Source organism: Gastrolobium bilobum, unplaced genomic scaffold (assembly GCF_033153095.1).
Source record: "Gastrolobium bilobum isolate Gb01-03AN ecotype WA unplaced genomic scaffold, APGP_CSIRO_Gbil_v1 utg5188, whole genome shotgun sequence".
NCBI classification, from domain to species: Eukaryota; Viridiplantae; Streptophyta; class Magnoliopsida; order Fabales; family Fabaceae; genus Gastrolobium; species Gastrolobium bilobum.
The window spans coordinates 44902-189080 of record NW_026899969.1 but is presented as its reverse complement, the minus strand read 5'-3'; the positions used below and the strand labels follow the sequence as shown (position 1 = coordinate 189080).

Here is a 144179-nt window from a genome sequence, read left to right as displayed (position 1 = left end):
CGTCTCAAAAAGACGTCGTTTTGGGTTCACTGTAAATAAATTATCTACCTTGACTGTAGAAAAAACGAACCCTTCATCAAAATATTAAAAACATGCACCAAAATAAATAAATAAATAAAATAAAATATTAAAAACATAGATAAACTTAAAACAAAATCAAATATAAATATCGTGATAAATAAAACATCAAATAGTAGGGTCATCCATATTTTTTCTAAAAACGAAAATGTCTCCATTCTTGCGAACCAAAACTAGCGTTGTTTTGTCCACCCTTCCAACATGCCTTATTTAAGAGGCAGGCACATACATCCTTTTAATAAATTTTCTTTCTTTTTTAATTTTTTTTTTTTTTATATAAAATGATGATACTGAGTCATGCAAATTATCCAAACCCTTTACATTTTACTACTATTAGTGGCTTATTTTAATTATTCAAAATAGTAAGCATTTATGTACCAAAATAAAAAAGTAAGTAGTTAATAAAATAATAATAACATTAAATGCTTTAAAAACAGTTTAAATTTATATAATTAAAATGATTGTCGGAAGGATAATATAGAAAACCCGTGTCATGTGCAAGCTGCAACCAAACAATATCTTCGTTGAAGTCTGCCATTAACAAACAGGGATTGAGGTAAATGAATACGCAGTGCAATGACCAGAATGTTCTTACTTAGCTGACATTTTTAATAGGTCATTTGCGATTCTTGAGGTTTAGTAGAATATAGATGAAGAAGCAGCTGAAGCCCAATTTGGTAATATCACTCTCTTTTTCATCTTCCTCTCTTTCCCGCCAACACAAACCGTCACTGTTCCATTTTCATACCAGAGCCCACCTCGTTGAAAAGCTCCAAACTTGTAAGGATTTAACCTCTGCAAATTCGACCCACTCCAACGTAGTCAAATCCGGTTTGTCAAATGACACTTTTACCATCAACCATCTTATTAGCTGCTATCTGAGGCTTTTTAGAATCGACCATGCACGAAAACTGTTCGATGGAATGCTTCACCGTAATGTAGTATCATGGACTTCGCTTATGGCTGGTTATGTCAGCCAGGGTCAACCCAATATGGCACTTTGGCTCTTCCATCAGATGCAGGGAACCTTAGTTCTGCCCAACGAATTTACATTTGCCACTCTCATCAATGCATGTTCTATCCTTGCCAACCATGAGATTGGAAGAAGAATTCATGGTCTTGTTGAGGTTTTGGGTTTTGGGTCCAATCTTGTTGTGCGTTCTTCCCTCATTGATATGTATGGGAAATGCAACCATGTTGATGAGGCTCGGCTGATTTTTTACTCCATGTGTGTAAGGAATGTGGTTTCTTGGACTTCCATGATCACCACGTATTCTCAGAATGCACAAGGTCACCATGCTCTACAACTCTTTAGGGAATTCATTCATTTGAGGTTAGACAAACCTAATCATTTCATGTTGTGCAGCGCAATCACTGCTTGTGCAAGTTTGGGAAGCCTAGGTTCGGGGAAAATCACTCATGGGATGGTCATCCGTCTTGGGCATGATGCAAATGATGTCATTGATAGTGCACTTGTGGACATGTATGCCAAATGTGGTTGTGTTAATTATTCTTACAAAGTCTTTAGGAGAGTCCAAAATCCTTCAGTGATTCCCTATACTTCAATGATTGTGGGTGCTGCAAAGTATGGACTTGGGACATTGTCTCTACAACTATTTCAAGAAATGATTGATAGAGGAATAAAACCCAATGATATCACCTTTGTTGGGGTCTTACATGCTTGCAGCCATTCAGGGCTTGTAGATAAAGGACTTGAGCTCCTTAACTCTATGAATGGGAAATATGGGGTGATGCCCGATGCAAAGCATTATACATGCATTGCAGATATGCTAGGTCGAGTTGGGCGTGTTGAAGAAGCATACCAGTTAGCAAAATCAGTTCAAGTTGAACTCCAGGGATATGCCTTGTTGTGGGGGACACTTCTTTCAGCTAGTAGACTTCATGGTAGAGTAGACATTGCCCTTGAAGCTAGCAATCGGCTAATAGAATCAAACCAACAAGTAGCGGGTGCATATGTTATATTGTCCAATACATATGCATTGGCAGGGGATTGGGAAAATGCTCATAATCTACGATCTGAAATGAAGCGCACTGGAGTTAGCAAGCAACCTGGCAGCAGTTGGATTGAGATAAAGGAATCAACTTATTTGTTCCATGCTGGAGATGTCTCTAAATGTACTCAAGGGAGGGAGATACTGAGTTTGCTAAGGGAATTGGAAGAGAGAATGAAGGAAAAAGGTTATGTAGGAGGGACTACAGGGTTGGTGTTTGTTGATGTGGAAGAGGAGGCCAAAGAGGAAATTCTGAGTTTGCACAGTGAGAAACTTGCCTTGGCGTTTGGATTAATAAACACACCTAAAGGAGTTACGATCAGAATAATGAAGAACTTGAGAATGTGCAGGGATTGTCATGAGACCTTCAAGCTGATTAGTAATATTGTAGAGAGAGACTTCATTGTGAGAGATGTGAATAGATTTCATCATTTCAAAGATGGATTATGCACTTGCGGAGATTTTTGGTAATGATCTATCCCATACTATCTCAATATTTCTTATAACAACGTCCAGTTTGAGTAATTTAGCCAAGATCAATTTATTTGAGTCAAATCAGAGACAATAGTTCATAGGAAAAGTAAGTTTATTTATTTGCCAAGAAACACTTACCAACGTATACAGAGATATTTCTGGTCAACTGATATTTCTTCTCGGTTGCCCACACAATTTTTTTGATCCCTATCCCTCTACAAAAGATGAGTTATTTACACCCAACTGGTCGTTCCTAAATTGACAATGACAATTTGTCTTTGCCAGCAAGTGAGCAAGCATCCACCTTTAATTATTAAAATGCGTGTAATTTTAACCCAATAAAATTTAAAGGTTAATAAACTCTCTTTTTTTGTACCCAAAAAATAAATAAAAATCTTGTTTTATATAACACTAGTTATCCTGCTAGTACATTGCATTATTTGTTTAAATTAAATATGTATGATTACAGATAAATATTTAATACATTTTGAATAATTTATTTTACATCAAGAAAACCTTACAATCAAGATAATATTTAGTTAATTTAAAAAAAAAAACTAAATTCCAACATACTTATAATATTATAAAATATAATACAGAAAAGCATATTTAAAACTTAACAATTATATGATTCAATTTTGTTTTATTTATTTGTAATAATGTTTATGAGTCCGTTTTTTCTGCAGTCAATGTAGATAAGTTGTTTACATTGAGCTCAAAACGACGTTGTTTTGGGACGAAAATCAAGGTATTTTTATAATTATAATTCATTTCAGAATTATAATAGTCTTTCTCATTATAATTTTTTAATCTTTTAATCCAAAATGATGTCATTTCGAGAATAAATGTAGATAACTTATCTATATTCACCATAGAAACATTACAGCCAATGTTTATATACACTTTTGAAATTTTATACATAATTCAAATGAAAATAAAAATATTTATATTACATGTTAATTGAGTTATTTATTTATTGAAAATTAAATAAATTCTCGCAGAAATCAAATATAAAAATCATGCTAACCTTGGTCAAGCATAGTAACTCATTTTAGCAGCTACTATTCCTCACAAGGTTCCGCCCAGCACAGAATATCTCAGTCAACTCAAACTGGCTTACAATTCTCCCATATTATACAGTTAACTGTGTAGCTAGATTCCAATAACTAACAGAATATCATTTTAAAGATGTTCAAAATGTCCAAAAGAACTAAACTGATTCATAACCAAACTGCTCCATATTTTAAAAATCGGTTATGTTTAAAAACCGATTTCATATGAAACTGTATTTTATTTTATAAACTAGTTATTTACCAAACCATAAAAATAACTGGTTATTCATGATTATCCATAACCAAACTACTCTACAATTAAAGAACAAATAAGTATTACCTTTTATCATGCCTATTATATTAGTCAATTGACTCAAACTTCCAAACAATGAACTAGCAAAAAAAAATTAAGCAGCTCAAGTTGAAAACATTTATTTAAAAAGAAATTACACATAAATCGAAATGTCGCATCCTAAGAAAGCACTTATGTAACATAACAACTTTTTTTCCCAAAAAAAAAAAAAAACCACATATAGGCCTCCGGGCAAACTCATAACTTGACAAGACTTTGAAATGACAAAGATAAAGTTAAAAAATTATAACAAAAAGGGCAACGAAATTAATCAATTGACTTAACGTCTCCGAGAGCCCCGTTAAAAGAACAACTCACAATTGATTTACTTATTTATTAATGGATAACCAATTATTTTTATGGTTCGGTAAATAACCAGTTTATAAAAATAAAATACAATTTCATATAAAACCGATTTTTAAAATGTGGAGCAGTTTGGTTATGGATTGATTTAGTTCTTTTGGACATTTTTAACATCCTTACCCATACCTTCCTCCACCAGTTCAAATGAAACTCTAGTAACATAAATCTTGAGAGAACGAAGAACAATTTTTTTTTTATAATTTTAAAATAATTCAACTGTTCTCCTACCAATCACTCTCAAAACAACGTGAAACAATTTCTATAAAAATTATTTTTTCCGGAGAGTTCCAAGTCAATGAAGATTCTTGCAAGAAATAGTTGGTCAACTACCTATAACCGGGAGAAACAAACGACTACTTATAAAAATAGCAACCATCAAAAATCGATTTTGAATTTGTTAAAAAATCGCTTTTAAACTTGATAACCGATTTATGGTTCATAACCGGTTTTGATTTAAAACCGATTTTGAATTAAAATCGGTTTTAAATCAGAACCAGTTATAAATCATAAACCGGTTTTGGAACCGGTTTCAAACTGGTTTAGAAAATTAAAAACCGGTTTTAAAAGAAGAAAATTGATTCGGTTTGAAAATCAAACCGTTTAAAACTGGTTTGGTTCGATTTTTGTTAAAACTGATTATGAACCGCTCCATGCACACCCCTAGGCGTATGCAATAAGTTGGATGACAAAGATAGATCAAAGAAACAGGTTTAACAATGTTGACTATGTGGCTGTACATCCAAAGCAAATTGATCCTCTCATGTGCTATCTAATAATATCATATAAAAATATTTAATCATTCATGGACAAATTAACGATGATGAGACCAGAAATATAAAAAAACGTTTGAATAAGGAATAACAAAATCATCACCATAAATAATTATGATCTTCTCATATGATATAATTGTATTAAATTACATATAAAAGGATCCACTCCACTCCCATATGTAAATACTTTCTTTAACTCCAAAAGCTGGCACAACCAATATATGAAAACTTTGTGCAAAGGATTTCTAACCATTAGAAACTTTGAAATGATAAAAGAAAAGGAGAGTTTTTCTTAAACAATCCATGTTTATGACCATATCAGTATCCAAAGCCCTCAAAACTGGTTGCCTAGCAAATCCAGATACTTTTTATTTTATTTTATTGGGGGCTCCAAATCAGTGGAGCAAAGAATGTAGCACTGAACAATTTACATGATATCCGTCCTCCCTCATTTAATAAGCAATCACTTCCCTCTTTCTAACCCATAAAATCTAAGGGTGAGAGAATTGTGCCCCTATCCACATAAGGAAAAACCTGAACAATCAAAAATACATTCCAAAATTTGCTAATAATCTCATATTTTGTACACATGTACGTAAGGGTAAGTAACAGATTGTGGGCAACCTGCCTTCTTTGCAAGTTTTCAAGTGCCAATATTGGGAGATATCCTTTAACCACTTCCTTTCCAAATGCCATCTCAGTAGAGAAGTAAGCAAAACCAAAAAAAGAGAGAGAACACATTATATACAGTATCGAGTTACTCTCTAGCACCGCCAAGACCAGCACGAGTTATTGCTTCTGTTGCAATCAAAACCAGATGTACAAGCTTATCTACATCTTGGAAACTGAAATCAACAACTTCCCTAATAGAAGTTATACAGTCCATATTCCCTGCCTCTTCCATTATCAACTTAGCAATCCTGAAAGTGCTCTGGCATTTTCTAGAAGCCTCCATTGCAAAATCTATGTCCCGATTCTGCAAAATCACATGCTAACTTTTACCCATAGTGACGTTTCATTAAAAAAGATGATGATCATAATAAGTACATAATATAATGAGACTCAATAAATCTAAAACGCTTATTATTTAAGGAGAAGCATGAAAGACAAAAGGAAGAAACAATACAGTAAGCTTGAGATTTTACCTCCAACAAAAACTAAAAAATGCTTTGCATTAAAAGCGCGAAGAGACAATTGCCAGTATGACAGTCAACATTATTCTATGATTGTTATGTAACAGAATCACTAGTAGTACTTTCAAAGAAATACAGGTATTAGCCAAGATCTTGCATTCGACAGAAAACTGGTTCTATGGAACAAAATCTTAACTTCCTATCTAGCATAGAAAGACCAGCTTCTTTCTAGTAGTCTAGTACATAACCAATTTCCCACTATTATCTTGAATCAGTAAACTGCTAGATCCCCAACAATAGTTCCATGGTACTTCAGGATCAAAGCACCTAGATAGACTTTCCAAATGAAACATAAGGAGTGCCAAGAAATTAAAACTTACAAAATCAAGAAGTCTGACAATATTTGGGCAAGTTCGAGCAGATATGACTTGATTATCAGCAACATGAGTATTATTACACATTGGCAATGTAGCCTTATCTATTGCCGCCACATTGTTTAAGTTATCAATATCGGATGCAAACGATGAAGGAGATTCGCCTAAAGAATAGAGTAAAAAAAAAAAAAAGTTAAACATCATCAACATACAGCAATGCTAAAAAATCCTGAAGACATAAATACTTATATCAATACTATGTTCAATTACCTTGAGAAACCATTTGTAGAATTGATTGCAACTCATGCCGATCCTTGTCTATGCTAGAATGTTTACAGTAAACCATTCTCATGTAAACCACCTCCATGCATTTATAAGCCAAAGCAGCAGCGGCCATTTCTTGGCTTCTTTCATATTTATGGGCACATGATCTGGAATTAATTTTAAGGCATTGTATGATTAAAAGCCAACTAAGGCAAATAGATCAAGAAAAGGACAACAGCCCATCAAATTTCTAGTGTAATGTGATTGCATCAAGAGTTCATTGAACGAACAATATGTCTTTAACAGCACAAAGCAGCAGTGAAACACAGATTTAATTGTGCTAGGAAAGCACTGACGACAAAGTTGAGGAGTTTTAATTTAATGTAGTGGTCGGAGGTGTGTTAATTGAAGGTAGCGATTCACCTTTGTATCCCATAAATGACATACAAGACCCCCACTAGATCCAAACTCATGTTTAGGGTACAGACAAGCAAACAAGTTAGGTTAAGTAATTGTAAAAACATTATTATATTTAGTTGCTACAGTCCATAATTGAAGTCTCAAAACGAAAGTTTGAAATCGCCAATTTACAACAAATTCTCAAACCTTTTTTTTTTCAAAATGTACTTTGACCAATAACAGCATAAATCTAATCTCATAAAAGTAAAAAATTTAAGCATAGCTTCTGAATTTTCCTTACTCAAAAAGTTTAGCTGTAGTAGCATATATTTCCATTTGACTCGTTTCTCCAAGCTTGCTACTCTCACTGGGACAGTGTTCTAGAAGTGATGCTCCATGCAGAAACTTCAAGGCAGCTTTAAAATAAGTCTCATTACTTTCAAACTCAAACTCAGAGCTCTACAGACAGCATTTAAACCATCAGTTAGAAAAAGAAAGATGCTACATCAAACAAATAGACGTGAAGTAAAAATCTTAAAATGATCAAATAACCTTATAATGATCTGCAGAATCTTTTAGCTTTGTGGCTTCTTCCAGAATGCTAAAGGCAGTTTGGTTAGAATTTGTAGTCATAGGACTTGACACACTGAGTTGTTCAGCAGGCATGAAATTTCCTGAACTGCGATTAACTCCAGCCTTGCAACTAACATCAGCAGAATTCCTCACTAACTTAGCAACATCACCATTGCCAGACGCATGGACTGGATACCCATTAGACATATCTCCCTGTTGAGACCCAGAAGCAATTCTAGAACCCACATATAATGTTTCCCTTTTTGCTTCACCCTCTGAAGATGAGAGAACTTTGGCTTTCCCATCTCTTGATCCAGTGCGTACTGGATTAGCTTTGTTTTCTTCCTCAAAGTTCTGAATCAGGTTCTGCTGGTAGATAACCTTTCTGTTAGTGCTACATGGAGCATCCACTTTCAGAACTGAATTCTCAAAATCTTTTTGTTTGAGCTCAGCTCGCTTGCCAGTTTCACTTGACCAATGCCTTAAAGAATTTTTCTTACTAAGGTTGTCAATCTTGGCTTTAGACATAGGAGAACTGTTTTTAGCATCATTTCTTGTCTCAGTAACAGAAGCATGATAACAAGGATCAACTGGTGACTCATATCTCACACCATTTTTGGAATAACCATTCTCTAAAGCTGATGCCTTCATCGTATCCCTGCTAACCTCAGAACCAGACCCTTTGTCCTTTTCCTTAACCCGTAATGATGTAACCCTACCAGATTTCTGCCAAGAAAGTGCATTTTCCTTATTATTCTTTTTCATTTTCTCCTCATGATGTGAACCATTGCCACCATGTTGTCGAGGATGTGGATCACGTGAAATTCTCCCCTCCTTCATTTTTACTGATAGCTTTCCCTCCCTATTTCTGAAACTCATTGAAGAAAGACCACCTTTTCTAGCATTATCTTTCTCTGATGTGTCCCCTACTGCCAAAATACACTTGTCCAAGTTGGAGGCCCTCAAAGGTGACGATGTAACACATTCTACTGGTGAACCTCTGACATGTTCAAGGTTAGGTCTAGCTTTCTGAGACCCTGAAACCTTAGAAGAGCTTGAAGTTGCTGCCAATGAAAGTTGTCCAGAGCCCAAATCCTTCCTCAATGTATCAAAACAATCCAAAGCTTGGCGAGATGCAATATTTTTTCTGAGCTTCCTTGTCTGCTGGGCCTTATCAACACTTTTCAACTCTGTCGTAACAGTCGTTTGGTCCCTGCTGTTTGACAAGAAAACTCGCTTCATCCCACCTTCTATACTCAATTTATCATCACCTACACTTACTGGTTTTGCCTCAGTATTTAAAACTCTGTACTTCTTTTCCTTCATAAACCCACGTACATTGCCCTCTTCACCACAGCACATATCATCTTGCAAGGACATTGTGTCATTATGTTTCTCATTATCCAGCCAGTCTTTTGATTTCCTCTTCTTAATCGAACAATCATTTTTATTGCTGTTCATTACACCCAATGACCCATCACCTGACGAGGACTGTGCCCGGTTTCCTTTCTTTACAGGAACTACCAATGTGTCCTGTAGATCCTCAGATAAACAATGCTCATCATATTTCCTCATATTCTTCCCACTAGCCTTTGTTGGCAAACCATTTCTTGAATTTGGACCCACCTTCTCAAAGTGCATACCAGGATTCGGTTGTTTATCAGTATAGGAAACATCTTCAGTCTTAGATTTCTTAGGGATTCCAGATCTATGTTCATTAGCATCCATCTTACCTTTCAATTTAACATGATTTCTGTCAACTGCACACATTTGACGATATCATTAACATTTTCAATTAAAAAAATATATAAATAGTTATTCACACCATCAAAAAAATCTGAAGCAACAATATATAAATCCTTAAATGAATGAGATACCTCCATTCATTTGTTTTTCTTTCTCTTTAGGTATGCCTTTCTCTTCTATTAAATTGTTCAACCCGCTCAAATGTTTAGAACTAGATTTCTTCAAGCAGTTTGAGTCTGCAGGCTGCTGATTCATGTCATTCAAGCTTCTATTTTTTCCAGATTCTTGAGCATGGTTCTTTGCTCTATTTGACAACTGATGTATGTCATTATTGATTCCTGACTTTGTCTTTTCCTTAATACCACGTTTCTTCTTTCCTAGATCAAACATTACACCAGAACTGGACTTTTTGTGATTCAGGTCAAATTGCAGAGCATCAGCAGCTCCATTTTCAGGTCCAGTGGCATGGCTTTGCACGTTACTTTGACCCTCAGAAATTGGCATTTGACATAAATTATAAATTGCTTTTGTTGTCTCCTCCTCAAGGATGTCGCACCGATTCATTCCAGGCCTAACAACAAATTCAGAAGAACAATGAGTAGAAAATAATACATACAACACAGACCAAATGTATGCACACATGGAGAAAGATGTATTATAATTTGCAAGCCACTGCTCAATTCTGCTTATAAATTATAATACACATCAAACTAAGTTTTTAACCAGCATAATATGCTCATGCATAAGCCCAAAATGAGGAATCAACTTACAGCCAATACATCATGCTGCACAACCATTTATCTGGAAGCTGATCTGGCTTTAAACCAGTAGGTAGAAGCCGCCATTTCTCGCAACTATCACAACATACCCAATCTTCAATAAGTTGAGGTGCTGCTGCTGCTGGTGGTGGAACCATCTCAAGAGTAGGTTGACTTTCAGCAATGGGAAATGCACTTGTATCATCTTTTACGCTTGGCACATCTAACAACTGATTATCCACTTTATGGCCACTCGGTTGTTCCTTTACTTTAACCCTGTGCACACCCTTTTCTTCAATGTTATCAAGGTTAGCATTTATTGTAGCCTTATTAATAGGAGGACAATCAGCTGGATCTATTCCATCAACTTTCCGTTCTGACTTTTTTCCTTTCAAAAAGTCTCTGACCTTATTACCCTTGAGTGACTTTATTTTAAGCATTTTACTTTTACAAGAAGTATCACCAAAGCCAGCACTCTTTTTATCAGTTACCATGGCATTATTACTAGCCCCAGTGATATCTTTTTTTGCAGCAGACATAACTTTTCCAGGACTCCATTTACCTTTTGAATTAGTTTTGCCCTCATATGTTGCCTTTCCTTTTTGAGTAGTCTCACGCTTTTGAGTATCCAGATCCACCTTACATTTTACTGCATCATGCTCAGCCTTTTTTGAAAACAAGAAAGCATTACACTTTCCATTATTCTTCAGATTAGTAGACTTATTATTCTGGGAAATTTCCGGTTTATGCTCCAAAACTTTTTTCATAAATCTATTTCCAGTATTTTTCCTCTCAATCTTTTCAAAACCCTGACCAGATATCGACTCCAATGAGTCCTCCTTCACTGCTTCAATGGAAACCATTCTGCATTCCAGCCCATCCTTATTGACCTCCTTGGATACTTCAAAGGCCTTACCAGAGTATTCAACAGTTTCACCAGCATCGCCAATTGAACTTGACAGAGGTGTGCATTTCAAGTCATAAGAAAGAAATTCCTTACGATCTGGAGTGCTATTTCCTAATCTTTTCTTCATATGCAACGTCATATCATTCTCAGAACAGTTATCATTTGTATGCTGTTTTTCACTTTGGCCCACCATTCCCACTTTCCTCTTCTTCAACAAATGTCTGTCCCCCACCAAAGAATCTGATTCATCAGTAGACACAGAAAAATGTTCTTGATGACCATTACAAGAAGACATAGGTCTGCTGTCTCCAATAACATTTTCCTTTCTTATCAAGTAGAGCAGACTGTCGTGTAGAGGTGATATTAGCACACCCCCAGGGATAGTGAAGGATGTCATAACCTATAGCATCAAATTATATAACAATTAAAGAAATATATATATTTTTTAGTTTTTCTAATGTGGATAAACTCGTACACAAAGAAATAGTAAAGGTCCTCTACCTGAACAATGCCAGTTGGAGATTTTTCAGGGGTCTCTTGAGATACAAGTGGCAGGCCTTCACTTTCCTCAGGGCTGTTCCCCATTGATGAAGATGGAGAGTTATCAAGCCCAAGACCACTATAAATTGCTGCTTTGTCTTTTGCTAACATATTGATTCGCAACTTCAGAGTTCTTTGGTCAGTTGAATTTTCTGACTTATTTGCACAATCATCTTTCGAAGTGCACTTCTCCATTACTGCATTGGAAGAAATTCCTGCGTCCTTCTTCACTGAGACATCTACAGAAGGTCCTCTTAAATTATGAAATGGATGGGCATTATGGGAAGCAGTTCCAAGCCTCATTAGAGGCATATTTGAAGGTGCTTTTGAGTTATGAAATGCAGTCTGCATAACAACATAACCCACAGTGCTCAAGTAAATTGTACTTCTTCTAAGCTGACATATAACATAAATTAAACTCCCATTAGAGGGTAAAAAACAAAAACATAAATTTTGATATACCTCCATGTGGAGATTGCTTGGAGATTTTGTTGAACTGTAGTGTCTTTGTGGAGTCTTAGTATGAGATCGAAAAGGAGGAGAGCGTTCACAGGTAGGTAAAAAGGAGCCATAGTCACCAAATTTTGGACCTGAAAAAGTTATTGATATCATCCGATAATATCACTTTTGTGGGTGCGGAGAAAACTCTTTCGTTTCTTAGTACAAGGTATGACTTTTATTGTGTCACTTACCCAAATGCTTGGCAGAAACAGCACCCTCAAAGTCCTTTCGAAAATGGCCCAGAACATGCTGAATCCTCTCATCCTTCAATAAACAGGAAGCAAGTTGTTAGTCCAATTATTTTGAAGATGAAATTTAATCAAGAGGACATTAGAGTGAAAATGGCATCAGTCAACAATAATGACTAAGAATGAAGCATAATCATAGCAGGCACCATGAAGCCCAGCAACAAGAATTCACCAATTATCGTGATTTTTATTATTTATTTCCTAGGTAATAATCTTCTCCTCGGGCCAAAATATAAATGCACATTAGCATAACATCAACAATCTAAGAAACAGCAAGAAGATAAACTTGCATCACGACTATTTTGCAAAAGTACAATGATGTAGCACACAGTTATTGATGATGGGAGGGGTTGGGTGTGGCAGACAGTATACACAGTGGCTTGGTAAGGGGTAACTAGTCAACTATGTTTTCCACATGTAGCGACGACATGGCAAGAAAAGCATCTACAGCATCCCTAGACCAACAAAATTAATTCATAGTATGTATTGGCAGTGTTGAAGAATTGATTCACTATGCTTGTCAGTTCACAAGAAACTCAAGGCATTATATAATGTTTCTGATTCTCTTCATTAGTACTGGATTTCTTTTCCAGTGACGAAACAAAATTTTGTTTAATCATGACAAATTCAATAACTATTCCATTACCTATATTTCCTCAGGAACCAAACACATTGATAAATTGAAATATCATGTTCATTGATACCATTATTATAGTACTCAATGATATTATATGTTTGTCCCATTTGCGTGCATAATAGAAAAGTACACTGGCTGAGAAATAGAAGAGAAATTAAACCAAATTAAAATGGGAAAAGTTGAACTTGGTTAAGATTTCAAGTAAGCCCTTACAATGTAAGAGAGTGAGTCAAGGTCAATGTTGTCGTCAACATGCTTATAACAGTAAGCCTCTCCTTCCTCGAACTCAGGAAAGCCTTGCATCTCGACCACCCACAAAATTTGGCCCTAACCCAAACTCCACAACACAAATAGTAACCCCTTCACACTGGAATTTTCCCTGAAGTCCAGCATCACTTCAATTACTTCAATTCAACCACAAAAAAATGACAAAAAAAAAAAAAAAACTTTTTTTTATTAAAAAATAAAAAGACACACAAAACCCTCCAAAGCCCAGAAGGGAAACACGAAGAAACCAACTCTGATCATGCCATGAGACAATCCTTCATATGAATTATTACTTGCATTAAAAAATTAACTTTGGCTTCCACCCCACAATCAAGTGAAGATTGATCAGACTGTGAAAATCGGAGAACCGATCAGTGCCGACTCTACTGAGTTTTGACGCCGAGTTCAAACGGATTACAAACAATCTTTCACGATGTGCAGGGCACAGAAAAACCTGGGTTTTGGTCTATGAATTTTCGTTAATCCTTGTTTTTTTTTGGGAAAAACATATATCATTCTAAATTAAATTCAAATATTTTTCCGTTTTTATTTCCTATTAATTAAGAATGATTAAGATTAATTAGGATTGATTGTTTTTTATTTCCTATTAATTAGGATTAATTGTAATTGATTAGAATTAATTATGATTAGGTTTAGTGAGTCATTCTTATGATTGTGATTAGGTTTGGTAAGTCATAGCTGAGTCATGCTTAGCTATTTTTTTTGTATAAATACTCCTCATTCCTCATGTAATAATTATATGTCATTTTATATCTAACCGTTGATTTTTGTCCATCAACGGTTATAATCTATTGGGCCAAATTTAATGGGCTAAATTTAAGAAGGGAATAATATCTGTCATTTTAAAGGATATAAATTTTTATCCTTTTAGATTTTAACTGTTGATTTTCGTCCATCAACGATTATAATTTATTAGATTAAAATTATTAATTAATTAATAATAAATTTGGCCCATTAAGTTTGGCTCAATAGATTATAACCGTTGATGGACGAAAATCAACGGTTAGGATATAAAAGAATATAAACTTATATCTTTTAAAAAAATAAATGTTTTTCTCAATAATTAAAAATAAAAAACAATTTTTATTTGGATATAAATAAATAAATCGGCCTAAACCCTAAATTATATCTAATAGTAATAGGCATACGGTTCGGCTCGCCTTACCTTTCTCTCGTATGGATGGAAAAGTGGTTATATTATTTTATCATAATCGGTTGTTTAAAAATTATATATATTTTTTATCTCATCATCAATGAATGATTGTGATCATATAACATGACAAATTTTTCACATAACAAAATCCAACTTATCAAATGTCTACTTCTTGATTATTTTTTAAATAAAAATATTTATTGATTTTTAACGAAGATTTTTAAGTATTCTAAACAAATTATGTGGTATTTAATTGAGACAATTGAAACTTCTTTATTAAGATATCCAATCTAATAGTATTGAATCAATATCTTAAACAAGAAATAAAAATCTTTTGTCATTCAAAAAATTGATGATTTAAATGGATTTTTTTTATTAATATGGATTTTGTGTGATTTTTTAACGAGAGGTATAAATATTATACTTTTCTACAATCTCATCCCAACCAACTTATCTGAAAATTTCCAAACAAAAAATAAATAAATAAATAAATAAAAATAGATAACAAAATAAATCACACACATAAACACATGCTTATCAAACGATAACAAGATACGTAGATGCATACAACACTTATAAGTCAAATAATATGTTATTATTTTAATGGAAAACTAGGAAAGATAAAATTTTGTCAATAAGATAAAAAAGAGAGCAAGAAGTACAAAGAATGTGGACCCACTCTCAGTTGCGAAAAAATCTCAAGAGTCAATGGTGAGCGATGGATGGTTTAAAAGGGATGAAAAGTTGATAAGGGAGCAAAAGTGTAGCAAAATTTGGCGTAGGAGGAAAAAGTAGTGGTGCAGAGGAATTTAGGGTTAAGAAAATGGGTTTAATGTTTCTGCTTTTGCTGCAAAAAAACTTCTATGTCACATTGACATAAAAGTGACTGAGTCCCTGTAATATCCCAGGAAAATAATAGTAATTTATAATACAATAAATTAATGATGGTAATAAATTATAAATTAGTGGTAATAATAATAATGTGTGATAAATTGTGATTAATTGATTGATCATTGATGCTTTAATGTTTGATTATTTGATTGGTAATGTTTGATTGGACTAGGATAAGTCAACAAACATAATTTGATTAGATACGATGAGTCAGCATTGAATCAATAATGAGTCAGTGATGAGTTAGCGATATTTTAAGATATAATAAAAAAAATAATGTATGAAGCCAATATCTGAGTCAAATACATTAATAAAGAAAAAGGAAATAAATGCACGAAACCCATATCCGAGCCCAAACCTTCAGCTATAAATAGAGGCATAGCTTAACCAAACCAATTCACTCTTCAACATTTCTCCTCTGTTACTCTATTTCTTCTTACTTCAAAAATTTATTTTATTTTATTTTTATATTCTTCTCGTTACCAACTGGTTCTCTGCCCCAAAATATTCTCTTTCTTGTAGAAGCTAGCGAAAACGGAGACCAGATAATCCTAATCCCTAGAGAGTCATAGGTTATACTGATATGAATTTTGATATATGTAATCCTAATCCTTAGGAAATTTTAGGATGTTTTCATATGTTATATGTAACCTTTAGGATATTTACATTAATTCTTTTTCTTTTAACTTTAGAAATTAATAGGATAAATTATTATTTTGGTATGAATAATTGAATTAAATTTATTTATAAATTAACCCTTTAACGATAATAAATAGGAATAATTTAATTATTTAAATTATGATATCTTGAATAACTATAATGATTTATATCAATATTGATATGATTAGAGCTTTATTGTAATAAATGTTTGAATTATGATTTGATATTTGAATTATGATTTGAAGAATTATGATATGATTGAATTTTCATATTTATATGATTGAATAATTATGATAATTGATGTGATGTGATTGTATGAATGACGATGATTAAATTTGGAGTTTACTATGATAAATGTTGAAAATTTGAATTGTTATATCCTTGAATAGATATGGAAAGTTATGATGACCTTGAGTAATGAATATATTGAAAGAATAAATTTTCAAATGTGATAATTGTGATATGATGATTGAGTGTGATTGTAAATAATTAATAGTGGGAGGATAGCTCTGGGATGGTACCTCCCAAAGTGATGAACACAACTTTTTGGGCTTTATGCCTTTGATATTTATTTGATGTGACAATGATGTTTCCGTTCTTCCCAAAGTGGTATCTGGCAACAGTGGTTATTTCCCGGGGTACTAGTAGCAACTTTGGGAAGAGGTGTGCACACTAGGATTTGATATTTTGATGATGGCCAAATTTGATGATACGTGACTGACAACAGTGGTTATTTCCCGGGTTACGGGGTAGACTGGCAACCGTGGTTATTTCCCGGGTCTACCATGGTTCTCTTCCCACTAAGTACGATGAACTTAAACATGATTAATAATGAAATGTTATTTGATTTGATTATGATGAATGTCATTGAATTGTGAATATTACCATTTATGTAATATTATGATTAATGTTGTGTTGAATGACAATTACCTTTACTAAATGGATTAAATAAATATTAATATAATTAATAACAAGTTGGTATTTGATTTGAATTTTTGAGTTATATTATTTTATTGGATTGTTATGAGTTACATTTTTATTTGTTTATTTATTTTTTTATTTTTTTATATCGGATTTGGATTACCAGCTTTGCTGACTTTTGTGTTTGTTTGACTGCAATGATCCTTCACGGGGGAGCAGATTTTCAGTGAAGCATGTTGCAAATGATGCGGCTAGCTGTGGGCAGTGAAGATCACGACTCGGATATTTTTAGCTAGTTTCTAAGTTTAGAAATTTTATGAGATTTAAATAAATGCATAAGACATATTTCATTTATTTAAACTTTAGTCTTTGATTTTGTTTTAATGTAATAAATTTAGCCTTGCACCTGTCCATAGTACAAGTGCGGCAGTAACACTTCCCAAATTTGATTATTTTGAACTTCCGCTGTTATTTATAAAAATTATTGAATTTATTTATGCTATTCTAAATTGTTAGAATTTGGGTGTTACAGTCCCACTTCAATATAAATATTTAAAATGTAAATCTAGAGTCTAAGGATAAATTAAATATCATCTATACATTTATTAAAACTTAAGCATAGCTTGAAATGTCTAAGACGTTATCCTCACTGTCAACTGCTAGCCTCAACCTTAAAAACCTGCTTGACTAAAGGACTTTGCTCCCTGGAGGATCATCATAGTACACAAAGTCAGCAAAAAACTGGTAATCCAAATCCAAAACTCAATAAGAATAACCATAGCTCAATCAATTAGCATAATTAGCTCAAGCATTAATCACGATATTTTATTAATGATAATCATAAATCAATCAATTAGTATAATTAGCTCAAGATCAATAACGATTTTTTATTAATAATAATCATAACTCAATACTTATTGTAAACAACTCAAGCAATAATCCAAATATGTCATTTAATCTTATTTAGTTTCATTTAATTTCATTTTGTTCACTCAGTAGGAATAGAACTATGGTAGACCCATAAAATCCTATTATTAGCCACGTGTCCACGTATAATTGAATTTTACCATCATCAAAACATCAAATCCTAGTGTGTGCACCTCTCCACAAAGTTGCTACTAGTACCTCAGAAAACTCTGTTGCCATGTACCACTTTGAAAAGAATGGATAACATCATTGTCACATCATATACTAACGAATGTATAAAGCCCAAAGATTGTGTTATCACTTTCAAGAGATATCATCCCAAAAGTTATCTTCTCACTATTATCTTATCACAATCACACATAATTAAGAAAATTCAATTTTTTCATAATTCACATATTTGAAAATTTTTCCTCCAAGAGTATCATAGTTTTCACATAAGTTGCTTAAGGGTATCACAATTTTTGATATTAGTTATCTAAGTGTGTTATAATTTTTATATCAAATACCCAACATTTATCAAAAGTAAAATCCATATCACACACAATCCATTATCCAATCATCTTATCAAAAATAAAATTCATGTCATCATTGTCAGGCATTATCAATGATCCATCATCTCCACCTATTATCATTAAACAATTAGGGTTATACTTATACCCAAAAATAATTATATAATTAATCATGCTATTTTATAGGGTTAAAATTTAATCCCAATAAAATTTCCAACAATATTCATACATAATTAACCTATAATACCCTAAGAATCCATATTTCGTATAACAGATTTCAAATAAAACCATCCTAAGATTCCTTAAGGATTAGGATTACATCAAACAAAATTCATATAAAACTAATTTATTACTACATGAAGATTATAGTTACATAAAACAAATTTTAAATAAAATTAGGGGGTGTATTGGATTAGAATTTTTTTAAAAAATTGATTTTAAATATTATTTAGAATTTGGGGGACTTTAAATATTTTTTTACAATTAAGATTTCATAAGATTGAATTTTAAATGATTTTAATAAAATTTATAAGATTTGAAAGGAGAATATAAATTTATAAGATTTTAAAAAACTGTACGAATTTTTAACACATATTCAAAATTATAAGAATCAATAAAAAAATAAAAACCTAATATAATTTTATCAATCAGTAAAACCTAATATATTTTTTAACAAACATTCAAAATTACTAAGCAACAACTCTCCACATATATAAAGTTATATTAGTCCTCTACGCATTAGCATATTCTCGTTTTTGCTCTTGTATTTGACCAAGGGTTGAAAGTCATCTTCTTCATTAACTAGTAATACTGAAGATGAAGATGCATCTATTGATTCAATTGGAAATTCATTTGAACGACATTATCTGTGAAGAAAGTTGTGTATGTTACACATGCTAACACAAGCTTTGGTTGTGTTTTAAATGAAAATGAAGATGCTGGTTTAAAAATTGTGAACCGTGATTTAAAAATGTCAAATATCATCTCAATTACATTTCTCAGTGATGCATTACGAAGATTGAACAATTCATTTGCATTTTAGGGGTCATTTCCATTACCTGAAAAATCTTACAAATGATATCGCATACCTCGAAATGAAACTAAAGTTTGGCGTCGATTGGAAAATCCATATTCCACTAGGAAATATTTACCTAATTATATATACAATACATATAAAATTAGTATGAAAACTAAATTATTTAAAAAATAAATACTTACCTTGGGTCAAACCAATTAATATCAACACAATTTAAAAATAGGTTTATTCAAATGAGCACATATATTGTTGTCTCCAATTGAGATAAGATACATATACATATATTGTTATTCTGTACTTATTTTATCTTTTTTTGGTCTTTTTAAATTTTTATATTCTACCTATTTGGATGGAAAATTATTTGCATAAAAGTCTTTTTGTGCAATCTTTTAAATTATATATTAAAATAAAATATAATTTCATCTCTTGTTTATAAGATTGTTTGATGTGAATGATATGTGACAATATTAAAAAAATAAAATAAAGAACTTTGTCTTTTACGTCTTTAACACCTCTTGATAAACCTCTAGTTTATCTTATTTTTATAGGTTAAATTGATATAAATTATCAAGTTGAACAAGTTAAAAACTAAGGTTTTAACATAAAATCATGAACATTATCTGATTATGAATTAAATAAATTATATTTGCTATTTTGAAGGAATTTGATGATAAATGGAGTCAAATGTGAAGATATGATAGATGGAGATCAAAACGATAAGATATGAGGACCTATCCAAAGAAAATTAAGACCATCAAGTTGTTGAAGAGGAGGCTTAAGCCCTCAATATGGAGCTTAAGCCTCCAAAATATTCCAAATAAGCAAATAGCCACTACCTCAGAAAGCTTAAGCCCCCAACTCAGGGCTTAAGTGCGGCTAAGAAAGAAAACGCTGATTCGAAAAGCGCGCTTAAACGCCCATCAGCTGCAATTTAAAAGCTATAACTCGAAGAGCGTGCTTAAGCGCGATCCATCGAGCTTAAGCGCGCACGTTAATTCTACATTCGTAAATTAGGAAGCTTAAGCGCGAATGAGCAGGCTTAAGCGCCTCAGAAATCCAACTTGAGCCCATCTTAATTAACCATCTAGGGCACACAGATTCTTGGCCATTAAAAGGCAATTAGGATCAGAATTATAACTTTTTACACATTCTAAGAGAGTCCTTGGTACTCGGAGGTAGATGGAGCGTGGAGGATTCATCAATTCATGTTCGTGAGCGGCGAAGACAGATCAACATCAAGTCTGCACTGGGGATATTGAAGATTCACCAATCATCGATAGAGTTTAGGGAAGCTTTATTATTTTCTTTCGTTCTTGATATTGTTATGTCCGACTAAGTCTTTTAGTAGTTAGGGTTAGATGGAATTTAATATATTTATTATGCTTTGAACAATTCGTTATGTTAATTTTCTTTTTTATCATGAATGAAATTATCTGTTTTAATGCTTTATATGAGCTTGAATCTTGTATATTGATCTTAGATAAATGCATGACAATAGAAATGTTGGTGTGTGATCATATCTGATAATTTTATTGTAAACATTATGATTCTAGGGATAAACATAGGATTTGCGTAATCTTTATGATTCTTGAACTTAATGCTTACTTTCTTGGAAAATAACCGGAGAACTACAGTTCTTGCGAGATTGTAAAGGTTTAGGGTAACAAGGGATTGAGCCCTAATTACATAAGAAAAAATCGATTAGATTGATTTTAAGGACGATTAACGTAAGGAAGGAATTCAAACGTAATAAAGAAGTTGAAGGAAATCGAAACCCTAGCTACATTCTTTTACATTAGTAATCAAATCTTTATTTTCTTGTTTTTAAATTCTTGCGATTAATTAGTTTTAATATTTAAATTTCAAATTCAAATCATGTTTCAAATACAATTTTGATTGTCCAGCTTAAGTTGCAATAGTGAATTAGTGCTTGAGTATAATCCTCGTGGGAACGATCTCTTATTCAATCATTATATTACCTGTACGATCGGTGCACTTGCCGTGAGTAACCCAACACCTTTCTGGTGTTTATTTTACAAATTTGAAAACTAAGATAAATGGCACATCAATACCAAAATAAGTTATAAATTATTTAAATGAAAGTTTCTGGACTTCTTCTTGATCTTTTGTATGGTTCCAATTTGGTGTATAAAATTACTCTTATAATGATAATTATATCTCGCAGTTGAGGGGGAAAAGTAATTAATTAATTTTTTCTTTCATAAAAGTTTCAAATCCTTACTTAGTATGTCCTTTGTTTTAGATCATTGATTTTTTAAGTTTGATTTATAAGAAATTGTTTGGATTTAAGTTTTATAGGTAACAGAAATTAAACAAAAGAAGAAGAAAGCAATTAACACACTTTAAAAATCTTTTCTAAGCGTGCAATGATATCAATACCAAGGATTTACAATTCTTCATTTTTTTTTTCTTTTTTTAAAAATGATTATGTAATTTTTTTTATTTTTTTTTGAGTTACCCAACCATAATTACCTCTTTGAGGCGAGTTGGCTCCCTCCGGTATCCCCACAAGCTTCGACTCTTTGAGCCGGCTATGGGACTAATCCGGAGTGCGGGGGTCAGTGATGGCTAAAGGTTCAGCCCCTCCCCAAGAATGCATTCAGCGGGAATCGAACACGTGTCCAACCCCACTGAAACCCTAATATTTTATTTTTCGGTGGTGGAAAGTGGAAGTGTAGCGCGTGGATGAATTGCGTCATCGGAATTTGTGAGACCAAAGTGTTGCATATTTCGTCAATCTTTGCAACTCATTATTGTCAGCCGCATGTTTGTAAATTGTAATTGACGATTAGGAAAGGTGCGTGACTCCCATTTGCTTTCTTTCTTGTTGTAAAGTTAAAATTGTCTGGTACATAGAAAAAGTCAAATTTCATTTGCAATTTCATTTTCAAGAGAGACTGGTTTATATCATTGGAAAACCTGACATTCCTAAATCATTTAAATTTGTTTTTTTATCGATCCCACAATTAAATTATCATTATACACCATCGTAATTATTTTATTTTTCAAGAACAGATTCAATAATATTATGAATATGATCATATAATTCTAGTTTTTATTTTTTTTAGAAATACAAATTCTGTTACATTTAATGAAAAGCTAAATAATTTTAGATTAGTATAATATTTTACAAATATGATATATATAATAGCAACTTCCAATTTCACCGTGAATTTTGAGTAAAAAGCCTATCTAATAAAAAGTTGTTTAACTTACATTGATATAAATTAATCCATCCTCTTTTATATATACGGATGATAATTTTTAATACAATCTACTAATACAATACGAAAAAATTTTGTTCGTATTGATTCGTTTTCAAATTTGTGTTTTGTGCATATTAACAAAAATTGATATGAAAAAATTAATGTCGTATTGTGTGTCAAGCTATAAATCTAAAATTGACATGCATTAATTTTTTTATATTTTGTTTATATTTATCATGTTTTGTCAATGTGACACCAGTGAAAGCAATATTTAGAGTGTGTTTGGATCCTCTTATTTTTAAGATAAAAGTTACATATAAGTTAAAGTTAAAAAAAATAGCTTAAAAAAAGAAGCTAAAAGCTGTTTGGAAATTACATAAAAATTTTAGCTTAAAAACACATATTTCAAGAAAATTATCTCTCTCTATCTTTATCACTCTTCATTTAAAAAAACAGATAATTTAAAAAAAACAGATAAGAGCTTAAAAAAAAGTTCCTTCTAGAAGCTTTTAATTTTTAGCTTTTTTCTTCATTATAAAAAAAAGAACTTTTCGTTATAAGAGTTTTTCTCAAAATATGTTTGGCTAACTTATACTTATAAATAGCTTCTAACTTAAAAAATAAATGATTCAAACAGACACTTAATATATAGATTATTTGTGTTTTATTATATCTTGTCAACTCACAAAATAAATGAGTTATATTTGTGTTGAATATTTTACTCATTTTCAAGTCATGTTGTAATTGTGTTAAATTCATGTCTTGTCACGTGAACTCAGAATGCCACCCCTATTTATAAACTAGATTTAAAAAATAAAATAAAAGGGTTTAAGTTTTGTAAGTAACGGAATATTAAAGGGGAAAAAAGAAATTTAAAGGGGACAAAAAAATACTTAATTGCTTTTGAAGTTTGCAATGACAACAATATCAACCATGTACAATTCCCCTGTCCTTTCTAAAACATGATGATGTAACGTGTCTCTTTTGGTAATGACACGTGGAAAAGTAGCTCATGAATTTTTTTTTTGGAGATAAGGGAAAAGAAAGTAGCTCATGAATTTGAATTGTTTATGCTATTACAAGACCTTGAAAACGACACTGTTTTATTACAATTATAGAAAGCGTCAATGTAACAGCTCATTGCTGCCACTATAGCCGGTAAAACGGAGCGTGACGAGTTGAGTTTTTTAATCTATCTCAAAAGTAGGCTGGATTTATTTTTTGACGGGTTGATGGCGGGCCGATGCAGGTCAGTGTAAAATAAATTCGGACTGGTGACCAACCCGCCAAACTGGGCGGGGCGGACAAAGTTTTTGAGCCCACTTTCAAAAACGGGACGGGACAGGCAGACTCATTTTTTGACAGATTGATAACTGACCGCCCACTTTGTCATCTCTAACTGTCACTGCAATATTTGTGATTGAATATGTGAAAATGCGTGTGAATCATATTTGCGTTTTTTCTTCCTTGTCCACTCTTGTATATTTTATGTTAAGATACAAAATAATGAGATCTATCACTAAAAAAAATAAAAAATAAAAGCATAATTATGAATGTCTATGACATAATATAATAGTATCCTACGATATAAGACTACTTTTTCCTCTCTCTTTTTCTTTTTTTGTTTTGTTTACGTAGTAAAGCCAACTTTGCTTTGTACGGAAAGGGAAAAAAATACAAATAATTTTTGCTATTACTTTTTTATAAGAGTCAGTTTACATGTACCAAACTTAATATCAGGGTTTAAAAATCCGGCCCGGCCATCGATCCGGCTGAGGTCAGGGGTCATGAGATCATGGGTTCAATCGGGGGGTCACTACGCTGACCCAATTTTATATATTAAAAAAATATAAATAGATATATCCTATATAAAAATATTAAAAAACAAATCACCAATCATCAATGATTTAAAATATATTTAACATAATTTATCAATTACCTCCACAAGTCAATATTACACAACCTAATTAAAGTATCAAGATACCAAAGTACAAAACTCATATTCTAATAGGGTCACTACATTGACCCGATTCTGCATCTTTTGAGAAGGTCTCTGACAAAGAAAAATTTAAAGGAAGTAAGAATGAATTTTTGTTTTTCATCGACAACTGTAAGAATTTCATTTGAAGGGTTAAAATTCTTACCTTTTCTAGAAGATTCACGACAGTGAGATGAAGATAAAAAAACATTTAGGTCACTAGGAGAGAAGAGAACAATTAGATTTAGGTTTGCAAACATTTTTATTTATTTTTTTAATTAAACAATATTGTTTCATGGAATTTTTTTAATAAAAAAAACATACAATGACCCCTTTTGACTCTTCTGACCCGGGAGTCACTGAAACCCGGTCGGGTTTTGAGGGTCGGAGGGGTCGATATGCATATAGAGTCCAACTTGTGACCCCAACCCTCAGAGGGGAGGGGTCAGGGTTGACCCGGGTCAACCGGGGGTGGGGCGGGGTTTTAAAACATTGCTTAATACTCTTACACTATTTAATAATTGGGTTCGCTTTTTCTACAGTTACTGCAGATAAGTTATCTGCAGTAAGCCCAATACGACATCGTTTTGGGGCAGAAATCATGGTATTTTTGTAATTTTAATTTATATTAGGGTTATAATAGTCTTTATATTTATAATCTTTTAATATTTCAATACCCAAACGACGTCGTTTTGGGAATAAATGCAGATAACTTATCTGCATTAACTGCAGAAATATTTTTCCATTAATAATTTTATATAAAATGTTTTTGTCGGTTAAGTCATTAAGTTATAATCATTTATGGGTTTTATTAGTATTATGTTGCATAACTTAAGAAAACTTTTCTACACATACAATTAAAAGATGGGGTCCACATGTTTTTTTTTTTCTCTTTCATCATTCCACTTTCTCTCTCTTCTTTATTGTGAGGGTAGGAAAATTTTCTTATATCATGTTACATTATTCTCATAAAACCCATCATTTATTACCTTAATTGTTTATGTTTACTCTTGTAAAAATTGAACAAAAATGAAAATACAATTAAATGGTTTTTACTTTTTATTTCATATATTTTAAAATATATATCTTTAAACTTAATGCATATTTTTTTTCGGCAAATACTTAATGTATATTAATAAAAGACTGAATATTCATGGAATAATGTTATATTTATAAATACGATCGATGTGATAGAAACTTTTAATCTAACTCTGAATCTTGAGAGAAAATTGCCAATAAAAATTATTAAATGATTATAAAGTAATTTTGATTTACACCGATGTAACCTCATTTTTCACCTTTTATAAATTTTATTTTGATAGAATAAAATAAAAATTTAAGTTATGTAAATAACATAATATTTAAAATAGCAAGAGATTAACGCATTTTAGAAAAGAACAAAAAGAAAAGAAGAAAACCACTTAAAATCGTTTTCAAGTGCAATGACACGAAACCAAATAGTTACAATTCTTTTTGATTTTTTATAACATGAATACATAAAATTGTCTCTTTTTGGTGATGAAAAATGAATTCTCATTGCAGTAACATAGTAGTTAATTGTTGTCATCCATAATATGTGATTGACTATTTGGAAACGTGTGGATTCATGTCTGCATTTTTTTGGTGTGTAATAAAGTTACTTTTGCTTTGTGGAAAAAAAAATTATAATTACTTTTTGAAATGTAATTTTGATATAATTTTATATAAAATATGAGTTTATTGATCCGACCTATAATTATATTTATTTTTATATTTATCTTTTATGTTTGCATCAAACCTTCTAACAAATAAATAAGTGTTGAAAATATTAGAATTATATGTAATTAATGTTGTAATTATTTGTTGTTATTAGTTTTCTTTATCTTATTAGGATTTGGTTTTATTTTTTAAAATTATTAGCGTCTCTGTATATTGTAATACAAAAAAGTATTTCTGCAAATAATTTTCTGCCACACACACTGCATTCTCAGGAATGCACTGTGTAATTTTTTGTTTTTAAAAAAAAGAGTAAATACCCTTTTTGGTCCCAACAAAAAACAAGGTCCCCACTTTAGTCCCTTACAAAAATAAATTAATCAGTTAGTCCCTAACAAATTCAAAGTGAACCCATTTAGTTGAAATCGTGGTCCCTCATAAATTCATAAAAGACCCATATTAGTCCCTCAAAAGGACTAAAATGAGTGCACTTTGAATTTGTTAGGGACTAACTGACTAATTTATTTTTGTAAGGGACTAAAGTGGGGACCATGTTTTTTGTTAGGGACCAAAAAATGTGTTTACTCTAAAAAAAAATTAGCAGGTCCCATTTTTTATATAAAAAAATAATGTCTATGTAGCATAGACATCTTATATGCCGCCACGTCAGAAAATTAAAACTCATTGTAATATGGTGTACATGTTCAATATACAATTTTCTCAACACTAAGTTAGTGCCAGAGCTCAAATTTTGGGAAACCTAGCTTCCATCAAATCCTAGTTCCGTTACGCCCACAACAACCATCATCTTCATTGTTGTGCATCCTACCGGCATTATCTTCTTTGGTGTTTTTGTAGGTTTTTGACCTTGACTTGGGACCATTGTGATGGGATACTCAAGTTCTGGTGTCTCTGGAGTTTATTTTCCTACCCGTATATAGTCAAATGTGCTTATGGTCTTACTTCTGTTGTTGTACCATCTATTACGACGAGAAAACTAACCAGATTTCTTACTTATAAGACTTGGTTTTTCTCTGTTGAGATCAAGTTTACCGGTCAAGAACATTTGGATCATCTCACCACAAAATCTGATGATATTCCTAAAGATCAATTATCTGAAGGAAGACTGGTGCGCAACTACACAACATCATTTGGCAATCCATTGATAAATAAATCATTGAAATCCTTTGGCAATGAGAGCAACAACCTATGAGTTTATCTAGTTAAAGCAATTCATTAAAGAACACAATCTTTGCAAATAATGTCCTATGAAACTAATTTATGACAATCAGCACGCACATATCATGTAACCCAGTCTTTTATGTAAGGACCAAATATATCGGAAATTGATTGCACTTTATCCGACGAAAGATTCTGTCTGGAGAGATTGAGACAATATTTGTCATTGATTAACTTGTAGATATTTTCACCAAGGCTTTTAGAGGTCATCGAGTAGACTGTATATATGCACTAGTTTGGGAGAGATTATTAGAAATATTACAATTATGTGTAATTAATGTTGTAATTATATGTAGTTATTAATTTCCTTTATCTTAGTAGGATTTGAGTTTATTTTTTAAGTCTATCAATCTCTCTATATACTATCATATATGTCTAATACACAATTTTTTTTAACTCTAATAATAATACAAGAAAGTGATTATTATTTTCTATATTATTTTTAATTTTTTTTTTTTTTGATAACATATTATTTTTAATTTAATGTACTGTAATAAAGTACTAATTTTTTTTAAATTTTTGTAATATTTTATGATTACATCTACACAATAATAAAATGTAAAAGCTGTTCGCAAATTTGAGTAAACTCATGAATCCTGGAAATCTTATCCAATCTCAAGTTTTTAGCACAAAATTATTTGTATTGATACGTGAACTCATGCAATAAACAATTGATGAATATCTCGCACCCAAGCTATAATAGTGGCAAGAAGAAGGGACCTTTTTTCCTTTATCAAGTTAATTAGGCACCGTCGATTCCTTTATCACACAAACCTCACACTTACGATTTTTCCTCTCTCGATTTGCAGTTTTCCATTCTTTCGGATATTGCCATCTTGATTCGTATGATATTCGTGTGAAAAAAATATTTTTAACTCATCAGTCTCAAAATTATTATAATTTTTTAAGTTGTAATTCATTTTAAATTATTTGTCACCTTAAAAAAGTTTAATATATTAATTATTTCAATTTTATCCTTATATCATAGTATTTCTACCAAGTGGAATAAAAAATATTTAATACAATAAAAGGATAATTTGATCACATATAATTATATTTTTAAAATTAAATATATTTATTAATTTCCTAAATTAACACACACAAACTTGAACTACTATTATTTTTAAATGAAAAAAATACAAAGTAACAGTGCTATTCGTAATATTTATTACTTGTTCAAATTTGTAAAATTTTAAAATTTCAATTATTTTTCTTATAATTCCATACAAATACGATGCATGGATGTTGAAAAATTTAGTTAAAACAAAATATAGTTTAGTAATATACATTCAAGAATCTCTCATTTATTTTGCTTTAAGATACATTATAGGAATGTATTCTTTTATGTGAAAAAGTAGTTATATGGTCATGTTGTTGATCAAAACCACTTATTGATGATGAGATAAGAGAAAGAAAATTGTATAATTTTTATATGGGTGATTGTGATCAAATAATATGACCATATGACCAATTTTTCACATAAGATGATGGAAATCCTAAAATACAATAATTAAGTCGGTGACCTAAGAAAGCATTATTGCATTTCTACAAGATATTCAACTATTCTAAACTAAATAAATTTTTACAAGCAAAATCAAAATAAAAACATGACAACCACAAATTTGTCTTTAAAAAATTGTACAGTGCAATAGCTTTGATCAGCATAAAGTTTGAATTAAAATACACACATAAAATATTTTAACACACGATGGACAAGGTAATCCTGTAAACTATTAAACTGAGTAAATATGGTTGGTTCTATAGAGAAAGATTAAATTATTTTGTATGAAAAATGTTTAACTTCGATAACATCTCATTCAGTATTTATTAATTAAATATTAAATTTATTTCAGAAACACATTTTACTATAATGAACTAAGCAATTTATAGTCGGAGTTATGATTCAATATAAGTATTTAAGTGATTAATGATGTGTAAGTTAAAAAATAATTAAAAAGAAATTATTAATAAACAGATATCCAAAGCTTCAACATTATTAATACTAGTTTGACCCACCGAGAGGACAGAATCGCACGTGCACACAACACACCCTCGTTATTATTATGCTTTACAGTTTAACCAGTTACACCCCGCCGCTTTATTGTTAACAATAATAATTATTATTATTAATATTATTATTATTATTACCAAAACAAAATTCTATTTTCCCCTTTAACAATCTGACACTGATTATTCAGTAACAGCTTCCAAATTCATTGACCCTTTTCCTTTTTTTATTTTTAGATTTAATTTTTGTTTATTTGGCTTCAGTGATAAATTTTCAGCATCTATTTCAAGGTTTCGTCTTTTTTTATGATTGGATTCTTTCGTAGTTCTCACCCATCTCGATTTTCCCAACTTGTTTCCTCTTATGTATCAATAGGGTTGCTATTCCTTTTTTATTTTTTTTATTCCCTCTACGTGCCTTCTTTTTTCGCCAGAATTTCTTAATTTGGTGGATGTTCGAGGTTCGATTTGGTACGTTTTTTTTCGATTTAGGGTTAGGGTTTTGTGTCTTCTAGTCAATGGGTTTGTTGCATGCAAATTGGGGTGTTTATTTTCGTACCCGCTTCAAAACTTTATTCGGTTCTGTTGCAGTGAGCAATGGGCACTAGCTGTTTTCGATTTTTTCGTGAAACAAAGCATCAAAATTTTAACTTTTTTTTTTTTTTCTCTCTTTAGGATTTTGATTCGGGACGATTTTTTCTTTTCCTTTTTTTTTGGCTTCGTAGTGCATTGAATTGGTGGTGCATTTGGTCGAATTTGCTCTCTACGAATTGAACAAGCTGAGATGATGCGATGAAGTTTATTGCTTGGAGGGTATTCTCAGTGTAGCACTCTCAATTTCGAGGCGGAATGTTCAGTCCGAGTATGGATTCTGCGAGGGATGCGAGTGGTGTTGCAGGGACGGTGTTAATTCCCATGCGGTTTGTGTGGCCATATGGGGGCAGAAGTGTGTATCTCAGTGGTTCCTTCACACGGTGCGTCTTTTGTAAATTACTACACCTTAATTCTTCAGTGCCCATTTTGGTGAAATAAGCACTAGTTCTGTATGATTTAGTGTTGGTTTTCGCGGGATTGATGTCACTCTGCTCGTGTTTTTTTCTTTTCTAAAAAGAAATTTAAATTTTGTCCCCAAGGTGGTCTGAGTTTCTACGAATGTCGCCGGTCGAAGGTTGCCCAACTGTGTTTCAAGTTATTCATAGCTTGGCCCCTGGTTATCATCAGGTTAGTTTATAGTGCTGTGATGGTACTTGATGATGATGATTGAGTGAAAGTCTCACATTCTTTCTAAATTATATGTATATATGTGTGTGGTCGTCTGGTTTTGTGGATTCATAATTTTTATTCTCTATTATTTAGAAAGATGTTTTGGTGACAAAATGTTCCTCTGGCATACAGAGGGTAACGGCACTGAGCTCTATATTAATGATAATAGCAAGTATAAAATTCATGACTTTCTTTGAACTCTGGACGGTCGGGTTAATATGGAAGCATAAGGGAAATGGTGAGTGAGGTTATTATAGAGGTTTAGAATACAAGATCTATTCATAATTTTAGCTTTTTTAATATTTTGTTTTCAGATGTTTCGTTTTCCCAATGAGTGTTCTTTTAGAAGTAATATACTGCTTATATTTGAGATTCAAGTGTTTAATTATGACACATGCTAATGGAATTAAAAAAGATACAATTTGAGAAAATGTTTGACCTTTATTCTGGATGGCTAGATACTTACCATATAGTTATTTGAATGCAGTACAAGTTTTTTGTTGATGGAGAATGGCGGCATGACGAGCATCAACCTTTTATATCTGGAGAATATGGAATGGTTAACACTGTTTTACTGGCTACCGAGCCTAATTTGGTACCTGTTTTAACTCCAGATATAGTTTCTGGATCTAACATGGATGTGGATAATGAGGCTTTTCAGCGTGTGGTAATAGTTAGTCATACCTTGACACTTGTGATTTTTGTTATAAGCATGGATACTCTTTGTATGTTGGCTTATGGATTTGTTGTACGTTGGACTTAAATTTAAAGAACAGTGCTCCTGTCTGGAGATTGTACTATTTTAGAACTCATAGATCCATGTTGTTATATGTTAATGAGGCTTTTCAGCGTGTGGTAATAGTTAGTCATACCTTGACACTTGTGATTTTTGTTATGAGCATGGATACTCTTTGTATGTTGGCTTATGGATTTGTTGTACGTTGGACTTAAATTTAAAGAACAGTGCTCCTGTCTGGAGATTGTACTATTTTAGAACTCATAGATCCATGTTGTTATATGTTAATGCCTTTCAGTACACTAATTCTCATTTACGTAGGTCTATTGAGTCTTCTATTTGGAGCCACATTAGAAATATTTAACCCATATTATTCTCTTACAATGTATTGTAGCACATTTTTTTTTTAATTTTAGAATCTGATTTTTGCTCATGTCTAAAATTGTATTATTGTTTATTTGTATATGAAATTTCATTGCTCAGGTCCGGTTGACAGATGGTGCATTGAGTGAAGTGTTGCCGAGAATATCAGATGTTGATGTACAGACCTCCCGTCAGCGTATTTCTGCATTCCTGTCTATGCGCACAGCTTATGAATTACTTCCCGAGTCAGGCAAGGTTTGGAACTTTTACCATTGACCCTTTATTTTGGACTTTACAATTTGCTGTTGTCAAACCTACTACCATGCAATTTACTAATTTAGTGACATCTGACCACAGGTTGTTGCCTTGGATGTTGATCTGCCAGTGAAACAGGCATTTCACATACTGCATGAGCAGGTATCTTTGCTTGGGCTAGATTTCAAGCAGAAAACTTTTTCAAATGTACTGAATAATTATTCTATAAATATGTTTGATTACTGTATGTAACTTCCTTGCCTTTACCCTGATAAATAGATGAGAAATGACTTATATGTTTTTTGAGTTCTATTGTGGAATTTGAGCAGTTGTTTCAGAAGCTTCTTGCTTTGACAATGTTTTAAGTCTTGTGCTTCTTGCATTGTATGCTATAGCTTTCTCATTTGTAGTGTTACTTTGTGTTTATTTGTTGCTGATTAGTAGCTTGTGTATGCAACTTTTCTGAATTGGGTAATTTACAGGGAATTCCCATGGCTCCTCTTTGGGACTTCTGCAAGGGGCAGTTCGTTGGAGTTCTAAGTGCTTTGGATTTTATTTTAATTTTAAGAGAGGTATGTTAAGTATAAGACTATCAGCTCTTTGTGTTGGCTAGTTTTCTGAAAGAAAAGCTCTTGTCATCATGGCTTACGTAGACTCCAAGTGACTTAGAAAGGCTAAAATACCTCATATACAATATGGATGATAAATTATAGAACCTGGTAACAAAAGGTAAAGGAAAAAGTATATCAAAAGGTAAAAGGAAAAAGTATATCTAAAATGAAGTAACTATTGCTTGGTTATAGACTTATAAAAAGGTGGGCCCATGGCTACATATTCTTTCGAAGTAGTCTAGTTGCATGTCTGGACTAGTTTCTAGTGCAATCATCTTCTTGCATGTATCTCAGAGCTTTGACACATAGTGAGCTCCATCAATAAATGGTCGGACCTAATTACTAAAATTATAGACCGAAGAATCTTAATAATGTTTGAGCAATTGATAGTGAATAAAATGATCAATTGACTCTTCATGTTGTTTGCTGAAACAATACCAACTTATTATTACGAACATTTTATTTGTGGTTATTTGCTGTTGAATATGGATATGATTACTCTTTTTGTAAAAAGCCACTGCAGAATTTGAACTCTTTGGTCTGTCTTCCTGGATATTTCCAACCTTTGGATTGCATGAAGTTCCTTGAAGAGTCTCTAAAGATATTGATTTTAAGCAGTTTCCAGCATAATATGAGCTGGGTTCCATAAATTAGTTGTTGAGAATCAAATTCAAGATTTTCCAAATGATGACATACTGCACATTCTACTTGTAAAGTTCATCCATCTTCAACATTTCATAATGTTTAATACTTGTTATTGTCCTTTTCTCAGCTAGGGAATCATGGGTCCAATCTGACTGAAGAGGAGCTTGAAACACACACCATTTCAGCTTGGAAAGAAGGAAAATGGACAGCATTTCCAAGACGTTTTGTCTATGTAAGTGTTTTATATGGCTTTTTGTGATGTTGCTGTGTGATAATGCTCATGTTTTTACTAGCATATTTTGGCTTGTAAAGTGTATATATGAGGGTGCTCATTTTTTGTGCTGTACAGCGAGTAGCCTCGGTTAATTATAGATTTGGAAATGTTTTTTTATCTTTTGATAACTTCTAGCCCTGGGTAACTCCGGCCTGATGTAGTATAGAGTCTGCAGCATGAAAAAAGGAAGAAATGAAGAAAAATTGACATAAGAGGTCTGTTCACGAAGATAAACTTGAAGCTTATGCTGCAGGATTGCATGACAACATTTGTTTATCACTGATATAGATCTTGCTTATGATGCTGGATTAAAACAAAGGGAACGGAGAGGGAAAATAGAGTTTAATTATTCAGAAATATCAATTTATCTAATTTTTAATTGGGTTTATTGTTTCTCATGTTATATGTTATAGAAGATAAATTTGTAGGAAATAAATTTATCTCCTAAAAGTGTATGGGTATCATGTTTTCTCTCTCTCTCTCTTCTCCTCACATGGGCCCCACACACTTTTATATGTGTGTAGGAAATAAATTTTATCTCCTACAACATGAGAAATATTAAACCCTTTTTAATCTCATACATACTTTTATGACCTTCAAATATCACTTCATTTTATTTTCTTTTAAGTTTACTTGTGTAACCTACTATTTGTATTTGTTTTTCGGAACAAACCTTTGAACGAGACATGGACTGTTTTGATGCTTTTGGGACAAAAATAAAGATAGAAACTAAATGCCGATTTTGTTTGTAATAGGATCAAGCAAAACATAAAGAACTAAATTGGAAAAGTTTCAGCGGCTTTTTGTGTGTGTGTGTGTGTTTGTGCATCCACAGAATGAACTTCTGTAATATCTATTTTAATTACTGTGAACTTGATCTAAATTAATTATTTTTTTTGGGTAATCTTTCACTAAGATGATCGGGAACACAGGCATATGCAAATGCAAATACTCTTCAACATCAACATCAACAACACCTTTATCCCAAACTAATTGGGGTTAGTGGTAGATGAACCCAAATGAAAATGCAAATACTCTTGTTTCTTTAAATTTAAGAATCAGAGTAGATGGTATCATGAACATGAAAGAGTATATTAGCAATGTATTAGAGCTTAAATGGTCAAATATTTAATGCAAATTCCTTGTTCAGACTGAGAAGAAACTGTGTCATGTGTCTACTTAATTTTGACTTTTTCCTCATCAAACAAACATGAAGGAATACTATTTTGCTTTCATTACTCTTTTATCTTTTGTTTATTTATTGAGTTATTGAAGTTAAATTCACTGTACCATGCGTTTATTGGCAGTCAAGGCTGGGAATGTATAAGGAGATTGTTTCCAAAATTGGAAGGCAGAGGATCTTGTATGTTAATTTTCTAGACATTAAGGTTCCTTTTGCAATCTTCCTGCAAACATATCTTTGCTTTGTCTTGTATCAATGTTTAGTCAATCATGAAATAATCAAGTCAGTGACTATTATCATTATATCCTTTAATCAAAAGTACCTCTCTTTTGCACCAACTATGCGGTTAGCCAACTTATTTTAATGGTGGAACTTGGAATTGATGAAGCTCCTCCTTGGGCTGTGTAAAACTTTGCCCAATAACTACCCTGCTTTATATCTTACTATGCTTGATGTGCATCTGTATTGGGAAGTGTCTGTAATTGTTATATGATGACCTCTCTGTATTGGTCATTTTCATTTATCATGCAGGCAGGGCCGTATGATAACTTGAAAGATATTGCAGTGAAGATCCTGCAAAATGAAGTTTCAACAGTTCCTATCATCCATTCATCTTCTGAAGATGGTTCATTTCCACAGCTACTACATCTTGCTTCCCTTTCAGGAATACTTAAATGTAAGTTTTTTTACAACTTTCTTGTTGCTGTTGCTAAGTATGCTGCATTCTTACCAAATTGATTTTTCAGGCATTTGCAGGTATTTTCGGCATTGTTCTAGTTCATTGCCTATACTTCAACTTCCAATTTGTGCAATTCCTGTGGGCACATGGGTGCCCAAAATTGGGGAGTCAAATCACCGGCCTCTAGCAATGTTGAGACCAAGTGCTTCGCTTACTTCAGCCCTAAACTTATTAATTCAAGGTGTGATTTCTTTGTCTGACCTTGAACATATTGAACCAAAAAGAAAAGCAACAGATAGAAAGAATAAATAATTTGGTATCCTATTATATTTTTGAGGCATTAGACTGATGGTAGAGGACATTATCTCCCCCTTTGAGAAGAAGGGTTTTTTCTTGGTGTGATTAAACAACAAAAAAGATGAATCTTTAATCCATTTTCTGAATTAATCTGTGAAATATTAAATAAATGTTTGCTTATATTGACGTAATTATAATTGCATAACATTTTGTCCTTTGCTTTGTAGCTCGAGTAAGTTCAATACCAATAGTTGATGATAGTGACTCATTGCTGGATATATATTGTCGGAGGTTAGTTGTTTTTATCCTTATTAATATACTTGTTGATGCCTTGTTTGAGATATTTGGAATCAATCTGTAGTTGATGCATTAAATTGTCCTATCAGTTCATTCTTTACAATGTCTTGGCCATTTTCTCATTTTTCCTTCTCTCCTTGCTTTATAGTGATATAACAGCTTTGGCAAAGGACAGAGCTTATACACATATTAATCTTGATGAAATGACTGTTCATCAGGTAAGTTTAGATTTTTTTCCCCAATTCCAATAAACTTCTGCTGACAATTTTTGTTGTACAAAAACACTTTGGATTTTTTTTTTTTTTTTATTCCAATGCACTCTGTCAATGAAGAGTTAACTTTGCCGTTGTCATGTATTTTTCTACTGAAAGCTGTGGTTAAGAGATGAACTTATCCTATGAATGTTGGTAAAAATACACCTTTGTTGGTACCTTAAGTGAGTCCTAATTGCCATCAACAGTTAGGCCGAGGAACTAGAAGTATAGGCAATAAGCCTGCTTATAGCATTTTGATGGTTAGTACCAGCTGATATATAGATGAGAAATGAGTTTTAGTTAATGGGGACAAATTCTTAAAGGAGAAAAAGGACAAAGGAACTTTCTGTTTGATTGTTGAGAAAGATAAGATGCGAGAGATGAGAAGTAATGGCTTGTAGTTTACTTGTTTAATATGTAATGCATGGTATGCTGGATAAATCCAGCTTGAAAATATTTTTGTTTTTGAGGGAACTGTAAAGTCTATAGCAGGAACTCTAAATTAATTTTGAAATTGTTTGGTTAAATCTATTGGACTATGAAGCTTAAGGATCAGTACAGAATATGATGTCCACGATCTCTGGAGAATTTTTTGGTAATGGGAACATGGATATAAGCTTATGGTAAATTCGCTACTCACATCTCAATCGCAGCAACCATGTGAGTGCCATTGATTTGGAAGCTTGGGAGCCTACAGGATTGATTTGCTGATATAGGTAGGATATGTTTGGCAGAAGGTCTTTTTGGTACATAGTGGTGCTGATCCTAACCCTCATCTCTAGCCCATGCCTAGTGGCATATATTTTTATCAGAAGTTAAAACTGGATGTTGGACAGGATGAGCAATATTGTCTTTAATGACTAGTCTGGCATTATGGATGGAATTACTAGTTGAGCTGCTTACCTACAGCGGCATGGAACAGAATTACAGCATTATTTCTTTTCATGGTGAAAACAGACTATTTCAATGTATACTAATTTGTAGTGAAACCAATCAATTTTTTGCTAGTGCCAGTGGATGAGGATTTTGTTATTCATTTGTATATGGATGCTTCCTGAATGCTACTGGTTTCTTCCCATTGTTTAGATTCCTTTTTAATTGTCACATTTCTGATGTTGGGGTGGAAAAGTTTTATTGCTGTTTTCATTGGTTGCTATTGATAGTTTAGGTCGTTTACCCTTCATTGTTCATTTTTTTTAAATTTCCAATTTGAATGCGCAAGGGTCAGGATTTGTGTTTTCAAGTAATTCTTTTTTTGTATTTGTTTAGTTTTGACGGACGTTGATTGTGAAATTAGTTGAAGAATAAGGAAGAAAGCTTGCATTTTAACTGTAATATCAAGATAGTGCCAATATCTGTGTGTAGTTTAAGGTTGTGTTGTACCTCGGGTAATTCTATATGAATAAGGAGGTTTTTTAGTTATATTATTCTCGAGATCTAAGTATCTCTTTTGCATGCTTTGTTTGTCCAGGCATTGCAGTTGGGTCAGGATTCTTGTAATACTTATGAACTCAGAAGTCAACGATGTCAGATGTGTTTGCGATCTGATTCTCTGCATAAAGTGATGGAACGTTTGGCAAATCCAGGTAGGATATGATGAAAATTGCTTTATGTTTATATATTATATATAAACTTTTGCAATGTCACTTTTCTCCTCCAAAACCTTAAAAACCTGAACGAAATTTGACTGAAAAACTGTTGTTTAACCAGTGGTAGTGCTTTTTGTTAGTTTGGTTTAGCATTAGTTTTTAGGTTATCCAATTTACTTCTTTTTGAGGACTCTGCTGTCTAACCTGGATTCAGGTGTCAGACGGCTTGTTATCGTGGAAGCTGGGAGCAAGCGCGTGGAAGGAATCATTTCACTGAGTGACGTATTCAAGTTCTTCCTTGGTTAGTTTGCATTGCCTTGGTGACTCAACAAGTTGGACAGTTATGATGATCACACTTGTGCGTAGAAACAGGCAACCATCATCTGCCCAGGCTATTATAAAGAGCTTTTACACGGTCATTTCATCTTTATTTCAATTGGATTGGCCTCTTGCTTCATTGCCTTGTTTTAAGATTTTAGGCTAGAGAAAAAGAGGCCTGTAAATTGAGTCTTTGATTGTCCCAAATTTATTCATCACCCCCCCATTCATATTATCTTCAAATATGTTGTGCTCCTGATATAGATACAACCAAAGTGGGGTGCACGTGTTCTGTAATCGTTCCATATTGTGAAGATACAAAGTTTTCGGGGAATTTTTTTTTTATGGGAGGACAAATATTTGAAATACTATTGTTTTGTAGACTAGCTTTAGTTCGCTTTAGAAAAAGTTCCCCCTTGGTATTGTCGAGTAATTGGCGTTGGGTACATATTTTCTTGTGTTTTTTTTTTTAACCGACATTAATTTTTCACCAGAATTGGGACATATGCTAAATGTGTAATTTAAGGACTCTATTTTAAAAATAATTTGAGAGAATGTGAAGAAAGAGTGAATGGAAACAGATGAAAATGAAAGAAAACGATGTAGACTTGTAGTTATCCAAGGACTTGTATATTTTTGGTAAGGAATGAATGATTTCGTAATGTAATTTATTCGACGAAAAGAACCTGTACATAAATAATTTCCGAAGCCGCAAGTTAAAGCCCACAATGCACATGATGAGGTCCTGAGGGGAGAGGGCCGTGAGGCCCAAAGAGAGTGGGCTGATATCAGGTGAAGCCTGAGGCTAAGAGGGGGCGACAATCCTTTAAGTAGATTTGGGTTGGGCGGTAGCCCGGTATAGTTCTTGCTTGGCTTAGTAACATTTCCAAATCATCTTTACAAAGCTGCGTATATTGGTATAATAAGAGGGCCTACAATTGCACCTACTAAGTACCAAATCACATTTTATAGCAACATTTAAATCGTTATCTATCAGAATTTGAGATGTACAAGACATCAAGACGGCATGAAAAAAAATAAAAAATCTTGAAGATATATACTAATCATCGTGTTCACAGTTGGCAATAGCATACATAAAGCATACATAAAGCTTATGGCATTTTAATACCCTGGCATCATACAGAGTATTGGTGCTGAATGGAGCATGCTACATGCTAGTCTCTCGCTATGATTAGAATTAGATCCTTAAAAATTATGTACATCTGTAAAGAGAATAAGATGTAGTATAATCTTCCCTTTTCTTCTGGCTACACCTGTAGTACAACCAGTTTATAATTAGTTTATTTTTTTTTTCCTACAAATGTTAATATGAAATGTATGGGTCGCAATGGAGGTGGGCATGTCTTACGAGCCTCCTTAGAACTCACAACACCGTGAGATGAACCAGACTAATACCTTAGTATTGCAGATTTACAAATAACAGAGGAAGGAGTCCAAGCTAGGTAGGTATGAGTGCCAATATTTGATTTCTTATGATACCCATGCATTTCTGTATCTCACCATATATTGGAAGATTCCTTGAACAAAAAGGTTGCAAACTGGTTACAGCACAATCTAGTACCTGAGCAACATCAGCTGGGGGAAATTGTCGTTCTGTACACTTCTGCATTTTGTTTTATCAAAAAGATATATCAGGGTGCAGGTAAAGAATCTTGAATAGGACAACTAATTGATCCTAATACTGAATTTCTCAATATTTAATTAGCATGTAACTACTAAATCTACACTCGGAATATCTTTTGTCGCATGCAATCACTTAGATAAAACTAACTTTGTGAATGGTCATCTATTTGATTGCTTTTATGAATAAGAAGCTGACAAGAGATTCATGTCGTTTATAGAATAAAAGACAATTTTTGAATTGAAAGAGGTAGCAAGAACAATGTTTAAATAGACAAGACAAAACAGAAGTTCGAAATTTAAAACATTCAGTAGAAGATATGAAGAAAATTTCAATGTTGTAGAAAAATAATGAAACAAATGATATTTTCTGCATTATTTCTTTTTCTGAGATTCAGATAACAAATGAAATTAAATTCAAGTTAGCATGCAACAGTGCAGCACGAGCAAAGGTATCACCTATACTAGGGGTCCAGACCTGCTATAACCAAGCTGCATCCCTATCCTAATTTCCTAAATTGTTGCATTATTACATAATTGATCATCCGTTTACTAAATGAACCACTCATTTATCAAGCTAATACCAGTGGCTATTTTTGCAGGATAATAAAAAGCTATAGTTTATACAGCATGGATTTGAAAAATGCCGCTTTGAGAGAAAAGTAAAATATGACATTGTCACAATGCCACTTTTTGGTTTAAAAAATGATTCTTTGATCCTTAATGTTCGTTCTATTGCATTCTATGATTAATCTCAGATAGATTGTACGTGCGAAATTGTAGTAATGTTATTTTGTCCCTTTTGTTTCTACCTAGGTTTTTTGTGTTATATGATTGACAATTTGAAGCATTCACTTACTCGTCAGCATAGGTAAAATATACTGCCATGGATGTAAAGAGAAATGTTCTTATTTTCTAAACCAAAATAGTAGCAGGACAAATCGGTTTACAAGACAAGTGTCTACATCTTAGATATCTCAAATAAAGGCAGGAGATAAGTTAAACTATTCCATATTGGTACTCTAAAAGAAACAGTTGTTTACAATAACTACTGCCATATTTTGTAGCACTTGGAGTAAAATTTAATTTTGAAGATCTTATCTACTTTCTAATTTAAAATATGGAATAACAACTTCAAAAACAAAATAAGGGAGTTTCAACAGTTGATGCAAATCGGTCTCTATCTTATGGAGAAGTCAGTCTTACCTAGGATATTGAATTCCATAAATTGGTCATTTCCCATAACAATATAACAATAATAATAAAAATAAAAGACCTCAGTACCATCTGAAAGAACATGATATGATATTTAAAATATATTTAAAAAATAATAATAAGACTAAGGAAAAAGAACCGGAGAAGATTGTCCATAATAACAATCAAAACAGGTTTGTGGTTGGTCTTGATAAACTACAGAAAGTACAAACGACTAAGCAACAGAAAGTAGTGAGGGGAGATCGTCAACGAAAATCCTTGCAGTAAACAGCAAATTTAGTATTCATATGATTTACCTGAATCATAAGCAGTGTAGCTAGACAATGAGATATGAGTTCTGAGGGAATTTTCATTTCATTTTGGTCAGATGAACTGTTAAGTTCAGCATCTTGCACATGACAATTTGCCAAGGAATTTAATGCGCTGGCAGGAGTCAATTGATCCTGAGAAGCCAGAGTAATAGAATCTGCAGACAGCAAATTTGTGGCTGAAGCAGTAGGGTTATCCACTGAAAGCCGGTTATTGATAAAATTTATTGCATCCTCAATTCTTTCAACCTTACTTTCTGTCTTTCTAAAAATTGACATTGCCTGCAATGGTTTTTATGAGTGTTAGTAGTCAAAGTAGATCACTAGATTATTGTCAGCCAGAAAAATGGAATTGATATCATGAGGAAAGGTCACGTTATTAATTTATTTTAGTTGTACGTATGGCTCATCAAGGAAGAGATGAAGAAAATCCTATCATAAAAGTGAATATTTTATCAGCTGTCTACCAGAAGGAAAATTTTGGTAAATATTATGCTCAAAATTATCAAATTGCTCTTATCCAAACAAGAAATTCACTCTATACTCTAGTTGTATATTTATCAACTCCTCCATACTTTCTTTTTCAGTCATCCAAGTGAAAGCTCCCCAAAAAGGAGAGGCATGTGACCTTTATTATATGGAGGCCCAAATGTGACTGTCCGACACAGTGTCATATGTCATATATAAAAATGAGAACATTGATGGAACCCAAATTTTTAACACTGTATTTACTGAATTAATGGAGGCATGGCCTCTTTTACAAACACTAATACAAGAACAAGACACCAAAAGATCTCAACTCACCCTCAGAACCAACTACCCTAGGCTCTAAGAGATCCCCAATTCACTTAATTCATGCCTGCCCCATTCCACACATTCCCTCTCCTTTTATTCCCTCCTCTAAGGGTGTGTTTGGTACAAGAGAAATTTTTTGATATCCGGGAATCACGATTAATAGGAATACAATAGAAATTGAGTTTACTTGGAATCTTACGAAAAATGTGTTTGGTTCGCCAAAATATTACCGGGAATATTGGATAAAAATTACTGATTCCATGTTTGGTTTAGAACGAAATATGACTTGGAATATGAGGTTATTTTACAAAAATAACCCCAAACTATTTTTACTTTTGTAATTGATAGATTGGGTCTAGGTTTTTATGTGTGTTGGGATATTTTTGTCTCAAAAATTATTGTTGTGCTTTCCCTTTACTTGGTATTCTGAATTACCATATATTATTTTTGGTAATCTGAATAGTGATTTTTCTTTATAAATCAAATTACCGGTAATCCTTGGATATCCGGGAACTGGTTTTTGTTCCTTCTACTAAACATGGTAATTGGGTTTACCAAAGAAGGTTTACCAGTAATCCTTTTGAAATACTTGTACCAAACACACCCTAAGAGTATTTTAGAAGATTTTCCTAACAAACTAACTAACCCACCCACCACTTTCAGGCCCATCAAACATGAAGTTTCAAATATTTGGTTTGAAAACTATCAGGTGTCTGTGTGTTCTTTAAGTTTGGAATGCATACATGTTGCATTTACTAATAAGCCGCATAGAGAGCTTTATTTATATACCTGCGTAGCTTGAACAACCATAGTTCGGGCTTTTCTTCTAGAACTTTCGACAATTTCAGCTATATGACTTTGAGATATAGATTCTTGATTGTGGCAAGCTGAACAATTGGAAGAGCTAGCCTGACCACCAGGATCATCAAAATTATCCTTGGGCTTTAATGACAAAATTGAGGAGCTTCCTTGATATGTGTTGCGTTGTCTCAAGCAAAACAAGGCAGAAGAAACCTGCAGAAGTGCAATCAACTCATGCAATTGTAATTAATTGGAATAGGAAGGTGAAAAGAATAAAGATAGGCAACATGGGATTAAGTCTGCTGAGTGGTCCATGAAAATTCATACCTGGTCATTGACTTCAGTTAATTGCTTTAGTACTAAAGCATAATTCCTCACAAAAGGTTCTGAGTCCTTCACTGAGTTGTCTCCATGTTTGTGGCTTTCCAATACCCCATCGTTCATGTGCTTCAGTTCAGACAACACAAGTTCCTAAAAATTCAAAATGCTCAAAACTCACTTTAGAAAAGGTATATTTGAAAGGGAGATATTTTCTTTTTAATATAACACGAACAATGGAAAAAAGAGAGAGATGGTTTCGGCAGTACCTTCTTGTCTAGAGCACGAGACAACTCTGAAATGGCTAATATATCAGCTTCTTTTGAATGGACATGTTCAAGAAGGGGAGGTTGAGAACTTGATGGTAGTTGGGCATTACCAATCTCACTGCACACAACTTTCGCTTGTGATTTGCAGCTTGAGGGAAACCCCTAAGAAAGAAAGCAAAAAATAAAATAAAATAACAAGACAAGAAAACTACTCACGGACCCATCAGGAGGATGATTGTGTTTCTAACTTTGTGGTTGATTAGACATATAGTTTCTCTAAATACATTGTACAAGTTGCCTCTAATTAGGTAATCCTAGAAGAACTAAGAAAAACATAACTAACAGTGTCTGAGTCGTATCACCTCCAGCTATTTAAAGAATTAATTGTGCTAGTGAGCAATCCAACATAGATAAAATACAACCATATATTGCCATTTACAGGACTGATACAGGACCCTTCTCTTCAGAATCAGTTTTGCGCTCAAACATGTTTCTTAGCTGTAGAATCCATTCAAAGACTTCAGATATACCAACCCTTCCTTCAGCTAAGATACACAAAAATTTAATTTCTGTATGCTTGCCCTGTGGTATTTGTTATATACCCAAATTATGATAAAGCAGTATTCTATTGTGTTTACTACTATTGTTTTCTGGTTTCACAGATTGATGAACTACCAAGTTAAAAGAAACCTTTTAAGTCCATTCGAGTTGCAGGAATCAGTATATATGAGCAACAATATAAGAAGCCACAAAAAATTAATCCTAAAAAGGTTACAAAAGATCTTTTATTTTAAAAAACCATTGAGAGAGAGAGAGAGAGAGAGAGAGAATAAGAAGAAGAAAATAGTCTTTTGGTAATTGTTTATTGATAATTATTAAGCTCAAGGGTGATACCTAGTACATTAAGAGCAAGGCCTCAGCCTCCTTCAATTTTTTATTTTTTTTAAATCTTGTATTTTATATGAATTTTTTTTAGTAATTTTTCCGAATTTGGCCTCCTTCATATATTGGGGTTTCTAACGGTCTAGCCCTACTACTGATTAAGCAAACCTTTCTTCAAGTTAGAAAATACTGATAACTGAACTAATGCGCGTTTTACAACTTGAAGGATTCGAAACAATCAAATCATCACCATAGAACAGAATTTAAATTTCATCTCAAAATAAATCTGTACCTGTTTTGATAAAGTACTGTTTCCATGCGTAGTGGGGGATATATAAAGACCTTTAATGGTATCTGAGTTCTCACTAAGGGACAATATTGTGTGCTCAGCAACCTTTCTTTGTTTCAGTTTCCCATTAAGCTTGAGCTCATTGAGATTCTCACTTATTCTAGCAGGAGTGATATTGTGTCTTACCAGAGATGTAGGCAGATTTTCAGATGGATACATAGGCATGCAGTCAATATCCTGCAATATGAAAATATTTGTGTCACAATATGCTATTATTAGAGAAAACTACCCATCGATCATATTCTCTGAGGACATTAATGGGGAAACAGGATGGAAAGTAAGATGAGAGGAGCAAAGCAATACAGATATTTATAACCAAAACACCAAATAAACTGTATTCAGAATCTCTAATAGTGGCTAACAATGTCTACAAAGGTTATTAAAATCAGGATTCTACTAAAATCTTTTTGGAGATAGCAGGACCAGATCGTAGGGTTACATCAAGGATTGTAAGATCCTATGATCTATTACAAATAAGATGATATATACTACTAACTTTCAATGTATATTGAAAAAACTAAACAACAATAAATCTTAAAGTATAAGAGAAGGATAAATTAACTTAATTTGACATTACAAAATATATACTTTTTTTTTTTGTAGAACTGTACGATGTAGGAAGGACAGATATGACATAGGAAAAGATTGTCATATTACTCAAGGATACGGAAAATCCTTAGGAAAAAAAGATACAACAAAGATAGAATAAAAGTAACGCATACAAAGTTAATATAAGATTAACATAAAAACACAAATCTTAAATTAAAACAAGACATCAATGTTCCAAAAGTTAGCATTAGTCATAGTAGACACACTAAAATACCACCATTTGTCTAATTATTGTGGTATCCCACTTGTACTGGTATAAAAAGTCCAGAAGTAAAAAAAAATAATTATAGGATGCGGCAAGGAGTATCCACCATGCCCAAGTAATATTCTATATGGATATGTGTATGTGTCTGATACCATTATGGCGGCTAATGGCTACTTTGAAGTGTCCTTGCTTGTTTGGGTACAAAAATGTAAAACCATTGAGAAAAATTCATAATAATGCACCAATTCTTTGTCTCCTTTGTATTTATTGACTAGATCCCTTCCTTAAAAGCAATATGATATAGTCTCCAATTTATTTTGTCTTTTATTCCTCTTTGGTGCCTTCAAAAGTGCTGCAAACTTCTTTTTAGCATCAGTAGTCACTTTAGTACATGCACTCACAGGAAGCCCTGGACAAAGCACTAAGTTTCTGCTCTCACTCACCTAAATTTAAATGAGAAAAACCTATCAAGGAAAAACGAAGATGTACAATTGGGTATGTTATTTGGGTTGAAGTTTAAGTGTTTACCTTTCAAGGCAAAAGCATGAAAAGTGTTAATTACCAAGAGACAAGAGGTATTCATTGTAATCCTTGTTATATTAAACTACACAACATTGGTGCTATTATATAGCAAACCAATTGAAGAATACAAAGAGACACACTCAATGTGGGACTTCTACACTATTAACACTAACACTCTTAACACTCCCCCTCAAGCTGTAGCATATAGATCATATACTACAAGCTTGATACATAAATAATACTCCCATTAGGAACCAAAAACAACAATGCTACATCAACGAAATGAAATGACTAAGTACAACAAATCAACTGGAATGACCATCAGTCTGAAGAGCTGATAAAGAGACAGTGCTGGAATGGACATCAGAGCATGGATGGTGCCGGAATTATCATCGGCAAAGGCAACTGAGCTGACCAGGACATCAGCATCAAGATCCCTCTCAGACATTTCATTTAACAGTTGGTGAGCAGCCGTGGTTTACCCTTGACTATGCTACAAGCTTATTACAAGAAAGACCAAGTAACATAACATCAAAATAAATCTCCTAAATGAGAAACCAAAAATCAACAATGTGCTAAAAATGGCGTCGAAATGAACATCAACATGGAAGATGCCGGAATGATCATCGACAAAGACAATTGTGCTGGAATGACCATCAGCAACATGGACGGTGCTCCCCCTCAAGAGGAACTTCTAAACAGTGCCGGAATTATCATCAGCAAAGACAATTGTGCTGGAATGACCATCAGAAACATGGACAGTGCTCCCCCTCAAGAGGAACTTCTAAACAGTGCCGGAATTATCATCGGCAAAGACAATTGTGCTGGAATGACCATCAGCAACATGGACAGTGCTCCCCCTCAAGAGGAACTTCGGTGTCAGAATTAACATCAGCGGAGACAACATCAGCAACTTGGACAGTGCTCCCCCTCAAGATGGATGATGAATAGTATAAATACTCCATCTTGGGAAGAAAGAAGATTAAAGAAAAACAAAGCTTCGCAGAATCGGAAAAGTCGCTAGAGACGGCGGTGGGTCGTCGGAAAAGTCGTCGGAGACGGTTGTGGATCGCCAAAAAAGTCTCCGGAAAGTCATCGGAAAAGTCGCCAGAGACGGCTGTCAACAGTGGACGACGCGGTCAACGGTGGTCGGTCAACGACAACGGTGGTCAACCCAACAACTTCCCAATGATCATTCTTTTCTGATGTGACAGATCAGTCTAAGCTGCAGTCACAGAGCATACTAAGAAAAACCCGAAAAAGAAATAGCAACGTGAATCCCTCAAGGAGAGTGATATCTCTCTATAACCATATTGAAATTATGGAAAATAGGACTAAGTTAAATGGATTAAGATTCCTCTTGTTAGGCTCTAGATACCATGTTAATTACCAAGAGACAAGAGGTATTCATTGTAATCCTTGTTATATTAAACTACAGAACATTGGTGCTATTATATAGCAAACCAATTGAAGAATACAAAGAGACACACTCAATGTGGGACTTCTACACTATTAACACTAACACTCTTAACAAAAAGTCATCTATTTTGCTCCGCCATCATCCCACACACACACACAAACAAGAGAAATAGATTCTACCAAGCCTAATGATCTTGTAATGAATCTACAATGATTCTAAGCGAAAAGGATTTAGGATCCGTTTGTTTGTGCTTTTTTTTTTTTAAGAAAAAAGTATTTTTTTTAATTAAAAAATGTTTTAAGAAATTTTATAATAATTAGATAACTTAAAAAAAAAATCCAGCAGAAAAGAAAGTTTTAGCGCTTTTCTTAGAAGCTAGAAAGAGTAGCTTCTAAAAAATAGCTCTAAAATAATATCATAAAAGAACTTTTTTCAAAGTTTATCCGAACACACCCTTAGTATATATGTATTGGATCTTTTAGCTACCATGGGAGCACAAGATCATATGATCCAAAATAATGAATTTAATAAGCTTGAGCTCTACGGTCATATTCTTCATACTTGTAACATAATTTGCTTCACTCTGTGCAATCAATTTCACATCTTGGCAAATTACAAAATATATGTTGTAAACACTTCATTTGATGTAATAAAATACCTATACATGGTATATAATTGGGATTTTAATAATAATAATTAATCATAATAAAGACAGCCTGACACACAAGACTTCTGCCATTGTTGAAAGAGAAGAAAGCATACCATGACAAATTCAACCCCAAGTTCAGGCTGGTCAAACTGAACCCGACACCTACAATGGTCAACAGTTAGTATACTTCCATCATGAATCTCTCTTGTCTTCGGATGAATAGCAATAACACGCTGCCCAACAATTAAAGGTTGTGCCAAATCAGTAGGAAGGCCTTCCTTGCGACCAGCAAGAAACTCAGCGTAATATGACCTAACAGATTCCCGGTATTGATTAAGTTTATGTTTTTCTTCTATCAAAAATTTCTCTGAAAATCTTCGTGGTCTACCAAGAGAACTGCATAAGAGTAGTATATAGATGAACTACTTTATCAAGAATCAACTCAACCCAAAAGTTCAAACCACCAAGTCAAGGCATATGAATGCTTTGATATATCGAATAGACTTAATCAAGAATGTGTTAATAGTATAGGATGAAGTAAACACATACGCATTTCAAATCAAATACCTTCTAATGACTCCCCACTCAATCTGAGTCAACCTGGGAGCATGACCCAATCCGACATGGTCCAAGTACTCTGCAAACTCTCTCTTTAAAAACCATGGGTAATCAATAGCACTATAAAACCACTCAAAAGTGCACCACCGCCGTGTTTGACATGAAGACAAGCAATTAATAAGTTTTCCCTGTAATAACAAAAAAAAAAACATCTTTCTTAATATATGATTAAAAAATCAATTAATGCCACTGAGCACAAATTACAGATACTTAACCTTGTGACTAACAGAACTATTCGGGAGTGAAGCAATGGATTTATTACGTTGACCACTAAAAATATTTCCAGACACCGTCGGATCTCGTTGTACCATTGGTTTTGGTTTTTCCATCTTTCTTTTGGGCCTTCCTCTGTTTACTAGACTGACTTGGTTAGTAGACAAAACCTTCATGGGGGAAAAAGATGAATCATCCCTTTCCGTTTTGTCATAAGTACTTGAAGACATCTTTCCTGGAGACCTAACCACTTTTAGTTGTCTTGAACGTGCTGTACAAACAGATGACCGCTTACCTTTAACCATGGACTTCTTCACCTCATCAGTAGCCTATAATGAAGAAGATAATATTTGGATGGATACTGTAAGTAGGCACATGAACATATAAAAGACAATGTCAAGTGCAATTAGAACAAGAGATGCTTTTTGGCAAAGCAAGGCAGCTTCATAGATTTATACGAAGTGAAAGACGGAAATGAAAAATTCTAAAAGCCAAAATAGAAAAGTAAGCAACTACGAAACATTTATGTAGAATACAGAATGTAAAATATGACAGATTTTAGAAACGTAATAAAACCATTAATGAGTTTTCATCTAATAGCTTAAACTTTTAGGTGAAGGCTTATGAAGGGTTTTATATCTAACATGCTCCCTTATGCAACTCTCCAAAAAGCTGAAACTGTTAGGTGTTAGAATTAAGTATATTGTCTCTAGGTTCAATGTATTATGTGTAAGGGTATTTACGCTTTTGCCTCGTGTGATATTCTTCACTGCTTTGTACTACTAGTATAATTCTCGTGTACAAATACAGAAACATTCACCCACATGGGGTACGGCCTTATAAAATTCTCTCTACTTTACATGGTATCAAAGCCTCTTAGTTTTCTCCATTTTATTCTCCTTCGTTCAACCAAAAAAACCTAGGTGTTGTCCAGATATTTCTTTCCCATTTAGTGTTGTTGGTCAATTCATACCATCTCCTCGAAGTTCTCATTGGGATGCAATTTTACACATTTCGCGGAATTTAAAAGGAGCTCCAGGTTGTGGTATTCTTTATAGAGACAATGGACATAGCAGAGTAGAAGGTTATTTTGATGCACATTGGGCTAGATACCCTATCGATCCAATATCAAGCTATGGCCCAAACTTCTTATGAGTTAATATAGGTGAATCACTTGCTTGACGAGATTGGATCAAGATTCCCCAACTATGAAACTGAAAAAGAAGAAGTGGAAGAAGTGTTTTGTCTGAATAATACTTTCTTGATTCATTGAGAGACCCAATGGGTCCTTTTTATATTGAGTACATCCAACTACCTCAACTACTTTAATAAATATACAATCACCAACTACATCAATAAATATACAACTACCAACTACATCAATAAATACTATCTAGAATATTCTACATATTCTACACTCCCTCTCAAGTTGGGAGATATATATTGATCATTCCCAACTTGCTGATCAAATTCTCAAAGGTCGGCTTAAGTAATCCTTTGGCGAGGATATCTGTCGTCTGTTCCTTGGTAGGTATATATGTCAAGCATACACTACCATCTTCTAATTTCTCTTTGATACAGTGACGATCAACTTCCACATGTTTTGTTTTGTCATGATGAACAGGATTTTGAGCAATGCTGACAGCAGCCTTATTATCACAATATAATCTGATAGGTAGGGAATAAGTGATCTTCAACTCCTCCAGAAGCCTTCGTAACCAAATTCCTTCACAAATACCATGGGCTAGAGCCCGAAATTCCGCTTCTGCACTACTTCTTGCAACAACAGTTTGTTTCTTACTTCTCCAGGTCACAAGGTTTCCCCAGACATAAGTACAATATCCTGAAGTAGATCTTCGGTCCATTGCAGAGCCAGCCCAGTCTGCATCTGTATAGATTTCAATCATCCTTTTGTGCCCTTTTTTAAAGAAAATTCCTCGACCAGGGGTATTTTTGAGGTATTTGAGAATTCTATAAACAGCACTAAGGTGTTTTTCCTTAGGAGAATGCATGAATTGGCTAACCATGCTCACAGCAAAAGCAATATCAGGACGAGTGTGAGACAAATAGATTAATTTCCCCACTAGTCTCTGGTACTGCTCCCTATCAACATCTTCTCGTCCTCAACTCCCATCTTGATATTAGCTTCAATTGGAGTCTCTGCCGGCTTGCACCCAAGCATACCTGTTTCTTGCAACAGGTCTAGAATGTATTTTTTCTGAGTTAAAGAAATTCCTTCCTTACTCCAAGCAATTTCCATGCCAAGGAAATATTTGAGAGATCCAAGATCTTTTAGTTTAAACTGGTCAGCTAAACATTTTTTTAAAGAGGTTATCTCCTCGCTATCATTACCAGTGACAATTATGTCATCAACATAAACGATCAGAATAGCAATTCTTCCTTTGTCGGAGTATTTAAAAAATAAAGTGTAATCAGTCTGAGCTTGGGTGAACCCTCTTCCCTTAACAGCTTGAGTAAATTTCTCAAACCATTCTCTGAGAGATTGTTTAAGTCCATAGAGAGACTTCTGCAACTTGCACACAGAACCATCCCCTTTTTCAAAACCATGAGGTGGATCCATGTAAACTTCCTCATGTAGATCACCATTCAAGAAGGCATTCTTAACATCTAACTGTTGCAATGGCCAATCAAGGTTGGCGGCAAGAGATAGCAGAACGCGGATAGTGTTAAGTTTGGCAACAGGAGCAAATGTCTCCTGATAATCTATCCCATGAGTCTGAGTAAATCCCTTAACAACTAATTTGGCCTTATACCTATTGATGCTATTGTCTGCATTGAATTTTATTGTGAACACCCACTTGCAACCAACAGTTTTCTTTCCTTTAGGTAATGTCACAAACTCCCATGTTCCATTTTTTGTAAGTGCATCCATTTCTTCTAATACTGCATTCCTCCATTTTGGGTCATCAAGTGCTTCTTGGATATTTTTGGGTATCCTAGTACTATCTAATATAGTGTTGAAAGCACAAAAACCTGGAGACAACTTTTCATATGAGATATAATGAGAAATAGGATGAGCAGTGCAAGATCTAGTACCTTTCCGAAGAGCAATAGGCATATCAATGTTGGCTGTACTAGTACATTCAAGTGGGTTGCTGGAACAAGGACTCGAGTCAGGATCCTGGCAGTTTAGAGTATCTTCATGTGTTTTGCGCCTGCTGTAAAATTTTCCCCATTTACCATGAGGATCACAAGGAAGATCATTAGATTTAGGTATAGTTGCTCCCCCTGTTTCCAAAGGCCAAGGTAAGACAGCAGCATCATTTGGTTTCCCAGGCTTATCTTCATCCATACCAAGACCAATAGACTCCCCCTGAAGAGAAGTCGGGGAAAAAAAGGATTGTGTCTCATAAAAGGTAACATCCATGGAAACAAAAACCTTACGGAGAGAAGGTGAGTAACACTTATACCCTTTTTGATTAGGGGAATATCCTATGAAGACACATCTGATGGATTTAGGGTCAAGTTTGGACCTTTGATGTGGAGGAATATGCACAAAAATCAGACAGCCAAATATTTTGGGAGGAAGAGAAGAAAGAGCATTGATAGAAGGAAAAGATTTAGTAAGGCAGGATAAAGGAGAATGAAAATGTAGTACCCGAGAAGGCATCCGATCAATAAGATAAGAGGCTGTCAAGATGGCTTCCCCCCACAGATATTTAGGGACATGCATTTGAATAAGAGAGCTCGAGCAACTTCAATTAGATGTCTATTTTTCCTTTCAGCCACCCCATTTTGTTGAGGGGTGTTAGGACAAGAACTTTGATGAATAATTCCATGCTGGTTTAGGTAATCTCCAAGAACAGAATTAAAATATTCAGTACCATTGTCTGTTCGCAGAATTTTGATAGAGGTCTGGAATTGAGTTTGAATCATAGCATCAAAGTTTTTAAAGGTGGATGCAGCATCAGACTTATCTTTCAAGAGGTATACCCAACATACCCTATAATGATCATCAATGAAAGTAATAAACCAACGAAAGTAATAAACCAACGAGCACCCGAGACATTTTTTTCACGAGCAGGTCCCCAAATATCACTATGAATCAATGTAAAGGGAGAAGATTCATGATATTTTTTAGGAGAATAAGTGGCACGAGATGCTTTGCAAGTTGACAAATATCACAAAGAAGGGAACTTGGCTTTTTATTGATGAACAAGTTCGGGAATAACTTCTGAAGATAGACAAAATTTGGGTGTCCTAACCTACGATGCCATAACAAAACATCATTACAGTCATCTGATAAACATAGAGAGTGGTTCGAAAAAATCCTCCTTTCACAAGGATCCTCTTTAAAATAGTAGAGCCCTTCTTCCTCTCTAGCACTGCCAATCATCGTCCCCGAGTCCTGTTCCTGAAAGGTACAAGCATTTGCAGAGAACTTAGCAACACAATGCAACTCAGCAGTAAGTTTGCTAATTGAGATGAGGTTACAGGTAAGAGAGGGAACATGAAGGACTGAATTCAAAATAATATGCTCAGAAAGTTTAATGGATCCCTTCCCTGCAATAGTGGAGAAATTCTCATCAGCTGTTCTTATTCGTGACGGGTGATAGTAAAGGGTATAGGAGAAAAATAAGGTTGCATTACCTGTCATGTGATCAGAGGCCCCTGAATCAAGAATCCAACGATTACTACGTTCAGCATGGAATGCCATACCTTTTTGAGCAACATGACTAGTTGCCTCGGCAGGTTGAGATATCAGTTTCTGAAATTGCTCATATTGGGCCTTCGAGAGGAAAACACCATCAAGGTTTGAAGGGACATGAGACACCTCCCCTTTATCTTCGGAAGATACTTGATTAGCACGATTCTTGTTCTGTCCTTTTGATTTCCAGTTTGGTGGTTTTCCATGAATTTTCCAACATTTTTCACGGGTGTGACCACCCTTATTGCAATGAGAACACCAACGGTCAGATCGTTTTGAGTCCCCAGAAGGACGAACAGTATTCTTTGCTATAAGGGCAGACCCATCAGAGGACTTAGAGTCCTTATCATCCAACATTACTTTTCGGCGAAGCTCCTCCCTTCGTACTTCAGAAAAAGCAGTAGCAAGGGAAGGTAATGGGTTTTGCCCCAAAATTCTTCCACGAACATCATCCAGATCAGAATTAAGGCCAGCAAGAAAATCATAGAGACGCATTTTCTCTATATAATTTTTGAACCTTGCATTAGCTTCTAAACCTTGAAGGTCTGCTTTATCATAAAGATCCAACTCTTGCCACAGTGTTTTTAGAGCAAGGAAGTATTCAGAAACAGTCATCCCTCCTTGGCGTAATTCTTTCACTTTGGTGTTGAGATCAAAAGCCTGAGATGCATTGCCCAGGTCAAAGTAATATTCTTTAACAGCTTCCCAAATTTCTTGAGTTGTATCAAGAAATAAATAAGTTTGACTGATATCTGGTTCCATAGAATTAGTCAGCCATGTCATGACTAAAGCATTTTCAGTCACCCAAGCATCATAACCAGGTTCACGTTCTGCTAGTTTGACCTTTTTTCCGTCAAGATACCTCATCTTCCCTTTAGCCTGGATAAACAACTTAACAGATTGACACCATTGCACATAGTTCCTACCGTTTAAACGGTGATTGGTGATCTGTATTGCTGGGTTGTCTCCAGAAGACGAAGAGTTGGGAAGGGGTGAGGTTCCAGACGAAATTTCAGAATTTTCAGCATCCATGGCTTTCTAACAGGTACCCAGAAAAAAAGTTCCTCCAAATAAGATTTTGACCCTCAAAACAGAAAGAGGGTTGCTCGCCAAAGTCAATGAATGAGAGCAATCTTGGCCACAGTGAAACAGTAATTGCTACAGTAATGAACAGTACTGCTACGGGTCTTCTATGGGCTGGCTCGGAATTTTGTTCTGAACCTAATGGTGACCTTGGTTTCGTGGAGGTGTCTAGGTAAGGATTCTGGCTTGGGCAGTGGCTAAAACGAAAAAAAGGAATAGGAAAATGACTTAAAAATAAATCAGAACGGGGAAGAGACTGGAATATAACCAGCTCTTGATACCATGAAAAAGAAGAAGTGGAAGAAGTGTTTTGTTTGAATAATACTTTCTTGATTCATTGAAAGACCCAATGGGTCCTTTTTATATTGAGTACATCCAACTACCTCAACTACTTTAATAAATATACAACCACCAACTACATCAATAAATATACAACTACCAACTACATCAATAAATACTATCTAGAATATTCTACATATTCTACAGAAACTTTGGTGTGATAATCAAGCTAAGATCCACATTGCCTCAAATCCAGTGTTTTAGTGAAAGGAAAAAACACATTGAAGTGGATTGCCACTTTATTTAGGAAAAGATTCAGCAAGGATTTGTATCAACTGGACGTGTTAGAAGAATAGAACAAATAGCTGACATTTTCACAAAGGCACTTAATGGGATTAGGATGGAGTACCTTCGTAACAAGTTAGGTGTGATTTAACATCTATACTCCAACTTGAGGGGAAGTGATGAGAATTAAATATAATGTCTATGTTCAATGTATAATGTGCAGAGGGTATTTAAGTCCTCTGTATTATATCGTACTGCTTTGTACTACTAGCTTAATTCTTTAAGTATAAATATAGAACCTGCATCCACATTGGGTACAACCTTACGAAATTCTATCCACTTTACATTAGGTAAAGGCTCACTAACAATTTCATTACATCTCTAACAATAGATAAGTATAGAAGTTTTACTGCATGGAGCAAATATAAGGTGGGAAAAGAAATTTTGTGCATGTCTTAAACCACGATGGAAAAAAAGTAAATACTTAAATGAGCTTTATGAAATCCAAGTTGCAAGATTGTGTGGAGGAAAGCTAGATGCTCCTGTACGAACTAAAGTTTATTACCAAGAGCATGACCCAAAAGGAGGAAGAGGTTGGTTGAAACTTACTTAGGGAAAAGTAGTAAAACAAGACTTAATGGAATGAGAAATAGATTGTCGTATGATTTGTCTTAGGACATAAGTGGAGAAAAGCTACTATCATTGTAGAGTGGATAGACCTGTTATTTCCTATGTTCTAGATGACCTTTTTTTCCATATTTATTTATTTTCTCTCAATCTTTTCTTGCTTTTTTTTGGGTTCATCGATCGTTGACCCAAACTTGTTTGAATTAAAGTTGATGTTGATGTTTATGTTGAAATCCAAGTTGCAACATGATGGAACCAGAAAAATAACACCGAAATTGATTAAAACAAAAATGGAGACAAGCTCCTTACAAAGATTAAATGCAGAAAAATACACCAAAAGACCTCAACTCACCCTTAGAACCAACTACCCTTAGCTCCAAGAGATCCCCAAATTCTCCACTCACCAAATGCTCAATACATGCTTGCCTTCCCCCTTTCCCTTTCTTGCTATATAACCACCTTCTATCATCACAACCTTCCTGAATCTTCTTTCCATGTTTCCCCCATTATTCCCTCACCATTCATAGCTTGCCATGTGGCTTCCCCAATAATTAATTTTCCTCCTTCATCCTCCTTCACAATCAGCTTATTATTCTCAACTTCCTCTCGGGCTCTCTTCTTTGACCCCCAATGTAGCGTTGATAACAAGACACAAAGGCCCATCACAACATTGTGTCTTAAATGTCTTTGAAATAGTAAAGGAAGAGGCAAAGATCATAAAAGCCATAATGAAATCACACATCTGAAATGAGTCTTTTTTTATGCCTACCGCTCTTAAATGAAAAAAAATGAAAATTATTTATGCATTAGTCGCGAACATTATCATTCTTGCACAAAATCTTACAGATAAAGTGAGGAAACAATTTGTCATCAACTGGCTAATATGTTGTACCACAAACACAATTTGTTATCATTCTGGTGCTAATAACTAATAAATACACACCTTGGTTTTCTGGAAACCACTTAAATGAACAGTATGTGTTTCATCATTCTGGGACAAACAAGATACTTTTTACTTGCATAGTACATATCAAATATCAAACAGGAAACATAAATTTTGCTACTGAATTCTGGAAAATAACCAGTTCTTACTTTTAAGGTAGAAGATTTCTGTTTCCTTTTCCCGATTCCTGCATTAAGCAGGTCCGCTCCTTCTGCTTCAGGAACAGCAACTCCATTATCAGAAAAAACCTTGGCTAATTTACTTGAAGTGGTGCTTTCAATCCTGGGAGATACATTATGCGTTTCCATTTTAGACTCATTAACAACTTCATGGTTTCCTTCCTTGAACTGAGCAGATGACTCTGAGATATAGAGTTGTATATGAAAAGATTTAGACAATCATAAAGTATGATGAAAAAGGATTTTCATAGAATAAATAGATATTTTCTTTCTTTCTTTCTTTTTTGTTGTGTGTGTGTGTGTTTTGGGGGGGGGGGGGGGGGGGGGGGGTGTGTGGAAGCCAAGTTGTAACATATATTAAGTCTTTTTATTAATATCTAAAAGTATACTGCAGGAATAAACAAATTAGAGGGAAGAAAATGGTATGGTAAAACAGTGCACAACTAAACAAAATAATCAACTGGGTGAAGCATGTAAAAAACTTGTTTGAACTTTAGGGTTTAAACAAGGGAAAGGAAAAGAGATAATGACGACTATCAATGAATTATGAGATAGAGAAGATGTTAGTTGGTACAAAACCTGCTTAAGCCTTAAAAAAAATAGTTCATGCTGATGCATAAAATAGTGCATCCCAGCAGAGGAAGCAACCATGATCAGAGCACCAAGGAGAGGGCATAAAAGGAGTCCGATCACATAATGAATGTACTGGAAAAAGACATCCTTAAAAGTACAAGCATTCCTCCCTAAGCATTCATATCACTATGCACTTCCAGAATAATTTCAGAAGTTACAGCTAATGTATCTCTTAAATAAAGTTTGCTTTTAGGCTTAACATGCACAAAATCCTTCTGCCCCGCAAACAGAAAATTACATGAGGGATTATATTCCCACCGTGATATTATTGCGTTAATGAATGGTCAGAAATGTCAGTGCTAATGTTAATTAAAGAGGGGAAAAAAGGAAGGTGATTGGCGCATATAACCACATAACCAATCATGTTAGATGGTAGTACTTGCAAGTTAATTATTAATTCAGATTGACCATGGGAGAAGGGAGAATGAATAGTTTAAATAACATTATTCTAAGATTAATACGTCAAAATACTTAGATATCTTACCAGTGTCAGGGTTTGTTACAGGCATCATCAAAGACAGATCAGCTAAAGTTTTCAGAGCATCAAAAGCAGAACCTTCATCTACAAAGAGAGAAGTAGGGGGAAGGGGTGGGGGAATGACTGCATCAATAAAAATTGTACTTCCAATTGGAATAACTGAACAAACTTGAAGCCTATAGGAAAATGGTGAAGGGAAAAGAGTAAAAGACACACAACAACCTACTAATGCGAAATCCAAACAAAATTTATAACTACTCACATCCAAATAAATTTTAGGTCTAACTATTAAATATAACGGTTTGAAGTTTAAAATAGAGTAATATGCTAGAGATTTCATAAAGTAAACATCTAAATCAATTAGCATAGCTTGCACCTTATTCAATAATGAAAAGCAAAAGGAAATAGATGGAGAGGTTTCTTCTCCAATTGATTTTCCTTTCCTGCTCGAGCATCACCAAGTACAACAACTGTGACGCACCAAAATCATTAAACTCTTAGCTAACAACCAAAAGGCATAAAAGACTCAAATTCATTTCATGCTTATGCTTGTAATATTTCAGGGACAAAACAAAATTTAGTTTCCATTCCTAAAAAAAAATATAAAACAAGTTGAAAGATGAGAACATATAACAGAAAATTAAAAGAAAAAAGTTATAACTATAACCCAAGAGGCATATAATAATTAGAACATCATGCATAAATGGAACATATATCCTTCTACTTATTAAGGAAGAAAGGTAATATATTCTGGAGTGTAACTGTAGTAAGAAATACAGTATGCTCTGCTTAATGAGAAAAACAACTGATACCAACCAAGTTTCCTCATTTTCATTCATTTTATGGCAGAAATATCCTTGTTTAATAGGAAAATTAAGCTGAACACAAATTTTAGAAATTGCTAAATACCTTTCTCAAACAATAGCTTTTTACTTTTCTTTCTGGAACCTTTGTAAAAGGACTTCAAATTTTTTGCGTATGCAAAATCTGTGTCAAAGTTGGATTTGATAAAACTCAGACTTTTACCATCATCTGTCCCACTGGAGGCTTCCTTTTTGTCATTCAAATGCTGGTTTAAATTTTCCTCAGGTTCTAAATTCTTCCTGTAGTGTTTTATTCTCTTTTCCTGATTCCTTACTTTTCCAGTACTTTTTCTACTGCTCCAATGATTTGTTTTTCCAGAACAATTGACATTGCCGCCTTCTGTCCTTCCTAAACTCAACTCAGAACTACCCTCATCCAAGTCAGAATTGCAAAACTTGGCTCCAGATATTTCTGATATAGCATGCTGAAAATCGTAACTACCTAAAATAAGTTTTCATTTTAAATAAATAACAGAAAAAGACAACTGAAGTTGTTATAGAAGTAACTTATAACCTTCTTCCCACTTTTCTGACCAGGCGATGGCATATTTTTCTTGTTTGGTGATCCAGAAATTTTTGAAGAGCCACCTCTTTGTGAAGCCTCTGTCAATGCTAATGCAATCTTATGAGCAACATCATTAGTATCAACTATTTGTTTGGAGCTCCGCCTAGCAGATGAAAAAATCTTCTCCGCATTATCTTTACCAATAGAATATGAAACAGGGACACGGGGGGTCCTTTTTCGAACAGCATGAGGCCTAATTCCTGAAGCAATATCACAAACAACAAAAGAGAAGATTGTTAATGGAACCTACTTAAGCAAGAGAAAACACCTTCTAAAATCTATAAGTATAAAAAAATTAGAACATCTTCAAAGATAAGCATCCTGACATGTTTCCAGCAAGAAGAAATATTATCCAAACTTCCTCAATCTTATTGCAACAATTACTGGTTGAAAAACCAAAAACAAATACAGAGGAAAAGAGAGAATTGAGGCAAAGTAATGTTCACATGTGTTTGACATATTAACCCACCAGAATGCCTATTCTTCAACAATGACAGGCAACCATCACCTGATGCAACAGAATGTGACTGAGAATGATCTGAAAAGTGTCCATCTAATGCTTTATTGTCATTTAAATGCTTTCCCCGCAAACGTTTTTTAGACTTTTTAGATAATTCTGCATCTTCACTGCTTTCTTTTCCACTGTCACTTCCTCCCTGCCAATAAAAAATACTCATATCTTAATTGCTTATGAACATTTGTCAGAAACTGGTTGTGTTACCTATTGCAATTTATACAAATTTTTTAACATAATCAATGCTAACTTAAAACAAATACAGTTTAACACCCTTAATGCTGGAAGGAAATTTATCTCACCATTGAGCCTTTTCTTTCGGGCAAACCTAGAGGAGTGGTAAAAGTGCTCTTCGTGAGTAGAAAAGGTCACGGGTTCAAATTCGAGGAACAGTCTCTTTGCAAATATGCAAAGGTATGAATGAGTACAAGAATTGCCCTCATCCCTACCCTCACTAGTCGGGGTTTAACAGATAGAGAATTTTATTGAGCCATTTCTTTCATTAATTTATTTTTTGCGGGGTAGCGTAGGAGGGCAGAGGTTCCAGATTAATAAGCTAACTATTACCTCCCAAACACAGCCTTAAATAGACAAAAGATAATTACTGCCAATGATTACCTGTCATAATTGACAATAAAAAATAACAAATTGCAGTTTACATCTAAAACCACTCCTCATTAAACCCCAACTAACGAAGGTGGAGTGAGGGCAATCCTTGTATGTAGCCTTATCCTTGCATAATTACAAAGAAGCTGTTTCCCGGATTCGAACCCGTGACCTTCAGTCACAAAAGAACAAATTACAGTTTACATCTCTTTTAGTAAAATAAAATCTTTTTAAAATCAGAAGTATTAAAAAAAATCCTTAGTCTATTGGTCAGAAAATTCTACTATTCACTGTCCTTCATAGTGGGGCAACCTTTATTATCCTTGTCATTTCAAATAAACTAAAGAAGCCACAGCTTTCGTCCTACCCATTTACATATAGGTGGATGTATTTGTATTGATAGAAAAGAGACTCGTTAGGTTTCCAGTATAACTGAGTCAAATGAAACTGCAGAGTACTAAAATTTCAATCTTAATGTACCTAAGACAACTGAGAGTGCCAGTTAAACTGAATGGAAAAACTTTTGGATTCTCATTGGAAAAGTAACAAATCATTTAAATCAACAATCTTGAGAAAAACCACTTTTGAAATAATACAGTTTTTTCTCGTCACACAACTTACAAAAAAGATTTGAAATTAGGACAGGGAATCGTTAATATCACAGCTGGAAAGCAGCTACATGAATGTTACAAAAACAGGAACACCAATGTAAACGTAACTTGCCAAAAGTTTTAATTCATTCTTACCAGTACACTATAATGATCTGTCATCATTGCTATCAGTCCAATAACAGAAGCAGTGCCCTCTGGAAGAGATAGGTATGCCTAAAAATAAACCCAAAGAATAGCATGTTTTACAAACAATATACCACACTAACTAAAATCCACACTACACACTATTAAGATGTATCCCTTAACCAAATGACAAACTGTTGAAACTTAATCAAAATTGTAACAAATGCAATTTTTTTTGGGGAGGGGGACATAAACTTCAATATTGCTAGGGAATATACATATCCAATAGCAATGATTAATCACAACATTGATTCATCCTGGTCCACAAGCTAGGAGAAAAGATCAACAAGAATTGAATCTTGTACAAACAGCTCAAATATTTAAAACAGACATTGACTAAAGGATTGAGCAATTTTTTTAGGAGGACATTTCCCCTTCTCTCTTTTCTATCTCCTTTTCTGTTCTTCATATAGATAGTTAGAGAGAAAATAAAATAAATCATTCCCTTCTTGAAAACAGAAATTATGAAGGGTGGAAAACCTTGTTTTCCAGTTGTATAGGGAAAGATACAAAATAACTCCATAAAGGGTATTGAAAAATACAAGAAATATTAAAATTTATAAATCACGCCTAAGTATATCTCTATATGTAAATTCTTAGTACATGAGTTTTACAATATTTTTCTAAAGTGAATAGTGAATACATGGTGTATGCATTTCAGAAATATCAGTAAAATAATTAGAATGTTGAAGCTTGTGATGCACTTACCCTGTTCATAGTGTACAGGGCTTCTACCATTTCCACAGATCTATTACGTACTGCAAGAGCAACCTGTAAACATAGGTAAAATTGTCACTGAAGGACAACATATTCAGGAATAACATTGCACTGGGAAATTGAAGTGCATCAAAGAAGGTAGATTCAATAAACAAGACATGACCTTGATCCTGCAACTTTCTGTGGAATTTTAAGCAGTATTTACCAGATATATAATAGCTCATTTATTAGACAAAAACCTGATGGTGAGACTTGATTATTAACTTTTATTCAATAAAATGCACCTTGTGTCTGGAAACTATAACTAACCTTCTTCCAATCTTTCCCATATTTACGATAAGCTTCATAGAAATGCTGAAGCTCCTCCTTACTCCATTGTGGCCCTAACATATCAGCCAATTTTCTCTTCTGCATATCATTAAAATTTGAAAAACAATTATAAACTAAGAAATAAAATTAGTAATGCCTGACCAATTTTATCAAACTACTTAAAAAAAAAAATTCAACACCTAATTTGATATAGAAAAAGTTAAAAAGGTATTCTGATGACTTCTTTTCAGCTTGATTGACAGGAGAATGCTCAAAGAGGCAAAGAGAATAAAGAGCAAAGGGAGATTTTCCCCCCTTATTTTAACAATGTGTCTGTATAGGAAAATCATTTCTTTCTGGAAGAGTTAAGAAACGAATTCACCTTCTGAATACCAGGACTTGCCTTCTGCCTATTCTTGCTAGCATTCTCTGAATTTTTATCTTTACTAGATGCAGCCTCACGAATATTAGAAAACTTCTTATTAACACTTTTAGATTTTCTAGAAGGGGCCATGATTGATTTCCTAGGTAGTCTGAAAAATTACCAGAAAGGCAGAGGAGTTAGATAAACAAAATTTTCAAAACAAAAGATATAATTAAGTAAATACACTTGAACAATTCAGTCAAAAAATACTTCGGTTGCATCCTACTACCACACAAAAGAGAGAGAGAGAGAGACAGACAGACAGAAATCATAGAAAAGGAGGTTCCATACTTGAGAATCTAAAGCATGTTAAAGATGACCAATAACTGAAATGGCACCTTCTTTCCCTCTAAAAACTATGTGGATGAGGAATCTCAGGTTCAAAAGCCAGAAGATGCATCATGCAAATCAAAAGTAATGGCCTGAAGTCTGCTAATGGTATAGCATAGTGGGTATTCGCATAAAATATGTCTGTTTTGATTGCATATATAATGCAGGTTCTATAGCTACAACTATAAAGTATGATAATAATTTAGATACCACGTTAAAACACCACTGTTCTAGCTATTGATGCCAACTTAAGTTTAAGTAAAAAACATTTGTCTGTATATTCTAGGTCAGATGGTAGCAGAATATACTAAGACAAACTACAAGTTGAACAAAATGAACAGAAATTAGAGTCTTAATACTCAATTAGACAATAAACACTTAACACTAAATAAAGCAATGATATGTCGTTCACAATAGCATTTACTTAGGTCGGTACATTGAGAGAAAAATAAAAAGGGAAATACTCTAAAACTGGAAAGAATATAAAGATCGAATAAATATAATATTTGAAAGAGTATACAAGATAAAATAACAAGATATTGTCATCCTTTTATCAGAATATTCCAGAAACCAGACAGGCTAATTAAGAAGTATAAGGAGGTCCAAGTCCAACTGCTCTTGCCCTTTGTGGGAAGTGCATGCACCCATGATGATCAACAATGGACAACAGACCTTATCACAGATTGAATCAAACTTGTTTTATTCAGAGATTTTCAAAAGTCCAAATCCCCGCCTCCTCCAGAAGAAGAGAAGATGCACAACTTAAGTCTATAACAGCATCAGTGTGCAACCTTAACCAGAACAGTTGATAGCCTGCTTAAACATCTAGAAGTGTTTGCAGCCCCGAGCTCTCTAATCTCAATCATTCCTCGTTTTAAAATCACTTGCATGAACTTGTTTCACTATCTTCGGCCAATGATAATACAGAAACACACAAACATGCAGACATAACAACAAAATCAAAATGTGCCCCCTAAGCAAGTCAAATCTACTGCAAACACGGGCTGAAGAGAAAAGTTCCAGCAAAGTAAAGCATTGACATTTAACAGCAATTTCGAAAATTTTACAGTCTGTAATCTAACAGACCCAAACCCGTTTTCCTTTCGTCAAGCATGAGAACTCAACGACTTGAAGTATCTTTACTCATCCCTCGATTTTCCCGCCAACTAATAGAAAATCCAATCGAAGCTTGAATTTCAATTCAGCACGAAGATGAACGAAAATGAGAAATCCCACTAAAAAAATAAAATTGTAGCTGCGTTGCAGTTTGGCAGCTGAGAAACAAACAATTAGAAAAAGAAAAACAAGTGCATGTTGGAGAGAGAAATCAAGAAGCGGTACCCAAAAATTCTCCACAAGTTGAGATGAGGCGATCCAGTTAATTTATCCCTACGACACAACCCAACCCAACCACGCCCAGTTCAAACCAAACAGGGAATTGGAATATTTTGCGAAAAAAGCGGTTTGATCAGATGAAACATAAGAATAGAAAGTAACAAAGCAAAATTGAAATTGGGAATCTAAAAAGAAGAAAAGCCCTCGGCATTGGTGAAGAGGAAATCAGTGAAGAGAATTGAGAGAGAGTACCGATCAAAGAGAATCTGGATTGTGAATTGAAGCTATGTCATTGATTTGACCGAGAGATCTGGAGGTAAATGACAAGAGAAGAAGATGAAGATGATGATGATAATGAACAACACACTAACACAACTCAACTAGCACGAGTTGTTGTTGTTGTTGTTTGTTGTTGTTGTTGGCGTAAACAATACAAAAACAAAATGAATTCGGGGGGCATAACCGCGAAACTTTAAAATAACAGTACCGTTATTTATTTTTATTCTTTCTATTCAATTGAAATAACGCCTCCGATAAAACGCCTCTAACACACTACAATAACATGTCACGGCCTTTACCTTTCTTTAACCATTAATTTAGTTTTATTTTTTCAAAAATAAATAAATCATTTATATATATATATATGTAAATAATCTACTACTAGTAGTATATGGTCTTCCCAACCCAGTTATTCTGGTAACAATTATTTTCTTTTACAAAGATCAATTACTCCGCTAAAAAAAAGTGTGAAATAAATTATTTACTAGTAAAATAGGGGAATGATCTGATGAAATTCTTTAACATGGTTCGTACTCCTTTTACATTCCTTGCCCTATTTTCTTAGTCAAATGCTTGCCCCTTCAATGAGTATAGAATTGCGAAACCAAATATGCTCCTCTCGAATTTTCATTCGCTGTATTTCAGTATAACATTTGAATCAACATCCTAATGTGTTTAAAACTTAGGATCAATGCCTCCCACAAATTGAATGCGGTCATTTTATCTTATTAATGAATGAATATATTGCCGTAATGTAACTTTTGTAAACTCGCGTAGTGAGTAATGATGAACGTGTTTCCCCTGTAGAGTATCAAAAATCGAAAAGAAAACATCGCAAACTGAATGATGAAACCACTTTGATAGAGGAGAATTTTTTTTTTTATCCAGAAATCTCGATTTTCAAAAATATGATGAAAACATTCAGTTTACGATAATATTTAAAAATTAAAAATCTAGAAAAATTCAGTTTGCCAAAAATCTTGAAAAATACCAGCTACCAAACACTCCCTTTTTAAGTAGTTCAGTACTTCACTTGGCGAGGAGTATTAGATCAATGTCTTTTGCCTAGTAACACCAATGCAGATATCAACATGGACAATATTTCAAAATGTGAATAATATTTACAAACAAGTCAATGACGCAGAAGACGAACATTGCCCAATTCCATCACAGGTCTTTGAGATGGACATTGTAGTTTACCTTTTTCCTTAATCAATATCTTAACCTTCGAATGGAGCTTCATCATTTTCCCTTTCCTCATTCATGAGCATCTACTTCTTTGAACTCTGATATTGACATGAGCATCCACTTCCTTAGGCATAAAACTCCATAAAGAGTGAATTCCATTTCCTAACTTTCTTCATTAGGTGCTTGATATACCTCATTCAAATTTTGATTCCAAAATGGGCTTCCAAGATAAAATTTAGCGCATAAACTTGAAGAACCCCTTCATCTTGAATAAACACAATAACATAGAAACACAATAATAATGCAAGAATATTATGCAAAGGTCGGGCGAGGACAATCCTTATCCGTAGCTAGCCGGAAAAACTTCATATCTGTTTTACGAAGAGGCGTGTTATCTCAGCAGTCAGCAGAGCACACAAAGATGCTTCTTTCAAGTATCAGCTCATTCACTCTAATCAAACAATGAACCAAGTCATGCCAAAACCTGGAACAACTATATACTTAAAACTCTTCCCAGAAAGGATGAATATGAGATTATGAAATAAGCAGTAATCTTTTAATTAAATAATTCACATGAATCAACTTTTGGCAGGCGAGAAGAATAGCATTCTCCCCTAAAAGCAGATAGAACTTCGCCAAGAATAACAATCGGCATACAGGAATAAATATCAGAAAGCGATTGAGGTCACCAGATAAACCTTATTTACCTGGTTTAAAATGCTGTATTTGTTTCACCTAAAAAAATCACATGAAATAACTTGTTTTATGAAGCTGTATTGTTCATCTCAAAAGTTTGATACAAAACTTCAACAGACAACCCAAACAATTCCATACCTCTCCCGACATGGTAATATGTAACTTCCAATTGAGCTGAATTGGCAATTTGAGGAAAATCATCTAAAAAAACAGTAATGTATGCCAATCTCCTTCAAACATTACTATAGTATCCAGAGATCTGACGAATGAGCATGGGTTATGCACATCAACATCATGGCAGCTCCAAAGACTTTATTACCAAATACAAACAGCATTACCGTTATCAGAATTTGACATACAGAAGCAGTTCCAAAAATGTACCAGAATATAGCAGCATTCAGAAAAGCAAATAATATAACCAAATCACATTTGATGATGTCATTTAATTATTTCTAATTTCTAAAGCAGCAGATAGTATTGCATGTTATTTGATATGAAAGACCATAATTGATGACAACAACAACCAAGATACCATTCAGAATAGCAAATCAAACAAGGAATTTAAATTAGTTGCAAGTTTGCAACCTTGTGTTCGAATTGGACAAGAACCACGATTGGATCATTTTAAAAAAAAGGTAGACAACATAAAATTTAGATTCATTAGTTATATGCATGATTAACTCTCTAGTTCATCAAAAGATTCATTTTTCCTTCGTATATCTTCGGCAGCTGAAGGATATTATTTTTGAAAGAGCATACTCTGGAGCACAAGGCTCGGTGACTTTGCGAGGATAAGAATGATGGTTGATTATACGCAACCTTACCTTTTCAATTTTTGTAAAAAACTATTTCTTAAACTCGAAACCGTGACCTTCCAGTTGGAAACAAGTAACATTATCACCGCTTCAAAGATATTATTCCTGAAATATATAAAAAAATTCTGCAGGGAAAACTCCCAAAAAATAACAAATGTTGAAAACAAGCTAGCATGATTATATATCAGACTTTCGGTAAACATGGCAGGACAAGTATTTCAATGGAATAACAGAACAAGATAAGGTAGTTAAGTTACCCAAATTTGATTAAGAAGTTACACACTGGGTGAAGGCTACATGCAAGTGCTCTCCCTGTTATTAGCAAGATTCATTTTTTCTTGATACAGCTTTAATACATAAGGAGAGTCCTTAAAACATATCACATACTTTTCCAGGAACAATTTCTCAGTCAGAACAAACGGCGTATTCATGCTTGCACCCTTTTTTTGCATGCCTTTTGAGATAAGGAACTTCACAACTGAACCCCTTGGAATAATCCTTTTCCGGAGACTCAGTTGAAAAATATTTGGAGCTTTGACAAGGTCCAAAGAATTCAACCTAACTGATTGACCCAAAAACTCAGCACAACATTAATTTTATCATTGGATGACAACATACAGTAAGGCTGCTTCTTAAATGCTTCAAGAATTTCTGCTTGGGACCACCCCCACCTCTTAAAGGTATCAATTTTCTTAGCCCACCTGGCTTTGCTTACAGTTTTCTTGGCAAGCAATGCTACACTAAAATAAGAAGTTGAAAAATCAAAACCCAGATCCTTTAATGGGTTTGAGATTTAACATGTTCATCTTCAGCGACGATCACAATAATCAATGAGTGCACAACCACAGTCTGGCCAGGCATTTTAATCAAAAAGCACCCCACTCTCCACCACCGGCTTCACCCTTCGACCGGGCGAGGTCAACTCCTTCACCGTCCCCACTGCCTGGTCCGGTCGCCTATGGGGCAGGACTCTCTGCTCACACGACTCCGCTGGAAAGTTCTCCTGTCTCACCGACGATTGCGGCTCCTCCACCGTAGAATGCGCCGGCGCTGAAGCCGCCCCCGTAGGCCACGATCGCGGAGTTCATCCTGAGCAGCAACGCCGACGGATTCGATTTCTTCGATGTGAGCGTCATACAGGGTTATAACCTGCCAATGATGGTGGAGCCGAGAACTACACGGTGACAGGTTGCACAATAGACTTGAATGCAGCGTGAGAGCGCAGAGAGGATGACTGTAATAGACAATCCAACTGCAATTCCAATTACTTCCCAAACCTTAAGACCAAAAATTGGAATTTTCTTTGATAATTCAGCATTCAGATTAGAACCCATTTCTTAGAAAGCCTTGATACCTACCTACAATATGTAATACAAAACAAAAGATAAGCAATTAAATGATACAACTATACATATTCATCAAACACTTGTGTATTAAACAGATTGGAAGGACAAGGAACGAGGAAACACAAACATGAGATAAAAATTAAGTCAATGAAAACAAAATACACAAACAAGCTATAAACCATTCATAGTCTTACTCTTACCTATATACACATACAGTGACAACCCTCAAATCCCAGATCTCAGAAATAGCCCCATCATAAGCTAAGAGGCTCAAACAGTGGAACAAACCGAAAAGGCCAGATCTTTGAGACCCCCGAATCTAGAGAGATGTCAGCAAAAGCAACTATGTCTAAATAGGTGAAAATACAATCATACGCGGGTTTAGTGGGGAGTGGAAAATGTGAGTGCTGTGGTCGTGGTCGTGGTCGAAACAGAAGGACATGGATTAGAAATGTCAGTGATGATAAAGAGGAAGGGACAAAGAATGTCAAGTGAAGTACCTATATACACATACTCACTGATATGTTCAAGTTAACTGTTCAACCTGTCGCCGTGCAGTTCCCGGCTCCGGTTCCGGTTCCGCCCTGAGGCTCCACCATCGTTGGCAGATTATAACCCTGGACAACGCTCACATCGAAGAAATCGAACCCGTCGGCGGTGCTGCTCAGGATGAACTCCGCGATCGTGGCCGGCGGGGCGGCTTCAGCGCCGGCGCATTCTACGGTGGAGGAGCCGCAATCGCCGGTGAGACAGGAGAACTTTCCGGCGGAGCCGTGTGAGCAGAGAGTTCGGCCCCATAGGCGACCGGACCAGGCAGTGGGGACGGTGAAGGAGTTGACCTCGCCCGGTCGGAGAGTGGGGTGCTTTTTGATAAAATTCCTGGCGAGACTGTGGTTGTGCACTCATTGATTATTGTGATCGGAGGTGGTAGTGCAGAATTTGAGAATTGATGGGTAGAGCTGGATTTTCATAAAAGGATAGCATTTTGGGGTTGGCAACGTTCTTGTCAATGTCTCAAAACTATCATCCCTCTTCAGGTGGAGACGGGTGGATCTCAACATGGATGAACCAAGAAAAGGACCACACTGGCAAACGTGATATTTACATAAGTAATATTATTCTAAAAAAAATTCATTTTTGACTATGGTAAAATGAAATGATTAAATTGTAAAAATTAAAACACGGTAAATAATATAAGTAATAAATAATTAAAAGGATTGTTTCAAAATAATAATAATAATAATAATTAAAGGGAAAAAAAAAAAGGGGAGAAAAAATCTGACCGACATTTGGGTAGGTGCGTGAGTGGAATTGGAAAAAGTGGGGTTTGATTTGGAAGTAGCGTCCAAAAAAAGAAGAGTAATTGCGCCAAATCTTGAAAAAGTGTTCAATGCTTGTCCAAGCGATTCGCCACGATATTAACCACCGGCTGCATCCGGTCATAATCAACCACATATCGCCGTCACACCACGCCTGTACGGATCTTCAGATACATCTCTGCCGTCGGTTTATTGACTGAGATCTGATCTCAGCCCTTTGTTCTTTCTCTCATTCATTTGTCACCGACTGATACCGCCATCCCTGTCAACGTTTTTTAAATCTTTCAGCCACGGAGTCAGTTTCACGCGCGTTTGAGCAGAGAGTATCCACTCGCCATTAAACCTTCCCCGCAAGGTTACACGAGATTAGGGGGGGGAAAAGAGAGTAAAATGTACAAAGTTGAATCACTTTTGTTAAAGCCGGTTTTATTATAAAAAAGGTAAATATCTTTTTTGATCACGATGTCCGTTTTAGTCCTTAGCAAATGAAAAGGTCCATCGTACTTCCTAAGAAATTCAAGATGAACAGTTGAAATCGTGGTCCCTCACGAATTCAAAAAAGACTCATATTAGTCTCTAAAATGACTAAAATGGGTTCATTTTAAATTTCTTAGGATGTGCATGACAACCATTCTGTTCCCTAGCACTATTTATGAAAAGAAATAATTATTTTCTATTTATGTGCCTTGGAACAATTGATGAGAAAAAAAATTGTTTTATAACATATTCTAATTTTATTCCGAGAACGAGAACTGTGTTTGATAACATAACAAATAATATAATAAAATATAATTCCTCTTAAGCATAAATTTTTTTCATATTACACATTTTTTTTTCATATGGTGTGGTGGTGGCGGCGGCAGTGATGGCATACATGGTGGTGATAATAGTGGCGATGGTAGTGGTGGTGGTAATGACATGGTGGTGGTGAAGATAGCAGTGGCTGGAACGACAGTGATTGTAGTTGACGGTGGTGGTGGCGGTGGTAATGGTGGTGGTGGAGACGGTAGTGGCTGCGACGATGGAGGCGGTGGCAATGGCATGGTGGTAGTGGTGACGACACTGACTGTAGCGATGGTGGTGTTGACGGCGGCGGTGGTGGTAATGATATGGTGGTGCTGGAGACAGCAGTGGCTGCGACCACGGTGGTGGTAGTTGGTGGCGGTGGTAATGGTGGTGACGACAGTGGCTGCGACGATGGTGGTGGCAGTGGTGGCGGCGGCGATAATGACATGATGGTGGTGGTGATAGTGGTGGCGGTGGCAGTAGTGGTGGGGGTAATGGTAATGACATGGTGGTGGTGGAGACATCATTGATTGCGACGATGGTGGTGGTAGTTGAGAGCGGTGGTGGTGACAGCGGTGGCTGCGATGATGGTGGTGGTGGTGACGGCAGTAGCTGTAGCAGTAGTGGCAGTGGCGGCGATGGTGGTGGTGGTGATATGGCGATAGGTGGAGGTGGTGGTGATGGTGTGGTGGAATCGTGGTGGTGGTGACAACGACACTGGTGGTATGACGACAACAGCGACAATGGTAGCGGTGGACATGTCGGGATGATGGTGGTGGTGATGATGGTAGTGTTGGAGAGTAATTGAGAGAGAAGTGTTTCTCATTTTGTGTAGAGAACAAAAAAGCAGATTTTTTTTTATTCTTTTTTCTATTCCCCAGCACAAAAATTAAATTGGTTCATCCCAGAAACAAAAAAATAAATCGGTTTTATTAAACGAGTTTCCTATCCATTTTTGTTCCCGATAACATAAATTAAAAAAGAACTGATTCCGGGAAGGTTGTCATGCACACCCTTAGGGACCACGATGGGTCTTTTTATTTACTAGGGACTAAAGCGGGCATCGTGAAATTTGCTGAGGACCAAAAAGAGTATTTACTCTAAAAAAATTGCAATGTTAATATGTACTTGTTATATTACTTATATTATTTTATTTATGATAAATGAAATATCATGATACAGCAAAAATTTCCTACACACAATTAAGAAGAAAGGATAAGTAGAAAACTGAAGTAGAATATACTATGCATACTTGTCGGTTTTTTGACTCTTTTGCCCCTTATTAATTAATTAATAATTATCTTGCCCCTTATTCGAAATTATCTACCGATCTGCCCTTCTTTAATTGATTAACTTGAATATTTAATCGATTAAATAGTCAAAACAGGCAAAAATGGTTGACTCGAGATTTAATCGATTAAATCTCCCTATTTAATCGATTAAATCTCCCAACAGGCAACAAAGGTCAAATCTCCTCCATAAACAAAAGCAGAGTCAATTCATATGAAGCAAATCAACTAAGCATAGATAACCAAACAAACAAAGAAACCAACAAATTTACCTCTTGATGAGCAGATCTTCTACATCGTTTAGTTTGCCTCGCAAGCCTAATTTTTTTCAATTATTGATTATTGATATTACCTAATTTCTTGTTTCAAATATTTAAATTAAAACTTGTAACATCCCAAGAGCTGGCAAGGGCAGGGAGTGATCGCCGGTGCGAAAGGGCAAGGACAATGAGCGGCTCATGCCAAATCTTGCAGCTTGGGGGTTCATGAATGAATCGAATCAACACCCGAAAGAGAGAGATTCCAGAGACTGTGCTGGTATGGGACGGTACAGTTAGGAATGGTTTATAAGAATTAATTGGTACTACATATACTAACAAGATGCATCTTCTTTTCGGTAGCCCAGAACGGAAGAACTCCACAGTTAAGCGTGCTTGACTTAGAGCAATTTTGGGATGGGTGACCTCCTAGAAAGTTTTCCCAGGAAGTGTGCGAGTGAGGACAAAACACGCTGAAAAGTCTCGTGTTAGTGTGTGGGGACAGTCGTTGATCCTTGCAAGTTGTCAGGCGTTACAAGGATCAACGACTATCCCCACACACTAACACGAGACTTTTCAGCGTGCTTTGTCCAGTGAGGATATTGTCCGCTTTGCCCCGCGCACAAGCACCGTCGAGCTCACGATTTTACGTTTTGGGTTACCCCCAAAAAGCCTCCCTCAAGGAAAGGTATCCACACTCTTATTTAAGGCATGCTTCGTTCCCTCTCCAACCGATGTGGGACATTACAAAACTAAACGAAGATTGAAGAAAACACCATAAGCAGTAAATTGGGTTTGTGAGTTTAGAGTCAAAAGTGTGTTTTTTTGTTGGTTTCAAATTGAAACTTGACCCTGCATGCATGGCTTCACTTATGAAAAAACTGAGACAAGGTGGTGTTCCTTCAGTTCATGATGATTGTGGTGATTACAGCTTTGAGTATTCCTTTGCCGAAGAGTAAATTCAAAAGGTGAATTTGTTGGTTTCTTTCTTTGTTTGGTTATCTATGCTTGTTGATTTGCTTCATATGCATGGAATCTGCTTTTGTTTATGGAGGAAATTTGACCTTTGTTGCCTGTTGGGAGAAGTAATCGATTAAATAGGGAGATTTAATCGATCAAATCTCGAGTCAACCATTTTTTCCTGTTTTGACCATTTAATCGATTAAATATTCAAGTTAATCGATTAAAGATTGACAAATTGATAGATAGTTTTGAATAAGGGGTAAAATGGTTATTAATTAATTAATGAAGGGTAAAAGAGTCAAAAAACCTTCGTTCTTGCCATCGTTATTTTCGTCTTTTACATGTCATATTTTATATTCTTAATCTGATGATGGTGCAGAAGTGCGGTGTTTTCTTATTCTTCTTCTTTTGTATTTTTAACGGTGGCTATGGATATTTGAATTGAATGCCCTACTGAACGATGGGGACTATGCATCCAAAGTACATGAATGGAATAAGGTGTTGCCGACGGCGTTTGGTACAGAGATTTTGTTTAGAATGATGGAGAAGTGGGATGGGGAAATTTTTTGTCCATGTTTAGTATAAAGTATTATAATTAATTCCCTGCAAAAAAATTCTTCCGTCAATTCACATTTACACTAACTACTGGAAAAAAAATTTCCCCCAGCCTATGGTATTTTTTCCCTTGTACTCCGGTTTTGATTTTAACGAATTCAGAACATAATGCCCTTCTGATAAACAGGGTTTTTTTATGGATGTTTATCGAAATCACAACCACCGACTATGGATTATCTCAAAAAATGTTAACAGACCAAGATCTTAAGTATGGAAATGCAGGGGCAGGTGCAGTCTGTAGCGTTGTTCCCAATGTTGGCTCTAAACGACAATCATTGGGGTTCGCAATTGGTGAGTTTCGATAGCAAACGAGATGGGTTACAACCAGAGGATGTGGACGACAGAGGGACAGGGCGGCATACCGCTTTTGTCGGTGTGGATGAGTTCTTGACCGGATAGAGGAAGAGAGGAGATTTATCTGATTTTCTAAAACAACTATTCCAACCTGGACATAGGGAGACAACACACAAAAGGAACGTTTGACAATAGAGATACAAAATTAAAAAATTATGGGTGATTTGGTAATTTTTATTGAAATTTTCTTCAATATTCTACCATCAACCAAACATACCATCAATAAAATTAATCTCATCTGCCCGGTAAAATTTTGGCATACCAAACACTTTTGTTATTTACCCGTAAAAAAAAATTTCCTACCATATTTTTAGAAATCTTTTTTTCTGAATACAAATTTATATATATATATATATCCTATGCCAAACATCCCTAAGGGCTGTTTGGTATGAGTAATTTTTTTAGAATGATAAGAAAGTGAAAATGGAATTTATATATACCCATGTTTGATAGAAGTTTTCACAATATTTGTCTGGCCATCTAATTTGCCCTAGATTCCATGTTATGTTTAAGTTGTGAGTTATTTTCGCTTCTCAAAATACCACCAAAGGGGTGGTATTTTTTATTTATTGGATGTAGGGATTTGGATACAATTTTGTTTGGACAAATGTGCCCTTCTTCTCCATAACGTTGTCTTCGTTTCTTCATCTTTCCGCTTGTTTTACCTGATTTAATTCACAATATAGGAATCACGGGACTGCGTAAGAGATAAATAGAAAGAATATGTAAAAAAAAGTAGAAGATACGCACCGATCTGGATCCCGATGACGACGAAGAAGAAGAGAAGGAAACGCAAAACCGAAAGCATTGAGGCACCACCACCAACAATGCACAACACCTTCATTTCTCTCTAACTATCACCGCTAAACTATGTTAAGTTTACTTAAACTGTTTGTAACCCTTTTTCTCTCCTGGGAGTATTAAACTGTTGTTAATGACTTTACCATGTATGGTTCTGTCTCTTTTGAGAGATCGTTTTCTCTGTGAAAGCAAGAAAATGTTCATTATCATTTTTTCAAGAATAAAATGAAGGTGGGGTTATTTTTGTAAAATAACCTCAAATTTCCACTAATATTTTACAGTCAACCAAACAAGGACTCAGTAAACTTAACCACAATATCTCAGTAATATTTTCGCATACCAAACAACTTTTTTATAACATTCCCAGATAATTCACTTTCCTATCATATTCCTGATAATCATGATTCCTAGTCATCAAAAAATTTCTCCTCTACCAAACGCCCCCTAAGTGACTCTATATTTTTAGTTTAGGTGGCCTTCTTCCTATTTCAATGCCTTGTTCCTTGATTACTAAGGCTTTGTTTGAGAGTTGGTTTTTGGAAGGAAAGGAAGGGAAGATGAGGGTTTTATTAATCTCTTCCCTTGTTTGTGAGTTTAAAAAAATGGGGGAAGGGAATTGTGGATTTTTGCAAAATCCTCTAAATCCTTAAAATTAAAGTTCTCCAAGTTTGGGGGTTCAAGGGAAAAAATATTGTAAATTACTTATCTATTCTTAGCAATAAAATGTAAAATCTACATAAATATGAATCATTTTTAAATGTGACATTAATAGAAAAGTCTCAAATACTGACAAAATTTATCGACGAAAAATATTTCGTCAAAAATAGTGACGAAATTTTTGACAAAAATCATATTACGTGAAAAATACAGACAAAACAAGATTTGGCCATAATCACTGACATATATTTTTTCGAAAAAAAATTCAGTTAAAATTCTTGATAAAATCTAAATTCCGTTGAAAATTCAATAGAAATATTTCCGTCAAACTTTTCAAGGAAAAATATTTCCGTCAAAGATTGTCGAAAATATTTCTGTCAAATTTTTTTACGAAAAATATTTCCATCAAAATTTTCTACATATCACATTTCTAGTTAAAATTTCTCCCTTACTATTTTTTAACTCCCAAACAAGAGAAGATAATACCCATCAATTACCTTCCTTTCTTTTCCCTCCATTCCCCTTACTCCCCTTCCTTTACTTCTCCTCTAAACTCTCAAACAAAGCTTAAAAGACATAATTGGAGAAGCATGCCCGGAACAACATTTTTTGACAAATAATAAACATGAAATTTATTTATCGTGAAATACTGAAATGGGTTTTTTAATCAATCATAAAATATATTTTTAATATAAGAGATGTCGCCCTCACCACTTAAATCATAACTTATAAAAGCTAATACTAAATTCAAGCTTAGTTGCGTGTTTATTCGCAACAATTTTTTTTTTTTAAGAAAAAAAAAGAGCTGTCATAATTATTGTCATTATTGGTGTTCAGGTTTTACTAAAACGAATTTATGAAAACAAGGTAAAAAGTACGAAAAAATAGGTTATGATAATTAACACTCTGTATTATGACAAATGCGTTATTTGGGTTCTAGACAAAGAATGCATTGAAACAGTTATGTATGTCTATTGAATATATTCTAACTCGCTAGCTTTATGAATCCAACATTATGATAACAATAAAAACGTAACACCAAGTAGCTGAGCAAAATAATTGAAGGGTGGTATAGATAAAAGGCTGACAGAAAATTGTTTATCACACGAGACGAAGAAGTTAGCGGAAAAGAAAAAACGAATAGAATTATCGAATATAACAAAAGATAATATTTAATTGTCTTTATCCAGCCTAAAATTCTGCATCTTTGAAGTACGTAGATTGCAGATGTTCTGTGTGCTAACCAACCAATCACCTTTCGACATAAAGTGAATTTTTATTACACATTCAATCATAAACGAAATCTAAATCCGACAATGGAAAGAGATTAATAATCTTTGGTGAAATGAAAACTGTCCATTTTTTTTTATATCGATCAAAATTACTTGTTGGCTTTAATATTTTTAATGAACACAGATAAATTATTTATATTCGTTTTCAAAATAATGTTATTTTAGGTTAAAAAATTATAATAAAAAAATTATTATAACATTGAAATAAATTATAATTATAAAAATACTTTAATTTTTGTCTCAAAACAATATCATTTTGAACTCAATATAGATAAATTTTTTACATTGACTATAGAAAAAATGAATTCTTACTTTTTTTTTTTTTTTTTTTTTTTAGGTAAATTATTCAAATATTTCCCCAAACTTTAACACTCTTTTCACAGTTAAAGCTGTTCATGCTGATGTTGCTTTCATTATTATACTTGTAAGATTGGAGATTAAGAAGCTGGTTAAGTTGGGACTTCATAGTTGATATAACGGAACCAAAATTCAGTGTAAGGGAAAGGATCCCAAAATCACAGAGTAACATAGTAGTAAATTCATGTGAACTTTTTACCACTTTTAAGGAAGATCTTTCTTTTACGCCACGTGGAGACAACAACATCTATTTCATGATTCTTTTTGCATCTGCAGTCATCAGCCACACAGACCCATGACCCATGAGGATTAATTAAGGGCTAAATTAATCAACGTCTTCATTACTTTTTGTATTAATTCTAATACAAAAGGACAAATCTGTCATATCCCGTAGTATAGTGACTCTCACCTAGTACCTGTGCACACTACATACACTACCCACAAGCAGAAGCTAAAGTTCTCTATGGGCCAAAAATCTCACACCAACTTATTTTGTTTAAAATTCTGAATCTCCTTAACTCAAGCACATATCAGTTTTTTTTTTTTAAATAATTCCCCAATCTTTATATTTTTTATATAAATTTTTAATTCCAAACAGAACATATTGTAATTATGATAATAAAAACATAATTAATGGCGGGATAATTATTTTTGGTAATTTTGTGAGATGTTTGGCGCGTACATAAATAAACCAACAAACTCTCCCACCAATAAAAAAAAAAAGCTTCTCTCGAAGTGAGGCACTGAAAGGAAAGAAATAGATCATAAATTAAAAACGCTTTGAAAACGGAAAAAGAGAGAGAGAGAGAGAGAGAGAGGGAGAGAGAGAAACTAGAGAGAGAAAGAGACCAAACTAGTGTAGAAGAAACAGAGACGCTGTGTGTGTTTCTCTCTCTCTCTCTCTCTGTGTGTGTGTGAGAGAGAGTGTGTGTGAACTCAGAAAATCCGAACCTAGTTTCACACCCTTTTGATCGGAACCTCTCATTCTGTGTTCGGCTTTCCGAAGCTTTTTTCAGATTGCACCGTTTTTCCACGTTTGGTCCGTACAATGGAGCGGTACGGCCGAGCCAGCGAAGGGTCGCAGTCTGATCCGTCGCCGGAATGGACCGTCACCGGCGGAGAGACGGGCCTTGAAGGTAACTGTATCTGCATTCTAAATTCCTTTTATGTGTTGTGTTGTGTTTAAGCGATTCTTGATTTGCGGTTTGGGCAGAATGTGGAGTGTAATGAAAGTGGGTTTGATCTTTGATTTTGCGAATGCAGAGTCTGTGTGGGGACCGGGATTGGGTGTTGGCGAATCGTACCCTCAACGACCCGATGAGGCTGATTGTATCCACTTTCTGAGAACAGGTTATTGCGGTTATGGCCCGCGGTGTCGGTTCAATCATCCCCATGACCGTGGCGCGGTAAATTTGTTGTTTTTAATTCGTATTTGGGTGTTTGCTTGAAGGGTTTTGTTTGGCTCTTGTTGTGATCATGCGCTTCTGTGTCCAACTGCGTTTTGATCTTTGCTGTGTTTGCAGTTTATTTGAGCTAAGCTTGAAAAATTAGAACGTTTCATTTTACTGTTTTGAATTTGTTTGGTAGGGTTGCGTTCATGTCATTGAATTTTACTGTTTTTTCGGTTAATTTTACTTTACTATCTGAGATTAAGGTGTCTGCATTGGATATTCTGATGGAACGTTTCATAATTTGGGGATATGTCTGTGTGCTTATTAGGTTATTGGAGCTGCGAGGACTGGAGTGGAGTATCCAGAACGAGTAGGACAGCCTGTGTGCCAGGTGCTTAATCTGGTTCTACTAAACTTTGTGCTTCACATGTATCAAATGATTGCATTTGACAACTGACACTGTAATTCCTTTTTTGTTGTGCAAAAATAATGTTTTCAGCAGTTTTTTATATGTCAAGGCTGGAGTGAAGTTGACTTATATTTTGTTTTTATGCCTTCAAAGTCAGTGACCTTCCTTTTGTATTGATCATATTTGCTCATGCTTAAACTGCAGTATTATATGAGGACAAGATCCTGCAAATTTGGTGCATCGTGCAAGTACCACCATCCTAGGCAGGCAGCAGGAACTGCTACCCCCGTGTCACTAAATTATTATGGATATCCATTGAGAATGGTCTGTATCACTTTATACTTATTGCATATATGCTTTGTGAATGTTGGGGACTGGGGTCATATTTTTATAATCATGAAAAAAAGTTTGCTCTGAACTTGAATTTTTATAAATAATAACAGGGTGAGAAAGAGTGTTCCTATTATGTGAAGACGGGACAATGCAAGTTTGGTGCAACTTGTAAATTCCATCATCCACAGCCTGCGGGCATCCAAATTCCAGCAGCACAAGTTCCCCCAGTTTCACCTCTGCCTGTACCAGTACCTTCACCAATGTATCCAACTGTACAGCCTCCATCTGGTCCTTCATCACAACAATATGGTTTACTGGTGGCAAGGCCGCCTCTGCTACCTGGCTCATTAGTCCATGGCCCCTATGGGCCTGTGGTAGTGTCCCCTGCCATGCTCCCCTTTTCAGGCTGGGGTCCTTATCAGGTAGGCCCAGCACTTCCTTTTGACTGCTCACTCAAGTTATATGTGCATTCGTTGAAGCTGTTGAGCTCTTGGTGCAGGGTCCTGCATCAAGCCCTGTACTTCCTTCTAGTACTCCGTCTAATGTTGGTTCAACGCAACCTTATGGGATAACCCATCTACCTTCGTTGGCGACTGCCTATGCTGGTCCTTATCAACCTTCTGATTCCTCCTATGCTGGTCCTTATCAACCTTCTGATTCCTCAATTGGTCCTTTGGGCAGTAGTCAGAAGGAGCACTCATTTCCAGAAAGGCCTGATCAACCAGAATGTCATTATTACATGAAAACAGGGGAGTGTAAATTTGGTCCATCATGTAGATATCATCATCCACCTGATATGAATGCATCAAGAGTGAATGTGAACCTTAGTCCTGTGGGTCTTCCTTTGCGCCCGGTAATCATTACCTTTCAACTCCTTTGTACTTTGGTGCTTCATATTGGATTATGAACAACATATCTACGATCAATATTTAAACAGTGATTAAAATAGCTAACTGTGAGGTATCACAAATTACATCTTAACTTTGTCGGATTCATTTTTTATGATTGCTTTTATATAGGATGAACCTTGCTTTACAGAACTTAAAGTTTGGTTTTCAATTCATCATTAAAAACAAATAGCAGCATTTGTTGTTTTAGCCTTTGGTTTTTATTTTAAACTAACTCTTTTCTCGGATGGTAATCTTTTATCTTTCTATTTTTACGTATTATGCATTCATGTTGGGTTGTATTACATTCATTTTAAGGGTGCATCCAGTTCCTTTCTTTTGGTGTAGTCTTGTTTAAACTCTAGCATATCACTGTGACCATGCCCAAGGGCAAGTTCTGGATGTAAGCTCTTTCAAAAAATTTGCTGTGGATATGTTCTTTGCCAGGGCATGGAATATTGTGTAGTATGAGCACTTGAACTGTTGAAACATTTTGCAACTCTTTAATTTTTTTTATAATTTATAGGAACCTAGGAATGAATTTGAAGATTTTGTATAACTATTGGGACTTACGGTGTAAGTTAATTCTATTAATATTTCTAACAATCAGTTGAACAATTTCAATAAAGCACATGTTTTAAACAGTATATTGGGTATATTTTTGTTTTCTTATTTCTTTTTCATTGAACATTGTATTACGCCCTTTTCTTCACTTAGTTTTTATATATCATTTGAGTGCTATTTAGGTACTTTTTCCTCAACATGTTCTTAAATGCTTCATAATTTATTTAACCTTATGCATCTTTCATGGCATCACTGTTTTCCTTGTTTGATTATGCAATAACTTGTGTTATTTCCAATTTAATTTCCATATATTGTAAATTTATCATCAATAAAGCTAAGGTTCTGACTATTCGAGCATTCTATATTCTTTTCCTTGTTTTTATGCTGGCAATATATTTCTATTATGGAATGCCTTTCCGATATGAAGTTATGATACAGGAATTGTAAGTATACTGTTTGGGTTTTGTATGGAGTTAATTGCCATCAGTTTATTTGCCTGAAATGTTTGACAGTGCTAAGTTTGTATGTGAAGTGCATAGGTGCTCATATATTCTGTTAGCTGCTGTTCCTCTCAATGCTATATTCCTATACTAGCTTGAGTTGTTCAAACTTTTTTTTCATGAGTAAATTTCATGTTTCATTCTTGTGATTTTGTGTTAGGGGTGCTTCCTATTTTCAATGTTATAGACAGATGTGGATGTTTCATGGCACACTTCCTCGTTTTATTTCATGTTGCTATTCCCAGTCATGATAGACTAGTCTTTAATGATCTTTTTGGCTATTATTTTTGTCTTCTTAATGCTATAATATTCTGTCTTTGGACTGTGGTTGAAGAATAGGCAAGTATCTTAATTTATTTTGATTTCAGTTGTTTAAAGAACTGTCACTGCAATGATAAATTTACCTATACTGTTGAAATGTTTCTCTCTCTCCCTCTCTCTATATATTGTCTGACTGCATTCATAAATTCTTAATTATTAAGCATCCAATGTTTGTGTTTGATAATCAGGGAGCAGCACTTTGTACTCATTATACACAGCGTGGAATTTGTAAGTTTGGTTCTGCTTGCAAATTTGATCATCCTATGGGATCACTAAGATATAGTCCATCTGCTTCTTCCCTTGCTGATATGCCGGTTGCACCCTATCCTGTTGGTTCCACAATTGGTACACTTGCCCCATCATCTTCATCGTCAGAGTTGCGGCCTGAACTTGCCTCAGGATCAAACAAGGAGTCTGTTTCATCTAGAATGTCTTCATCAATGAGCACATCGACTGAATCAGTTGGCTTGACCTCGTCAACTATTGGACCCATTTCTCAATCAAGCACCCAACCATCTGCTCAGAGTTCAAGTCCTTTAGCAACCACCAATGCCACCACGAGTAGCACTGTCTCTCACACCTCAAGCTAAGCAATGTGAATGCATTCCTCATTATTACTCCTTTTTATCTCAATTTTTCAACCGGACATCATTATTCAAAAAGGTCCTCAAATAGGTCTCATTTTTCAGTTATCCCAGTTCCACATTCAGGTCTATTACACAATGCACCATATATCTTTGTGTTCATATAATCTTTTTGTGGCCATCCCTTTGAGCTTGAATAAACCATGGCCAGCCTTGAGAATTTTAGCAACCCATACACGTACCTTGCTTTTGAATAACTTCAAAAGAATCTTCAAGTCCTTTATGCACACGTCCATCCTCATCTCCAATTTTCGTAGTTTGTTGTGCTTATTTATGCTTCATCTTTTTTGGTATGGGAAAAAATCTGTCCAGAGTTTCATTGACCACGTGTTCTCTTCACCTGAACCCTTTTTCTTTTTGCATTTGGGAATGATATTCTAATTCTGCTTTGAAGGTCCTGTTAAAGCCACTGTTCCCAACTTATCTAAGGTTTACCACGAAGAGAAGTAATCAGGAGAATACAATGAAGGCTTCACATTTTCGATACACAGTGATGTTATGACAAGTGAAATGCTTGACATGGTACTAAATTTATTACAGAATACATATATGAAGAAACACATTTAAATTAACACATTTGAATGTGTAATAATATTTTACTTGGTCATGCTTTCGTGGGAGATCAGGTGATTTTCTGTAGGAATTTTTTATTTAAACTTTTTTGTTTCTTTTTATCACCCCGCTTCTACATAGTTTGTTGTAAGATGATTGTATTTTAAAGAGAATACAATTTACTCAAGTGAAAGGGTGTAATATAATAACCCAAATAATTAAATTAAATAATTTGGAATTATTTAATGGTTAAAAGTGATTGATTAGATGAAAAATTTAATTTTTCGAAGTTAAGTTATTTTTCGGGGCAAAGTATAAATAGTGAAAGTTTTGAGATAAAAATGTAATTAAACAAAAGTTACCTAAAATTTAGAAATGATTTAGTGAGAAATTATTTCTTGATTTTGGTGAGTCTTAGAACATATGTTAAATGTTCTAATTCATTGATTAGAAGAGAGTTAAACAAGAAGGGTAAATGAGTAATTGACTAAATAGATATTTTGACCAAAGACAAAGATGATTAAAGTCATGAAAGTCACTTAAACCCTTGGTTTTTTTTTTTTTTTTTTCCAAATTTTTCATCTCCATCGTGCTTCTTCTTCTCCCTTGGCTGAACCATCATTTTTGCTTCAATCTTGAAACCCATTTTTGAGTTAGTCATGAAAATGATCTGGTTTCTTTATGAAAGTTGCTTAGCTATTTACAAGGAGAAAAAGTTCATTCGTATTTTTAACTTCATTAATTACCATTCTAGCTAAATTTAACTTCATTAATTACAAATGGAATGTTACATGCCTCATGGAATGCAACATACAATGGAATTCAGAGACGAAGATCAAGTGCATGTCTTCTTAGGACAAGAAGTCTGTGTGAGTAATCATTGCACTTGTAGGAATGGATAACACTCCTCTGAAGTGAACTTGTTTATAAAGTGCACAAGTAGGGTTGTATTTTAGTGAAATAAGACCATAATATACTTTAAAATAAACCAATGATATATACACCTTTAATTATAAATTATACAGGCAAATTAACTTTGGAAGTTTGTTTTTTTTCTAGTAAGAGTAGCGACTTCCAAGTGAAGTTCTTATATGTCCCGGTATCAACAAATAAATCTTCACAAATTGATCAAATGGTGATAGTTCAGTTGGCGAATAGAAGCTAAGTAGGTAAGGGTGAGAGTATGTGTTCGATCCTTTCTAGTATCACATTTGGAAGAGATTTAAAGTCTTAATTCTGTACTCACCCCCATTCGGATAGTTGCGAACCGATTGAAATATTAAAAAAAAAAAAAAATGGTCAAATCTGAAACCGGTCTTCAGAATTTGATCCTGTCTTCATTTCAAGCAAATCCCAGTTTTCAGTGGTCCAATCTGAAATTTCTAGTTTCTACTTCTTGTTTTGCACTTGGATCTATATATCGACTTAGTTAACAATAGATGTTGTTGGTACAAGCGACAGTGAGCCTCTGAACTCGGAAAAATCTCTTGTCCAACTATTTCTTGTTGCTTCTTTCCAAGCTTTTGTGAGATGAATCGGACTTTGGCTATTCTTAATTCATTTAACAAGGTATCTATGATACTTTGTATCTCCATAATTGGGTCATTGGATTTTTCATCAACGTTGCAGGACAAGATAAGAAAAAGAGCCAAATCAGTTTTGAAACAGGAACATCGCCAAATAGATCATATATGAAATAACTGCTTAAAATAGCTTGAGAGCGTCCTCTGCAATTCAACATAGGACCGTTATAATAATGTACAATCCAATCTTGGATCCTAAACGAGGACAAATAATTCATAATACATATACTAAAAACAAGGAGTATTGTATTGATGGTGGGACCTGCTTAGGCTATACTAAATTACTATTCAAACTTCAAAGTCGTTACTTAGTATAATTATGTACTAATGAAATCCTCACCACCATCGATTCTCTATCAAAAAATAAAAAATAAAAAAATAAAGAATTGGACATCCAGCTTTTACGTGGATCACAAAAAAGTGTGCAAAAGAAAAGGGAAAGGGAAAAGAAAGGAAAAACAATAATCTTATCAATCAATAGTCAGCAAAAGGGAATGTACTGCCTGCAAGCAATAGATCATTAGAATCGCGGGTTATCGGCATATGTCAATATATCTTTCTGTGAACCTATTCTGTTTGATGGATGCTTCTTGTGCCATCTATCACTACCTTTATTGTAGCCAAAAGTTTAGGCAACTAGCCGAAAAGAAGGACAAAATCATGCTATCAATATGCATCAAACCATATATAAATATTAATTATAACAAAAGCATCACAGGAATGACTTTCCATTGATTTGAAAGTGAGAGCTTTTTTCAACATCTTCAAACCTAAAGAGCTCAAACCCCATGCGTGCGATTTAGTAATTACATTAGAAGATGAAAAAGGCTTGCTTGCTAGACCCAAGTTACAAGAAAAACAAAAAAACAAAAAAAAACATACATGTGCATGCAATGCAAGTACACATACTACTAAGGCTCTCCTTGATAAATGCACCTCTTTCAGAGCTCAGAAGAGTGGGTATCCCAAGTCTACGTCCCCAAAGGGTGGAAGTGATGGACAAAAGGTACTTGATGAAGCAGCTTGATTCATTAGCCCATAGCTTGGACTGTCAGTGATAGGATACAGTGTATCCATGCACCCATCTTCAACCCTCAATGGGTTATTAAATATAGCTGAAAGTTCACTAGAATCCCAATCCCATGAATGCTGATCATCCCATAATCCTTGACTCAGTTCACTTGGATAAGAAAAATCTGAAAAGTTAGAAGCCCTTGGTGGCATCTTCATGGCTTCTTGTGAGAATGAAGCCATGTCAAGATTTGATTGACTCTCCATGAAGCTTGTGTTAACGGAGCTAACCTTTTGATGATGTTGATCACTTGATGCACTGACATTGCTCTTTCTGGAGTTTGAACTGTTGGTACTGGAAGCAGGCCTGAAACAATTATCAGGAACTATGCATTCCAGATAGCCCGAGTTAGAATCATTGGGAAAGAAGAAACTATCATCCTGAACTGATCCATGAGCAGCAGTTTCAACACACATGTCATTGTTCAATGGAGAGAGAGGTTTTTCACCGTGGGAAGTATTAAGCTGAGGCTGGCTATTTTGATTGGTTGGTTGTTTGCTCTGAGTGTTAGTGATGAACTGTGAAGGTGGCAAGAGAGCTTGAACATCCATAGGAGAAAGAAGATTGTGAAAATTGATATTGTCAGAGTAAACAAAGTTGGTTCTTGCTTGGTTGCCTTTCATGGAAAGAGCAGCTCTGTCATAAGCAAGAGCAGCTTCTTGAGCAGTGTCAAATGTGCCAAGCCAATGCCTTTCTTTAGTTGTAGGGTCTCTAATTTCAGCAGCATATCTACCCCAAGGACGCCTTCTCACCCCAAGAAACCTACCCGGTTCTGCTTGCTTCCTTCTCCCCCTTCTTTCACCAGAAGGAGTTGATGTATTGCGTTGAAGAAGAGATAGACACATTTGGGTTTGATTGGGTTCATATCCTTTGAAGGATGTATCTGAGGTTCTAGAGGTGGACATGGCTAAGAAAAAGGCAAAGAAAATGTGGATTGAATGAGGTGAGAAAAATGTAAAGGTAAGATATGGGAAGTTAAATAGTGCCCCACTTAAGAGAGTACAGAACAGAATGGGAGTGCAGAAGGAAAGAGCAGTGAAAGGTTATGGTGAATGGGAGAAGTCGTGGGGAGTCTTTTAAAGATGTGACTTGATCATGGAGAGAAGAAAAAAAAGGACATTTTGCAGATGTCATTCTTTGGAAGACCATCCTCTCCTTTCCTCCTACTTTTAAAATCTTTCTTTTTCTTATTTCTATTAAATCTCTAGTTCTCTATCCTATTTACTTAAGACTTGCAACTAAACAGTGATAATAAAGATTCCCTTCACTTGTCAAGTGCTTTAAATGGGGCTCTACGCACTGCACTTTTGAGTTCTTATTTCTTTGCAACAGTCACTTTCTTCCTAGTTCCAATGACAGTCTAAAATGTGTTTTCTGTAACTTAGTAATAAGCACAAACATAGATTTATTAATAAGTTGGAAAATAGATCTATTACAATAGTATTGTAATGTAATGTAACCCAGCGAATAATTTAAAACTTAATAAGTGAGGTAATTATTACATCAGGTCCATGCAAGGTTGTGTTGGGATTTGATAAGGATTGACAAAATTATTAAATCTCTATGCATATCAGTTCACGTGTCAAGACCAAGCCAATCAATTAACTACCTGGAATTGACCTGGTATAAGCTCTCTTGTGCTCTTTTCAATACAAGGAAAAAATAATTTAAGATATGAACCAAATAAAGAAAAGCTTGACCCTATAAATTACTATAGTTATTTTTTTTATTCATGCATAGAGATATCTAACATAAAATTTCTACCTTGATTTTTGCTCTAGGCCTGATAGATATTGACCTAATTAAGGTTTGTTTTTTGAGATAATACATATAGTGACATTTTTGGTGAACTTTCCTGGATGACTAAATGATTGGTAGAAATAAAATCTTATTATGCTGGAATCAACCCCAGACAAAACCACAAAAGGAAAACAACTGCGTGGTTTTGTCTTCATACTCCTAGAGAGTCTCAAACATTTGAATTTGGAGGTACTAATCTTAACATGACATTCACTAGCTGAATGTATTATGCACATGTGAGTCCGCGTTTTATGCAAAATAATCAACCAAATACATCGAAAGCTCTTGTTTGCTTCATGATTTTCAATGGGAGCAGTTAAAATTATCTCTAACTACACACAAGATTATCTAAGAATTTTACATATTGTATGAGGCTTCCCTGTCTTGTGTCATGGAAACAACCCCACACTGGAGTACTAAAATAAAAAGTTCCCTTTTGAAGGGTCCACTTTACAAATTTTTTATTTTGTTTGTCCTACATATGCTTCTTATATTAATTGTAGATAGTATATGAGTTTATTTGTGGAAAATGATCATAGCAGTTGACCATGGTCTTAGCTCTTCAGAATGATAGAGTGCCCTGTTATGATTATCTGATTCAGGTAAGAGTGTCAAGCAACAACTCAATCTAAAATTAAATCTCTTAGATGAAAGTTTAGATAATATTTTTTTTTTCCAATGCGAAAACACATTTATAATTTCCAGCAGACTTTATTTTAATTTGAAACAAAGTATTATGCTTGAGTTAGGACCTTTCAAGGACAAATAAATTTTATATTCGAGAATATCTGCTAACAGATTTCCTATTCTTATACAGAGTTCTATTGGTGGTTTATGTTTAGACTAAGACAACCTCGTAAATGTTCACTGCAGAGTTTTTAAGGCTAGCGGAGAAAATCGTTAATGACATAAAATAGTATCAGATCCTCGTCGCCCCCACTTTCTGAGCCAGTTGCATTATCCACTCTTCAAGCCTAATGAGCTCTTGTGTGAAGGAGCGTGTTGAGATATATAGTCTCACGTTGGTTGAATGAGCAACTAATGTATGTGGAGTTTATAAGACATTGGTCACTCCCACCTTTGAGCTAGTTTTTGGAGTGATGTATTCTAAGGTTCTTTACATAAATGTTCACCGCAAAGTTTTTAAGGCTAGCGGAGAAAATGGTTAATGACATAAAATAGGTGACAAAAACATTGAGTACATGCTTTCCTGTAAAATGTATTTTAGGGTAATCACCTTTACTGTCTCTGATCTCCAAAAGGCATTATAAAAAGGCTGTAGTCAAAAGGGCATTGAAAAGTTTAAAGGACACTTGCAAGTTGAGTTGGATTAAATCGCCCCACAAAGCTATAGCACAGTGGGGCACATTTTTATCAATTCAAAGTTCCTATAAGGAAAGTATAATTTTACTCCCTTTGATTAGCCTTCAATCACATGCCTATATAGCATTGGAAATAGCACAATGCTAATCATATATCAAATGGGTCAAGCCGTCTTGTTGTTCTTATCATATTTCCTAGCTCCACAATGTTTTGCAATTAGTAAAGCATGTTGGCTCATGTAAACTTGTTTGAGACCCACTAAACTTTGTAACCAATGGAAGTGAAAAATATTCAAACAAGTGAGATATCACACGGATTCAATTACATTTGTTTAAGATTAATTAGTCATTTGTGTTTCTTAACAATTGATTGAGTTTTGAATCTAGGACCCTTGACTCCTCCACTAAAGATTTCAAGAGGCAGAAAGATAGTATGTTAGCTCCGTTTGGGCCCCAGAGTGAAAGGGCAAAATATTAGTATTGAACATGGTATCATAGTGCTCTCGTGTACCAAGAAAACTTAGAATATGAAAAAAAAAAAAAAACAGGAATATAAATTAAAGATACTATAGGATATAAAATAAAATAAAAGCAATACATTTCAAAAGAGGAACATGAAATACTAGAGGGGATGAAGTGCAATAGGATGTATACCATTCTTCGTATGGAAGGTTTTGGAACTTACCATTTAGAAAGAATGAAGGTTAGTCAAGGCACATCTCAAAAGATGTGACTCTCTCGAGTTGGGTTGGCAGAAGGGTACATTTTGACAAGGTACTTTAGACATCCCTAAAATAGCTTGTTTCTTCCATAATGACCGACCAAGACCACAAGGAAAGATCTCTCTCCCTATTTCTCTCTCTCTCTCAAAGTATTGTTTGTGTGTTTTATATATTTTCTCTAAGATGGTTTTTAGCATGTAACTTTTATGGTCAGAAGGGAATTGTGCACATTCTCCAAAACTGGCACACACTTTTTTGCTATTGTTAAAGGTCGTCCGGGATTTAGGGAAAAAGATAAGCATGTTTTTTAGGATTTTGATTTTGACGGAAGAGAAACTAATGGGTGTTTAAGTGACAAATGTTCTTAGTAAGCACTTTTCATTCAAACTTGTCCCATGTTAGCTAGCTTTTCCTGCTTCAGCTTCTTTCTGCTCAATCACAACGCTTTGTGTCCTCCCACTGAGCTATTGTTTTTGGATTTTATACTCTCTTCTTTTGCAAGTGTGTTGTGCTGTGTCTCATGACCAGCACAATGGTACCTCGCCATGTCATCATATTATGAATTATTAGTGCTTTAGTCAAAGTAGCATGAAAATGTGTTGAGAGTCATGTGATTAGTGGTAAAAATAGACACTTTTTTTTTGTAATGAAAAATATAAACCAATACACGTATAGATATATTTTAATTTTATTGACACTATTATCAAAACATTTAGGTTTAAAGTATATTTTAATCTATATAGTTTTTGACAAGTTGGGTTTTCATTAAAGTTTTTTTTAAAATATTTTTTTCTTATTTGGATTGTCTTCGTAGTTAAGATATCAAATTTAATATTTTTCATTCATTTTAAGTGTTCATGTAGTTTTTATTCATTAACAAAATTGTTATTATTTTTTATGAAAAATTGGCTCATGTAATTTAATTTGTTTAGATATTAGTTTATAATGAAACAAATCCTTAACACACAAAAAAGAAGAAGCATAAGGACCTATAAAAAATTATAAAAATTAAAACTCAAATGAATAAAAATTACAAAATTGAAAATATAATATTTTTCCTGCAAGATAAAGATAATTTTATCTCGTGCACTTACATGAAATCATTATACTCACTTTTTCTTTCTTTTTCCTTTTTTTTATACCTCATCCCCTTTTATGTGAATACATGAATAAAGTTATTTTTATAACATTAATCCCAATATTTATATTAAAGAAATGTGTGCTTTGACCGATACTTTTTAAACAAGACTTTTCATGATCAGCTTTTTTATGCAAAACATTACTCTTCCCGTTTCTTTCCTCGTATGCTTTAAAAAAATGACAATTTTTTTTTAATATCCGGGTCTCTTGAGGCATATTAGCATGTTATTCAAAATCAACATGGCAACATTAATCAAATCAATCAACACATTAGATTTAAAAGGAGTTAACAAATTTCAAGGGCATACACATAGAGTTGCCTTGGCATACTGGGCTATTTGATGTATTTGTCCTTTAATTAATTAAAAATTATCATTTTGTTCTTGTTTATAACCTATTTAAAATATTTGACATTTTCCTTAAATATAATATCAATCTGCTCATATTTAACCATTGATCAAAAACATATATTCAAGTACAGGACAATATATTCAAGTATAATGTCCTGGTTGAAGGAGTTCATCATGTCTTGAATTATTTACCTAAACATTTACCCTCCTACCCGAGTATGACGATGAATACTCGAGTATCCACCATAGATACTCAAGTATATGTCGGCCAGAAATCCTTAAATGAGTGGGTTTCGGCCTCATTTGTCATTCATCCTTTTTCTACCCTAAAAGTTGGCTCAGGCTGAGAGGATGACAACCCGTCATAGCGGCATTTTGTCCTCCTCTCTGTCAATGCGATTTTCTTCGGGACACGTCCATCGGTCATTTTTTATAATTTCAACCTGAAAAAACATAGAATAAAATTATGTTTTAGAGGCCCATGTGAAACAAAACCAATTGAAGTCTCGTAAATTGGAAAACTTGAAGATAATGACTAATTTCTTACACTTTTGTTATATTAGATAATTTAGAAGTTGATTATAAATAATTTTTGGAATAAACCAAAATTCTATAAAGGAAAACAAAAAGGAAAAAACTATAAATGAAAGGATCAATTTTCATAATAATTTTACTATATATCAAAATTCTATTTTCGAAAATGAGCAAAAACAAAGGCCAAACTGAAAGTAAAAATCCATAAATGATAAGGACATATCAAAACAAGACAAGAACTCATAGAAATCGTAGTTGCAATCCGAGAAATATCTGGTCCCAAATCGTGCACCAAAATCGCGCGGGTAACACCTTCAAAACACCCAAAATCACGGATGAAACGACCCAAAAGGAGAAGATTTTTGTTCATGACTCTCAAATGAGTGAAATAACCAGTGCAATTTGAAGGAACACCGGATGAAATTGAAGTGAAGAGGGCCTAGGGTTTCTGGTTTTGCAAGAGGTACCTGGGTATTGGTTAAGTGGGGGAAAAGAGAGAGGAGAGGGTTTTTAAAAAACAGCTCGCGACGAATACTTGAGTATCCATGGTGATACTCGGGTACATAATTCATACCAAGTTCCCATAATATGAACACTACCCGGGTATTCATTCCCGGGTACTTATATTTTACGCAATCTACCCGGGTAGATTTTCATATACTCGGGTAAATAATTGGGTCAACGGTCAAACAAGGGCAGATGAGAGATATGTTTTGAAGTAGGGGCGAAGTGATAAATTTTAGTTAATTAAAGGACAAATGGCTCAAATAGCCCAAAATAGTGGCACTCGAATTTTATAAACTTACAATAAGGGTGTGCATGACAACCTTCTCGAAATGAATTTTTTTAATTTAGTAAAATCAGTTTATTTTTTTATTCTCGAGATGAACCGGTTTAATTTTTGTGCCGGGGACAAAAAAAGATTTTTTTTTTTTTGCTTATTTATTCCCGGGCACAAAATGAGAAACACATGTTTATCTCAATCACACCACTACCACCATCATCCTGACACGACCACCGCCACCATCGTCATTGTCGTTGTCACCACCACCACGACCTCCACCCATCGCCACCATCACTACTACCAGCCACCACCACCATCATCGTAGTCATTGCCGTCATCGCCACCACAATGTTGCAACCACCACCATCACCATCGTCATCACCACACCACCACCACCGCCATCGTCGCAACCACTATCGTAACCACCACCACCACTACCATCATAAGGTCATCGCCACCACTACAATCACTGTCACCAACCATCACCATGATCGTCACAGCCACTGCCGTCACCACCACCACAATGTCATCACCACCACCACCACCATGCCACCATCACCATTGTCGCCACCAGTCACCACCATCATTACTATCACCACCACCGCTTCCGCCGTCGCCACGCCACCATAACCACCACCACCACCACTGTCGCTGCTGCCACCACCACACCATACGGAAAGGAAAGTGATAATCTGAAAAAAAATTATGCTTAATAGAAATTATTTTTTATCATATTATTTATTGTGTTATCAAACACAATTCTTATTCTCGGAATAAAAATATAACATGTTATCAAATATATATTTTTTCTCAAAAATTATTCCAAAACACAAAAATAAAAAATAATTATTTCTTTTTAAAAACAATGCCAAAAAATAAAATAGTTGTCATGTAAATCCTATATGTGTCAATTCTAATTTTAATTAGTCAATTGTACAAAATGCACTCTGTACTTATACACAATAATTTTGAATAAATATTAAACGGTAAATTCATAGAGACAAGACAATCATTAAATTTCGTGTACACTATTGATTTGACTTTGAACAAATATAACATAGAGACAATTTTAACACACAAAAAACCGTGATATGCATAAGGAAGTTCCTCACTACCACTCGTGTGAATTAATGACATTAAAGAACAAAAGAGAGCAAGAGAAAAAATGATATTGGCCTATGTACCAAAAAAAATAAAAATGATATTGGCCTATTATGATGCAAAACTGCCTCATGAGTGTGGGAAGAAGGGATGATATGTATGATTTGGTATTAACTATAGTTTTTTATGTGCGTTTGGAATAGCTCAAAGGATATAAAGCATGCATGTATTATTAGAGAGAGGGGAAATATTTAAAGATTTTGCTCCTCTTCTCCCTCTTTTCCTTTAATAATAATTTTTTTTTTAACATCAGCAACACATTTATTCCAAATTAATTGAGATTGGTGGTAGATGAACTCAAATGAAAAGTACAAAGAGATAAAAAAAATAAAAAAATGTATAAATATAAAAGTAAAAATAAAGGGGTATAAAAAAAGGTATTATTTTTTTTTTGGGTAAATAAAAAAAGGTATTATTTAAATGAATGCAATATTAGTTTACTGAAAGAAAGCAATATTTTTTACTTTTACTGCAGAAATTTGTTATCTGTCATACATAAAAATGTGCAAGTTTCATTTTAAAAAAGAAAAAAGAGAAAAAAAAATAATAACGGGATCTTCTTATTTCTATGTGAGTATGGCATCAAAATATTTTTATAGTAAAAATATAAATATTTTTTTCTATTTAAAAAAAAAAACATTGTAAATTAAATTATATGAGCCATTTTTTTATAAAAAAAAATTAATAACAATTTTTCTAATGAACAACTAGGAATAAATTTGCCAAACTTACGTGATTATATATGATGATGGCAATACATTATGGTGATTGCGTACAGCGCAGACCCATAATCTTGTGCCAATAAAACTAGTTTATTTTCTATTAATCAAAACAATAGAAACATCAAACGTGCTCTGACGGCTGCGAATTTGAAGATTATATGGGATCTAGATAACATTCTTAACGTACGCCAAATAACAAGACTATTATGTTTCTTGACCGTAATCAGTATAGATGAGGGGATAATATAGTTTTTGACATTTTATCTGAAGATTCAGGTAATAAAAAACAGACATTTGAATTAGGGAAAAATTTATTTATATATTTGAGTTATATAAAAAAATTATAACACCAAAATATTATCCACTAACTTAGGAAAAAAATGTGAAAAAAGTTTCAATGATTTGTCTAGTAAATTTTCAGTATTATTGTAATAAATATTTTTTAAAATTTTAAAATGGTTTTTTATAATTAAAAAATATATAAATATGTCATTGAAAAAGTACAATAAATACAATGAAGTAAGTATAACAGTCTTTAGGATTAGAAGAGTACTAAAATTTTATCCCTGTGTTATTGATTAATATTTAATGATAATAATATAGGAAAAAATATTTATCATTTTAAATGATATAACTTTATATTATTTTTAAGTGAAACTATAATATTTTAATATATTTGTTAATTTTGTGGCAAAGAGAATATAAAAGGTTAAAAAAAATATTATCAAAAAATTATCATTTCATTTAAAATAAAATAAACTTATCCTTCCAAATAATATAATAATAGAAGCTGTACCAGTTATGTGTATATGTACGACTGCGTTTTGAATATTTATACGTTATTTTCGGCGCGCAATCTGAGAGTGGAGATACGAGGTCAGTCCGTGCGGCCAGGATTTGGTGGTAATGCCATCCATATTTAGAAACAGTGAAACCGAATCTTGACTATGGAGGACAGATTGACTGCTGAGATTTCACAACAAAAAATAAAGAAACTAAAGAACGGTGAGTTCTAGTATATTCAGATAGCAAGTTAATAGGAAATTTGACCGTTTATAAGCATGGCAAAAGAATTCTCATGTTATAGAATATTCTCTTACTAGTGATACATTAAAATATATGTAATAAATTTTATTTTTATTTTTTAAATAGGAAGTGAGACCCATCACATCTTATGTTTATAATAGAAGAAAGAATTCTCTCACAACATGAGAAAAGAAGGACCCTTATAACTATTGATGAGAAGATTTTATTGTTCAAAGCTGATTTGAAATATTTTTCATAATAGAGTAGTCAAATTCATCAATCATATTGACAGGTATAGTCTCGTCAACCTAATTGATAAGACTCCCCTCCACATCATCAAGCGCAACTGGTCTCCGTTCACATGGTGTGATTGCGTTGAGTTTCATCAAGTTTGTTGACAAGACCAGTCCAGTCAGATCTTTTGACATGTTTAGTTCTGTCAACTGGTGTGATATGTCTTAGCTCCATAACCGAAACCCACCCCTCCCTTTTTATGCGCACCAATTTTATCACTTCTCTTTTTAAAATTGGTCTAAGTGGAATGCTCCAACAGAGGAGATGATGCAACCTGGGAGAAAAAAGGAGAAATGAATTTAAAGAGAAGGAGGGCAGAGGAGATGAGGCAGCTTGGGAGAAAAAAGGAGAAAGAGATTTAGAGAGAAAGAGGAGAAAAACAAAAGTGAGAGATTCGAAGAAGTTTAGAAAGAGAAGTGATAAAATTGGTGCGCACAGGGAGGAGGAGGAGGTTTCAGATATGGAGCTGATACATGTCACAAAAGTTAATGGGACTAAACATGTCAAAAAATCTAACTAGATTGGTATTGTCAACAACGAGACTCAACGCAATCACTTGCACTTGATGATGTGGATCCTGTCAACATAAGAGTCATGTCAACTATGTTGACAGGACTATACTTGTCATTATAGTTGACGAGTTTGACTGCTTTACCATAAAAAAATATTCCAAATCAGCTTTGAATAGGAAAATCTTTTCACCAGTATTTGTAGTATGGTCAATTTGCCCAAGTTAATAAAATCGAGATTTTACATAATACATATGAAATAGGTTTTTTATTTAATTTTAAAAATTACAATAAAAAGTATTATTTTGTGGTTTCATTTTTTTAGAAAACACGGAAAAGTTATTTTCATTGAATCTAAAATGACATTGTTTTGGGACGAAAAAAAATATTTTTGTAATTATAATTTATTTCAAAATTATAATAGTCTTTATCATTATAATTTTTTAGTTTTTCAACCGAAAATGATGACATTTTGGAAGTAAATATAGACAATTTATCTACATTTAAAATTTATTTTATCAGATAAAATGCTAATATTTCTAGGGAAATTTCGGTGATAGAAGCTAATAGTCATAGACAAGTCAACTTAAATGCGAGGTAAAATCATATTGGTTGTCTTCAAATTGAAAAGTACATCGATATGTATTTAATAACACCATTATTATTGAATCAATTATAAAATTATCTTGAATTAAAATTTAAAAGTCATTATACTTATCAGTTACCAGAACTGGTGATGCAGCCCATCGTCCCACTTGGTGACTCGTATAAGCGCACTATTAACAAGATTATTAATGATATATCCAAATCGTTCACACAAACAGCTAAAGAAACACTTCCCTACAAGCCACTCATGCAGTCTAGCTCTACTTATTCTTTCTACGAGATATCTTGTTCTTGGAGCAGCTGAGGAAGGATATTGACATTGCGAAGAAGTCGCTCTATGCTCTGGGGAAGGCGAATATGATGACAAGATGGCCGGACAGGGGTGTTCAAAATGTTCAAAATAATCAAACTGATCCATAACTTAATTGCTCTATATTTTAAAAATCAGTTATTTATAAAAATCAGTTTCATATGAAACTGTATTTTATTTTATAAACTGGTTATTTACCAAACCATAAAAATAATTGGTTATCCATGATTATCCATAACCAAACTGCTCTACAATTAAAGAACAAATATGTATTATCTTTTATCATGCATATTATATTAGTCAATTGACTCAAACTTTCAAACAATAAACTAGCAAAAAAAGTTAAGCAGCTTAAGTAGAAAACATTTATTAAAAAAATATTACACATAAATCGAAAGGTTGCATCCTAAGAAAGCACTTCTTATGTAACGTAATGAATTTTTTTCCCAAAAAAAAAAAATCACATACAGGCCTCCGGGAAAACTCATAACTTGACAAGGCGAAGCCTTTGAAATGACAAAAATGAAGTTAAAAAATCATAACAAAAAGGACAACGAAATTAATCAATTGATTTAACGTCTCTGATAGCGCCGTTAAAAGGACAATTCACAATGTCTATAAAAAAAAGGACAATTCACAATGGATTTACTTATTTGTTCTTTAATTATAGAATAGTTTGGTTATAAATAATCTATTATTTTTATGGTTTGGTAAATAACAAGTTTATAAAAAGAAATACAACAATTTTTTTTTATAATTTTAAAATAATCCAACTGTTCTTGTACCAATCACTCTCAAAACAACGTGAAACAATTTCTATAAGAATCTTTTTGTCCGGAGAGTTCCAAAACAATGAAGATTCTTGCAAGAAATAGTTGGTCAACTACCTATAATCGGGAGAAAAAAACGACTACTTATAAATATAGCACAATCCATCAAAAACCAATTTTGAATTTGTTAAAAAATCGGTTTTGAACTTCATAACCGGGTTTATGGTTCGTAACCGATTTTGAATCAAAATCGGATTAAATCCAGTTTTAAATCTAAACCGTTTATAAACCATAAACCGGTTTTGAAACTGGTTTCAAACCGGTTTAGAAAATTAAAAACTGATTTTAAAAGAAGAAAACCGGTTCGGTTTAAAACCAAATCGTTTAAAACTGATTCAGTAAGGTTTTTGTTAAAATCAGTTATGAACCGCTCTATGCACACTCCTAGTTACGTAGCAAATTTTCCTTTAGGTCATCCTAATCATATGGGATTTCAATTGTTTAGTCCACCACCTTCTCACATTAGACTCTTATTAGTTAGCTGGCCTTACTACTACTAATAGAACTCATCGGCGTGGGCGTTAGAACATTGAGAGGATCTTATGGGAACAATATCCAAGGAACAATGATCATTCTGCCACTGTTCTGACACTTTTTTACCTAAATGCCACGCCAACAGTAAAATATGCCAAACTGCAACGAGGGAAAGTTCGCTCAAGGCTGTAGCGAACTCTGTCTGATGATGTGTCACGTTTCTAGTGGACACGTAGTTCGCTACAGCCACCAGCGACCTCTGTTGCAATTAATGCCTCACCAGTCAGGCCACGTGGCTTGCATGCAAGAGAGGTCATTGGCCACATCAGCGAACTCTGTGCAACAACTAGCATGCCACGTGACTGACATGCACCAAGTTCGCTGGGGGGAGCAGCGAACTTGGTGTAACGGCTACATTTCACAGCCCTATATAAACCCACCCCCTTCCCCCTTCCCCCATTTCTCCCCTCCCCAGCCGAGGCTCCCCCTCCTCCCTCTCTCTCTCTCTTATTTTTCTTCTCTCAATCTCCTCTGTTTCTTAATTTTCTTTCTCTCTCATTTCCATTATTTGTCTTCGTTTGAGATTAGTCATTTATGATTTCATAAATTTATGTTTCAAATTTTTATTGTTATTTAATTGTTGTTAATTATATTATATGTAGGATGAAACATTAGGTTAGATGACATATTATTTGCTTTATTATTTTAATTAGTTTAATATTAGTAGTTTAGTAATTACATGTTAATGCTAGTAGTTAAATATTTTATAATTTAATTAATCTATTTAATAAATTGTTTTATATACATTATTTATTTACAGGATTTAGGTTAAGATAATTTTTAGGGTTAATGTTGATGACACATTAGGTTAGATGACATAGTATTTGCTTTATTATTTTAATTAGTCTAATATTCGTAGTTTAGTAATTGCATGTTAATGTTAGTAGTTAAATATTTTAAAGTTTAATTAATCTATTTAATAAATTGTTTTATATGCAATACATGTACAGATATCGTGAGTAGGGCACCCTAAGTCAACATGGTACGCTTTGGGTGGTTGTCACCCTAAGTCAACATTATTGACGGCTCAATATACCGATATGTCGATAAAAAACAAGACATATTCCATCTTTCTGAGTCACATGGATCCGTAACATGGCCAAAAACCAAGACCAATTTTCAATATTCTCACAAACTAACAACAGCAAAAGCAACAGGCAGGACATAATTGTTATCGTCAACAGCTGTAGCAATCAATAGCGTTCCGTGGTATTTTCCATACAAATGTGTCCCATCGATCTGGAGCATAGGCTTGCAATAATTAAACACTGTTTGAATGTCCAAAAAACCCTTTTGAACACCTTGTGCGATCCATCGAGGCGACCATCAATCCTATGTTCATTCACGTCAAGTTTATAAGCAGACCCTGGAGAAAACAATAACATATAACCCAACCATCTCGGCAGAAACGCGTACGACTCATCCCAATCCCCAAAGACCCTCACAATTGCCTTCTGCTTTGCTTTCCAGACCTTTCTGTATGATATATGAAATCCTAGACTTGATGCAATCCTCTCCTGGATTAAGCCAATTTTGACGCTAGGCTCTTCACGTATCATTTATGCGGATTGACAAACAATAGCGTATTAGCGTTATGAATACGATATTTATTTAAGCATAGAGCGGATGGTTGACTTATCGATGATCAATGAACAAATGAAACTATAGTTAAGTTGTTTGTGATCCTGTGAAAGTGTTTGACTAACACATGTATGGATGTTGTTCCATATGCCTATTATCCATTCATGACCGCCTTTTTTGACATATGCCTGCATCCTCCATGGAAAACCATCATTGTGATTTTGACAAATCATGATCAGCCTTTTCGTATCACTTTTTAGCACGACAGTTGTGCGATTATTTGCCATACAATATTGTTTGATGGCCATTTGTACATCCTGCTTGCTTTCAAACTGCTGGTCCTTATAGAGCTCTTGACCCATTTGCCAATTTGGTACTTGTGCCTCTTGCATGTCATCACACTCTTGATCGGGGTGTGCCCAGTTAATGTTCGTGTAATGTGGTATTTGCGACCAAAATGGAGCATTATCTTCTCCTGTTTAACACAAGTTTCGCATGTCATTAGTAATACCATTTTAAAAACTAAAATAAAACTCAAACGGTAAACTACCTAACCTGCAGCAGGTGGTGGGTCATGCGCACCAACAATGCCCGGTGATGGAATCGGTTCAACCAATGCAGTGGACGGCTCCAATTCGAAATCACCATCAACTTCTGTATCCGACGAGTCACTGTCAGGGACCAGACCTTCATCAACCTCCTCCTCGGAACTAACAGTACGCCACGGCAGATCATACATGTCATTGGCAGGAATCACATCTAAAGGTTGTGTTATTGGGGGTGATGGTGGTGGGGTGACACATGCATATCATCGGGATTTACTAGCGGCTCCCTGTTAATGTCTAGGTGTTTAGTTCCGAATATAACTCGATGTATGAGGACTCTTCATGCTGTCGAAATACATCAACTACTAGTGACACATCTTCATCTTCAACCACTTCCACAGCAACCCATTGCACTAGGTTACCAGAAGCACATCTAGCAATCAATCGAGACATGGATTGACTTCGTTGTAATCTCAACTTCTTGTATATGATTTTCTTCAGCTCAATATATTTGCAATGCGGACTCATTCGGAACATCTTCGTAACTCCTTCAAACACTTGACCGTTCGGTCTAAAATATCTCCTCCCATTGTAATATAGAACACAGATTACGTCATTGTTACTCTCACTCATTTTATGTACTGAAATAGCAAAAAATAACAAACAAGAATGGACCTTTAAAGAAAAAAGCACGAGAATGACAAAATGGGTCGGGAAGGGAAGTTAAATTAGGCCAGCGAACTGTAACTGTCGGCAAGTAGTTCGCTTCCCCATGCAGCGAACTTATGGGGTGTTGCCACGTGGCACAGAGTTCGCTGCTGGGTCCAGCGTATTGTGTCAGTGGCAGGCCACTTGGCACCTAGTTCGCTGGCCCAGTCAGCGAACTGTGTGCCAATTGACACATGGCAAGGAGTTCGCCTTCACCCCCAGCGAACTAAGTTCCTGTCAGACACGTGACCCACCTAGTTCGCTGTGGATGGAAGCGAACTTTGCATGGGTGTCAGCATTTATTACACCCAAGTTTGCCTGTGTCAGAAGCGAACTCCTGCACCATCAGGAAACTGACACATTAGAACACGTAGTTCACTACTACTCCCAGCGAACTTGCCTGCGTGGCAGTTTGGGGAAAAAGTTCGTAAGCGTGGCATTTAGGTAAAAAAGTGTTGGAACAGTGGCACAATGGTCACTGTTCTGGATCTTATGCGATAAACGATAAGTAGCCAAGTGCGAAGCAAAATGACTTTTTTTTTTCCTTCGGGGCTTAGCTCCTTTCATTTAAAAAGAAATTCCTTATCATTTAATGAACGGCTAAATAATAATATCAAATGGAAAAAATTAATTAAAAATGTACTTTTCATTTCGGGCTTATATATATCTTGACATGCATTTAACAACACTATTCATTATAAGATTATCTTAATAAAAGTACTTAATGATTAATGAACTGTTAACTATTAACATCACTCAGTTTTTTATTTTATTTAACTTTTTAAACTTTTAAACAAAGGAAATGTTATATCTACAAATTTCTACAAATTATATTATGTCTGACCGGTAAGATACTATTGAGTGAAGTCTTATCGGTCAGATATAGTGTAATTTATAAGTTTGTAAAAAAAAAGTTTGTCAATATAATTTTTCTTTTTAAACAATCTTTAAGTTTGAAAAGCCTCAACTGCACATAAATTTGACTGGAACCTCCCGATTTTTAAGGAGTGTGTCCAATTTGAAAATGGATATTCTCATGTTAAAAAAATTATGATATGATTATGTGAGAAGATCACAATGTAAATCAATGATTATAATTTTGTAATTACCTAATTTTTTTTCTCTTTTACTTTATCACCATTAATCTATATTTATATAATTATGATTCCCTACATTTTTTTTAACATGATGATAGGATCCAGATCTATCCAATTTATAGTAGATGATGTTGTTGAGTTTATTAGAATTACAGTTTCTTCTATTTAGTTTGTTTCTTATATATATATATATATATATATATATAATATTTAGTATTTGTCATTTTAAGTGAGAGAAAGAGATACGCAATAAAAATTATTGGAGAGAAAGACGGTGATTTTTTTAATTTAAATTTTAAATAAAAACACTAATTTAAACTAAAATAACCATCCTTTAAAAGATAAATATTTTTCCCATATAACTCTTCAAGTTACCAAAGTAGCACAATACTTACTTAAAAGTTACTTTTGTTAATACTATTAAAGAATTAATTATACTTAACTCCTACATTGCACTGATAACGTTTTGTTATCTACGATGATGACATTTATTTAACCTTTTAAGAAGAGTTATTGGATTGGTCTTTAGAAAATGGTATTGTGCTAATTTAATAACTTGAATATTTTTTTTTTGGTAAACAATAATTTGAATATTTAATTTGATACAAAAGTTAATTAAAAGATTATTTTGAAAATTAAGAAAAAGTTAAAGGACTAAAGTAAGCTTTTTTTTTTCGAAATGTTATAAACTATATTTAAGATTGAGTCAGAAAATTATATTGGACAAGATAAAGACTAAAATTATATAAATTTAGTATATCCTAAAAATTTTACTTACGATATCAAAATAAATATAATGACTTTATATATATATATATATATATATGTATTTTTTATTTATAAAAAAAAGAGAATTTTTTTTTCCTACACATATAACCAATTATATATATATATATATATATATATATGAGTTTTGATTTTCTCATGCAGTAGGAGAAAATTTTCTCATGTTGTAGACACATCTTATGTGGTGTCTACATCTATTAAAAAAATAAAAAAGCAAAAGAAAATATTGCACGAAAATTAAATGATCACTACTAGGAGAAAATAACTCTCATACGACATGATAAAATATTTTTCTTATATATATATATATATTTACACTAAAATCTTACCCTCACTAGCATGAGAGGAATCTTGTTCCTGTAACATAAGACTTGTTTATCGCTACAGTCTTATATCTTGCAAGAATAATATTCCTCTGCTGCTAATGTGAGAGTTCGATTTTTGTGTCAATATATTTTTCTCTTTTAAATTAATGAGGTCCACTTGATTGTATCTTTAGGGGAAAAAATGCTCCTTTTATATTGCAAGAGAAAATGCAACCTCATATATATGTGTGTGTTTCTAAATTACAAACATATAACAAAAAATTAAGTTAAATAAACATTAAACTTTAAATAATAATTTTTCTGTTATACCTTATAAAATTATAAGAATGTATATATTTATTTATTTTGCATTAATATATTTTTCAAAGCAAATGTTCTCTTTTAAATATTTTTGATTATAATTTTTTTCTTAAAGTTACTAATTAAATAATTTATTAAATATTGATTTATTAAATAAAATATTTTTTTTATAAATATTAAATTTAAAAGTCCTAACAATGCACGGATAACCTAAGTAGTAATATTCTGAGGAGGTTCTCTTATATTGATGTGAGTTAATTTTAAAACAAAGCTCCTATGATTCTAAGTGTGGTTGTTAATGGCATTTTCTATGTGAAATTAGAAAATTCGTGCAAGGAACTTCAACGGAGCTAAAGCTATATTGTCTATCCCAATTAACTGAGATGCTTTTGTAAACAAATACGAAATAAATGTGGGATAATAATTTGAGGGAATATTTTCTTACGCTGCAAGAAGAAACTAATCTCCTGCCACACTTACATAGAAACCTGTGAAATGCTTCTTCTTCTTCTTTTCAAAAAAAAATGTTTTATTAATCTAATGTTAAAGGAAATAAGTTATCTCATATCGAGATAAATTTGTAGGCTCTATCATCTGAAAAAAAAAAGTGGCACAGTTATCGAAAAATGTGTAAGACAGAAAGTTATCACATGTACTTGTAGCAGGAGTAAGGGATAAGATATTGTGACAACCAAGTAAAGTTATAACCAATGTTACTACCAATCAATCTCACCGTTAAATTGGTAGTAGCGATCCCACTGTCCTCGTTGGTCTCTTAAATAGTCCCTCACTATCCGTTTCTCTCTCTCTCTCTCCCTTCTCTCTCTCAGTATACACTCACTGGCCATAGCCTCCGTCGCGCCGCCGCTGCCTGCCTCCGTCGCGCCGCTGCATCATTTTCTTCGAACTAGTTTGATTAATTCAGGTTAAAAACTGAACCGATATGAACCATATTCACTCCTGGAGTATGCAAAAACCAAAGAACTGAAACAAGCTGCATCATATTTCTCCAAAACCGATTTAAGAATCAAACTATTTTTTCTGAACCAGATCAAAAATCCAACCAATTTTTAAAATAGTTTGATTTGTCTGATCGAAACACTTTTCCAATTCAGTTCAATTCAATTCAATATAAAAAATAAACCAAACCGAATAGCAAGCCAAATCAAACCATGCTACATTTTTTAGAACCAAAAATTGAATCAATTTTCAAAACCAATTCGATATATTTGATTAGAACCATTTTTTCGATTTAGTTTAGTTAGGTATAAAAAACGAACTGAACCGAAGCAACACAACCCTAATAGAGGAACTTTTTCTCTATTCCTTAGATTTATACTTAGGATTTATTTGCGGTAGCTCCGTAACGTGTTAATAATGTCTTATTTAAGAATTTTTTTTCACCCAAAAAACGCGAAGCTCTCCGCGAGATGCAGCGGCGGCGCGCGACGGAGGCAGACGGCGGCGTCGGGACAGAGGCTATGGGCTGCACGTGTATATTGAGAGAGAGAGAAGGGAAGAGAGAGAAGGGGGAGAGAGAAACGAATAGCGAGGGACTATTTAAGAGACCAACGAGAACATTAGGATCATTACTACCAATCTAACGGTGAGATTGATTGGTAGTAACATTGGTTGTAACTTTACTTGGTTGTCGTAATATCCTATCCCTAAGGGGCGTTTGGTTGGGGAATTTTTTTTAGAATAGTAAGGAAATGTAATAGATAGAGAAATGATTGCAAAGATAGATAAAGTGAGATAGGTAGAAAAATGTAAAAAAAAGTTGTTTGGTGGGGAAAAACTTTACTGAAAAAATTAGGTAACTTTATGAAATCAACAGTGCATTAAAAGCCAGATAACCGGTTTTCCGAAAAATTCCACCTTCAAATTGGGTTTCTAAACAGTACGGATATCTATGTTTCTCATAAATCCATACAAATTGGATAGATGAGTTTTTGGTGAAAATATGTTGAAACAATCGTGGTGTTTCTAAAAGCCATACTTGAGAAACATAGATATCCGCTGAAAAGCTCACAACCAAACACCACCTAAGAGTAATTTTTCTCTTTCAAAAAAAACCTCATGGCTCTCACAATATCGTACAATCAGCTAATTAGTTTATCAGAAAAAAAAACTCAGTGGAAGATAACTTCTGAAATCAACTTCACACTCTAATTTTAAAAGTTTCTACCATTAAGTTGGTTGTCATGATCGATTGTTTTTTTTATAGAGAAATTAATATTGATGATGAAAAGGAAGAAAAAACTACTTATTATTTTTAGAATTTAATGTTTATCTTTTTAAAAGACATAAAATTGTGTTATTTTAGTCAAAATTACCGTGTTGTACCGTGAGAGAAACAGAAATCATGGTAGAAGAAAATAAGAAACTTTTTTTAATTTAAATATTAAATAAAAAGAGTAGTTTTAACTAAAATGACTGTCTTTAAAAAGGAGAAACATGTTCTTCTTATTTTTATGGCTTCATATTTTTTTTCAGTCAATGTAGATAAGTTATCTACATTGAGCCCAAAACAATGTCATTTTGGGATAAAAATCAAGGTATTTTTATGATTATAAATTATTTCAGAGTTATAATAGTCTTTTTTATTATAATATTTTAATTTTTCAATTTTAAAAACAATATTATTTTAAGAATAAATATAAATAATTTATCTATATTCACGGTGGAAACATTAAAGCCTATTTTTATCGTAAAAACTTGACAAAGCAACTAACATGTAACAATAAAAAAAAGGACGACGTGCCCTTTCTAGTTGCAAGATAGATCGTCTTCAAATGAACTAGATTATCTCTTCTGAGTGAATTTCCATTTATTGAAAAACAGTCAAAACAATATCCATTAAGACATTTTATGGGGCTGAATGTCAAGAGGATCATCTTGCATTTAACTTTAGTTTGGACCTCTTCCGTTCAAACATCGTTGCCTTCTTCGTCCAATTTCGAGTCTTGAAGTAGCTAAATTGAGACTTGTGAGTTTATACATTTTTCTTTTTCAGTTTTTAATGATATTAAAAAGAAATTTACTTCTACTAAAAAACAGAAAGAAAGAAATTTACACGTGATTTCCAATTTTTTAGTGTATACTTTTTTCCCTTGCTGGTTTGCAATCTCGAGTGTTCTTTTTACTTAAACATTTGCTCATCTTCGCATTAATTAAACTATTGGTTTAATTGCAATTTTAGTTTTTTTATTTTATTTTATTATATTACGGCTAATGTTCAATTTTGGTATCTCAATAATTTCTTACTTGAATTTTATCTCTCAGATTCTTAATTACTATAGTCAAAGGAATTCCATGTATTGAATGCAAAGGTGAGTTTCTAAGAATAAATGTTTATGAATTGCGAGTGAGTTCCTCAAGATATATAGGAAGAGTGTGCACGTTGTGAGGGTAGTATGCTGAAGAGGTGGTTCTACAAGTGAATGAGATAGAATCGTACAATGTGAATGCATATCATATGAGAAAAAAACTAAATGAGGACAAAGGCTGGGCTGCTACTCAAGTTGACGGGTGAGGAGCAAGTCCATACCAAAACCCATCCATTTAAATTTGGGTCTGGATCGGATCCAACTCCCAACAACAACCCCAAAACAATTTGAGTTTTATGTTTTTGATTTTTTTACTTGTAGATGATGATGAATTAGGATTATTGCGTTACAATTACACTATTTGGGATGACATTATGGAAAGATGTTATAAATGGGCAAACAAAAATAATTTTCTTATTGTAATATTTTGCAATAATTAAGATAAAAATAAATTTCGCTTGTCTAACTAAAAGAGAAATTAGTATAACTAAGGGTCTCAATTCAGGAGGAATTGGTTCAACGGTTAGGTCAAATACTAGCCAAGTAAATCTTAATCTAATTCGATTTTAGCTATAATATATAATTATTTATTTTAAAATAACATTTTAAAATAATTTAAATAATTATGTCAAAGTACTTCTTTTTTTTTTTCTGTATATTTTGTGGCCATGTAACACCGATATCGATACGGGACACGTGACATGACACGATATGACACTCTGATACGTTAATTCTAAAAAATGTTAAATTTCAACACGTTATGACACTTTTTGATATTAAATAATATCTTTAATTTATGTAGTGTATATTATATTTAATATTCAATAATTTAACAAAAAAAAGTGGAGCTAAACTTATAATAGCATTAATTTTGCAAAGAAGCATAAGACATCCCAAATATTTATATTAAACTCAATAAAAATAAAATGATAATCGTAGTCCAACGAATCTAATAGTTGGAACTAAAAACGGAACGTAACACAACTTTTTTTGAGTATTTACAATGAGTGTTGGAGTGTCGGAATGTCAGAAAGTATCGGACACGAAGGGTCTTTTTTGAAGTGTTGGTGCTTCATAGTTTTGTGTAGTTGCAGGGTCATGTTCCTGAATGTATGGGCTAACACACCCGAACGGTTGTTAAGCCATTTATAAGGCATGAAAACAAAGCAAATACAACTTTGTTTGGAAGTTTGAAGGGGAGGGAAAGGAAGCGAATCGAAGGGGAAGAGAGAGAAGAGAAGAAAAAATGAAGGGTATTTTCTCCCCTTGCTTGAGAGTTAAAACCCAAAGAAAGGGAAACTTCAATTTTAAGAATAAATAAGGTTTTGTGAAATTTTCCAATTCCTTCCTCTTACTTTTTTAAATTCACAAATAAGAGAAGAGATTAATAAAAAAATTTAATTTTTTTTTAAACCTAACTCTCAATCGAGCTATTGATATTTTGAGATATTTCAATTGGTTGATTGCCGTTATTGTAATTTGGATTAACTTTGAAATTAAAGTTTTTATTATCAAAAAAAAAAAAAATTAAAGTTTTAAACCCTAATTTACCAAAAAAAAAAAAAGTTTTAAACCCTAAAGAGAGACAGAGAGTTAAGACTTTAAACCCCAAAGAGACTCAGAAGCCTTAATTTACACTTTCGCATCTTTCGCTTCATACAACCAAAAAAAGGTAAAAAATCAATCCAAGTCTTTATGCGGTGATGGCCACAGCGTCGATGGTGCCCGCGAACCGGCGGCGAGCGCCGAAAGCGGCGGAGGAGCTGGACTTCGAGACGACGGAGGGCGTAAAGGCGATCGGTAGCTTCGAAGAGATGGGGATAAAGGACAATCTGTTACGAGGAATTTACCAATACGGGTTCGAGAAACCCTCGGTTATTCAGCAACGCGCCATCACGCCAATCATCCAGGGACGTGACGTCATCGCTCAGGCTCAATCCGGTACCGGAAAAACCTCCATGATCGCCCTCACCGTTTGCCAGGTCGTCGACACCTCTGTCAGAAAGTATGTTCCTTTCTTTTCTTTTTGTGTTTTTATTGTATGGTACCGTGTAGAGGTGGCAAAGTGGGCGCCCCGCCGTCAACCCGCCAAAAAATGAGTCAGCTCCCGCCCCGCTTTTGAAAGTGGGCTGAATAACTCAGCCCGTCCGAGCCTATTTTACACTGACCCGCCTCGGCTTGCCTATGTCGGCCATCCCGCTTTTGAGATGAGTTGAAAAACTCAGCCCGCCCCGCCCCGTTTGGCAGGTTGGCCGGCCGAGTCGAGCTCGTTTTGCAGGCTCTAGTACTGTGTTTGTCTAAGCATTCGGCGAGGAAAAAAAGTAATTTGGGTTGAATTTCTAGGTTAGGAATTTTTATTTCATCAATAGAAATTTTTTTAGGCTAACTAAGGATTTTGATTGATATTTCTGTGATAATGGATAGTGTGAATTTAAGAAATTTTGTGAATAGATTATTTTGTGGGAAATTGATGCTTCTCATTTTTTAAATCACATAAGCTATCTCATTTTTTAGAGAGATAGACACAAGAAATGAAAATCTTGGGAGAGAGTGAGTGATTTTTTTTTAATTTAAATTTTAAATAAAAAATATTATTTTGTGTCTATGTCTTTTAATAGTTCTCGGGTTTGATGTTTGTGGTTTTAAAGGATAGAGTTGTTTTATTTAAAGTGAGAGGGAGGCACAAACAATGAAAATTAGTGGAGAAAGTGAGTGATTTTTTTTTTAAATTTAAATCTTAAATAAAAAATACTAATTTGTGTCTTTCTCTCACTTAAAATAACATATAACTCTATTTCCTTTAACATTACAAACATTTTTCTAATATTTTTTTTTTGTTTTCTTAATCTCTTTCTCATAAAGTAACTTTTTTTTATTGAAAACTTCTTTGCCCAAAGTAAGGTAATTCAAAGATTGTTATAATTTTAAATAGCGAAAAATCTTTTATCCTTTTAATGGATATAACTTTGTGTCATTTTAGATTCTAATAGTTGATTTCCGTCAATCAACGGTTATAATTTATTACGAATTACTAATTAATTAATAAGTTTGACCCAATAAATTATAACCTTTGATTGACGGAATCAAGGGTTAGGATTGATTTAAAATGACACAGTTTATATCCTCTAGAAGTACAATTATTTTTCTCTTTTAAATATGCGTGCATTTTCATCGTCTTTTTTTAGATGTGTAATTTATGATTTGCATTTTATGATTTATGAACAGGGTGCAGGCCTTAATCTTGTCACCAACGAGGGAACTGGCCTCGCAGACTGAAAAGGTTATATTGGCTATTGGGGATTTCATAAATATACAAGCACATGCATGCGTTGGAGGTAAAAGTGTAGGAGAAGATATAAGGAAGCTTGAGTATGGAGTTCATGTGGTGTCTGGAACACCTGGCCGAGTCTGTGACATGATCAAGAGGAGATCTTTGCGCGCCGGAGCTATAAAGATGCTAGTTCTAGTGAGTTCGTTACTTCCACTTGCCAATACTCTATTGCATTTTTCTTTCTGTTGTTGTCAGGGATTATCTCATATATTTTTTCTTTTTTATAACAGGATGAATCCGATGAAATGTTGAGCAGAGGGTTTAAAGACAAAATTTATGATGTTTATAGATATCTCCCACCAGACCTTCAGGTTCTCTTTTTGTCTGTGTTAATGTATTTTGAATGAAGATTCTGCAATTTGGAATCTTATTGTATGTTAAAACAAACTAAGGTGCATATTGATAGTGTGTTTTTGCCATGAAGATTTACTGCATGACAATGAAAATAAACAAAATGATATTGAAACAAACTAGGATTCCAATTCAGAAGAATTTTACCAATGAATAGGGATATGGGAGGTGTGTGGTATGTACTGGTCTAAAAATTGGATTTAGTGGCCTGACATGTTCCATAGACGTGACAATGAGGGGAAATGGCAATGAAATCAAGCCAGAAATTCAAGTATGAATGGGGTTTTGATGACCGGGAATATGAGAAGTCTAAAGCCTCAAGGAAGTTGAAGATTTTTTTGTATGTAATTTGGATTAGTTGTTTTCATTGAAAACTAAGCCCCTAAAATCAGTGATGTTAGAGTTTTAAGTTAATGTTTTTACCGAAGAATAGAGTTGCTACTTTTTTCCATAATAAGCAGCCAGCACTATCAATTGATTGTTGCACTATTCTTTAATGAAGTAACTTGATGAGGAGATCCTTTTACAGGTTTTTATAATTCCTGTTTTTTATTCAGATTTTAAAGTTGTGCTGGCCTAATTACCAAAAATTTACTTTTGTGGTTCAGTTTATAACTGAAATGGATGCATCTTTCAGGGTTCTTAGTCCTAGTTACTGAATTGATGTTTGTGCATGGTGCTCTTGCTGTATACTTGTTAAACATTCTTGTCTGTATTCTTTCCAAAGCGTAATTAGTATTATGAAGTATATTCTGTATCAATACATTCTTACTTTGTAGGTTGTCTTGATTTCTGCTACCCTTCCTCATGAAATACTGGAGATGACAAATAAATTTATGACAGATCCAGTAAGGATCCTTGTAAAACGTGATGAATTGACATTGGAGGTGAGCAATTGTTTTCATTGTCTTAGTGCCTTTTGATTTTTAACTGGAAATGCACACAATTGCCCCACTCCCAATGACAGGGCATCAAGCAATGTTTTGTTGCCGTTGAAAGGGAGGAATGGAAGTTTGATACTCTATGTGATCTTTATGATCGTCTCACCATCACTCAAGCTGTTATATTCTGTAACACTAAGCGAAAGGTAAATGAAAACTATAAAGGTTTTGTAGGATAGGCCTTCCATTTCATCTCACTTTGAACATATGCTAATAGTAGATTAATACATTCTGTACTATCTTTCTATATTTTCTCATTGTTATCTTTTTATCATTTTTTTCATGTTAATATTTATATCCGCTTGGAACAGGTGGACTGGTTAACTGGAAAAATGCGTAATAATAATTTCACCGTCTCGTCAATGCATGGTGACATGCCTCAGAAAGAAAGAGATGCAGTTATGGCAGAATTCCGTGCTGTAACAACCCGTGTACTGATAACAACAGATGTTTGGGCTCGTGGCCTTGATGTACAGCAGGCAAGTTTGTTACACCTTCTGTTTTTATTTATTTATTTGTTTTCCATCTGTGCTTGGAGCAGTGGTATTATGGTTGTCAAGATTGAGATCTTGCCTAAGATAAGAATGGGTAGCTTGATCATAAATCATGGGATCGACACGGATCATAAGATCTTATATTCCCAATTTTAATTATAAAAAATAATATTATGTGTATAAAATAACATTTATATCACAACTTCAATCATAAAAGATAGAAAATATAATAGACAACAAACTTCAAAAAGAGTTAAAATATACCCGCCAAAGTCAAACCACTCTTTCCAAAATTAATCTTTTAGCCAGAATGGTTCTAAACAAAATATTCCTCCAAATAAGAATAGTGCCATTTGGTAATGAAAGCATGCTAACTACTAAGCACAATGAAATCACTCCTAGACCTTAATAACATGGAACCAATTCCAATGACAAAAGTAATTGCAAAAGATAAACTTTAGTTCATTCCAATAAAAGACAAGACTTCATGCAGAAGGAAAGGATTGCGAAGCCCATACCATCTATTCCTTTGTGATTGAAAGGTCAAATGTTTGAATCTGAGAAGTAGCCTCTTTGCAAATATGAAATGGTAAGGTTGCGTGCTAGAATTGCCCTCATCCCTACTCTCACTAATCATGGTTTAATGGGGAGTGTTTTTTTTTTTTTTTTGTCACCCCTACATTTTATAGAAGCTCATTGATATCCTCTATTTATAAAACAAATCTACTTAGATTCTTGAATAATCGATAGTACTTCTGCTTCCTTTGTAACAAAAGATTCCCTTTTATGTGGAAAAGGCCTGTATTAATAATTATGATTTTTGGTATGGACTTAGATTCTTGAATAATCGATAGTGCTTCTGCTTCCCTTGTAACAAAAGATTCCCTTTTTATGGGGAAAAGGCTTGTATTAATAATTGTGATTTTTGGTATGGACAATTCCTCAATATCTTGTTCATTAGCAACAAATATTTACCTTTGTGTGGCGGTAAAAAACATGTTTTTTTGGATAGAGGTACTATTACACCAATCAAGTCACTGGTATATAGTAAATAATTACTGACTTGATGAGAAGTAGATGAATATTCTCTTAATGACTGTTTAATTTTATTGTATACTGACTTTTTAGTCTAACAACCATAGGAAATAGTATTTAGAGGGTGTTAATGGGCCCTGGCATTTCAAATTTTAGGGTTTTAACAAAATTTTGGCATTCTCATTGTAACTAGAGTTTCTGGTTCTTCCTTTGTTGATCATATGTCAGTTTATATGTAATTTTATTTCCGTTAGATATTGTTCTTAATTTATGCCTTGTTTGTGTGTTAGGACCCATTTGCAAGGTATGAAACTTGTAGTCCTACATTGATTGTATGGGCAACTAATGTGGGGTTTATAAGGCCTTAGGCACTCTCACACTTTGAGTTAGCTTTTGGGGTGGTGCAGCTCAAGGTTCTTATCAAATGGTATCAGAGCCTTCCACTATGTCTCCTAGTTGCAATCGAGCGGTGCAGGTGGTGATGCTGTCATTGCAGTGTTCGCCCAGGGTTAGTAAAAGACTAGCGCAAAGCCTGCCCGCATGGGCGCGGGGGCCGCGGAGCGTGGTGGATTGTTAGGATCTATTTGCAAGGTATGGGACTTGGAGTCCCACATTGGTTGTATGGGCAACTAATGTGGGGTTTATAAGGCCTTGGGCACTCCCACCTTTTGAGCTAGTTCGCGGGGTGGTGCATCCTAAGGTTCTTCTCAGTGTGTTTTAATGTCTTGAGCAGTGTGAAGGTATGGGACTACAGGCTAGTATAATAACAATTTAATTTAGTTCTTAAGAAATGCAGTCAAATGAAATTCTTTTGTCATCAACTTGGCTAATATCAATTAAAGTTTCTTCCCATTAATTCCTTGAGTTGTATATGGAGGGATTAATTGTTAATATTGATCAACTAATTGCTTCTGTTACCAGGTTTCCCTAGTTATCAATTATGATCTTCCAAATAACCGAGAGCTTTACATTCATCGAATTGGCCGCTCTGGACGTTTTGGACGCAAGGTATCTATCGAGAATTTTTAAACTAGTCGAACTAATGTTTCTGAACTCTTAAGTAGTTACTTAGTTTTTCATATTGCAAACTTTGTTTTTTTCCTTTAGGAGAATTTTAAGAGGTATCTGTTGATTCCTGTGTCCTTCTAGTACTCCCATTTGGGGTTTCCTTTTCCTACTCTCTGATGTATGTAGTATATATTACATATATGTATACATTTACTTATAGTTGGTCAAATCATGGTTTGCAGGGTGTTGCAATAAATTTTGTCAAGAGCGATGATATGAAGATCTTGAGAGATATTGAACAATATTACAGTACTCAGATTGATGAAATGCAGATGAATGATGCAGATCTCTTATAAAATGTATGTGTTATGCAGCTGTGGAGTGGGTTTGTTATGCCTTGTGATAGGGTAGTCATGTTTTTTTATTTTTTATTTTGGTGGATGTAATCAGGTAGTCATATTTTCTCTATATATTGAAACGGATAATATAATTTTGTTGTTGTTAAAATTCTATATAAATAACCCGAATAGTTTTACTTAATAGTAAGTATTAACATTCAATTTAAATTTGAATGTTGAAATTATGTTCTGACTGGCGTGTCCAGTGTGGTTATACTTCAACACCTTAAGCAGGATCATGATGTTCCATAAAGTGAAAGGAGGAGTTAGACAAGATAATTATTTCTCTGGAGTGTGTATATATCTGTCTCTGTTTTTGTGTCAGTTTTTAATTCCTGAGTTTAGCTTCCGACATTTCAAAGCGAAACCTCTTTCTGCAGTGCTTCTGGCCAAAACAGTTGTAAGCTTCTAAATTGTTGGGGGTCCATGCACTTCAGCCAATAGGATCATCCAGCATACAAAAGAAATCACATTGGCTGGCATATATAGAAGATTTAATTGTTTGACTAAGTTCTATCTTTTTTCCAATGAAATCTTCCAATTTCTTTTCTATATTGAGACTTCCAATTATTTTTTATGGAGGAAGGTTATACTTACAATTTTTTTTATTACAACCATATTTTAACATCGTTGATTTTCCTCAATCAACGGTTATGATTTTTGCAAATTAAACTCATTAGTTAATTATTAATTCACAATAAATGATAACCATTGATTGGCGAAAATCAACGGTGTTAAGATATGGTTGTAAGAGGTTGAAAAAAAAAAAGTTCCAAGTATAACTTTCTTCTATTTTATATATGTATAAAATTATTACTCAGTATCAAATTTTTTGGCAAAGAATTAAAAATAATTTTTTTTATTAAAAGTGAAAGCTTTTGATATATTAAAAACTTTAAAATTTTAACTTTTTATCGTTGAATTTTTAACCAGCATACTTGTTAACAAAAAATAATAATAAACTTATAACAAATAAGTTTAAATAATAAAATTTCTCCAATTTTTCAACAGTTATGATTTATGATCTTGAGTGTTGACTGTTGAGGCCTGTATGCTGCTGCATATCTCGGCCAATTATCATGTGACATTTGGACTATATAACTCTATTTATAATGCTTACCAAAAAAAAAGACTCTGTTTATAATTACAACTAAATTTGTACCATGCATCTAAAATGATATTCAAAATAATATATAATAATTCATTATTATAAGAAAATAAATTTATATTATTTTCATGAGTGTCATAATTCATACCATAAAAATTATTTTGAATTAATTTTTTAAAGTAAGAAATTAATGCGCAAAAATAGTATGTTAAGTTACAGACACAGATGGCGCACAAATAAATAAACAACTTATGTTCTGCGCTGTGTACTAGATTTATGGACATGGTGCAGTCCAACTAGCAATAGATTCAAGTACAAATTCTGAATCCAAAACCTACAAATAGAGGAAAATATTTTAAGTTGTCTGGTCGCACCTACAATATCCATCCAACAAAAATATGATACCCGCGTTAGTTGAAACTAGATCTTCCAATGCTTATACTGAGTGTGAGCAATCATCTGTAGAATGTAGTATAAGATAAAGATAGTGCCATAATTTGACACTGTCATCAAACCGTAATTCATTCCATTCATCATCTCTAGTATAGATTCTTTCTGCTTGAATTATATGACAATAACCTAATTCAACAGCCAAGCTAGATCACACCTTCATGGACAGCTAGGACTTCCATAATTGCATGAGATAATTTTATTTGAAAAAAAATAAATAGATGGAGACCCATTAAAGAGAAATGAGATAAAGAGAAAAAGGGTACATTTATTAAATTTTTGTGTGCATGAAATAAAATTATCTTATGTAACATGAGAAACATATTTTATTTTATATCATATAATCATTCCTTAATTTGATTTTGGGATAATTTTTCAGTATTTTGTATATGTATTTGGGAAATATTATATTTATAATCTATTTATTTTATAGCATATTTTTTTATTTGGGGAAATTAATAATTAAAAAAATATTTAACTTAAATTAATAAGTATAATCTCTTTCTATTTTGTAATAATTAAAACATTTAACTTAAATTAAAATTTTAATTCAAAATAAAAAAATTTAACTTAAATTAAAATTTTAATTCAAAATAAAAAAAAAATTATAAGTATAATCTCTTTCTATTTATTATAATTTAAAATATTTAACTTATCCAACTTATTTTTTATTTTTATTTTTATTTTTTGACATAAGTTTTTAATTTTAGTAAGTGGAGTTAACTAGTATATCTATGCATATATTTGATTTGGAGCTAAGTAAATCATATCGATTGAAAAATATAAAGACATTGGTCTTAAAATATAGGTAAATTTTATGGGTTATATTTATCTTATTTTATATGAAAAAAATAATATTTCTATATACACAAAAGAAGAGCGGGTCCATCACTCAGTTTTTCTATCTTCACCTATAATATGAAATAACTTTTTAACTTTTTAACTTTTTTCTTACAACTTAGCAAAAGTATTTCCCAAATTTTATATACTTTGATTAGGATATGTTACTGCAAAATCTTGAAACTTGAAAAGAGGTATAAGGTTCCTTCCATGTTTGCTTGCTAGTTGGGCCAGCCAGTGGTAGATCAGATCAGATCAGATTAATGCTCCATAGCGGAGTTATGGTGAAAGCAGAAGCACCTGAACTTTGAGTTTGAGATCCCTAAGATACGGTTACGATTGCACTCAGCCATGTACAGCGGCTCCAGCGACGGCGAAACACATGAGAGGAAAATCCCTCCGGCATCCTCCATGCTGTGGGTTCGTAATCTACGCCGTTTCATCGGATCCGGTGCCGGTCTCGGATCTGAAGCCTTGATGGGTTCGTTTTCGCTACATTTGTTTTTCTTTGCTAGATTGTGCTGCCTCTTGAGTTTTGCGATTACATTTTGTTATTAATTATGATTTGTCTTGCCATGATACTGAAAAATCCATGAATTGAGTTTTTATTTTAGCCCTTAATTTTTGGTACTCTATTAGTTGGTTCCTGCAAGGTTGAATTGCTCATTGCATACTGGAACTGTATTTGTGGAACACTTATTGATGCTGTATACTGGCTAGTTAGTGATGTATATAGATATACCATATGCGTCGATATCCGACGCAGTATAATGTTTCTTCAATGCTATTGCGATCTGCTGTCTCTCAATCTCGAACCCTAACAACACCTATTTTTTTTTTTTAAATAAATTCACTGTGCAGAGCTTGAAACAAAAAGAATTTTGCTTGACATTTTTAAAGAAAAGCAGAAGAAAAGCGCTGAAGCTGGTACAATTCCAAGTTTCTACAAGAAGGCATGTGGATGCATTGCTTGTTCATACTGATTTTAGTATATTACATGTATATTCCAAGTTTCTATCCCCCCCCCCCCCCCCCTCTCCCCCCTTTTCTTTTCTCAATTATTTTATTGCTATTCATTTGGATTCATCCACGAACCCTAACCAGTGTGGGATAAGAGTGTTGTTGACCTGTACATATTGAAGCGGGTAAAATTATTAGTTTCCTATACTATGTTTCCGCAGCACGTTATCCATTTCTCATAGTAGACTTCTTCAATACAATTAGTGATGGTTGACTTATGAAGGCATGACACTACGTTTAAGACTTGCTTGGTGATCTATAAAAATCTGTTATTTTAATTTTGTATGGATGTGCATCTTTATGTGTCCTTTTTATTTCTTCTCACATTTTTTCTGTTTGAATATGCTTGTTCTAATTAGTGTAAGTATCTGCTGTCAATCTGTCAAATCCCTTCCAAAAAAACAACATGCAGATTGACTATTTTATTCATTGAATTTGAATTGACAAGATAACTGTCATATAGTTAGTTGCACCCTGATATCTAGAGCTGACCCTTACATCTTGTATCCCTTCAAGGTCATTTTGTTCTTTGTTAAAGATTATGTAGGATGTTTTTTAGGTGTTTGAGCTTTGGAATTGAATTTCTTTGGTATTCATGTAAGACACTCCATATCTAATTTGAAAATTGATATGCCTCATCTTCATTCAGAAACCTGAGGATGGATCAATCAGTCATAGAGTCCAGAGATTGGCAAAGTATCGGTTTCTAAAGGTCTCATTTTCTGGCTTGCCTCTTTTCTGGTTATATCTGCTTAAACAGTTGATATTTTTCTCAATTAGTGATATTCCTGGTACATTGAACAGAAACAATCAGATCTTTTGCTGAATGCTGATGATTTGGATTCAATGTGGGTATGCTTACGAGAAAACTGTGTGATTGATGATGCTACTGGTGCAGAAAAGGTCTGCCGTTTTTATATTTGTGTTTCCTTCTTCACATTTCCAAATTTTATGACATACGATAAATCTTTTAAATCCACCACAAAAGTCATGGGTGCTTGATTGGCTTAACCAATCCCCCTTGGTTTTAAAAAAGAGTTTGGGGGCTGTTACACTACATCCTTAATAACAATCCATGCTTCTGGGTTATGGAAGTTCCTCAATTGGCATTAGATCCTTGTATACTTTTCATGATCAGAGACAGTTTATTTCACAAGTTGACGTACTCTGTATATACTTTTATTGGAGTTTGATGTGTGTGCCATAATGCATTTTTGCTGTGACCATATTATTTGTTTCAGAGCAATGATGTAAACATACTCTATCTTCAAAGATGCTTATTTTGTTTGTCAAGATTAATTATTTTCTGTTAAATAGGTGATATATGTTCATTTGTTCATCCAGTTAAAAATATGACTTTTGCTAAGATTTCCGCCTTGTTAGTCTCAAACTTACTGCAACTTTGATTATCATGGATCATGCTTTTGTTTATTATGGATCATGTTTTTTCTTGAATTGTTGCTTGGTTTCTTTGGCATTGTACTCTATTTTTACAGCAGTCCTCATGCATACTTCAATTTGTTTGTTATAGATGAATTATGAAGACTTTTGCCACATTGCCTCTGTGTGTACTGAACAAATAGGTCCCAAATGCCGACGCTTTTTTAGTCCTTCAAACTTCATGAAGTTTGAGAAAGATGAGCAGGGAAGAATTGCCATTTTACCCTTTTACCTTTATGTGATGCGTACGGTAGGTCACCTTCCAACATTTACCATTTTAGTGGTATTGCTGTTTAGTTCTCCTGAATACTTAAGTATACATGTGTGGCTCTTTTTTTGTTTCTTCGTTAAAATTTATTTTTCAGTTGTTTGCTTGTAACTGGAGCTTGATGAATCTATCTAATGTTTATGACAGCTACCTACTGATTATGGTTGTGCAGGTTTCACTTACACAGGCAAGAATTGATATGAGTGAGCTTGATGAGGATTCTGACGGTTTCCTTCAGCCACATGTATGGATTCTTATTGCTTTTAGGCTTCCAATTGTTTAAAATTGAACAATCAGTTCGGTATCCCCTTTATATATTTATTTTTTGTCATCCATATTTATAGAAAACAGTCGCTTCTTCGATGCAATTCTCTAAATACTATTTTCCTCACATAGCAACATTTCACGAGGCCAACTATTTATGATTATATATCCTTTATTTAATTGGCATGCATATATTTCTTTCATTCTAACCTTAATCTGATATAATGAGTTGAAGCTTTCTTGACCCTGTTAAATGTTTGAGAATTCTAACCTTTGGAGTGGCTTATTTTGTGCACACAATATGAAGCTGGGAAACAAATTGTATTTGAACAGTTTCTTATATGAAAATATTATGTTAACCTTGATTTATTTTTTTACGTTGCACTTCAGGAAATGGAGGCCTATATACGAGGTCTTATACCCAACTTGGCACAATTACGTGATATGCCAGCAGCCTTTGTTCAAATGTATTGTCGTATTGCTGCGCACAAATTCTTCTTCTTTTGTGATCCTAATAGACGAGGTTTGCATGGCTGATATCTTTTAGTTGCAATGTTTTTTTTGGGTAAATAACCTGGAGGTATCTCCACACATCCTCCTCCAGCCACGTTGTTCTTGGAGTACGATCACTAAGGCTAGCTCCTCATTGAAACAGAAGATGCATTGGACTATGTAGTTGCAATGTTTAGATGCTGTTATATGGTCATATTTTCCTCTATTTTGAATTGCTGCAAAGATATGTTTTTTTTTTAAATAAAATAATTAAATAGAAATTTATTGAAATAAAACAAAAAGGGGCATAATCCATATAACAGTTTTCCGATAAGAAAACATGTTCTCTAAATTAAAAAAAGATAGAAATTGAGGACAGATTATATAAAATACTTCTCCTTGATGTTTTCACGGTAGTTCCTAAATTGTCACAACTCACAATCCTAATATTCAATATTCATCTTGTAATAGATAGTCCAAATATTAGAGGCTGGTTGCATGTTGTCGCCTTTGAAATTGATGCTTAAGTCGATCCACTGGCATTAGTGGTCTTTCTCTTCCCTCAATTGTTGGTGAACTGAGCTGTTGACCCCAGAAAGTTATCCCTCACAGACATAAATCATTAAACTAAATTTCATAGAGAAATTCCCAATATCTAAACACATTTGCTGCTGAATATTACCGGAGCATCTAGTCAACATTTTGCTTGTTATATTTAGCATTCAAGAGTAACTATTGCTTATTTCTATCTGAGTTTTTCCACGTTCAGAATCTTACATATGCTGCTGTCCATTAGAAAAATGAGACTTTGATGAAATATGAGCTCCCCCAATACTTTGCAATAGATGATCCTGTCGTCTGCCAGAGTTTTATGAAATAAAAGCTCTTGATGCATAGAATCTAATACCCTATCAATTGCCACCAAGGTTGATCATTATTAGTTTAACTTTAAAATCTTTTGCACCATAAAACATGTTGAAGAGAGCATCAATTGGTTTATTACTTTATTGAATCTAATCAATTACTGATATTGGTGCTGCCATCTTGTCTGCTGCTTATTCTTCATTCCTTCTTCCTTGAACAACTTTTAACATTACATTGATAGCAAAAGTGGTAGACTTGCATATTACTAATTAGTTTCTTTAGTACGGTTATAACTTGTAGGTCATGAAGGGTTTGCATCTGAAGGATATGAACATTCGATTCCATAGATGGATTATTACCTTATATGAATACCCGATTAGATATTGTGTTGTAAATAATTTACTACTGATAAGGCTTTGAGCATGAGGTAGGGAACATTAATATACCTCTTTTATGTTATGAGGTGTAAATGCACAATTATTGTAAATGGTGGTTCATGAGGTTGAGTAGGTAGGAAGGGGCAGTAAATGATGTCAGTTTACCATTGCGCTAGCTGGGGCAACAAAGTTGTTGGTTGAGTTGTATCTTAACAATATATTTTGAAATGTTTGTGCTCATGTATGAACATTTGCCTGATTGAATTTTAGCTAATGCATTATAGTTTAATCTTACTAGTAATATCAAAGTTCTACATAAATATTTTTTTTTTGCTTACAGGAAAAGCCTGTATCAAGAAAGTGTTGCTTAGTAATTGTCTCCAGGAACTAATGGAGCTTCACCAGGTCGATTGCATATGAAGTTTTCTTAATATCTTTAGAACTAAACATCATGTTATCCATTTCTCTCTCTGGTTGGTTCCTCTTGTTATGGACCTCCAGGTGTTCATCTTTTTATACCTGACACGATTCTTTGCTTTGTTTTAATGGTAACTGTGAACTGTATTTTGTTCTCATTCCTTCTAAGATTTGATTTGAAGCTGTACGTTGAGTGTGCTGTTATGTATTTCAGGAAAGTGAAGAAGAAGTCACAGACACTGAACAAGCTGAAAACTGGTTCTCGTTGACTTCTGCTCAACGTATATGTGGTGGGTTTCTTACTTAGTTTTAGGTTTCACGATTCATTTATCTCCTGCTCCTGGTCCATTCTACTTCATCTTTTCCTGTTTGTATTATGTCTGCTTGGGCAGTTTTAGGGATTTTTCTTGTTAAATTATTACTTTACATTTTTTTTTCCACTGAGAAATGTGTATGCATTGACAGGCCTGAATTTCATGATGAATATAATAAGGGTTAAAACTATTTCCTATCAATTTGTGTTTATGTGTATCCCTAATTTTCTGCAGACATGTTTCTTGCTCTTGATAAAGATGCAAATGGGACATTGAGCAAGCAGGAGCTTCGAGAATATGCAGATGGGACTCTGACTGAGATTTTTATTGAGAGAGGTAGTAATTATTACCTTTCTTCAGTTTTTGCGGTGTAAATTTTGCCTGTTTTACCATTTGCATGGACATCTGTTTGCATATTCCAAACTCGGAAGTGCTGGTTTCCTTCAATTTCCTATTGGTAATAATAGCTGTGGTTGCTACCCATGTATTGTTTTCCTTGAATTATGTGACTATGTCATTGATAGTTTGATCCTCATTGTCTTTTTTAAATAAATTAAATAAATAATATGTACTTCCTGTAGTGTACGATGAACATGTTCGCCGTGGAAAGAGTGGTGGTGGGAATGCCCGGGAGATGGATTTTGAGAGTTTCTTGGACTTTGTTCTGGCTTTAGAGAACAAGGACACCCCAGAAGGCTTGACATACTTGTTTCGGTGTCTTGATCTTCAAGGGAGGGGTTACCTTACTACAGCTGATATTCACTCCCTTTTCAGGTAAAATGTCATGCTGTTGGTATACTAATTATTTATTTAAGTATTTACCTCTATCTTTGATTAGGGTTTGTTTTCGTTGCTATTTTTCATGTGCTCTCTGGTTTTAATTTACGTGTTGTATTGATATTATTATTTTACACATCAAGTTTTCAAAATTCTAAACAATTAATGGAATATTTAATGCAATTATTGGAAGAATAGAAGGGGAGCATCCAGATGCCGAGATGTTGCCTGATACAATCTTCCTATAGAAAAAAAACTGTTGTTTCCTGCTTGTAGTACTTGAGCAAGTCCTGCAAGTCTCAAATAGACAGTGACAAATGAGTTAGAAGATGAACCCACGGAGATCTTTAATGTCCCTTAAATGACAATGTGATTTAGTGATTATATAATTTAACATTATTACTTAAAATTTTTGCTGACTAACCTTTTTAATTTTTTATTAAAAAAAAAAAAAAAAAAACAGAGATGTACACCACAAATGGATTGATGGTGGCAACTATGAACTTTGTATCGAAGATGTAAGGGATGAAATCTGGGATATGGTTAAGCCAGCGGATCCCCTCAAGATAACATTGGGTGATCTACTGGCCTGCAAACAGGGCGGAACTGTAGCCAGCATGCTCATAGATGTGCGTGGTTTCTGGGCTCATGACAACAGAGAAAATCTTCTCCAGGAAGAAGAAGAACCAGAGGAAGAATAACTCTGGTCAGGGGCATGCTAACAGAAAATTGCTGCCTTAAATACATTTCAACTTGGAATTCTGACAAGATGTAACCGCTCATGTGTTTGTGTCATTAGATGTGGAACTAGTTGTGTTTATCTGCATGTTAGCTGTGTAAACCTAATAAGTTAATGTATCTAGCCATTGTTCCGTTGTTCTAACATAAACTTTAATTTTACCAAGTTATTATTGGATATAAAGTAGTAATATTGTTTTGATGCGTAGGCAAAGTGATGTCCATTACTGACTCAATTTGCATTTTATGGCGGATTTTAGAATAAAATGGATTGACAAAATTGACAATTTTTTTTCTAAAATTTGTTATCGCAATAAATCAAAATTAAACTCGTAAATCATTCACTACACGCCTCTAAAATTTTAAATTAAATTTTGATCCGCAAGGTTAAAATTCTGTTGTTAATACATTGATAAGATTACACATTTTTATTACTTAAGTTTAGTTTCTAGGAATATGGTAGGAAAATGAGTTTGGTAGAGGAGATAATACAATTACTAGGAATAAGGTAAGAAAATGAATTTGGTAGAGGAGATAATACAATTACCAAACTCAGATGGATGGGCATCTCCACCAAAAACTTCAACCAAACACTATGTAACAGTGTAGAGAATTTTTCCTTATCAATTATTTAAGATTATTGTTAAAATCATCTACTAAATGCAATTCCTTGTATTTGATAAAAGCTTACCCGGTACATTTTGAGTGATTAGGAATCCGGATTGAGACTATCTTAAGGCGCTGTTTCATACACATGGAAATGATGCAACTGAACAATAGAAAGAGAAGTTTGCCATATCAGCTAAAAGTAAAAGACTAACACCAGGAGGGAGGGGACCGATAACAACAGTAAGCTTCTTCTTGTGGTAGATCCGGAGAGTAGTTTGCCAACCAGTCTGTGCTTTGATTTTTTCCCCTATCCGGAGAGTAGTTGTCGTAGTCACATACAACTATATGCGACTACGACAAGGGGAGGCCCTTTTCAGTTGCAAAAGTGCCCCATCTATTTGGGCAACTTCATGCTCATGCACTTGTGCATTTCAGCAATACTAGATTAGAGCGCAAGTTGTGAAAAAGACAATAAGCCAACAAGAGTCATAAACTCTAGTGTTGGCAATCACCAGATTCTGTTCTAACCATGTGCTATGGTTACTTTGAAATAATTTCCTTACCAACCGAGAGGTAATAGCCCAGGCCAGACCCGAACTTCCTAGCTTGATCACAATCCCTTAAAAGCGGGCAAATAGGACAAATAGCTGCAGATCTCACAAACATACTGGACAATTATGCCCCCGAATCGCAGACCAAATTACCATCTTCACCACCTCCAGTAAACCGTTCGATCGCCACTAATTGGGCCTGAGCAGCTGAGTGCCTCAAATTTTAGTCTGATCCAATAAATAGCTCATTTACCCAAAAGGCCCAATATATTATTTTATGGTGATTCGTGGTGACGTGGGATTAAATTCAAACATCGCTTATCCTCTCTTTTTTAACAAAAATAAGATTTCGCATTGCCCAATTTCAATGAGAAGTTTAAATTTAATATACAATCACTCGATCTCGTAACCATTAGGCACTAAAAAATGTTAATTTCTTTAGCCTACCATGCAATATTTTCATATGGTTTAACAAATTTTTCACATTTAAGAACAAATTCATATTGAACTTGACTTGAACAGTGCTTAAAGATTTTGGAGAGGATGATAATTTGATCAAGAACAAGTAAACGACTTGCCCAAAATTTAATCTCTAGATCAAGGTGTATTTTCAGAAGAACTTGGTGCTAATTGAATTAAAGTTCTAAGAAAGATTAAAAAGTTTTTTCGTGTTAGAAAAGGAACCAAGAATTAATTCTAGTTTATGAGATTTATAGGAACCTTGAATTTGCTCTCATCCAAGGAATTAAATTCGCCTAATATAGTTAAAATTATAAAGGGGGGGAAAAACGGACATTTACACAATCAAGTGTTGCAGAAAAAGCAGTACTTCTATGGTGATTCACTGATTCAAATATATGTACAAATGGATTTTTTCAGTGTTTGGGGAGCCAAGTGAAGTGCTACTCCAACTATATACTTCACTGCACATGAAACGGTTTTCTGGGTGTAGATGCTCTATTTTCCACTGATTGCAATCTCTGCTTGAGATGAAAAACTTCATACTGTACAACAGCAAACAAACAAAGAGATGACAAGAAGTCCAAGAAAGTTTGATCAAAACATTATAACATGATGAACCAAAAAACTCAAACACAACCAACATCACAGACTCCTCAATTTCACCAAGATACAACAGCTACAGCCAAAGATCACCAAGCAATCAAAAGATGTACCTGTAGTTGGAATGCCCTTGCTCTTTCTCCAGCAATAACTCCTCTTGTTGAGTGCAACTCCTACAATAATTTTTAATCAGCCAATAATAACCATGTATACAACTATCCTGGTTTTAACATCAAATGATGTGTCTTGTACCTTTTGCGTATCGTCTAAAACAGCCTTGAGGAAGGCCACATCATGCTCCAGCCTAACATTGTCAGAGTGGACAATGTTTGAAAGGCTATTAGCCTCTTCTTGGGCTAACTCTAGACCAGCCAGCTTCTCTCTTAGTAATTCTATCTCCTTGTGTGCGTCAGCCAATTTTTTCTCCATTTCCTGCCTGCTTTTAAGAACAGATGATAAGCTTTTCTCTGCAGCTTCTCTGCTTGCCAGGGAAGCTGCCAATTGTCCTTCCAGAATTCCATTTTTCCTTATTAGGGCAGCTACTTTACTTTCATAATAATGATAGAGATTTGAAGGAGTAGACAGTGATCCTGATTTATTGTTTTCATGAAATGAGACATTATCACTTTCTAGAGCGACATTTTCAAATACTTGATTTTGTTGATTTGGAACTCCAGATACCAACACCTGTTGTTCCTCCAAATTGATCTTCGCTCCACTAAAGTTCATCTGATTACCTTGGTAATTTTCGTTTGTTCTGTGATCTGCTGCCTGAAATGTATCACAAATTAAAATATCAAGTTCCATTATTTATTTTTTGTCATAGATGTTAGCATCATTAGTATGAGTTGAGATGTTTTCAACATTATAATACGTGGTTTAGACCTTAGACTTCGAAAATTATAAAATACATTTTATCTACAAGCAATGAAGGGTGAAAGGGGGGATAAATGCTAGGATAAGGCAAACCAAGAGTAGAATATGGCAGTTATTTCAAGAAACCTTACTTGCACCATAAGCAGCTCATTACCGGAAATCTATGCAGTCCATGCATATATGCAATAGAATTGCAATAAATATTGATGTTTAATACAAGTTTTAACATCACAATATATGGTTCTGCCATCTCAATGTTTAAATTAAGAAGTATTTTTACCCTAAATGCAACAAAGTGAGAGAATAGTATCTCAAAAGGAACTAAGCACAGAGACAAAAAAATCCTTATTTATCTTTATGCATGTTCAAAAAAGAGGTGGAAAACTCTAGGCTGTGTATCAGGTAAATGCCTAAGGTGTGTCCATCATGTTTAAAAAACACATTGGAAAAGTATCCAATGCTTTGAGGTATCCATTAAGTGTTTTTATATTTAGAACACACGGCTGTCATTAATAAAAAAGTGTTTTACCCGATGGAAAGAACTTTCGTCTGAGTTCTTGTCAATCTTGACATCTGTATTGTATTCTTCATCATGATCAAATTGTTTACGAAGAGAGACGTTGGTGGGGTGGAAATTGGGATCTACAACCAGGGATTCTGACAGAGATTTCCTTCCAGAACCATGTTCAATTGCAGATGCTAGATTTTGTCTAGCAACAGAGTCAACTAAACGTTGGGAACAATCATTAAGTTGAGAGGCCAATCTAGAGGATGATGAATGTTTTTCAGGCACTATAGATGTTGAAACTTTACTGGGAGTTGGTCCTCTTCCCAGTGTTGATTCATTCTTTTCCATTATCAACACTTCCACCTGTTACGTCAAAAAGAAAAACGTTGTAAGTTCAATAAGAATGACCTGAAACATTAATTTCATACTTTTTGTCAAACCTGATTTGATGGTTCTTTTTTGGATCCCCCAAATGCAACAAGAAAGTCCTTTTCCTTGTGTTGCACGAGTACCAGGCTGAAGCCCTGCTAATTCAGCAGATCTTATAAACGTGCTTTTACATTATCAAGAAGAAAGCACGGTCATGCATACCAAATATAAGGCATCTAGAAATAATCATGTTATTAGTAAGGAGATGCTTAACAAATGAATTGATTCAATTTAAAATCTCAAAGGTTGGCAGAATCAATGAAAATATCATCTTTAAAAAAATGACGGGAAAATATCAGAGCAAGGGATTTCATCAAGGTTGAATATAGGGGCAGGATATTTTTACACCGGTGTAAGAATAAAAAGTCTTATACCAAATCTTGATAATTGATTTGCTTACATCTAGCGGCTCAAATATTTGATAAATCAGAACTATTTGATATAAATAGGATCAAAGATCAAGATTGAGAGTGTAATTTACGTCGTTGTAAAATGATTCTCACCCTTGAATATATATAATGACGGATTTAAAGACTAAGCAACATGGTGGTCTTGTGAAATTCTGTAATTATTTCAACCTACTTAACACCAAAATCTGAACGCACAAGGCTAAATTGAACAATTAAGAAAAATCAATGCTAATTTGTCACAGTTAAGGAAGAAACAAGTTGACCAAAAGTAATATTTGAAGACCAAAGGACAATTAATTATTATTTATCAATACCATTTTGATTAAATAATACAAAAAGAAAAATTGTAAAAAATAAGGCCAGTAGGTGGCAGCAGATGAATGATAGACACACCTTGCTGGTGGTGATAGAAGATGGAGGTGAAGCAACTGCCACGGACCATTCATTTTTTACAATATCATATATGACAGTCTCTCCGTGTCCTGGAAAATGTAGGGTAAGAATACAATATTTTAAAAGGAATAGAATATCTCAAGTTTATACAGTGAGTGTGAAATAGGAAGAGGGAGAGTAATAAGACTTTTAAAACTGAATTATAAAGACCATTGCCCAATGCATAAAAAGGCATCAATACTAACTATCATTAAATATACATTAAGAATATTCACTTCCCACCTAATATATAAAATATAATTTCAGCTATATAATTTTTGCCATGGAAAAAAAGAACTTGAAAGGCATGTAAGTTTATTAATATATAATATTCTTTTTTCCTTCTTTCCTTTATAGGCAGAATTCACAACCCCATCTGATCTTTTTGCAATAAAAGTATTGCTCCTCCATTTCCAAGGTCCCAATGTTAAATGTAGCCCAAAAAACACGAAAAAATAAGAGAAACGCTCACAAAGTTTATACAATCAATGGCATAACTTATACGACAGGAAAGGAAAGGCATGAGTAATAAGTATGATACAGTCGGTACCCAAAGAAGAAAATAGTCAAGGCTAATGTATAAAACTATAAATTATTTCTCCGAAGATGAACCGTGACAGAAGTTATAAATACATAAATAAATAGCAAGTTTAATATTATGAACATACGTTTTTTTCTGCTTCCACCCCCTGTAATATACCATTTAGTACCACATAGGACGCCACAACAACCAGCTCTAGGAGAAGGATGGAAACCTCGTATCTTTACTCTTGACCATGCCATCTGAAGGAACAAATTTTTATCACATTATATAGCGGATGAAGTTTTAATCTGCATTGTGGAGAAAGCAAGCAGTTTCACCGTATGGTATTGCAGTATAGACATATTTGAGACCCACTCACCGTTTCAAAGTCAAGTGAATATAAATCATTCAAGGTCCTGGATTTAGATGATCCTCCAAATATATAAAGAACTTTATCATCATAAAGAGCTGCTACATGGTTGAATCTTGGAGAAGGTGCTGTTCCCCTGGAAGTAATATAATTTCAAAAGCAACGTATCATTTGTATCAGGTGATTATGAGTAGATAATCATGTGATTCATGTCTAAGTTCGAACCTTTACAAATTTTCTTTTTGTTTTTAATCACTTACGTGTAGTGAAGTGGAAGCCACGTCAAAGACTTGAGATCAAACATATGTAGATCATTCAGTTTCCTCCTTTTTGCATCTTCACCCCCAAACAATATTAAAACAGAGCTCGCCCTGACAACACTGTGACCACTGCGAGCAACCTACCAAGAATGGAATCTTTGGTCAGTGCAGCCTAGTTCTATGTATTAAGCTCCAGGTGCCAAAATCAACACATAGATTTCAATTAAAGAAAATTGTTATAGAAGTATAAAAACTATTAATGTAGCTTCACTCAACAGCTTAAGCTTTTGGGTTGAATTGGTTCTTTACATGGTATCAGAGCCTCGGTGTCACGAGTTCGATCCTCACCGCCTCCTATTTAATTAATAAATAATTAAGTATTGTGGAGTTTCTTAACACAAGTAGGTGGGCATGTGTATTGTCCACCATTCAAGCCTAGTTGGCTCTCGTGTGAGGGAACATGTTAGAGAAGTATAAAAATCATTAATATAGCCTCACCTAACAGCTTAAGCTTTTGGGTTGAATTGGTTCTTTACAAAAATAAAAGATGATATGTTAGTTTTGGTAATGTGTCATTACAGATTTTATTTCTCTGCAATTCTTTATTTTCTTGACTTCCTCATAATGTAACTAGTCAGACCTAATATGAGAATTACATCCTTTCATGCATGAAGAATATCATGTTGATCAAGATACAAAGATTTTCCATCCACTTGCAGTTGTCATTCATCACCTAGCTCAATTTTTTTAAAATTTAATTAATCAAGAATTATTACCATGATAAACTAATATGATGGAGTAAAATATGTAATCCAATATCATCCTCCCTAATCAGTGGTGAAGTTGTGGAGGGGCTAAGATCAACGATCGCCCCCAAGTTCAACAAACATTTGTCTTGGACTATATTCAAATTTAAAAGAAAGATAGTGTAACATAAGTTTGCCCTTTTTTGTTCTTATTAATCCTCATGTATGAAGAAAACTTGGAAAGTTTTTCAAATTTGGCTAAACCCGTTGTTATTCCTATGTTCCAGATGGTCCCTTTTTAGTCCTTTTCCCCTTCATTTCCCCCTCTTCTTCTTTCCCCTTTCTTTTTTACTTTTATATATATATATATAAATATATATATTTACTATTCTATTTATTTATTTTTATTTTTATTTTTATTTGTACTTTTCTTTTTCTTTTTTCTGCCTTTTTGTATCTTTTATTTGGGTTCATCTACCACCGACCCCAATTAATTTGGGATAAAGATGTTGTTGATGTTGATATTGATCGACCCACTCCCGTGTCACCTCGCCTAAGTAAGTGTGAATTTTAAATTTCTTGCCCCCTCTCACAGAATTTTTTGTTTCCACTATTGATAATATATGGTTATTTAAATCAGTAGAGACAATGCCCAAGAGCAATTTCTACCACTGAGGCATTTGCACAGTTATGTAACGGAAAAACCTACCGGTATGTCTCCCTTTGCCTCCATGAGTGACCAGCACTCTGTCTCCGTATCGAATGCCCGTACTACAAATATAAAAAATACAATCAGAACAATTTCACAGCATTAAACGCGACAGAAGTTCTACATGTTTTTTTTTTTTTTTTAAAATAAAAGTTAAGAACATGAATATGAACCTGAAATTCTGTCACTTCCAGGGTCTGTTTTCCCTCCAATGAGGAGTGCCTTTTTCCCCCAGGAAACCTAGTCAAATAATCATCCCACATTGGAGAACTGAGACTGGACACAAATCATTTTCAATTACAAATAAAACAAAAGGCCATTCAACGCAAAGCACTTGATTGAGGGAAGTACTAGAAAAGGGACGCAAAGCTCGATTGCAACAGTATATAGAACTGGCCATGATACCCTTCTTTGTCCTCCCTGTCAAGTATCTATCCGCTACTATGGACTGCATTCCCATTGGATTTTCCTTGACATTTTTAGCATAAGAAAATTGAATATTTACCTTTTTATCTTTATTCCTCTTATATCTCTAATGCTTTTAATTAACATTATCTTCAAAGTTTGAGGCCCCATAATTTCCAGATGATGTATAAATAATTTGGTGTTGGCCACTCCGAAATTGAAATTCTAGTTCCTCCCCTGACTTCATGTGACTAAGGTAGCCACACAATGAGATTCGATTGATCATATCATCAAGCAGCAGAACATTTACGGCAGCCAGAATTTACTGATGAATAGTGTGCTTGGGCACATAAGGGTGGGCTGTGGGCAGCTTTTTCTACTTTTTTGAGAAATTCAATTTCAATAACTTTCCATCTTGAAAGACATGTTATTCCATGTCTAGCACAGTGAAGCAATGCCAAATGTGAAGTGAAACAAGAAGAGGAGAACATTCTCAAGAACACTAGAACAGAACATAATTAAAATGCCAGTATACTGAGAATATGTTGCAAATAGGATATACTTACCAAACTATGACCCTTGCATCCTGGAATCTTTAGTGGCAGACTGCTAGGCGACAAGTAAAGCTTCGAGGACGCTGTGGTCCATGAAAAGCTGTCAAAATTTAGCACCTGACAACAAAAATGAATAGCACCAAGATCACAGTTTTTAAGATGAACCAACAACCAAGTAATATTAATGTTGATGCTCCAATTCTAATTCTAAGCAACAAGCTCCCACTTATACCTGCACGTCATCTAACATTCCAGTTCCAGATTCACCGCCAACCACTATCATCTTGTTCCCAATGACAGCTGCTGCATGCTTTTCACAATGAATAAAAGTAGTTCAGGCATTGCCATAACTGCCATTATAGATGAAAACCGACCAAACAACAATACTTCCCAAAAAACAAAATACGGAAAAAAAATAACAACATTACAGTTCACAGACATTGAATCTAGGAGTGGGTTTATCCCCTGCAATTGATAACACCATCCAGTTCTCCGAGCTTCCTGATGCACAAGTACTTATCTCAGGCGCAGCAGCTGAAGACTGGCAATCAATTTCATCAGAATGACCACCTGATCCTGCATCTCCTTCTCCCTGAAAAAAAAAAAAAAAAAAAGCTAAAAAAACTCAGTGGCCAAACTAACTTTTTCAATTCCACAAGGAATGAAGCTGAAAAGCTTACATTGGAGTTTCCATTTCGTTTGGGTTGCCTTACAGGACTTCTAGTTCCCTGAGTGGCGTCAGAAAGCTGAACCTTCAATCTACTGCACACACACACACACACGAGATAATATTACATCACTTCAAAACACTTACAGCTCAATTAGCAACTTATGCAATCAAATCAAGTGAAGCAAAAGAGTGTGGCAAAAATAAAAATAAAAATCCTAAATTTAAAGAAAAAATGGAGATAGAAAGAGAAAAGTTTACCTAGCTCGTTTCATACGGCGACGAGAGAACCCAAACATGTTGAAAGCTCAAAGTAGAGTTGCTTATTAGAGAAGGAAGGAATCAACCGTACACTGAGTGAAGAAGAAACCCTAAAATCCCAGAAAGGGAAGCCACATTATGACATTATAATAAAAAGAGATTTTTTCTCTAGAAAAAATGCTACCACTTTCCCGTGCCCAGAGAAAAAGAGTACTTACTAACCAGATTGCGAGCATGAAAGTCAACAAAGGTCAAAAAAAGAAGACAAAAGACAAACGTTGTATGGTGGACAAGAAAAGCTCACCCTGTCGCGGAGTCAGTCACACGAAAAGCAGAACAACCCCCTGGTGTTTGATCTTTCAGGAAATTGTTTGAAAAACTAAAAATAAAATATTGGAAAATAAAACGACGCCGAATCGAGTATGGTATTTGTTAGGCTTATGGGACGAGAATGGATCAACATTAATAATGAGAAAGAACAAACGAAGTTAAATGGCGTTAGCTGGAAATGATGAAGTGAAGCAGAGAGAGAGAGAAAGATGGAGACAGAACATAGAGAAAAGAGACACAGATGGTGCGCACGTTAGCGCTATGCACAGTGTCAGTGTCAGTAGCAGTGCGTGTGGTCATTGTTTTACTCCGCATAAGGAGGATTTTGTTGGATAGTGGATACTTGTTCAAAGTTAACGTTGAGATGAACTCAATTGAATAACTAGTTACTGTAAAGGTAGCAATGAGTAAAGGTAAAAAATTTATAATAATTTAGTTTTTTTATTATTGAAAATTAATTTCAGGTAAAGTTACCATATGTGGGGTCAGCTTTCTCGGGATTTGGGTGATGAAGAAAAGGATAGACCCTATCACAAGTCGGTGTTGGTGTCGTGTTCTAAGTAAGGAAGCACGGACACTCCAAAAACCAGAGAGTGTCGTGTCCGACACGCTCTGACATGTCAACACGTTTGGTGACACGGTGTCTGACACGCGGACAACATTCCTGACACGTTGACTATTTTGACATGCGAATTTGACTGTGTACGACACTTCCCGACATGCTCTGACACGGTCAAATGACATCTTCGTAAAAAATATTACTTTTTTAAAAAAAAATTGAAATATATTAATAAAGCTTACACCTGATCATACCTTTTTTATTTTTTTTGCTTTTTTCCCCTGAAGTAGATAAGAGATCATCTCAGCATCATTGTTGTCAATTCCTATTACGCTCTTGTTGTATCTCCTTCTCTCTGATCTCTCTCTAATTTGATTTGATCTCTCTATCTGATATTATCTCTCTCTTATCCCAGTTCTTATTTTTTTTTATTAAAGCTTCCATCCTCATAACGTGTTTATGAGTATTATTAATTTAGTTTTATTTTTTTATTAAATTATTGAATATTAAATGAAATATACGCTATATAAATTAAAAATATATTAAAACGTGTCCCAACGTGTCAAAATTCATATTTTTTTATGATTGACGTATCAGAGTGTCATGTCATATCGTATCATGTGTCGCTTGTCGTATCGGTTCAAGAAAGGATGTAAGACCCATTGAGAACATCTTCAATACAACGAATCTACAGAATTTTCGTTATATTTTTAACTCATATGATATATATTTTATTTTTTATTAAATTACTTTCTCATTTAATTTTAAAATAAATTATTTATTAATAATTTAATAAAAATAAAATACGTATCATATCATGCGGGTCCCCGAAATTTTTTTCCCCGTTGTGGGAGAAGTGACAAAAGTAGATTCTCTATTTCCTTTTTCCACTTATTGACTGTGTTCAATTCTATTAATCATTTCAATGAGTATCATTATTGTTATTATTATGGGTGTTCTATAATTGGAGCTGTTTTCATATGAATAAAAACAAAAATGATTAGATATGTCCTTCGTTTCTTTTAATCAACATTTGCAATCGCAAGTACTTGAACTTTGCAATGCTCATAATTAATCGAACACATTAGGAAAGCTTAAATGGTAGCTCCCAAATTGATAACCTTGATGAAGAAGTGTTCAACTCTGAAGCAGGCAAATCAAATCCATGCCCATATCTTGATCAATGGTCTTACCCATCTTCAACCCCTTTTAATCCATCACATCCTTCTCCGCGATGTCACTAACTACAAAACTATTGTACACTATGTTCACTTAATTCTTCACCATCTGCGCAATCCAGATTCCTTTTCCTGGGGTTGTGTTATTCGATTCTTCTCTCAAAAGGGTCAATTCATTGAAGCCGTTTCTCTTTATGTTCAAATGCAGAGGATGGGGTTGTGTCCAAGTTCATATGCTATATCCTCTGCACTCAAGTCATGTGCTGGGCTTCAGGATAAGTTGGGTGGTGTATCAATTCACGGTCAAGTTCATTTATTTGGATTTAATACTTGTGTTTATGTACAAACGGCACTTCTTGATTTGTATTCGAAAATGGGCGATATGGGGATTGCACGGAAGGTGTTCGATGAAATGGCTGACAAAAATGTGGTTTCTTGGAATTCCCTGTTGTATGGAATTTTAAAAGCTGGCAACTTGGATGAGGCTCGAGATTTTTTTGATGACATTCCCAAGAAAGATGTCATATCTTGGAACTCTATGATCGCTGGATATGCCAAAGGAGGAAATATGGATCATGCCTGTTCTTTGTTTCAACAAATGCCCGAGAGAAGCCTGGCCTCCTGGAATACAATGATTGCTGGTTACATTGACTGTGGAAACATAGTGTCAGCAAGAGAATTTTTCGATGCAATGCCGAGGAAAAACAGTGTCTCTTTGATAACAATGATTGCTGGGTATTCAAAGAGTGGGGATGTTGACTCTGCTCGGAAGCTCTTTGACCAGATGGATGAGAAAGATTTGTGCTCATATAATGCTATGATAGCTTGTTATGCTCAAAATAGCAAACCCAAGGAAACTCTCGAACTATTTAATGACATGCTTAGGCCAGATATCTATGTACATCCAGATAAGATGACTTTAGCTAGTGTTATATCAGCATGTTCACAATTGGGGGATCTAGAACATTGGTGCTGGATTGTGTCACACATGAATGACTTTGGAATTGTATTGGATGATCATTTGGCTACTGCTTCGATTGACCTGTATGCAAAGTGTGGAAGCATTGACAAGGCATATGAGCTATTTCATGGCCTGAGAAAGAGGGATTTGGTTGCATATTCTGCAATGATCTACGGATGTGGAATAAATGGTAGGGCATCTGATGCAATCAAGTTATTTGAACAGATGCTTAGAGAAGGTATTGGTCCTAATGTAGTCACTTACATTGGACTCTTAACTGCCTATAATCATGCTGGATTGGTTGAAGAAGGTTACCAATGCTTCAACTCCATGAAGGACAATGGGGTTGTGCCTTCAGTTGATCACTATGGAATCATGGTTGATCTCTTAGGAAGGGCAGGATGGCTGGATGAAGCATATAAGCTTATAATAAATATGCCAATGCAACCCAATGCTGGAGTTTGGGGAGCTCTGCTTCTTGCCTGCAGATTACACAACAATGTGGAGCTCGGGGAAATAGCTGTCCAGCATTGCATTAAGTTGGAGAGTGACACAACTGGTTATTGTTCTCTTCTTTCTAGCATATATGCTACTGTTGGAAAATGGGATGATGCTAAGAGGTTGAGAATGAGTGTGGAAAGAAATAAAATCATCAAGATACCTGGATGTAGTTGGACACAACTAATTTAACTCTTCCATTATTGGAAAAATAAGGCACGTACAACGTAGCTAGCTATAACTTGTGTTCGTTCATATTGCGTCTGCTTTTAATATATTAAAATTGGCAAATGCTTTTAATATATGAAGCGATTTTTAGGACTGTTAAATGGGTCAGCTCAGCCAGGTTAAACGGGTCTGTTTTTAATATTTTTAGGCCTGTCTAAACGAATATGGTTTTTGTTAGGCTTATTATGGGCAAAATATTTTCACTTATGATGGATGATATAGATATATCGAACACTTAGAGATATTTTTTTTATCAAATATGAAAAAAATAATATATTTATATTACTTTTTTTATATTTTTTTCTTTATATTTCTTTTTCTTTTTTTCCATTTAGTAAGAAAGTGTTTATTTCCGTTGCATTTAAAATATGCTGGGTTATTGGACGATAATGGTTCAGCAACATTAACAAATAAACTTCAATTTAATATACTGGAAGCATTGAATTCCGTATTTTTTTTATTAAAAAATATATATTTTTAAGACTTATAATGAAATATAAAAAAAATCGAGTAAAAAGAAAAATAATAATAAAAAGGAACACCAAATTCAATGCTTCGTGTGAGAGGGCAACAGAACATAGAGAATAGAGAGACACGGAGGATGCGCACGTTAACGCTGAGCACGGTATGAGTGTCAGTGTCAGGTCATTGTTTTGCTCCGCATAAGAAGGATTTGGTTGGGTACGGCATACGGTAGTTGATTATAGTTTGTAAGTTAGTGTAATGGTTGAGGTCAGATGAATTGAATCAAATAGTAATTAATTCCATTCCTGAAAAATTGCTGATCGTTGGACTAGTACCATGGTGGTTGGATACGTAATCTTCAAATATCTCAAGTACAGACATTTAAAACTATATGGATGCAACTTAAACTTTTTATTTCGTTATTTTTTTATATATTAAATTAAATTTGATTAGTTTTTCTCAGTATTTTTTAAGAAAATGATATTTTATTTTATATTTTTGTATTTAAATTATTTTAGAGTAATTATGTTTATTTTAAAGGACATCCATCTGTTTGTTACGAGGCCTGCACTAAAATTTTGATTTATCATTATATTTTTAATATTTTTTTCTTCAAAATATGTTTACAATTTTTTATAATTTTTTTTGTTACGTTACGATTTTATATTTTATAATTTTTTATTTCTCTTATATTTTTACGTAAAATTTTATTTTTAACTACTTTCCTCAAATTGAAGAATCTTTGAATTTCAACAAAACGTCTTTGGAAGTACTATTTAACGGGTGTTCTGCTTATCCTGGATTCTGTGTCCGTAATCTTGCTCCAAAGGAGCCTTCAAAAGAGTATACTGAGTGAGGCTTTAGTTTCAGAAATCCCGGGAAAAATGGGTTCACTATGGTCATAAAAATACAGCGTTTTTTCAGGCACAAGCAGTTGTTTGGAGAAAAAAGAAGAATATAATTCCACGTCTTTTTTTTTGGTATAAGCAGGTCTGTTTCTTAACCATGGGTCTTCTTGTTCTGAGGAGGCAATTCATCAACAGGAGGCTTTAGCTTGCTCCAACTCCAAGGATAGAAAGAATTTTAAACTTAGAAAGTTTATACTAAATGATAAAAATTTCAATAATTTTTTTTATTTTTTATTTTTGGGTATAAAGAAAAAACCAAAAGCTAAACGGAAAGAATACGAGGCGACCTGACGCGGCCTGCTAACAGCCACTAAATCAAGTAAAAGAGGAGGGGACATATACAATAGCAGGTGGAGGGAGGGAAAGTGAAGAAAAGATAGATCTTGACCTCCGGCTGATTAAAATATGAGATCTAGAGTTTGGGTAAATTATTATGGGTATTTTCATTAAATTTCATCACAAATTGGACTTAATGTATATGCGTTTATAAAATAGGAGGGGTTTTAATTTTGTGTAAGTTTTAATTAGAAATAGTGGAGATTTTATGTGACAAACACAAAACAAAATTAAATAGATGAGAGGTAGAAGTATCTTTTATATGCATGCATCCCTCCATATTTAGAATTGTCATGAATACATTATTTATATAGATTAGCTGGTGTTGTATCTTAAACTAAAAGGTCTTGGAGAAGGACAATAAATCACAGATTTTAAAAATTCAATAACAATGATCATAGATTCAGGAATTTTGCTTCTGCTTTCAGAGTAACTTATTGCTGAATTTTTCTCTTCGAGGCAACCAGCTTTCCTCCATTTAAGACTTCGATCAGAATCTATTTTAACTCCATGATATGCTCCACTTGTTTTTTATTTTTTTCTTTTCTTTTCTATTATCTTAGTTCGGCATCTAACTATTTGAGGATGTGATCAAAAGGAATCACGTGTTACACATATGTCGAATTCACTTATATCAGTGCGTTTATTATAGTTTGTGCATTTATCCCTCGTCAACTAATTAAGTGCTAGAACAAGATGGCTTGTAACCGAATCACACTACTATATAATTTTTTGTCTTATTATAAATATGCCACTTAGCTTATAAATACGAATCGCACGGCTTCTGTTTGTTATTATTCCATTAGTACTAGTTATTCTTTTAACAAGGTTTATATTTATTATAATTATCAAAAAGATAACATTACATTAAATAAACAAAAAAAAAGGCTAATTAACTGCAGTTAGCCTTATTTATTACCTAGTATGCCATAAACTCTATATTAATAATATGGATATATAATCCTATCATTATATATATATATATATAACCAAAACGGGTTTATTTGTGGCTGATGCATGTGAGGGTCAATTAAGAACTATCTCTGATCAAACCCAAAGAGCTCCTGCTTTCTTAAGCATTGGAATCAAGGACCGGTTAAGGTGAAGGCTCATCACTTCATTGGTTCCACCTACAAGCTCACCACCGATGAACACTGTGGGCACAGAGGGACTGCATCCTAATCTTGAAAGAGCTTGCTCAATGTCTCTACCTCTTGGTATCTCATCGAGTTCATGAACCGCTGGATTCACCCCAAAGTCACAGAAGAGGGTCTTGATGGTGTGGCACATGCAGCAAGTGCTCTTGCTGAAAATCACCACTGGCCTCTCTGATACCAATTTTGTTACCCTGTCCATAGTGATGATGTCAAAATTAAATGGGGTAGAATGCAGAAAGTGGGGAAATTAAGCTGCTAGTTTGTGAATTAGAGTGTGCTAAACACAAATTAAGCAAAGCAATTAATTATATGAAGAAATGTAGATAAGTACTGAGGAATGAATGTGCACTTGAGGTTTTGTTGTGAGGTGTGTTTCAACTTTGGCCAAATGTGTCATGCTTATATAGGGGTTTGAGCCTTTGAGGAAGGAAGGTACGGTTGGTTGGTTGCTGTGGTGGATTGACATCGCTAAACATTCTTATCAAAGAAAAAGATAGGGTGGCTGAGGAGAAAAGTGGAGAATCATTGATGAGATATGTGGGTCGGTTTCTCAATGTTCTTTGATCATTGTTGAAAGTGATTTATCGAAGCTTTCTTTTTACTACAAACGAATCTGTGTCCATGCATGCATACGGAAACAAAAACGAGTCACTGGTACGGACTAAAATTTTTTGTGGGCATATATCCCCCCTTCGTAGTTGTTACTTTTGTTTCATTTACTGTTATTTGATTCTCGGTACAAAATCACATTTTTCGTGTTTTATTTTTACACGTACGGTTGCATACTTGCGTATATACTACTTTCATTTGGGGAATGAGTAGTAGTATAGTACAATACTAGTAATGCCTGGGAGCCAATCGAATAAATTAATTAAATTTTTAGATTTCAATAATTTGACAATCATGATAAAAAAAAAAAAAGAGGCTCTGTATTTATTATTTAGTAGTTGATCAATATTATAATTATTATTTTTTCTAATAATGAAGTTTCTGCCTTATCTATCTTTGAAGCATCTGCTGCGTTGGAAAAAAAGTTGAATTTATCCAATTGGGACCTCTTTTTTTGCTACAAAGATTGGCATCCAATTCTAGAAAGGGAAATTTGATTGAAGGTATACATCAGGAGTTGAATTGAAAAGTAATTACTTGTGACAACTGGAACAAGATAGATATATATATATTTTTTGGTAAACAACAAGATAGATAATTTAAATAATAATAAATTTGTGATAACTTGTCCTATATATATACTATTGTATATAATTTTCTTAACATATCCTTTTGCGATATAGTATTTTACAATAGTTTTAGTAACTGTATATGATTTATGTAACATGAATATTGTTGCCGCAAGAAAATGTTTTTAAGTGACTGTCAACGCCTCTAATCTTTCTCAATCATCATACGATTAATGTTTCAAATTATTTTATCAATGGCAACTTTTTGGGATGTAAAACTATATATATATATATATAATACATGGGGAAAAAGTATCTAATGTTACTTTATACAATTTTATTTAATGTTCATTGAAACAAAGTTGTTTTGAGGTTGAAAAAATTAAAAAATTAATATGGTAAAGACTATTATAACCCTAGAATAAATTAAAATTATAAAAACATCATAATTTTCTCTTCAAAACGACGTCGTTTCGATGAACATTACATAAAGTTATCTAAAATAACTTTAGAAAAAACAAACCCATAATATATATGAGAAAAGTATTTCTCGTGTCAACGAATAAAAAATTATTTCCTACGGTCCAACCCAAAACACTTTTAGTTGGTTACGAAAAATAATTTTATCTCATGTAATATGAGAAATATTGAACCTATAAAACAAATTTTATAAGAAATAAATAAATAATAATAATAATTTTTATTATGGAATTGAATATTTATTGCGCTAGACTACACTTGGTTAAGAACGCAACGATATCATTCAAGGATTGAGCTTCTGATATCCTTTCTTCATCTTTCAAGCACCCGTCCCATTCCTTGAAAGCAAGAAAAATATACTAGTTTAATTTTGATGTGATTTTTTTTTGAATTATCCCTGTTTATTTTTATTTTTCAAAGAAGAAAACATTTTTTAATTAAACCTTTTAAACGTTAAAAAGAGAATTAAAAAAACTCATTAAAGTATATTTATCCTTTCAGAAAAAAATTATTAATGATTTTATATTTTTCTAACATTTCTTCTCATACGAGAATTCATTGAATTTGAAGGGTGGATGATATATCAGACCTGATCTGTGATAAGATATACTTCACAATATTTAATTATTTTTATTAATACAATCAGGTGGTGATGATCAAACTGATAACCAATTAATTACGTGGACTCTGATAACATATAAAAAACTATTTCAACCCAAAAATTTAAACTTTTGGATGAAATGACATTAATAATTTTATATTTCTCTAACAAAACACACACACATATATATATATATATATGAATCTTCTTACTTCTAAGTAAACATTAAATATATAACGTAAATGTACTAAAAAAAATAAAATATATATAACGTAAAAATGTATTTATAATAATACATAATATATTTCAGTTACTAGAAATAATATTATAATGAAAAGCTTTACTAATTTTTTCATAATTATTAATTTAACATTTTTTATAAAGTCATACGAACTTAATAGACAAGTTAAATTACTTTATAAAGCATTAACAAGTATTTATGAATGGCTTGTTTGATGAAATAGAGATACTCCTGCAGTCTGCAGTTCATCGGCTCTTGAAAGCTTATATAATTAACATTGGGCAAGTCGTTGAGTTCGTCCACCAATTTTGCTAATTAATTTAACACTACTATCGTTCTTTTTCCGGTGGGATTCACGACGGCAGCGACGTGGTCCATACACGAGTTTTTTTTTTATATTTGTTGATGATTATTGTTGTTTAAGGTCGTCTTCTTTAATTCTGTTAACTACAGGTACTTAGGGTTGTCATAAAAATAAAAATAAACGAGTGAGAGAATTTTTTGTCCCAATTCTTTGTAATAAATCAACGATGATAAAGAAACTCGAATGAAGCACCAAAGCTCTAATTTTATGGTGAAGACTAAAGAGAGAAATCCATATTGCACTCTGGTCACTGGGACATGGCGCGAATACAATCACGTGGATGGCTTGGGAGATTTCTTAGCAACCCCATTATATATGTTTATCTAATTAATATTCACAATTATTAATTATGAAAATATGAAAACATTTGTAGTAATGCATGCAGTATATATAGAACTTTGTTAAACTTGTACGTCCTATTATACGAGAAAAATAAATATTCTGGGAAATTTCTAGATAATGCATGCAGCATGCTTGGCTGTGTCCTAGATAATCTCTAGAAAAATCCATTTAAATCCAAAAGCTATTATTATCTTTATTTTTTGCTCTTTGTTTGGTTATCTCAAGGAATAATTGTGGTGCAAGTGATAGTGATGTTCACGTACAAAAACCAGGAGCGTTTTACATTCACATATACCCTAATATGTTTGTCTAGTCTCACATGGCGCCACGTTTTTCGATAGCAACATGATCCGGACAAAAAAAAAAAAGCTGCAAATGCGCACACCATATGTTAAGAGGTTTCCTTCCTCTACAGATTTAAGGTACTTTAGCCTCCATCAACTGTCCCTATGTAGAAGCCAAGGGCCACTTCTTTACGTTCGTTCATGTAACCGTACATAAAATTTATCCTCAAGCAGTACTTATAGAGTATACAACAGTATTTC

At 34.0% G+C, this 144179-nt stretch overlaps 11 protein-coding genes, 1 long non-coding RNA gene and 1 other non-coding gene across 21 annotated transcripts; 7 read left to right on the top strand and 6 right to left on the bottom strand.

The window, feature by feature from the left end:
* Window positions 1–650: 650 nt before the first annotated feature.
* On the top strand, window positions 651–2561 carry LOC133294562 (pentatricopeptide repeat-containing protein At4g15720). The gene has a single exon (XM_061493252.1). It carries the CDS (start codon window positions 729–731, stop codon window positions 2559–2561), a length of 1833 nt encoding a protein of 610 aa, XP_061349236.1. The 5' UTR covers window positions 651–728.
* A 2944-nt stretch (window positions 2562–5505) lies between these two features.
* Window positions 5506–13795, bottom strand: LOC133294471 (cysteine-tryptophan domain-containing zinc finger protein 7-like). The gene is made up of 11 exons (XM_061493151.1): window positions 13395–13795; window positions 12488–12560; window positions 12258–12385; window positions 11757–12140; window positions 10361–11655; window positions 9722–10161; window positions 7824–9604; window positions 7573–7730; window positions 6879–7039; window positions 6615–6772; window positions 5506–6077 (listed from the first exon to the last, which is right to left on the bottom strand). The coding sequence occupies exons 1-11, from the start codon at window positions 13482–13484 to the stop codon at window positions 5859–5861; spliced, it is 4887 nt and encodes a 1628-aa protein (XP_061349135.1). The 5' UTR covers window positions 13485–13795; the 3' UTR covers window positions 5506–5858.
* Window positions 13796–29890: 16095 nt separating this feature from the next.
* On the top strand, window positions 29891–38859 carry LOC133294458 (sucrose nonfermenting 4-like protein). 8 transcript variants are annotated; one of them, XR_009749219.1, is made up of 15 exons: window positions 29891–30686; window positions 30846–30933; window positions 31463–31642; window positions 32195–32329; window positions 32432–32491; window positions 32812–32901; window positions 33713–33817; window positions 35167–35247; window positions 35574–35718; window positions 35789–35962; window positions 36246–36309; window positions 36464–36533; window positions 37839–37940; window positions 38041–38155; window positions 38373–38394. XR_009749219.1 is itself a non-coding variant. In XM_061493122.1 (15 exons), the coding sequence occupies exons 2-15, from the start codon at window positions 30562–30564 to the stop codon at window positions 38462–38464; spliced, it is 1524 nt and encodes a 507-aa protein (XP_061349106.1). In that variant the 5' UTR covers window positions 29891–30183; window positions 30438–30561; the 3' UTR covers window positions 38465–38859. The 8 variants fall into 8 exon arrangements, 7 of the variants coding, with proteins under 7 accessions (XP_061349106.1, XP_061349107.1, XP_061349109.1 ...); XM_061493122.1 differs by lacking the exon at window positions 37839–37940 and having other exon boundaries at window positions 29891–30183; window positions 30438–30686; window positions 38373–38859; XM_061493123.1 differs by lacking the exon at window positions 37839–37940 and having other exon boundaries at window positions 29891–30183; window positions 30388–30686; window positions 38373–38859.
* A 676-nt stretch (window positions 38860–39535) lies between these two features.
* Window positions 39536–65290, bottom strand: LOC133294467 (protein ALWAYS EARLY 3). The gene is made up of 19 exons (XM_061493144.1): window positions 65176–65290; window positions 63238–63367; window positions 62835–62933; window positions 62517–62579; window positions 61761–61838; window positions 60364–60550; window positions 59844–60094; window positions 59376–59754; window positions 58473–58550; window positions 57326–57537; window positions 49293–49619; window positions 49027–49205; window positions 48573–48855; window positions 44998–45231; window positions 43824–43985; window positions 43564–43707; window positions 43225–43449; window positions 41629–41922; window positions 39536–40100 (listed from the first exon to the last, which is right to left on the bottom strand). Exons 2-19 carry the CDS (start codon window positions 63346–63348, stop codon window positions 39936–39938), a joined length of 3471 nt encoding a protein of 1156 aa, XP_061349128.1. The 5' UTR covers window positions 63349–63367; window positions 65176–65290; the 3' UTR covers window positions 39536–39935.
* Window positions 65291–69060: 3770 nt separating this feature from the next.
* LOC133294442 (uncharacterized) lies at window positions 69061–69842 on the bottom strand. Its single transcript, XR_009749214.1, has 3 exons — window positions 69748–69842; window positions 69448–69566; window positions 69061–69259 (listed from the first exon to the last, which is right to left on the bottom strand). It is a non-coding gene; the product is annotated as an uncharacterized LOC133294442 (long non-coding RNA).
* An 8918-nt stretch (window positions 69843–78760) lies between these two features.
* LOC133294462 (zinc finger CCCH domain-containing protein 34) lies at window positions 78761–83621 on the top strand. Of its 2 annotated transcripts, XM_061493134.1 has the most exons (8): window positions 78761–79073; window positions 79201–79343; window positions 79657–79719; window positions 79942–80061; window positions 80181–80492; window positions 80570–80923; window positions 82531–82937; window positions 83381–83621. In XM_061493134.1, exons 1-7 carry the CDS (start codon window positions 78986–78988, stop codon window positions 82930–82932), a joined length of 1482 nt encoding a protein of 493 aa, XP_061349118.1. In that variant the 5' UTR covers window positions 78761–78985; the 3' UTR covers window positions 82933–82937; window positions 83381–83621. The 2 variants fall into 2 exon arrangements, with proteins under 2 accessions (XP_061349118.1, XP_061349117.1); XM_061493133.1 differs by having other exon boundaries at window positions 82531–83620.
* A 2448-nt stretch (window positions 83622–86069) lies between these two features.
* On the bottom strand, window positions 86070–87113 carry LOC133294568 (ethylene-responsive transcription factor ERF086). Its single transcript, XM_061493260.1, has 2 exons — window positions 86457–87113; window positions 86070–86423 (listed from the first exon to the last, which is right to left on the bottom strand). Exons 1-2 carry the CDS (start codon window positions 87096–87098, stop codon window positions 86070–86072), a joined length of 996 nt encoding a protein of 331 aa, XP_061349244.1. The 5' UTR covers window positions 87099–87113.
* Window positions 87114–109145: 22032 nt separating this feature from the next.
* Window positions 109146–115217, top strand: LOC133294541 (eukaryotic initiation factor 4A-3-like). Its single transcript, XM_061493229.1, has 8 exons — window positions 109146–109514; window positions 110735–110975; window positions 111071–111151; window positions 111971–112078; window positions 112159–112278; window positions 112444–112611; window positions 114583–114669; window positions 114912–115217. Exons 1-8 carry the CDS (start codon window positions 109213–109215, stop codon window positions 115023–115025), a joined length of 1221 nt encoding a protein of 406 aa, XP_061349213.1. The 5' UTR covers window positions 109146–109212; the 3' UTR covers window positions 115026–115217.
* Window positions 115218–117647: 2430 nt separating this feature from the next.
* Window positions 117648–124635, top strand: LOC133294503 (probable serine/threonine-protein phosphatase 2A regulatory subunit B'' subunit TON2). Its single transcript, XM_061493184.1, has 12 exons — window positions 117648–117946; window positions 118327–118418; window positions 119135–119197; window positions 119290–119388; window positions 120017–120175; window positions 120366–120437; window positions 120848–120980; window positions 122531–122595; window positions 122822–122897; window positions 123156–123257; window positions 123503–123695; window positions 124162–124635. Exons 1-12 carry the CDS (start codon window positions 117817–117819, stop codon window positions 124397–124399), a joined length of 1422 nt encoding a protein of 473 aa, XP_061349168.1. The 5' UTR covers window positions 117648–117816; the 3' UTR covers window positions 124400–124635.
* Window positions 123899–124017, top strand: LOC133294571 (small nucleolar RNA snoR104). The gene has a single exon (XR_009749228.1). It is a non-coding gene; the product is annotated as a small nucleolar RNA snoR104 (small nucleolar RNA).
* A 1746-nt stretch (window positions 124636–126381) lies between the features above and the next one.
* On the bottom strand, window positions 126382–134255 carry LOC133294522 (acyl-CoA-binding domain-containing protein 4). The gene is made up of 17 exons (XM_061493206.1): window positions 134113–134255; window positions 133809–133918; window positions 133561–133639; window positions 133320–133472; window positions 133113–133190; window positions 132893–132997; window positions 132095–132161; window positions 131922–131983; window positions 130467–130606; window positions 130216–130342; window positions 129982–130096; window positions 129275–129363; window positions 128483–128566; window positions 128064–128405; window positions 126911–127429; window positions 126772–126831; window positions 126382–126600 (listed from the first exon to the last, which is right to left on the bottom strand). The coding sequence occupies exons 2-17, from the start codon at window positions 133844–133846 to the stop codon at window positions 126517–126519; spliced, it is 2142 nt and encodes a 713-aa protein (XP_061349190.1). The 5' UTR covers window positions 133847–133918; window positions 134113–134255; the 3' UTR covers window positions 126382–126516.
* Window positions 134256–135772: 1517 nt separating this feature from the next.
* LOC133294563 (pentatricopeptide repeat-containing protein At4g22760) lies at window positions 135773–137526 on the top strand. The gene has a single exon (XM_061493253.1). It carries the CDS (start codon window positions 135796–135798, stop codon window positions 137524–137526), a length of 1731 nt encoding a protein of 576 aa, XP_061349237.1. The 5' UTR covers window positions 135773–135795.
* A 2617-nt stretch (window positions 137527–140143) lies between these two features.
* LOC133294502 (monothiol glutaredoxin-S2) lies at window positions 140144–140788 on the bottom strand. Its single transcript, XM_061493183.1, has one exon. It carries the CDS (start codon window positions 140625–140627, stop codon window positions 140319–140321), a length of 309 nt encoding a protein of 102 aa, XP_061349167.1. The 5' UTR covers window positions 140628–140788; the 3' UTR covers window positions 140144–140318.
* Between the last annotated feature and the right edge of the window lie 3391 nt (window positions 140789–144179).

What these genes read in the sequence shown, in the direction of transcription:
- LOC133294562 (XM_061493252.1), top strand. Translation starts at nt 729, where the DNA reads ATGAAGAAGCAGCTGAAGCCCAATTTGGTAATATCACTCTCTTTTTCA.
- LOC133294471 (XM_061493151.1), bottom strand. Translation starts at nt 13,484, where the DNA reads ATGCAAGGCTTTCCTGAGTTCGAGGAAGGAGAGGCTTACTGTTATAAG. An exon ending in ACTACAGCTAAACTTTTTGA is followed by an intron (nt 7,040 to 7,572) that starts GTAAGGAAAATT and finishes AATTAATTCCAG; the next exon opens with ATCATGTGCCCATAAATATG. An exon ending in TCTACAAATGGTTTCTCAAG is followed by an intron (nt 6,773 to 6,878) that starts GTAATTGAACAT and finishes TCTATTCTTTAG; the next exon opens with GCGAATCTCCTTCATCGTTT.
- LOC133294458 (XM_061493122.1), top strand. Translation starts at nt 30,562, where the DNA reads ATGTTCAGTCCGAGTATGGATTCTGCGAGGGATGCGAGTGGTGTTGCA. An exon ending in CCTAAACTTATTAATTCAAG is followed by an intron (nt 35,963 to 36,245) that starts GTGTGATTTCTT and finishes TTTGCTTTGTAG; the next exon opens with CTCGAGTAAGTTCAATACCA. An exon ending in CTGGATATATATTGTCGGAG is followed by an intron (nt 36,310 to 36,463) that starts GTTAGTTGTTTT and finishes CTTGCTTTATAG; the next exon opens with TGATATAACAGCTTTGGCAA.
- LOC133294467 (XM_061493144.1), bottom strand. Translation starts at nt 63,348, where the DNA reads ATGGCCCCTTCTAGAAAATCTAAAAGTGTTAATAAGAAGTTTTCTAAT. An exon ending in ATAGTTCTGTTAGTCACAAG is followed by an intron (nt 49,206 to 49,292) that starts GTTAAGTATCTG and finishes TTGTTATTACAG; the next exon opens with GGAAAACTTATTAATTGCTT. An exon ending in ACAGTACTTTATCAAAACAG is followed by an intron (nt 43,986 to 44,997) that starts GTACAGATTTAT and finishes TTTCTTTCTTAG; the next exon opens with GGGTTTCCCTCAAGCTGCAA.
- LOC133294462 (XM_061493134.1), top strand. Translation starts at nt 78,986, where the DNA reads ATGGAGCGGTACGGCCGAGCCAGCGAAGGGTCGCAGTCTGATCCGTCG. An exon ending in CGGAGAGACGGGCCTTGAAG is followed by an intron (nt 79,074 to 79,200) that starts GTAACTGTATCT and finishes TTGCGAATGCAG; the next exon opens with AGTCTGTGTGGGGACCGGGA. An exon ending in TGGGTCTTCCTTTGCGCCCG is followed by an intron (nt 80,924 to 82,530) that starts GTAATCATTACC and finishes TTTGATAATCAG; the next exon opens with GGAGCAGCACTTTGTACTCA.
- LOC133294568 (XM_061493260.1), bottom strand. Translation starts at nt 87,098, where the DNA reads ATGTCCACCTCTAGAACCTCAGATACATCCTTCAAAGGATATGAACCC. An exon ending in CAAACTCCAGAAAGAGCAAT is followed by an intron (nt 86,424 to 86,456) that starts GTCAGTGCATCA and finishes CATCATCAAAAG; the next exon opens with GTTAGCTCCGTTAACACAAG.
- LOC133294541 (XM_061493229.1), top strand. Translation starts at nt 109,213, where the DNA reads ATGGCCACAGCGTCGATGGTGCCCGCGAACCGGCGGCGAGCGCCGAAA. An exon ending in GTCGACACCTCTGTCAGAAA is followed by an intron (nt 109,515 to 110,734) that starts GTATGTTCCTTT and finishes ATTTATGAACAG; the next exon opens with GGTGCAGGCCTTAATCTTGT. An exon ending in ATCTCCCACCAGACCTTCAG is followed by an intron (nt 111,152 to 111,970) that starts GTTCTCTTTTTG and finishes CTTACTTTGTAG; the next exon opens with GTTGTCTTGATTTCTGCTAC.
- LOC133294503 (XM_061493184.1), top strand. Translation starts at nt 117,817, where the DNA reads ATGTACAGCGGCTCCAGCGACGGCGAAACACATGAGAGGAAAATCCCT. An exon ending in CAAAGTATCGGTTTCTAAAG is followed by an intron (nt 119,198 to 119,289) that starts GTCTCATTTTCT and finishes TACATTGAACAG; the next exon opens with AAACAATCAGATCTTTTGCT. An exon ending in TTGTGATCCTAATAGACGAG is followed by an intron (nt 120,981 to 122,530) that starts GTTTGCATGGCT and finishes TTTTGCTTACAG; the next exon opens with GAAAAGCCTGTATCAAGAAA.
- LOC133294522 (XM_061493206.1), bottom strand. Translation starts at nt 133,846, where the DNA reads ATGTTTGGGTTCTCTCGTCGCCGTATGAAACGAGCTAG. An exon ending in GAATGTTAGATGACGTGCAG is followed by an intron (nt 132,998 to 133,112) that starts GTATAAGTGGGA and finishes TTTTGTTGTCAG; the next exon opens with GTGCTAAATTTTGACAGCTT. An exon ending in TTTTAGACGATACGCAAAAG is followed by an intron (nt 126,832 to 126,910) that starts GTACAAGACACA and finishes AAATTATTGTAG; the next exon opens with GAGTTGCACTCAACAAGAGG.
- LOC133294563 (XM_061493253.1), top strand. Translation starts at nt 135,796, where the DNA reads ATGGTAGCTCCCAAATTGATAACCTTGATGAAGAAGTGTTCAACTCTG.
- LOC133294502 (XM_061493183.1), bottom strand. Translation starts at nt 140,627, where the DNA reads ATGGACAGGGTAACAAAATTGGTATCAGAGAGGCCAGTGGTGATTTTC.